Genomic DNA, 144179 nt, shown 5'->3' on the forward strand with positions numbered 1-144179 from the left:
TCTCTAACGAATCATAGGAGTCTGACTGATTGCCTCTACTTAAAGAATCCTCCCCCTTCTCTTTCTCACTTCCCCTTCTTGAGCATGGCCAGCCCCCATGTTGCCTTTAGATCTCAGGTTTCCTGAGGCTGGTCCAGATACCCTGACAGCATGAGGTCGCAAATAGTCAGACACGACTGAGCGACTGAACTGAACTGAACTTTACTTCCATAGCACACTTAATCTTGCCAGGACAGCACATACTACACCTTACTGAAAGATCATCTTTTATAGTCCCCTTATCAACAACCACTGTTCTTTGGGGAGATATTTATTAAACAAAGAGTGAATGAGTAAGTGGATGGATTCTAGAGTAGAACATTCCTCTATATCCATTGTTGTAGGTTTTGATATTATTTTCACTTCTGGAACTCATTTTTTAAATAAACTGAAAGAAGACACATACTTACCTCACTGCAATTGAAAGAACTGACAAAGAGAGATCAGAAGAGATGCATTTCAATGAATGGTCACAGTGAGCACCATATCATTATCTGAAAAATTTGACACTTGCACACTTTCTTTACCTACAGTTAACCATCACTTAATCATTTATTAATAAAACAGCATGATAAGCAAGACACTGTTTTAAATAATGTGAGATACAGAGAAAGCTAAGGTATAATTTTTGCTTTCAATGCCCATTCATCTACTGAAGAAAGTAATATACACATGGTGAAGAAAAGCAGCAATACAAAGATAGATTTTAAGTAGCAACTAGCTGCTATAGCCAGCAAGGACCATGACAATGGTAACGGTTGATTAGTGTGGTGAGAAAAACTCTTGAAGTAGGAAAACCTTGCTGCAAACAATACCATAGTCAAGATTATAATTTATTTGCTAACACAAGAGAAAGGTGATGCTATAGAAGTTGGAAGAACTAACTTTATTGATTTGAGGGCCTAGGTAGAAAAGGCAATTCATGTACTCAAAAAAAAAAAAAATTAAAGAAAAGTTAATTTATATGTACCTGCTTTTTATATCTACCAATGAATAAGTAGAAATTTAATGCCAGAATGAATAAAGTCTCAGGGGTCCCCTCTTCCTGTCCTTAGGAATATTAAAATGGGTTTTATACAACTACATACTACTTCTAACATAGAGTGATTATAAAGTCTTAAAGGACTTAGAAACCTACTTGTTCTATGTAATTATATGAAATAAGTATTTTTGAAGAATAATCATATAACTCAAATACTATTTTTCTCCTCAGAAACACACAGCACGACCTTTCACTTGTGTAAGCAAATAAATTATAATCTTGACTATGGTATTGTTTGCAGCAGTTTAATTTTTTCTGAATATAGCTCTTATTCTATTATAATGCTTGAATGATTCACATGCAATGTTTCCAATCTGGTTTTCTTGGCTTGTGAAACTTTTTAACGAAATGTTAGCATTTGCAGGCACCAGATGTTTTGACATAAGGAGAAGCAATATGTAAATTTTAATCCATGCTAGGAACAATAGCCTGCAGGCACCTTTTTCTTATTACATGAATTATATACTTAACCACATTGTGGTTGATCCTATCAAAATCATCACCATCTAAAATGTTGTACTCTTGTCTTAATGGTCTTGCCAATTAATGAAACTGATATATATTTAACATGATGTATATCCAGTGCTTAACCAATAAACCTTATTGTATTTTACCACTTAACCACCCCACAGCTAGAACTCCACAGGTGATAATAATAATAACTTTTTAGGTGGGTTTCAATATTCCTTTTGGTGGTCAACAAAATCAATGCTTGTATTATATCTAAGTTGTTTGCAGCTGCATATCTCACTTAACAAAAATGTTAAAAAATGTTACAACTTTCCTTCATCTTTTCCATCTTTTTGACATAACTCTGAATAAGGGGTGTATGTGTGTGTGTGTGTGTGTGTGTGTGTGTGTGTGTGTGTGTGTGTGTGTGTGTGTGTATGCATCCCTTTCAAGAAGAAGAAATTTAGGGGGCTTCCCAGATGGTGCAGTGGTAAAGAATTTGCCTACCAATGCAGGAGATACAGGAGACACGGGTTCCTCCCTGGGTCAGAATGATCCCCTGGAGGAGGAAATAGCAACCCACTCCAGAATTCTTGCCTGGAAAATTCCATGGACCGAGGAGCCTGGTGGGCTGCAGTCCATGTGGTTCCAAAAGAGTCGGACACGACTGAGTTGCACTCCTTCTCTTCTCTCTCTCAGCTGTTGCCTAGCTGTAGGCTCCAATAAAAAGTAACAAGGGGCTAGTGATGAAGAACCCATCTGCCAAGGCAGGAGACTTAAGAAGGTTCAATCCCTGGATTGGGAAGATCCCCTGGAGAAGGAAATGGCAACTCACTCCAGTATTCTTGCCTAGAGAATCCTGTGAACAGAGGAGCCTGGAGGGCTGCTGTCCATAGGGTTGCACAGAGTTGGACATGACTGAAGCGACTTAGCACGCATGCATCCATTGGAGAAGGAAATGGCAACCCACTCCAGTGTTCTTGCCTGGAGAATCCCAGGGACAGAAGAGCCTGGTGGGCTGCCGTCTATGGGGTCGCACAGAGTCGGACATGACTGAAGCGACTTAGCAGCAGCAGCAGCCTGGAATAATGACAACCCATTCTAGTATTCTTACCTGGAAAATTCCATGGACAGAGCAGTCTTGTAGGGCCACAGAGAGTCAGTCACAACTGAGCACACACAAACACACACACACACAGAAGAATAAAATGTTCTTATATGTGGAGTCATTCCTAATATCAAGAGATTAGAAAACTTTTTTATAAGCCCCTACATAGGCAGAGATGCACTTACACTCAAATACACTGCGTATGTACATATACATACAATAAACAGTCAGGTATAGAACCCATTCAGTTATCCTTCTTTCAGTCTGTACAGTGTCAAAAGATCATCCTAAATTACCTTTACCTCATTAGATTGGTTATTACTTTCTACACAGAAATTATTATATTTTTGATCAGTATTTTTAGCATTAATATGCATTATAAAACATTTATCATTTTAAAAAAATCAGTGAATCTATATTTGAACATGAAATAGCATTTTTATATTCAACTCAGAGCCATACTGTTTCATTATTTTTTTAGGCATAAACATGGTATTAAATATTAGAAGTCTTAACATTTAACTGAAATTCTTATTAATTTCATTATCAAGGGATAGGTCTAGTCAATACCAATTAGCAGTTTTAAAATGTTTTACATATTAGAGTACAATATTCTATTTATCCTAGATTGTCTGGGGACTATCTAGGATATTAAAAGATTTTGCAGAGTTTCTTAGTAATTTCATTGCTGCAATTATGCCTGCTAGCAATTTTGCAACATTTTGATAAATATTTTCTGTAAATCAAAACCATAACAGCATGAAGAAGCAGATGGTAGGAAACTATATTGAAAAATGTAACAACTGATTTCATTAATAAGGAAATGTTGGCTTACTGTTTTCAGCATGGACTATCAAGTAAGCAGTTGCCAGTTGTGAAGTCTCATGGCTGCTAAGTATCCTTTTAGATGATTACCCCACATTCTGTATTTTCCAGTGCAGTTTATGTACAAAGTCAAAACAAAAAGTATATTAAAGCATTTAACAATTCTATGCTTTCATTATATATATATATATATGCAAAGAAAATATTGGTTCATTTTTTACAGTATGTATACAAAGATTCATGTACTTATCAGAGAACATCAGTGCTATTTTCTTAGAAAATAAGACATATTACTTTGCTATTAAAAATGAAAAATAGCAATAGTTATAAATTCTACAGTCTTATTATACTAACAATGTTTTCTTGATATAACCAGTTAGATCAAACTTATAGGAATATTGTTTCAGTTATTCAAATATACAAAATCCTATTAAAATCAAAGATTTTTAACTACATTGTTATTATTAAGATTAAATAGCTGAATTAATTTTAGCATTTTATGCCATAAGCAACTTCAGTGCTCTTATAGTTAGCTTTTAAACTTCAGTATTCATGTAATAAAGAATAATATAACTGGTTGCATATAATTCTTTCAGCACATTTTGCATATTTTCTATTTTATCTGTTATATATAATCACCAGCTTTAAATGTCATACAAATAAAATTCATTTCTGTGGAAAAAGCAGCATGAGAATACAGAATTTTTTGAAATAAAATGGTAGTGCAGGAATAGGAGAGGTAGAATTGGAAACACAAAAGTCTTTAACTTTATTCTTGAAGCAAGTTAGATAAATGTAGGGAAAAAAGACATGTAACTGAAGATTTCATCAGTAGAAAACACAATAGAAATTTGAATATGTATAAATACCTACACAAATCCCTTTACAACAAAAAGATAAAAAATTCCCTTTTATGTATAAAGCAGCAGATAAAGTATTTCATCATTAAACTGGTTGAATCCAGTGGGAAGTTTTTTAATGAAAATAATTATTTTTGGATAATCTCTTATATACTAAAATATGACTCTCACAGAAAACAAATGTAGCACAGAAAAATTTTAAGAAAATTATTTTTATCAGATTTTAAATACTTCATATACAAATTAGAAATCATACAAATGATAAAATATTGATGTATACAATGAATAACGATTACAGAAAGGTTGTAAGATGCATTAGATATGCAACACTCTAAATTTTGTGTTAAGTATTTATTAAGTAAATGTAATGAAATCACTGTATATGTAATTTACACTAAATCAAATTGACATCTTGTACTTATCAACAAGCAGGGCATCAGAAGGGCAAATGATGTAATTCCATGTAACAGATATAGGATGTACCATAATCAATACTGTAGCAAAATTCAGTTCTTCAGGTATTTTCAAGAGACCCAGGTGGCTGATCTAGTGTTGATAACACAGCAAAATGATTAATTGATTCCAGTTTTCATCTACATCTTAGACCTTATAAGGTAGGTAAATATCAGCCTAGAGACATTATAAAATATCAAAATTTCATAATATCATAAGAGTAAAAAATATTTTCATGATAGTTTGAAGTATAAGAAAATTCCAGTATGCCTCAATCTATCAAAACAAAGAAAAAATAAATTATATTTTACCTTGTGTAATCTAACTTCTCCCTTGACATGAAGGTAAATGAGCATATCAAATCAAAAAACTCATTGTGTTTATTTTTTAAAGAAAGAGCTACTAAATATTTTATTTACAGTGATGCGAGTGGCAAAGAATGAGTTTAAAAAGTAGAGGAAGGCTGTTTCTCAATGTTCCCAGTCCATCTGGCTAATTATTACTTAGAACTTTTGTACTCACACATAGAAAGCCATATTCACTGACTTCAAATCTGTCAACTGAGGAAATATTATCTGTATATATATTCTCCAGTTATGGGGAAAATTCAAGAAGAAAGAACACTAAAAAGAAAAAAACATACAAAAAGCTACATCTACTTGTAAGCAGTCCTTATTATTTTAAGATAATTAAGAGTTGTAAGGGTTGTTTAATGTGAATCCAGGGAAAGGAAGCCAATACTTCAGAGAAAAAAGATTTCATGGAACCTTATCTTGAAAAATAAATAAAAATAATTTTTAAATTGTTTTATTTCATTTTAGCCAAGTTTTTTTTATTATGATAGCAATTATATAATTATTTGCATGAACAATACTTGGTTAAATTCTGTATTAATAGTCCAGTGATAGCTGATGTTTATTGTGATAAAATTATTTTAGACAATATATCTGTTTTACTGTTGTACGTGGGCTTCCCTGGTGGCTCAGAGTGTAAAGGGTCTGCCTGCAGTGCGGGAGACCTGGTAGGGAAGATGCCCTGGAGATGGAAATGGCAAACCACTCCAATAGTCTTGCCTGGGAAATTCCACGGATGGAGAAGCCTGGTAGACTACAGTCCATGGGATTGCAAAGAGGTGGCACACAACGAAGCAACTTCACTTCTCCTAAATCAGATGTACTATTGTACATCTCACTTCTGCAAAAATATTATAGGCATCAATTTTCCCAAGGATAATTTTTGATTCTTAGATAGTCAAATAATTTGCCTGTGAATTTATGTTACCTCTACTTTGATAAATATATACATATATATAACTTTAAAATATCATTGTCAGATACTTGCAATATCTAATTATCACAGAGAAACTGAGCCACAAATGCGTAAATATATGACAGAAGCATATATATGACAGGGGTTGTTAGAAAGGGTCTATTCACAACTTTTTCAGTGAAAGCAGCTAGTGTTTGGTACACTTTCACTTACCAATGCAACTTTATCATTTCTGGAGCATGGATAATGATATTCAGATAACTAAGGCTCTGTCTTCCCTCATTATATATGACATTAACTGTACACTTTGCTCTTGATGTGAGAAATTTTCATCTGGGATCCAAGGAGATATACAGGAGGTCCCACAAAACTCTTAGTGCATATAAATTTAGGGCTGCATATTTAAACTCTACATTTTTCTAGGGAGAAGGTCTATAACTTTCCATAAATTCTCAATGCCTTTGAAAGTCAAGAACTAAAATTAATTTTTTAATCTACTTCAGTTGACTGTTACAAACCACTATCTTTTACTCTGTCTTTAAAATTCCATTGCCTATTTCACAGTCCCCTAATAGCTATTATAATCTGCAAGTAGCAGCAAATATTACCTTTTGCAGCAAATATTTCCTCTACCAGATCTCTCTCATCCAGACTCTACCATCTTGTGTCAAACCATTCACTAGCTGAGATTATGAGAAATGGCTTTCAGGGCTGAGTAGTAGTATTTTAGCAGAATGGAAAATGATGACAAATTAATGACATCAATAGTGTGATTTTTCTAGAATATGAAGAAATTAGAATAACATATAAAATTATACAGAAATTAGCCTCTGTGTAGAATGATGTGCTTTTCATTGACTCTAAGATATATTCCTTCTCTATGATTTGCAATGTTAAATTATCAACTCAGATAATAAAGTAGAATTTTGCAATAAAGTATATAATGGCATCACCAATTTAATGGACATAAGTTTGAGCAAACTCCGGGAGATAGTGAAGGACAGGGGAGCCTGGCTTGCTGCAGTCCATGAGGTGAAAAAGAGTCAGACATGGCTTAGCAATTGAGCAATATAATGTTCTCAAATTCTTGAGGAAATGTATCTTATTCTTTCTTTCACGTGACATATTTCAGATGAATTTATCTACCTGGCTTTGATGACTATTCCTATAATTTAGAGTTTTTTCATGTCAAAAAGTGAAAATTATTTCAAATCTCCAAACTCTGAATTGATGCTATAAACCAACCCTGAGATAATTAATACACCATAAAGATTTAGTATTTGTCCATTTTAATTAGCAATAAGTCTCAAATTCTGTGATGACATATTTTTCATGTGAGTAAAACCTGAAGCACCCTTTCAAAAATTTATCCCAAAGTTAATATTCATGAACAACTACATCTCTATCATAGTAATACACAGCAGAATTTTAATTTTCAGACTTATTCTTCCTGGTTAAAATATATATATATATATTTCTACTACATTATTTCATCTTCGTTTTCAAAGAGACTTTCATAAGTTGTTGTCAATAGTTTTCAGGATTCCCAACAGACGTCTTCTAGATCTCTCTAATGGATGTCTCATGAAAATACTTTTCCAATTTATTCTCATTTTATCATTTAGTTGATATTATTCTCCTGTATAGCCTCCCCTCCACCAAACGTATGCTTTTTAAAAGAAGTTTTAAATTCTGCTCTTCCCACACACTTTTGGGATTCTCCAGCCTTCAATTTTATTTTTTCTGAACTTCAGTATTTGCAGTTTATACCGCACCATGTAGACTTTAATTTTAAAAGTCTTCTATCTTTTGTTGTGGTTTCTTATGCAGTCTCGTTAACTCCCTGAGGAGTAAGACCATATCTTGCTCTTCTGTTCTATATTTTCATAAAACTTACTGCAGTTTTCAATATCTCTCCCTAAAAGCTCATTGATCAGATGATTGTTCATGCGGGTCTAACACAGAGCAATATTCCTGGTAAGTAAATTCCCAAAGCTTTGAAGAAGCTCAAGAGAGAAAAAATTGAGTAAATCACCATAGGTATAAATGTTCTTAATAAATGCTAACAAAGATCATAAGGTACTTTAAGTACTTATAGGAATAGCACTGTATCTTCTACTCAGAGCTGAATGTAATAAGAAAGCTTTTCTGTTTTACTAATTATTTTGTCAGTTGGCAATCTGATTTTCAATATTTCATGTATTCAAAGGAAAACTGCATCAACTAATTAATTTAAATCCAGTTTTTGAAACAGTGATAAGTGTTATTTAACAAATTAACAACCTGTCCTTTTAGGTAGACTTTCAATATTTTATTTGCTGAGACTGATTATCCAATATCTCTTCTTGATGAAGCAAAAATGATTTAGTATGTAATTTCAGATGCTGATTAGAAAATCAGAAGAATGAAGGGGAATAAAGAACATATATTTCCTCCATTTTGTACCTGTTTGGGGGAGTATATTTGTGTGAAGTGATATGATACAATCCCAGCCAATATTCTTGAGGAAAAGATTCAATATGTTCCTTTTCTGGACTGTGTGTGTCTTCTCTATAAATGTGCAAAGAAGATTTTAGAATTTGTGTAATTGAACTGACAAAGGGAATTTGAGTCTTTAGAATCCAAAGTTTTTATAAATTTTCTGTGTTTTACTGTGGAAAATTCTAGAGTTTATTATAGATTTACTCTTCAATTATAAGTGGTAGATAATCTATCTTTTATTTAGTTGCTCTACAAGGCTTGAATGCTAGACAACATATCCACCAGACAATGGAGAAAAGCAATGAACCACCAGATTGTTGATCTTGATTCTTGAAAACTAACGTAGTCAGAGCTTGAATAGGAAAAAGACGGAAGTAAGTGAGAAAATGTCTGCATGTTTCAAAAGGTAGAAAACATTTGTATGTTTCAGAAAGTTTATTCTTGCAGTCTGTTAGTTCCAATAGCACATCATCAAGTGACTCCTTTTAAAACATCAGTAGAGAGCTATTTCTCATGTTGTGCCTCTTTCCAGAAAAACAAAATTTAAGTAGATTTGGACTTAGTGGTCAAAGAGGGAAAAAAAAAACTTTTTTTCTGACAATAATTCTTCAACACCATGTTTGTCCTTCCTGTAAATTCTGCTGTTTCTAACCAGTGTTTCATGACCAATATATTCCTTTCAGAAAAATTAAGCAAGAGAAATATATGAAACAAGAATGTAATTGCATAGCACCAGCACACAATTTCTTCCTAGTTGATCAATTGAGCCTGTTAATTTTTTTATAACTCATCACCATCTTCTGAGCTAAAGCTACTTCTTCTACTGCTCTCTTTCGAAACTGCAGGAGAAGTGGCAGATAGCAGAGGATCTGTTCCAAACGGAGATACTGTGTCATCCAGCAGCATGTTATCCAATCTTTGTTCCTCTTTCAAAGCTGCACTAAATGATAAATCTGTGAAGTGTGACAAAGGATCGGAGAAGGCCATAGCTTGATCACAGAGTTCAGGGCTTGTCCCCTGAGACAGAACCAATTGTTGGCAATAGTCTCCTGAATTCTGCTCTAGATGGGTCTGTTGTTTGGTGATGTGAGCACCTAAATCAACTGTGACAAGTGAAGCCAGGGTTGGCAGACCATGAGCACGAGCCTGTATTTCTAGTTCCTGCAATATCAAATAAGAATAGTTAAATAATGACTTTGATAGTAAACTCAACTCTAGAGAGTAAGTCAGAAATAGATCCAACAAGCACTCAACATGAAGAGTAGTATAAATTAGAAATATTCTTTGCAAATAACAGAGTGTTGTATGTTTCTAATGCCTGAAAAATAATCCTGAGGAAAACACTCTGATTTCTTAAAAATTCCTCCCCCATTTTTTCGTTAAAAGAATACATGACATATAATGGTCTCACAGCGGCTCAGACTACAAGACAACTATTTGGAGATAGTGGAAATCTTTCAGTCATTCTTCCTGATTAATTTCTCAATATAAGACCATTTTATGGAAACAAGTATTTTACCTGGCAATAAGCTTGTGCACATATTAAAGAAAAAATCTTGAGAGTTATGAAAACCTATATTTTGAGATTTTGTGTCACATAAGAAGATGAGGAGTGACTTAATATAAACTAGCACAATATGCCTTAAGGCTACAAAATCCATAGCAGTGTTACTAAACAAATAAAAGAGGGAGAGGAAAATTTAATGTCCAATATTATCCAAAGAAACAAAGATCCTATTTACTATTATTTTTTGACTGGGATAATATTTGTATGTTTATAAAATTGGTTCTATTGTATGCATTTTGCAATTAGTTATTTTCATTCCTTATATATTTTTAAAGCCAGCTTGATCCTAGATTTCTAATCAAAACCTAATTGAATCAGTCTAATTCATGAACTTCTAAAAGGCAATAAAAATTATCCTTGAGAAGGAAAAAAACAATTGTTAGTAAGAAAAAAAAAAAAAACAAGACCAGTGAATAGAAGAGATGATGGGTAAGTCATATGTAAGGTACATGGTTCATGGCAACGTTCTTATGAAAACCTGAATGCGGAGTAGAAGGCGCCTGTTAGCCTGCTCTAATTTCTTCTGTCTGTGTTCTAATTCTTGAGCTCTCTGTTGTTCTTTTTGTAGCCACTTGATGTACTCCACTGATGCTTTTAGAATGGTTCCTTTGTTCCAGCGCATATCACTGTAGAACGGAGAGATAACCTTTTCACAATTGTGCATGTCAGCAGAATTCATAAGAACTTACAAAATCTTTTACATTAATATGAAATAATGATTTACATGACTATTATTCACTCTTAGATATTATTGCTTCTGAATAGAAATTTTAATAGAATAGTTAAGAAGCCCTTATATAGTAAAATTAATCCCAGAATGAAAATAAGTGTCAAAAGAAAGTAATAAAGTGACTTTTTGTGGGAGAGCTAAATGCAATATCATGATTCTACCATTACAGTTTTTATATTTTTAGTGAAAATTGCTTTTATTATTAACTCTGAGATTAAAATCTATGTGCAGTATTTCTGCATTAATGAACTAGGAAATGTACATTACTGAAGACTTAAGCCTAAATTTTTTAAGATCATTTCATATGTACCAATCTTTTAACCTACTTTCTATAAGGTTGCTTTTATGCCTCTAGGGAAAAAAAATAAGGTCCCATGTCTGTCCTGAATGGTGATCCTGAGTAATTGTGAAACAAATCATTTTGGCAACTTTATGCAATAGAGCAAAACTTTCTAGATTCATAAGGCAAATTTTCCCACACAAAAGCATCAACACATTTTTTTAATAAAAAGCTATATATCTATTTTAAATAAGTTTATGATAAGTAAATACAATTAAATATTGCTGATAATCTTCAGGCTGTAGCATAGAAAAATATTTTATTAAAACTTATTTTTAAACAAGAAAAATGATAAATCCAGAATTATAGAACTGGCTACTTATTTTAATGTCTAGAAACATATATCAATCAATTTAATACTACCTGACAATTGGTAATATGTATGGAGAATAAGGCCAAGCTAATTGCTAAAAGTTAATCAGAACAGCTGAAAAATCTAGGTGAATTTTCAACTTAGAATAATGAGATTTGTTTTGATACAACAGAAAGTAAGCTTGTAGGGAAATTTTTAAAAGGCATTACACTGCATGTGATTTTAGTTTATGTGATCTACTTGAAATATATGCAACTTAATATGTATATTACTAAGTACTCAGAAGTAGAAAAATATAGTTTGAAAAATCTGACTGGTATATGCCTCATAATTTTATTTCATTTCTTCTCATGGAAAGAAAAAATTAGAAGGACAGAAGGAATATGAGGAAAACAATATCCTAGTCAGCTTTGAAATTTAAGGTACTGTTTACTTAGGTCTAAAATAAATACTCAAAGTTTTGGTGGAAAACACACAATGGGGACTTCCTTGGTGGTCCAGAGGATAAGCAGTCACCTTCCAATGATATGGGTTCAATCTTTGGTCAAGAAACTAAGATCCCACATTCTGTGGGGCAACTAAGTTCCACACACCACAACTGAGACCTGATGCAGCCAAATCAATAAATGTGAACAGTTGCTTCTGTCATGTTTGAATCTTTGCAACCTGATGAACTGTGGCCCGCCAGGCTCCTCTGTCCATGGGATTCCCCAGGCAAGAATATTGGAGTGGGTTGCCACGCACTCCTCCAGGGGATTTTCCCAACCCAGATATCAAACCCACATTTCTTGTGTCTCCTTCTTTGCAGGTGTATTCTTTACCACTGGGCCACTGAGGAAACCCAAATCAATCAATCAATATTTTTTAAAAAGGAAAACACACAAAGGGTTTTCCTACAATATTTATTTATTGTTTTAATTCACTAAAGTTTTAAAAGTTCACTCTATTTTAAAGCCATTTTAATGTATGAGATTTCATCCTAAAATATTTTGTTTTCCAAATATATTAAGGAGACATATTAATTATATATCCCAAGATAATTTCAAGCAGTTAGGCATTAAAAACATTATATATGACGGTATACTATAAACACTAACACATACAAAGACTTGCCTAAGGAGTGAATATTCATAGTGGCTTATCATTTTCTACAAAATAATTTAGTTTGAAGAACTTAAATCTTTAGGGAAGTTAAAACCTTGAATGTCTGTAGGGCTAAAGCAGGTATTAGACATATGTAAGTTAGAATAGGAATGCTGCCAGGCAAAACTATGGAAATGTATGATCTATTGTCACCTTAGGAGTACACATCCACTTAAAAGTATTACAAAAAAGAAAAGAAAGCAAACATCATGAGAGGTCTGATTCTTCTTCCTTTGATCAACATTTTGTAACTTCTGATTTAGAAAGTCTTGTTAGGTCTCATTTACTACTTCAACTACCATTCTTACACAAAAGCAGAAGAAAGTTTTGAGTGTAGAAGATTAAAAAAATCAGTTTAGTAGAAAAAAAAAAAACCCTTAGGTTTATATCTTAAAAAGTAGAAAAAGTAGTAAAACAAAAAGTAGAAAACGTAGTTTAGAAAAAGTAGAAAAAATAATAATTTGATGGCACAATGCATGTTCTGCTAGCATTTTTATATTTAAAAATATGATTTTTGTAAATATGATTAATAAAAAGCACATATGAAGTAGATCACTACCACACATATGTAGAAATGTTTCACCTTTTTATTTGTTAGTTCTGTTTGGTTTCATTTTTCGCTAATGGTTAAGATATTATCATTCTCTGGTAGTGTGTTTTTCATTTCATTTTCTCAACATATTTATCTCAACTATAACTTTACTATTTGTTTTCCCTCTGACCATACTATTTCGATCCAGCAAAGAAGAAAGAAGTACAAATTTCTGAAAGTTTTTGATACACAAAAATGGCAACTTCATAGAATTCAAAACTCCTTCAGGTGTTAGCTTTCATTTCCTAAACCAAGTGAAAGTGAAAGTGAAAGTCACTCTGCTGCTGCTGCTGCTAAGTCGCTTCAGTCGTGTCCGACTCTGTGCGACCCTATAGACGGCAGCCCACCAGGCTCCCCCATCCCTGGGATTCTCCAGGCAAGAACACTGGAGTGGGTTGCCATTTCCTTCTCCAATGCATGAAAGTGAAAAGTGAAAGGGAAGTCGCTTCAGTCATGTCCGACTCTGTGAGACCTCGTAGACGGAAGCCCACCAGGCTCCTCTGTCCATGGGATTTTCCAGGCAAGAGTACTGGAGTGGGATGCCATTGCCTTCTCCAGAAAGTCACTCAGTCATGTCCAACTCTTTGCGACTCCATGGACTACAGAGTCCATGGAATTCTCCAGGCCAGAATACTGGAGTGGGTAGCCTTTCCCTTCTCCAGGAGATCTTCCCAACCCAGGGATCAAACCGAGGTCTCCCCCATTGCAGGCAGATTCTTTACCAGCTGAGCCACAAAGGAAGCCCTTCCTAGACCAAATCCTAAGTTTATTGCAGTCATGAGCTGGAAAGGCATTCAGAGCCTTTTTAGAACTGCTGGCAAGTTAGAAGAGGGAAACGGGGCCCAAAATGGCACTCCAAAATAGTGGTCAAAAACAGTTATGCGAGAACATACTGACACTCCTTTCCCTGATTCGACCCCGAGGTCATGCTTCATTTGTATAATGCCCTCTTCTTACCCCCTTCCCTGACTGGTATCTGGTTCATGCCTCACTGGCATGAAGCACAACCAATCAAGCCCCCAGAACTACCAAAGAGAAAGTAACAACAGATACAAAGGGAAACTGAGCCAGGTCTAGACCACTCCTACAGGGGTTGGTCCACTCTCACGTCTGGAGAGTGTACAAGACGACAAGAAGCGAAGAACTGACCCAGTAGAATCAGAGCTTCAGAGTTCTTTCTGCTTGCCCAAACACATGTGTTTAGAAGTTGGTCCCTAGGTCTCCTCTCTCTATTTAACACTGTTTTTGCAAATGTGTGGCTTTCCCACTCTTTCAAATGCATCTGCCATAAGAAATGTGTTTTCTATTGTGACCTAGTGCATTCTTTGTACATAAAACTGCAACAAAGTTTTCATGAGGTATTACTATCCTCCTAATATGTATAATTGGAGAAGGACATGGCAACCCACTCCAGTACTCTTGCCTAGAAAATGTGTATAATATATAATACTTTTATATTTCCAGTGCCTACATATGATATGATATAATGGAATTAAAACAATTACTAATTCTCCTTTCTGAAATCTACAAAGAAGAGAAAACCACTTAAGAAGGCTTACAATGAAGCTTCCTCAACTATGGTCCCTTTCAGATGTGATTATGGATAAACTGATTTTCCTTCCTCTATCAGCCCACAGCCTGCTTTTGTCAATAAAGTTTCATCAGGTGCAGTCATCCTCTTTCATGTACATATTGTCTATGTCTGCTTTCATGCTACAATGCAGAGTTGAATAATTGTCTGATTTTATGCTCACAAAGCTTGAAATAATTACTATCTGACTCTTTAAAGGAAAAGTTTGCCATCCTTTGGTCTTGACAATGAAAATTTTGCCATTCCTGTTCTTGACAATGAATTAGAACCAGAGAGGAGCCATTTTATAGCGATAGCTATACAATAAAAGTATAGAGTAATAATTATCCCTCACATAAGCTTTATCATTTTTGAGGTTATCCATATTATTTTATTTTATTTTTATAAAACTCCATCCATAACTGGTGCTTTATAGGCATGGTGATATGGAAAGATGTTCAGTCAGGCTTCATAGTTTAATCTGACAGTCTTATTGTTTGTTTTCTGCATATTACCTGGCCCTGGCACTGTGGATTAGCTCTATCAGTTACAAGAGAAGCTCTCTTAACTTACTTTTATCTGATCACTTTCAGGGTTAATTAATGATCTCCATTCCCTTTGTGATGGTCACTGACTGTTGTCAGAACAAAGTAGATAATAGAGGCCACTAGGCTACCTTCTGAGACACCCATGTACTTCTGTTTTCCTTCTGGTGACAGTGCTTACTGACAGACTGTTAAATGAATGCCCATTGTACTTATTATTGTGACAGTATAATTAAAATATATATGGTAACTAATAAAATATGAGTACAAAATTTAAAAAAGCATTTATAAAAACAGCTCTTGTTTTTTAGGAAAAGTATATCAAAAGCCTCAGAAAAAAACAAAGTAAAATGTCAGTAAGATAGTTTGCTAAAAATATGCTGTTACAAATTAGGTGTAATTTGCTGTTACAAATTAGGGTGTAGTCATTTAAAAAAACCATCTATACTTAGGTTTTTGTTTTATCTATAAGAAATTAAAATAGACTATACATATTTGTGCAGTTTATGTAAGACAGAAAATTGAAACACATATTCAAACAATAAAGTCTTGACCTTATATCAAATGTTTGGCCAATAAATGTTCATTTATGTTTTAAGTGTTTCAAGTTTTATCTGGAAAATGGGTGTCCTGTTCTGCTAATAGAAAGAATTGCATGCTGAGAGACTTAAAAGATTTGAAAAGTTAGTGGTGGATCCTAGCCAAGATTAAGCTCTTCAGACTCCCCATGCAGTGTTCTTTCTGCCGTTCTACTCAAGAAGACTTCATTATCTATTATGCCCATAAGAATAAATATATGGCATTTCCTCCATTACAAATGATTGAATCGTCCAAGTGAATTAACACTTTCATTTAGGGAAAGAGTACTTTCACTTTTCACAAAAACCACTTTATCAAACCTCATCATTTCTGAATAATGGATAATGCCAGTGTTTGGAGAGTCCAGTTGTGTCTGAACAAAACATTTTTTTCGAGTCCTTATTAATGCTACAATGTTTTCATGGTTTTAGAGAAACATGGTAAATTGACATTTTGATTAATCAACTATTTCTTGAAATTTTCAACCCCAAACAACTAGTTCAACTGACTTTGTGACTATATGGCATCAAAGCCTAGCTGAAAATTTAATTACAATAACAAATTATTGACTAATATCAATAAGCATGTTTATACAATTCTTATTTTTTGCTTGTGTATTTTTTGCTTGAATTTTGGAACCTCTGAGAATTCAACATTCCAATTTTCATGTACATATAAATCTTAAATTGGAAGAACTGCTATAACTATAAATTGAGGATTCCAGTTGATATCATGAAAGTATCACTAAATTTGCAAATATTGGTGCCATACAGAAATATATGTTATGTACTAAGAAGAAATAATTTACTTATTTTCTAAAGCTCAATAGGATAAGTGTTAGTAACAATTTTGATGTCTGATGTTCAGTAATTATTAGCCTTGAATAGATATTTTAAAATGACACCAGTAGCAGCCTTGTCTTCACCATAAGCTGCTTACTTTCTCAGCACTGGTTCACCCCTCCACCCCTTCCCTCCCACCTGTTTTGTGTAGTATTGAAACCATAACATTATTAAGAAAGGATTATTGCACTCACGGATCATTAGACTTTGGAATAAGAGTGCCAAGCTCCTTGATTCGGTAGTTAATATTATATCTTCTTCTTCTTTCAACTATTAAAAAAAGAAATATTATTGATTATTCTCATTAAAATACAATTCACTTTTGGTCAACTGTAAACCTCCTTAATAATCTTTGAAAAACAGTGAGCAAAAAATTTCCATTTAGTCACAAGTGTACTTCTCAACAATAAAATAAAAATTCAAATATATTTTATTCTAAAAGTAAAAAAAACAATATTAGAATTGTGATTCTATTGTTCACAATGATTTTAAATCATTTTGAAACATTTTCTCTCAAAAATAACATTTTTATCATTCTTTGAAATGCTATATTTACTCATACTGATATACATATATATATCAGGTGGGTATATATATGTGTATGTATATATATATATATACACTTTTTCCTCTCATATAGTCCACTGAAAAGCTAACACAAAGCTTGGCTCATGGTAGGTATGTGTGCCCAAATAGATTGATCTTTTTGAGGGCAGGGACTATTTCTTACTTCATTCTATATACCCAGAGGGCTTGGCATATAAAAAGTGTTAAATAAATGTATGTTGATTAGACCATAAATATACTTTGCTAACTTAACAACTTTCAATAATACATAGAACAGTGATTCTTAAGCTTTGGCATGCATCAGATACATCTGGAAGGACTTTCAAATAAATAAAAATAAAGTTTTACTCTGCACCTAGAAATTCTGATTTTAGTAGGATTAAGTTGGGACCCAAAAATCTGCATTTCTAACAAATTCCCAGGTGTTGCTGATGCTTCTTGTTGAGGGCCCACACTTTGAGAATGACTGATATAGGTTTTTATTCAGAAATTATTATTCAGAAATTATTATTTCTCTGTTTATTTTCCCATGCATCCATTGCCTATGACAATGGATATGCATCTAATAAATGTTCAATAAATGTCAAGTGTACAAATAAGCAGAGCTTTCTATATTGACCCTTACCTAAAACCAGTCTTATAGAGCACAGAATAGTCGTATAATCTACTCTGTACTTGCAGGATCAGGAACCAAGACTTACATATAATTCTTTTTCAGTAGGTAACATTTTTAAAGCTTTTCAGGGAAATGAAAAAAGTAAAAAGTCACGAAGAAGAAAAAAACTGTCGAAACATTAAACAATACATGTTTGAAAAATACAAACTGCTGCTGGGAACAAAGAAAGTCCTTAAAAAATCAATTGTCTAGGTAAATCTACTCTATGAAGCAATTAATCATGAATGAACTTGACCTTCTGGAATAATACACTGGGATTCCTCTGAAATTAGGATACAATTTAGGATATATAATTGATTCTTGGGAGAGATTATTTTCCTTCTTTGCCAGTTTTGTTTTCTCTGTGCAAGTAATTGAAAAAACTGACACCATATAAAAAACTGAAAAGAAAATAAGGCAAAGCTGATAGAAATACATTTATATTTTATAGTGAGAATTTATTAATAATTCTATGTTCACACATACTCTCATATTATAAAACAGACTCAAATATAAGATGAAGATCAGCTATGAAGGATGTTCACATTTTTATCTGAAAATAGGAGACTGGTGTAGTCCTATAATGTTTTATCAAAATGTATTATTTAAATGTACCTTATGTAAAATATCAGAAATTCCTACTCTAACCTTATAAGATTGTGCTCATAAAATTTTAATGGTTAATTATAATGAGAAGTTTGTTTTCCCACTGTTTTCATATCCAGTACTAGTTGTTTGTAAAGGAGTCAAGCTTTAAGAAATTACTAAATCACTTCATGTTATATGTGATTTCACTCTTTACAAAGTTTTTGATATATTCATTCATTCATTCCTGTCCTGAGAAACAGGCAACAGATGCTTCTTTCCCAGACTGCATAGTTGAGGGCCCCCTTTGCCTTCTCTTACCACATCCATCCTTACTGAGCAAGGCAGCCACAGGGCAAAGGGATCTCCCTTCTAAACTACACTGCAGGTAATTTACACCAGGAATATTGTCCCAAATGCCCTGAGCCTGTGCCGGCTATGTCTGAGGTTCATCCTCCTGAAGGAAGATCATGACACCAAGGTGCTCACCCCAGGCCCAAGATGCAGACAAGGGTCAATTTTTTGCAGATAGGTATGGAACTTGAATATACAAGATGAGGGGTTCACACTCATGTTTGAGGTCATATGCACCATAGAATGTAATAGGGCATAGAAAGAGAAGTGAAAGGGGCCACTGAGTAAGGACTGACATTGCCCCACCATGACTTCCCACTCGAAATTCCATCAAGTGGAGTTCCATTAGTGGCCCAATCTGTTAGTGGTGCAGTACTTATACAAAATTCTGAGGATCTGAGAACTCATATTTCAAACCTGGCCTTCCTATCTTTAGGAAGGATAGAACATAATTTAGTATTTCTAGCTTGAGTTATAGCTTTTAAGTATTTAGACATCTGTTAAGTGGGATCTTATTTGTCCTCTAGCCATGATCCTCTCAAATGTTAGGGGATATTTAGATTCATACTTTACATGTGATATTAATTTTGGGTAACATTGATAGCTGCAAAAAGTAAGATCACCAAGTAATCCAGATTATTAGTAGAAAATACTTCTATACTTCAATGATGTGCATGTGTGCACTCAGTCACTCTGTGTGTATGACTCTTTGCAACCCTATGGACTGCAGTCTGCCAGGCTCCTCTGCCCATGATATTTTCCAGGCAAGAATACTAGAGTAGGGTGCCATCTCCTCCTCCAGGGGAAATTCCCAACCCAGGGATTGAACCCATGTCTTCTGTGCCTCCTGTAGTGAGGGTGGATTCTTTACCACTGAGACATCTATAATGATCATACCAGGAACCTATCATACTTAACATTAAATGGCCTGTTATTTAAAGTGCAAACATAGAGGATAGAAGTAAGGAGAAAGGAAGGTAATAGCAGCCTTAAAACTAAGAGAGAAGGCTTTAGTTCCTTGATGTGTTACTTCTTTCTGTAAACAACTAGTTCTGTCTTTCAGGTTCTTGTCTTACAAAATTCACCAATGCTTGTCTGCTCTTCCACTATGTGATGAAAAGCAAATCATTTCCCTTTCCACAACTACTCTAAGGACTGTTATAACCATGGGTTAGCCTTCTTCTCCTTCATATAGTCAGCCTACCCTCTCATGAAGACGGGTGCTTTATGAACAGATAGATGCAGGTTTCGCAGGTACAGTTCAGTTCTGTTCAGTCGCTCAGCCATGTCCACTCTTTGCGACACCATGGACTGCAGCACACCAGGCCTCCCTGTCCATTGCCAAATCCCTGAGTTTACTCAAACTCATGTCCACTGAGTTTGTGATGCCATCCAACCATCTCATTCTGTCCTCTCCTTCTCCTCCTGCCTTCAATCTTTCCCAGCATCAAGGTCTTTTCTAATGAGTTAGTACTTCACATCAGGTAGCCAAAGTATTGGAGTTTCAACTTAGCATCAGTCCTTCCCATGATTTTTCAGGATTAATTTCCATTAGGATGGACTGGTTGGATCTCCTTGCAATCCAAAAGACTTTCAAGAGTACAAAAGCATCAATTCTTTGGCACTCAGCTTTCTTTATAGTCCAACTCTCACATCCATACATGACTACTGGAAAAACCATAGCTTTGACTAGACAAACCTTTGTTGGTAAAGTAATGTCTCTGCTTTTTAATATGCTGTCTCAGTTCAGTTCAGTTCAGTTCAGTTGCTCAATTGTGTCTGAATCTGTGACCCCATGAATCGCAGCACGCCAGGCCTCCCTGTCCATCACCAACTCCTGGAGTTCACTCAGACTCGCATCCATTGAGTCAGTGATGCCATCCAGCCATCTCATCCTCTGTCATCCCCTTCTCCTCCTGCCCACAATCCCTCCCAGCATCAGTCTTTTCCAATGAGTCAACTCTTTGCATGAGGTGGCCAAAGTACTGGAGTTTCAGCTTTAGCATCATTCCTTCCAAAGGAATCCCAGGGCTGATCTCCTTTAGAATGGACTGGTTGGATCTCCTTTCAGTCCAAGGGACTCTCAAGAGTCTTCTCCAACACCACAGTTCAAAAGCATCAATTCTTCGGCGCTCAGACTTCTTCACAGTCCGACTCTCACATCCATATGTGACTACTGGAAAAACCATAGCCTTGACTAGACAGACCTTAGTCGGCAAAGTAATGTCTCTGCTTTTGAATATGCTGTCTAGGTTGGTCATAACTTTCCTTCCAAGGAGTAAGCTTCTTTTAATTTCATGGCTGCAATCACCATCTGCAGTGATTTTGGAGCCCAAAAAAATGAAGTCTGACACTGTTTCCCACTGTTTCCCCATCTATTTCCCATGAAGTGATGGGACAGGATGCCATGATCTTCATTTTCTGAATGTTGAGCTTTAAGCCAACTTTTTCACTCTCCTCTTTTACTTTCATCAAGAGGCTTTTTAGCTCCTCTTCACTTTCTGCCATAAGGGTGGTGTCATCTGCATATCTGAGGTTATTGAGATTTCTCCCCGCAATCTTGATTCCAGCTTGTGTTTCTTCCAGTCCAGCATTTCTCATGATGTACTCTGCATATAAGTTAAATAAGCAGGGTGACAATATACAGCCTTGACATACTCCTTTTCCTATTTGGAACCAGTCTGTTGTTCCATGTCCAGTTCTAACTGTTTCTTCCTGGCCTGCATACAGATTTCTCAAGAGGCAGGTCAGGTGGTCTGGTATTCCCATCTCTTTCAGAATTTTCCACAGTTTATTGTGATCCACACAGTCACAGGCTTTGGCATAGTCAATGAAGCAGAAATAGATGTTTTTCTGGAACTCTCTTGCTTTTTCCATGATCCAGCTGTCTAGGTTGGTCAAAATTTTACTCCAAGAAGTAAGCATCTTTTAATGTCATGACTTCAGTCACCATCTGCAGTGATTTTGGAGCCCCCCAAACTAAAGCCACTATTTCCATCATTTCCCCCATTTATTTGCCATGAAGTGATGGGACAGGATGCCATGATCTTAGTTTTCTGAATGTTGAGCTCTAAGCCAACTTTTTCACTCTCCGCTTTCACTTTCATCAAGAGGTTTTTTACTTCTTTGCTTTCTGCTATAAGGGTGGTGTCATCTGCATATCTGAGGTTATGATATTTCTCCCAGCAATCTTGATTCAAGTTTATGCTTCATCCAGCCCAGCATTTCTCATGTTGTACTCTGCATATAAGTTAAATAAGCAGGGTGACAATATACAGCCTTGGCGTACTCCTTTTCCTATTTGGAACCAATCTGTTGTTCCATGTCCAGTTCTAATTGTTGCTTCCTGACCTGCATACAGATTTCTCAGGAGGCAGGTCAGGTGGTCTGGTATTCCCATCTCTTTAAGAATTTTCCAATTTGTTGTGGTCCACACAGTCAAAGGCTTTGGCATAGTCAATAAAGCAGAAGTAGATGTTTTTCTGAAACTCTCTTGTTTTTTCGATGATCCAACGGATGTTGGCAATTTGATCCTTTCTAAATCCAGCTTGAACATCTGCAAGTTCATGGTTCACGTACTGTTGAAGCATAGCTTGGAGAATTTTGAGCATTACTTTGCTAGCATGTGAGATGAGTGCTATTGTGTGATAGTTTGAGCATTCTTCGACATTGCCTTTCTTTGGGATTGGAATGAAAACTGATCTTTTCCAGTGCTGTGAGTTTCCAAATTTGCTGGTACATGTAGCATCAATTTCAGCTAACGACATGTAAGGAAATTCCTGGTTTTAAAGCTTTAAAGATTTTATTTATTTTCATTGCAATCTTTTCTCATTTTTTATTTGATTCTCAGAACAAAAATGCTTCACACTCAACTAGTCAAGCTGACTTAAGATAGTTAAGCACTATCTTAAGAGACATGAAACAGCACTTAAAGCTCACCCTGCCCATAAACAACTTCCCTTGAATGCATTTACTCATCTCATGTGATCATTACTGAAGGCACATGGACCCCCAGGAAGGCATCAGAGCCCTGGCCTCAACATTGTTTGCGACAGTAGTAGAATTCAGCAGTACAACATAAGCAGTATTTTAAAATAACTTATCATTAGGAAAGGAGGAATAGATTGACACAGAAAGATAAGAACCTGGTGTTACATTTCTAGCTATTTAAATGATGTACATTTTCTTTTTTTTAATTAATTAATTTTAATTGGAGGCTAATTACTTTACAATATTGTAGTGGTTTTTGCCATACATTGACATGAATCAGCCATGGGTGTACATGCGTTCCCCATCCTGAACCCCTCTCCCACCTCCCTTCCCATCCCATCCCTCAGGGTCATCCCAGTGCACCAGCCCTGAGCACCTTGTCTCATGCATAAAACCTGGACTGGCAATCTATTTCATGTATAGTAATATACATGTTTCAATGCTATTCTCTCAAATCATCCCACCCTTGCCTTCTCCCACAGAGTACAAAAGTCTGTTATTTACATCTGTGTCTCTTTTGCTGTCTCACATATACGGTCATCGTTACCATCTTTCTAAATTCCATATATATGCATTAATAAACTGTACTGGTGTTTTTCTTTCTGACTTACTTCGCTCTGTATAATAGGCTCCAGTTTCATCCACCTCATTAGTACTGATTCAAATGCAATCTTTTTAAAAGCTGAGTAATATTTCATTGTGTATATGTACCACTGCTTTCTTATCCATTAGTCTGCCAATGGGCATCTAGGTTGCTTCCATGTCCTAGCTATTGTAAATGAACATCAGGGTACAAGTGTCTCTTTCAATTCTGGTTTCCTCAGTGTATATGTCCTGCAGTTGGATTGCTGAGTTGTATGGCAGTTCTATTTCCAGTTTTTTAAGGAATCTCCACATTGTTCTCCATAGTGGCTGTACTAGTTTGCATTCCCACCAACAGTGTAAAAAGGTTCCCTTTATCTACACCCTCTTCAGCATTTATTGTTTGTAGATTTTTTGATAGCAGCCATTCTGACTGGCATGAGATGGTACCTCACTGTGATTTTTATTTGCATTTCTCTGATAATGAGTGATGTTGAGCATCTTTTCATGTGTTTGTTAGCTATCTGTATGTCTTCTTTGGAGAAATGTCTGTTTAGTTCTTTGGCCCATTTTTTGATTGTGTCATTTATTTTTCTGGAATTGAACTGCATGAGCTGCTTGTATATTTTTGAGATTAATTCTTTGTCAGTTGCTTAGCTTGCTACTTTCTCCCATTCTGAAGGGTGTCTTTTCACCTTGTGAAAAAGCTTTTAAGTTTAATTAGGTCCCATTTGTTTATTTTTGCTTTTATTTCCATTACTCTGGGAGGTGGGTCATAGAGGATCCTGCTGTGATTTATGTCAGAGAGTATTTTAGCTATTTTCCTCTAGGATTTTTAGTTTCTGGTCTTACATTTAGATCTTTAACCCATTTTGAGTTTATTTTTGTGTATGGTGTTAGAAAGTGTTCTAGTTTCATTCTTTTACAAGTGGTTGACCAGTTTTCCCAGCACTGCTTGTTAAAGAGACTATCTTTTCTCCATTGTATATTCTTGACTACTTTGTCAAAAATAAGGTGTCCAAAGGTGTGTGGATTTATCTCTGGGCTTTCTATTTTGTTCCATTGATCTATATTTCTGTCTTTGTGCCAGTATCATACTGTCTTGATGACTGTAGCTTTGTAATATAGTCTGAAGTCAAGAAGATTGATTCCTCCAGTTCCATTCTTCTTTCTCAAGATTGCTTTGGCTATACGAGGTTTTTTATATTTCCATACAAATTGTGAAATTATTTGTTCTAGCTCTGTGAAAAATACCGCTGGTAGCTGGATAGGGATTGCATTGAATCTATAGATTGCTTTGGGTAATATACTCATTTTCACTATACTGATTCTTCTGATCCATTAACATGGTATATTTATCCATCTATTTGTATCATCTTTGATTTCTTTCATCAGTGTTTTATAGTTTTCTATATATAGGTCTTTTGTTTCTTTAGGTAGATTTATTCCTAAGTATTTTATTCTTTTCACTGCAATGGTGAATGGAATTGTTTCCTTAATTTCTTTTTTTGTTTTCTGATTGTTGGTATATAGGAATGCAAGGTATTTCTGTGTGTTAATTTTATATCCTGTGACTTTACTGTATTCATTGACTAGCTCTAGCAATTTTCTGGTGGTGTCTTTAGGGTTTCCTATGTAGAGGATCATGTCATCTGCAAACAGTGAGAGTTTTACTTCTTTTTTTCCAGTCTGGATTCATTTTGTTTCTTTTTCTTCTCTGATTGCTGTGGCTAAAACGTCCAAAACTATGCTGAATAGTAGTGGTGAGAGTGGGCACCCTTGTCTTGTTCCTGACCATTGGGGAAATGCTTTCAATTTTTCACCACTGAGAATAACGTTTGCCATGGTTTATCATATATGGCTTTCATTATGTTGAGGTATGTTCCTTCTATGCCTGCTTTCTGGAGGTTTTTTTTTTTTATCATAAATGGATGTTGAATTTTGTCAAAGCCTTTCTCTGCGTCTATTGAGATAATCATATGGTTTTTATTTTTCAGTTTGTCAATTTGGTGTATCACATTGATTGAGTTGTGAATATTGCAGAATCCTTGCATCCCTGGGATAAAACCCACTTGGTCATGATGTATGATCTTTTTAATATGTTGTTGGATTCTGTTTGCTAGGATTTTGTTATGGATTTTTGGGTCTATGTTCATCAGTGATATTAGCCTGTAGTTTTCTTTTTTTGTGGCATCTTTGGTTTTGATATTAGGGTGATGGTAGTGTCACAGGATGAGTTTGGAAGTTTATCTTCCTCTGCAATTTTCTGGAAGAGTTTGAGTAGGATAGATATTAGCTCTTCTCTTAATTTTTGGTATAATTCACCTGTGAAGCCATCTGGTCCTGGGCTTCTGTTTGTTGGAAGAACTTTCACTACAGTTTCAATTTCCATGCTTGTGATGGGTCTTTTAACATTTTCTATTTCTTCCTGGTGCAGTTTTGGAAGGTTATACTTTTCTAAGAATTTGTCCATTTCTTCCAGGTTGTCTATTTTATTGGCATATAGTTACTGGTAGTAGTCTCTTATGATCCTTTGTATTTCTGTTATCTGTTGTGATTTCTCCATTTTCATTTCTAATTTCATTGATTTGATTCTTCTTTTTTTTTTTTTTCTTGATGAGTCTGTCTAATGGTTTGTCTATTTTATTTATCTTCTCAAAGAACCAGCTTTTAGTTTTGTTGATTTTTTTCTATAGTCTCCTTTGTTTCTTTTTCACTTATTTCTGCCCTAATTTTTATGATTTCTTTCCTTCTATTAACCCTGGGGTTTTTCATTTCTTCTTTTTCTAGTTGCCTTAGGTGTAAAGTTAGGTTATTTATTTCATTTTTCTCTTGTTTCTTGAGGTAAGCTTATATTGCTATGAACCTTCCCCTTAGCACTGCTTTTACTGAATCTCTTAGGCTTTGGGTTGTCGTGTTTTCATTTTCTTTCATTTCTATGAATATTTTGATTTCTTTTTTTATTTCTTCTGTGATTTGTTGGTTCAGAAGCATGTTGTTTAGCCTCCATATGTTTGTGTTTTTAATAGTTTTTTTTTGTTCCCATAGTTGACATCTAATCTTATGGCATTGAAATGATTTCAATTTTTTGAATTTACCAAGCCTAGATTTATGGCCCAGGATGTGATCTATCCTGGAGAAAGTTCTGTGTGCACTCGAGAAAAAGGTGAAATTCATTGTTTGGGGGTGAAATGTCCTATAGATATCAATTAGGTCTAACTGGTCCATTGTATCATTCAGAGCTTGTGCTTCCTTGCTAATTTTCTGTTTAGTTGATCTATCCATAGGTGTGAGTGGAGTATTAAAGTCTCCCACTATTATTGTGTTACTGTTAATTTCCCCTTTCATACTCGCTAGCTTTTGCCTTACATATTGTGGTGCTCCTATGTTGGGTGCATATATATTTATAATCGTTTTATCTTCTTCTTGGATTGATCCTTTGATCATTAGGTAGTCTCCTTCTTTGTCTCTGTCCATGGCCTTTATTTCAAAGTCTATTTTATCTGATATGAGTATTGCCACTCCTTCTTTCTTTTGGTCTCCATTCACATGAAATATCTTATTCCAGCCCTTCATTTTCAGTCTGTATGTGTACCTTGTTTTGAGGTGGGTCTCTTGTAGACAACATATATAGGGGTATTGTTTCTGTATCTATTCAGCCAGTCTTTGTCTTGGTTGGGGCATTCAACCCATTTACGTTTAAGGTAATTATTGATAAGTATGATTCCATTGTCATTTACTTTGTTGCTTTGGGTTCGAGTTTATAAAACTTTTATGTGTTTCCTGTCTAGAGAAGATCCTTTAGCATTTGTTGAAGAGCTGGTTTGGTGGTGCTGAATTCTCTCAGCTTTTGCTTGTCTGTAAAGCTTTTGATTTCTCCTTCATATTTGAATGTGATCCTTGTTGGGTATAGTAATCTGGGCTGTAGGTTTTTCTCTCATCACTTTAAGTATGACTTGCCATTCCCTTCTGGCCTGAATAGTTTCTGTCGAAAGATCAGCTGTTATCCTTATGGGAATCCGCTTGTGTGTTATTTGTTGCTTTTCCCTTGCTGCTTTTAATATTTGCTCTTTGTGTTTGATCTTTGTTAACTTGATTAATATGTGTCTTGGGGTGTTTTGCCTTGGATTTATCCTGTTTGGGACTCTCTGGGTTTCTTGGACTTGGGTGGCTATTTCCTCCCCCATTTTCGGGAAGTTTTCAACTATTATCTCCTCAAGTATTTTCTCATGGCCTTTCTTTTTGTCTTATTCTTCTGGGACTCCTATGATTCAAATGTTGGGGCATTTAATATTGTCCCAGAGGTCTCTGAGGTTGTCCTCATTTCTTTTAATTCTTTTTTTCTTTTTTCCTCTCTGCTTCAGTTACTTCCACCATTCTATCTTTCACCTCACTTATCAGCTACCTCAGTTATTCTACTGTTGGTTCCCTCCAGAGTGCTTTTGATCTCAATTATTGCATTATTCATTATTGACTTACTCTTCTTTATTTATTCTAGGTCCTTATTAAACCTTTCTTGCATCTTCTCAATCCTTATCTCCAGTCTATTTATCTGTAACTCCATTTTGTTTTCAACATTTTGAATCATCTTTACTATCACTATTCTCAATTATTTTTCAGGTAGACTCCCTATCTCCTCCTCTTTTGTTTGGTTTGGTGGGCATTTATCATGCTTCTTTAGCTGCTGAATATTTCTCTGCCTTTTCATTTTGTTTAGATTGCTGTGTTTGGGGTGGCCTTTCTTTATGCTGGAAGTTTGTGGTTCCCTTTATTGTGAAGGTTGCTCCCTGTGGGTGGGGTTGGACTAGTGGCTTGTCAAGGTTTCCCAGTTAGAGAAGCTTGTGTCACTGTTCTTGGGGGGTGGAGCTGGATCTCTTCTCTCTAGAGTGCAATGAAGTGTCCAGTAGTGAGTTTTGAGGTGTCTATGGGTTTGGTGTGACTTTTGGCTGAATGGCGTCCTTTTTCTAAAGTCACTTTTATCTCTTTAAACTTTGGGGTCAATTGAGTTCAAATGTAACTCAGTGCACTCATCTCCCTCATGAGTATTCTTCTTCAGAGAGAGAAAATGATCAAGGAGAGAACTTGAGATGTTTCACTTCATAAAAATTTCTTACTTTTCTGAGAGTTTGCATTGTCTAAATTGCCCCAAAATAGCTCTACTAATGAGCGTGTACACTTAATTTTGGTCATCTGACTTCAAAATATATATGGATGACAATAAAACACCACATATTTTAACCTCCTTGCATTTCCTCTTGCATTGATTCATTTTGCTTAGAAAAAAGAAGATATACTCACTGAGGTTGTGGTTGTCCTTTTTTTGTCTCTCCTTGGCCAAAGCTCGAGTATCTGTTTCTGATCAAAAGGAAAATAATTGAAACAATACTTATTTCTACCTTGCAATCGTTCCAGTCAAAAAAAAAAATCAGAAATACATGTGAAAATATAATATTACTTATTCCAAGTGATATAACAAAAATTTTTGCAAATATTTAGAAATTTGAAACAACATATTAGTAAGAAGGCAGGGGCAAAACCTATGGGATTTAAATAGTAAAACCTGAATTTGTATTCTGGCCCTCCATTTAGTAGCCTTGGGGTCTCTACCTAAGTTCTCATCTGTGAAGTTGGTATGATATTTACTAAATATCATTGTTATGATTAAAAGAAGTAGAGCATATGGTAAATATTAGCTTTCTTAATCATTTTTATTATAATTATTCTCAGAACTTTGATTATTCAAAATTATTTCAATCTAAATTTTCACAACCTTCATTTTTTATAAATAATTATGATTTCTAAATTGAAAGAATTGGAACTAACTACATTTCTCAAATACCTATCAAACAAATCCATACTTTAAGTGACAGACACTTTATGTGCTATGTGGTTGTAAGCACTTGTGATAGTCAGACTCCAAAATGGCCCACCATATTCTCATTCATGACAGTCATACTTTTGATGGTTCCCTTTCATACTGAATAGGATTTATCTGTGAAACTGATATAATATTGTGAAAATGATTAGTGTGGCTTTCAAGACTAGGTCATAAAGGACATTTTCAGCTTCCCCCTTGGGTGTTCTTTGAATCACTACTTGTCAGATCATGAAGACACTTGAGCAGCCCCGTGGAGAGTTCTACATGGTAAAGAACCAAGCAGCACTGACTAGGAAGATGTGTGAGTGAACCATCTTGGGAGTGCATTCTCCAGCCTGTCGAGTGGCAAATATCTGTATCTCTGGCCAATATCTTGACTGCAACCTTACGCAAGGCTCTGAGCTAGAAGCAATTTTATAAATCACCCCTGGATTTCTGAAATATAGGGATTGTATAAGTTAATTAACATTTATTATTTCAACCTGTTAAGTTTGGGGTACTTTGTTATATAGCAATAGATAATTAATACAATGTTCTTTGAATTATTCTAGTTTTAAAATAGAAGTATAAAAATATATTTATTAAATTTTTATTATTTAATATTAAATTAATTAATTTTACTCTAAATAATTTGAATGCATAGATATTTTTGAGTCATTTGTTAGATTCCAAGAATAGAAATATTATATTTATTAAAAATGCTGATATTAACTAAAGAAAAATATTTAAAGATAAATATTTGAATGCCGAACTAAAAACATGTTACAGAAATTTCTATTAAATTTTATTTTATTTTATGGAGAAACTAACGCTAGACTTGTAAGTCAGGAGATCCTTATTTTGATCGACTTCTGCTTGTAATCAGAAGTGTACCATTGGGAAATAACTCCTCTGACTATTTCCTCACATACCTATTGAATTAACTTGAAAGCACCCCTGTAATTCCTTTAAGTTGTAACAATTTTGAAATTTATTACTGAAAATAGAGGGAGTTTTACACACTTGAGAAAGTTAAATGTGAATCATTGAAATCTGTGAAACAAGTTGAAAAGAGGAAAATCTATTTTTTCCTAATCTATTAATCTGTTATTTTGCAAACATGCTAATAAATTAAATATTTGCAATATCAAAATTAATCTATATTAAGTGAAAGTTAGCTAAGTTAAGTCGTTCAGTCATATCCAACTCTTTGCGACCCCATGGCTTCTCCATCCGTGGGATTTTCCAGGCAAGAATACTGAAGTGGGTTGCCATTTCATTCTCCAGGGGATCTTCCTGACCCAGCGATCGAACCTGAGTCTCCCACACTGCAGGTAGACTCTTTACCGTCTGATCCACCATGAAGCCCAAAGTGAAAGTGGAACTTAGTCAAACTGTTGTATACATATGACTAGAGGTTACATGTGTCTATTTGTATTTGTCCAATTCCTAAAATCACTGAGTTGAACTGTAAGTAATACTAACTTGTTGCTGGGTTGTTATAAAGAATAAAAAGGTGGATTTACTCTTGAAATGTTTCCCATTTTAACTACAGTAAGTCTCCGACCTATGAATGAGTTCCTTTCCAAGTGTGCATTCAAAAGTCCAATTTGTTTTTTTAGCCTAGGTAACCAACTAACACAGTCAGCCATACAGTACTGTACTGTAATAGTTTAATAATACTTTTCACACAAATAATACACACAAAAAATAAAACATTTTTAGTCTTATAGTTCAGCACCATGGAAAATACAGTAGTACAGTACAGTAACTGGCAATTCTTAGCAGGACCAGCTAAATCACATTGCTTTTACACTTGCTTTCAGACATCCTGGACTTGAAATAAAGATACTGTACTACTGTCCTCTATATAGTACTGTACAGTAAAGTACACAAAAGCATGCTTGTGACAATGTATGCATGCTTGTGACAATGTATGCCAGACAAGTGAACTAACTTATATGACTGAACATGCAAACGCACGTTCACATCTTTGATAGTTTGCAGTTTGAAGGTTCATATGCAGAAGACTTACTATAACTATTTTGATAACATTTCAAAAGTTGTCTTTAGATTGGAATTATATGTCACTCATGTCTTACAGAGCTGGTTTTTTTTTTTTTTTTAAGAAAACTATAAAAGCAACATTACCTGTAATTTCTCTTTTCATTGGTAGACTACTTGGACAAGAAGCACTTGTAAGGCCCATATTAACTGGTGAAATTTCCTGCTCACCACTATACACATCCAAAATACTTCCAGATACCTTTAAAGGAAAAAGGTAGAAAAGACCAATCAAATCTTCGGTGAATATTGATATATTTAGTTGTATTATCTTAAACTGACCAATCATTAATAGAAACTTGCAATATATAGCATTTTTAATTTTAAGCAAAAATGAATATGCATTAACTTTGTAAAATCTTTGGGTAATGCTTGTGGATAAGATATGCGAAAAAAGCTATTTGTGCTTAAGAAAAAGGAGAAATTAGTTTACCACTGAAGAAAAATTTTTATTAATATTTACAAAGTTATAGGAGTTTGATCCAGCACATTACCTGGTTATAAATGAATAAGATTAAAAATATCACTTTAGACAAAAATCAGTATACATATTAGTAAAACTTGAAAATTCATTACATATCATGAATTAGGCATAATAGTTGAATATTTTGGAAACATTAATACTATCAGTACTACCAGCAATTCACAGTCAAGAAGTGTTTTATACTGTTAATTGAGAAACTTTCCTTCCTGGAAGGCATACTTTTTCTCATTGTGCACTTAATGTTCTAGATTATTATAAATATCCAGCTGGTAACCAAAAGTAGTCTAAAACTGCTTTGCCTCAAGTGGATATAGGGTATATCTAATGATAGCAACACTGCAATTCTTAAAGTGCTCCTTGAGAGCAATTTTTCAGAAAGCTAAGATGCTTTATATACAATTCAAAATTGTTATTGAAAATGTGCTTATTGATTGATCTCCTAAGAAAATTAAATTTAAATAATATTCATAACTCAAGTTAATATTTATTATTCCAGAACAACCTACATTTAAAATGCAAGATTTGAACATTTAAAATATTTCCATTCTAATTATCTTTATTTCATTTCTGGGAAGTCAATCAAGAGCCGAATAAGCAGTACCTGTTTTCTTTCCTTTAAGAAATTATCAAACAAAGCTATATTCAGATTATTATGGAGACTCTAACTCTTTATTCCCATTTTTTGTAGAACTCCAAGCAGAAGGAAATTTTTTTAATACTTATAAAATCAGACTGAAAATAATCATGAAGAAAGGACACATGAAGACAAAAATTAGTTTCTGGAATAATAATCTACTAAACTATGTGATTAATATTGTTTATTTCTGAGGGAAAAATACTTGGAAAATACAGTGGAAATCAGGCTAATACACAAGTGTATATGCATAGCAACAAGAACATTACAGATTGCATATGGTGTTAGGATGCATGCTTTCATATATTGTTTCTTTTCATTATTTACTCTGTCAGGACGCCTCATCTTTATTTTATATAAATTCATTGATTATATAACAATGAAGGACAGGGAAGTCTGGCGTGCTGCATTCCATAGGGTTGCAAACAGTTGGATATGACTGAGTGACTGAACAACAACATCGTTTTAAAATGTATTTTTGCATCTTGGATATTAGAACTGAGCTACTGAGATATTTATTCCCTCTCAATTTCCTTATCTGAAAAATAGGGACAAGAAAACCTATCAAATTGGATAAATGATGAGTGTAAGTATCAGAATAATGCAATTAGAAACAAATTCTAAAAGCACACATTTCCCTAACATGTGAGTCATTTAGCTATATATGTAGAATTTTAAAGCTTCCAGGTCTTTTTTGAAAACCCTGTTGGTTATAAGTGGAGGCATCACCAACCTGAATTGTACATTTGCACTGTGTCTTTGAGAAACATAATGACATGCTGAACAAAAAGACAGGGAGTGAGAGAGAAAGGAGGGGGAAAGAACTAGGAAAAGGGCGTTTTTCTCTAAACAGCTTGAAATCAGATAGATTCAATGCAGCAGTAGCAAACAGTAGAAATGTTTAAGAGGAGCCATGTTACATTTGCATGGCAGCAATAAAGTGATAGGTTCCTAGCTAAAACATTACCCTGGGTCAATATTACTTGGTCCGACCATACCCAATGCATCTTTCTGTAGAAATGGGGCTAGAGTTCTGATAATGAATTCAACCCTGCTTAACTGTGGGTCTATTACATATCTATTAATATCTTCTCCTGACCTTCGGTTGTTCTTCAGTTGCTCCAGTAGTGTCTGACTCGGCAACCCTGTGGACTGCAGCATGCCAGGCTTTTCTGTCCTCCACCATGTCCTGATGTTGACCAGACTCACGTCCATTGAGTCGGTGATGCCATCCAAACATCTCGTCCTCTGTCATCCCCTCTCCTCATGCCTTCTGTCTTTCCCAGCATCAGGATATTTTCCAGTGAGTCACTTCTTTGAATCAGGTGGCCAAAGCATTGGAGCTTCAGGTTCATCATCAGTCCTTCCAATAAACATTCAGGAATGATTTCCTTTAGGATTGATTGGTTTGGTTTCTTGCAGTCCGAGGAACTCTCAAGAGTCTTCTCCAACACCACAGTTCAAAAGCATAATTCTTTGGTGCTCAGCCTTCTTCACGGTCCAAGTCTCACATCAACACATGACTACTGGAAAAACCATAGCTTTGGCTAGATGGACCTTAGTCAGCAAAGTAATGTCTCTGCTTTTTAATACACTGTCCAGGTTGGTCATAACTTTCCTTCCAAGAAGCAAGTGTATTCTAATTTCATGGCGGCAGTCACCATCTGTAGTGATTTTACAGCCCAAGAAAATAAAGTCTCTCACTGTTTCCATTGTTTCTCCATTTGCCATGAAAAGATGAGACTGGATGCCATAATTTCAGTTTTTTGAATGTTGAGTTTTAAGCCAACTTTTTTACTCTCCTCTTTCACTTTCATCAAGAGGCACTTAGTTCCTCTTCACTTCCTGCCATAAAGGTAGTGTCTTCTGCATATATGAGGTTATTGATATTTCTCCCTGCAATCTTGATTCCAGCTTCTGTTTCATCCAGCCTGGCATTTTACATGATGTACTCTGCATATAAGTTAAATAAGCCAAGTGACAATATACAGCCTTGATGTATTCCTTTCCCAATTTTGAACAATTTTGTTGTTCCATGTCCAGTTCTAACTGCTACTTCTTAAACTGCATACAGGTTTCTCAGGAGGCAGATAAGGTGGTCTGGTATTCCCATCTCCTTAAGAATTTTCCATAATTTGTTGTGATCCACACAGTCAAAGGCTTTAGCATAGTCAATGAAGCAGAAGTTGATGTTTTTCTGGAATTCTCTTGCTTTTTCTCCAGTGATCCAATGGATGTTGGCAATTTGATCTCTCATTCCTCTGCTTTTTCGAAATTCAGCTTGAACATGTGGAGGTTCTCAGTTCACTTACTTTTGAAAGATTAGCTTGGAGAATTTTGAGCATTACTTTGCTAGTGTATGAAATAAGTGCAATTCTGCAGTAGTTGGAACATTCTTTGACATTGTCCTTCTTTGAGATTGAAATGAAAACTGACCTTTTCCAGTCCTATGGCCACTGCTGAGTTTTCCCAATTTGTTGGCATATTTAGTGCAGTACTTTCAAAGCATCATCTTTTAGGATTTGAAATAGCTCAGCTGGAATTCCATCACCTCACTAGCTTTGTTCATAGTGATGCTTCCTAAGGCCCACTTGACTTCCCACTCCAGGATGTCTGGCTCTAGGTGAGTGATTACACCATCGTGGTTATCTAGATCATTAATATCTCTTTTGTATAGTTCTGTGTATTCTTGCTACCTCTTCTTAATAGCTTCTGCTTCTATTAGGTCCATATCATTTCTTTATTCTTTATTTCTTTATTACCATATCTTTATTATACCTTTATTGTGCCCATCTTGGCATGAAATATTCCCTTGATATCTCTAATTTTCTTGAAGAGATCTCTAGTCTTTCCCATTCAATTGCTTTCCTCTATTTCTTTCACTGATCACTGAGGAAGGCTTTCTTGTCTCTCCTTGCTATTCTTTGAAAGTGTGCATTCAGATGTGTATATCTTTCTTTTTCTCCTTTGCCTTTCACTTGTCTTCTTTTCCCAGCTATTTGTAAGCCTTATCAGACAACCATTTTGCCATTTTGCATTTCTTTTTCTTGGGGATGGTTTTGATCACTGTCTCCTATACAATGTTACAAACCTCTGTCCATAGACCTTCAGGCACTCTGTTCTATCAGATGTAATCCCTTGAATTTATTGGTAATTTCCACTGTGTAATTGTAACAGATTTTATTTAGGTCATACCTGAATGGCTTAGTGGTTTTCCCTATTTTCTTCAATTTCAGTCTGAATTTTGCAATAAGGAGTTCATGATTTGAGCCACAGTCAGCTCCCAGTTTGTTTTTACTGACTGTATAGAACTTCTCTATCTTCCACTGCAAAGACTGTAATCAATCTAATTTCAGTACTGACCATTTGGTGATGTCCATGTTAGAGTCATTTCATATGTTGTTGAAAGAGGGTGTTATGGTCTAATTTATGCCTTGAAGCATAATGATTAATATCCTATTTAATTTTATGTTGTAGGTACTACTCTATTTCATGTGAATGGCTAGTCACTTTTTAAATATCATTAGACAATTGGTTTCAATTTCAAAATATGTAATATATTTCCCATAATCTAAACAGCCTTTCCTCCATTCAAAGATATGAGTAAAATGTTAGTGAAAATTTAAAGATTACATACATATCAGGAAAGGGCTACAAACCAAAGTTATAATCTCAGTTCAGTTCAGTTCAGTTCAGTTGCTCAGTCGTGTTTGACTCTTTGCGATCCCATTAATCGCAGCACGCCAGGCCTCCCTGTCCATCACCATCTCCTGGAATTCACTCAGACTCATGTCCATCGAGTCCATGATGCCATCCAGCCATCTCATCCTCGGTTGTCCCCTTCTCCTCCTGCCCCCAATCCCTCCCAGCATCAGAGTCTTTTCCAATGAGTCAACTCTTCGCATGAGGTGGACAAAGTACTGGAGCTTCAGCTTTAGCATCATTCCTTCTAAAGGAATCCCAGGGCTGATCTCCTTCAGAACAGACTGGTTGGATCTCCTTGCAGTTTAAGGGACTCTCAAGAGTCTTCTCCAACACCACAGTTCAAAAGCATCAATTCTTCGGCGCTCAGCCTTCTTCACAGTCCAACTCTCACATCCATACATAACCACAGGAAAAACCATAGCCTTGACTAGACGGACCTTAGTCGGCAAAGCAATGTCTCTGCTTTTGAATATGCTATCTAGGTTGGTCATAACTTTTCTTCCAAGGAGTAAGCGTCTTTTAATTTCATGGCTGCAATCACCATCTGCAGTGATTTTGGAGCCCCAAAAAATAAAGTCTGACACTGTTTCCACTGTTTCCCCATCTATTTCCCATGGAGTGATGGGACCGGATGCCATGATCTTCGTTTTCTGAACGTTGAGCTTTAAGCCAACTTTTTCACTCTCCTCTTTCACTTTCATCAAGAGGCTTATTAGTTCCTCTTCACTTTCTGCCATAAGGGTAGTGTCATCTGCATATCTGAGGTTATTGAGATTTCTCCTGGCAATCTTGATTCCAGCTTGTGTTTCTTCCAGTCCAGTGTTTCTCATGATATACTCCGCATATAAGTTAAATAAGCAGGGTGACAATATACAGCCTTGACGTACTCCTTTTCCTGGTTGGAACCAGTCTGTTGTTCCATGTCCAGTTCTAACTGTTGCTTCCTACTTAGGTATTAAAGTCTAAGTCTTGGCTTTATCTTACAGACTAGTAGGCAACTGGATAGATATTTCATAAAGAAATATTTATTATTCTGGTTAAAAATCATTACTTTTTTCAGAAAAGCAAAATCATTGACATAGCAATAGGGAAATATAATTATTAGAAACAACTCACAAATTTTAAAAACACCTAGTAAAGAATTTATTATAAAATATTTTCATCAAGGTAGAACATATCTTGTCTTTTCTTAGACAATCCTTTCTTGTAGAAAAAAGTGAGTGCTTAATCAAAGAAACTGTTTTGAAGTGAGAAGTGACGAAAAGTGATTCCTGGTGTCGAAAATTCTCTACCCTGGATTTTTCACATCTCCCTACTAAGGTCATAGAGACTGAAATGGACTGGGATCTGGTCTGCCCATACAAACACTACCTTTCACAGTAGCCAATATTCCCTAAAGAAAATGAGCTTACAGATCAAAATATCAAAGCATTCAAGAAAAATGATTATTTTAAAAGTTAAGCAACATGTAATGTTAGAAATAACATCAAAAGCAAAAGTTTTAGTAATAAAAAAAGATTACATGAAACCAAGTTTTAAAAATTGATCTAATACATACTCTAAAGAAATAAAGGATGATGTTTGCAATAATTTATAGTCTAAAATGGAGCTCCCCTGGTGGCTTTGTGGTAAAGCATCTGCACCCTAGTTCAGGAAATGTGGGTTTGATCCCCAAATTGGGAAGACTCCCTGGAGAAGGAAATGGCAACCCACTCCAGTACTGTTGCCTAAGAAATCCCATGAACAGAGAAACCTGGTGGGTCACAGTCCATGGGGTCACAAAAGTGTCAAACACTGCTGAGTGACTAAACAACAACAATAATAATCTAAAATAAGAACAAGTAAACATAAAAATGGCCAACGTGATCATGAAGAAATAGGAGACATGAAAATATAATACCTGAAAAAAGAAGAAAACCATAAAATGGAAAAATAGCATAATACATAAACTGAGAAAGAAATAAAGGAATTAGTAAATTATAAAAATCAAATTAATCTCTCAGAAGGATGAAGGACCAAGAAACCAAACATATAAAATAAAATCTAATTAGTATGAAGGACAGAATTATTAGAACTAAAATATAGATAGGTATTAAGAGAGTCAGGGAGAAAAAAATAAAAATTGTAAGGAATAAAATAAGAAAGAATAGATATGCATTCCAGAGTTAACACTAAATCAAAGATGAAACTATTGTCTTTAATCTCATCTTATTTTGTTGTTTCACTTTGACTTAAAAATCAAAGGGCCTATAGAATATCAAAGAAGGAAAGCCTACATCCTGATGCATTACAGTTAAACTTAGGAATGTACAATGACAAAGAGAAAACATAGAAGCATGATAGTAAGAAGAGATTATGTTCAAAGGAATAAGAATTTTATTAACATAAACATTTTAAATAGCAAAACGAATGAAAAAAGAAAGTGAATAAAAAGATCTTAAAACACAGAGTTTTATATCCAGCCCAATATCATCTACATGTGAGGTCATGATATAAAATATTCTAAGAAATATAAAATGCTTAAGAATGCTTACCCACAAATACAAACACTGAAGACAGTTTGGGATGAAGTAAATATGATATAAATAAAAAAAACATGTTATAAGTAAAATATTAAACATCATGGTAAAGTGGCTATAGTCTAAAAGAGAATAGGAGAATCAAGATAAAAAATAAAATAAACTATATAACCACCTGAACTGCCTCTTGAGAAATCTATATGTAGGTCAGGAAGCAATAGTTAGAACTGGACATAGAACAACAGACTGGTTCCAAATAGGGAAAGGAGTATGTCAAGGCTGTATATTGTCACGCTGCTTATTTAACTTATATGCAGAGTACATCATGAGAAATGCTGGGCTAGGTGAAGCACAAACTGGAATCAAGATTGCTGGGAGACATATCAATAACCTCAGATATGCAGTTGACACCACCCTGGACTTCTCTGGTAGCTCAGATGGTAAAGCATCTGCTTATACTGTGAAAGACCTGGGTTCAATCCCTGGGTTGGGAAGATCTCCTAGAGAAGGAAATGGCAACCCGCTCCAGTATTCTTGCCTGGAAAATCCCATGGATGGAGGAGCCTGGTAGGCTACAGTCCATGGGGTCGCAAAGAGTCGGATACGGCTGAGCAACTTCACTTTCACTTTCACTTTATAGCAGAAAGAGAAGAAGAACTAAAGAGCTTCTTGATGAAAGTGAAAGAGGAGAGTGAAAAAGTTGGCTTAAAGTTCAACATTCAGAAAAGTAAGATCGTGGCATCTGGTCCCATTACTTCATGACAAATAGATGGGGAAACAATGGAAAAAGTGACAGATGTTACTTTTGGGGGCTCCAAAATGACTGCAGATGGTGACTGCAGCCATCAAATTAATAGATCTTTGCTCTTTGGAAGAAAAGTTATGACCAATCTAGACAGCATATTAAAAAGCAGAGACATTACCAACAAAGGTCTGTCTAGTTAAAGCTATAGTTTTTCCAGTAGTTATGTATGGATGTGAGAGTTGGACTATAAAGAGAGCTGAGCACCAAAGAATTGATGCTTTTGAATTATGTTGTAGAACTCTTGAGAGTCCCTTAGACTGCAAAGAGATCCAACCAGGCCATCCTAAAGGAAATTAGTCCTGAATATTCATTGGAAGGACTGACGCTGAAGCTGAAACTCCAATACTCTGGCCACCTGATGTGAAGAACCGACTCATTGGAAAAGACCCTGATGCTGGGAAAGATTGAAGGCGGGAGGAGAAGGGGATGCCAGAGAATGAGATGGTTGGATGGCATCATGCACTCAATGGATATGAGTTTGACTAAACTCAGGGATCTGGCGATGGACGGTGAGGCCTGGCGTCCTGCAGTCCATGGTGTCACAAAGAGTCAGACATGACTGAGCGACTGAACTGAACTGATATGACCGTATAAATCCATATTAAATCTAGATAATATCAGTATGATAGGGTTGGAGTGGTAAGGAAGTGAATGACTGTAAAAGTGGTAAAAAGGGGAAAAGTACTAAAGAAAAACATATTAAAATATGTGACATAAATAATTTTTAAAAAATGAGAAAAACAGGTGAAAAATATCAGTAGTGATAATAAATGTAAGTAGGTCAAATTTCTCAGCTAAAAGTTTGACAGTTCAGTTAAAAGATAGTGTTTAGATCTATGTAGCTTACAAGAGACACAGCTGCATTACAAAAGAACACACAAGACTGAAATTTAAAAGATGGGAAAAGATATGCCCAGCAAATTATAACCATAGGAAGCTGATGCAGCTCTATTAATATCAGAGAAAATAGACTAAAATTAGAAAAATTATTAGGAATAGAGACAGTCACTATCTAAAAATAAAGAATTCAATTCTCTAGAAAGGCACAGCAATTACAAGCAGATGTGTACCTAATAAAATAGGGGAGACTGTAACATTTTCAGGAAACATACCATCTGAATTTTGTACAAATATTTCCAGACAGTAGAGACAATAGGGAAACATAGTATGGGAAGCAAATATGAGGCAGAATGTTTATACTACAAGGAAAAATGAATAAATCCATCAAAGTAATGAAAGATTTTAAGACATTTCTTCCTATTTTTGAAAGGTCAAGTAGACAAAAATAATCAGTACTGTTCTAGTTTTGAATAATAAAAGTGAAATCCTGTCCTAGTAGACATGTTTATAGTTCTGTATCTAAAAATTACAGAAAACACAATATTTTCCAAGTACATACAGAACATATATAAGTATTGATCACCAAAAACTTATCACCAAAAACAAAAACAAAAAAAATGAAAAACTTCAAAAATTTCATTGAGTCCTTGATTACCTAAATATTTAGAAAATTTTTAATGATTTAAGAGTAAAGACAAAATCACACTGGAATTCAAAAATAAATGAAAGATACAGAAAACACACGTAAGGAAACTTTTGGAATATGGCAAAGTAATGTTTTGAAGGACATTTATACCCTTAAATATGAGAAAAAATAGATAAAATTTTGAAATTTGATAGACTGAGTATATTTTTCAAGAAGTCAGAAAAATTGCCAAAAAAAAAAACCCAAAGCAAGTAAAACAGATAGTAGTATAAGATCATAAATCAGTGAAAAACAAAACAATGCAAAAGACAAAATTTTGTTTTGTTTTTTTCAGTTAGCAAACGACAGGCCTCTTGTAAGACTAACTAAAGGAATAAAGACTAAACAAATGATATTTTAAATCAAAGAGGGATATAATCATAGTAAAACTTAGATTTATGTTTTTTCCTCAAGGATCAGGAACAAACAAGACTGGGATACCTGCTTTCACCATTTCTTTTTAACATAGTATTGGAAGTCCTAGCCACAACAATTAATCAAGGAAAAGAAAGTCATCCAAACTGAAAAGGTATAAGTAAAAATGTCTTTGTTCACAGATGACATGATCTTACGTTTAGAAAATCATGAGATTCATACATACACATACACACACAACAGTATGAAAGCTAATACATGAATTCAGCAAAGTGGCAGAATAAAAAATCAACATGCAAAAATATGTTGCATCTTTATACACTAACAGTGAGCAATCTGGAAAGGATATTAAGAAATCAATTTCATGAACAATAACATCAAAAAGAATAAAATATTTGGGAATAAATTTAACCAAGGAGGAAAAGACTTAGATACCAAAAACTAAAAAACACATTGCTTAAAGAAATTAAAGAAGACATAAAGAAATGGAAAGCTATCTCATGTTTTTTGATGAGAAGACTTAGTATCAGTAAGAGGGCAGTACTATCCAGAGCAATCAACAAATGCCTCCAATCCATATTAAAATCCTAACAGTGGTTTTTGCAAAAATATAAAAACCCACCCTAAAATTCATATGAAGTCTCATGGAACCCTGAATAGTAAAAATTACCTTGAAAAGAACAAAGTTGGAGGGCTTAAATTTCCATATTTCAAAACAAAATGTTTATTACAAAACAATTGTAATCAAAACAGGGTGGCACTGACATAAAGACAGACATATAGAGAGTGGGATAGAGAGTCCATAAATTATTACTCAAATATATGGTCAAATGATTTTTGGTAAGGGTACCAAGGCTATTCAATGGGGAAAGGACAAATTCTTCAACAAATAATCTTGAAAAAACTAGAGAGCCATATGCAGAAGGAAGTTGGACTCTTAGACCATGAACAAAATACTCTAAATGGATCAACAACTTAAACATATGAGTTAAGGCTATAACTTTCTTAGAAGGAAAGATAAGGGAAAAATCTTCATAAAAAATTTGGTTTGGTGATGATTTTTTTGGTATAATATCAAAATCACAGGCAACAGCAACAACCAAAAACAGATAAACTGGATTTCATAAAATTTAAAACTTTTGTACATTAAAGGACACTATCAAGAGAGTGAAGGGAAAACCCACAAAATGGGAGAGATTATTTACAAATCATTTATCTTTTAAGAGAGTAATATCTAGCTACATAAACTCCAATGACTCACAGAAACAGCAACAAAAACATTCCAATTTTAAAAAATGAGCAAAGAACTTAAATAGACATTTCTCCAAAAAAGACTTCTAAACAGTCAATAAGGACACTGAAATATACTCAACATCATTAGTCATTAGGGAAATATAAATCAAACCCACAGTGTTTTACCACTTTATCCTCATTAACGTGACTGTTATGAAAAGGAAGGAAAACAAGTTTTGGTGAGGATGCAGAGAAACTTTTACCCTTGTGCCTTGCTGCTGAGAATGTGAGATGGTGCAGCCACTGTGGAAAATAGTATGACAGTTCTTCAAAAATTAAACATAAATTAGCTTATTATCAATTTCTCACCTCTAGATATTACCAGTACCAGTCAAAAGTAGAGTCTCAAACAGATACTTGCACACAAATGTTCGTAGAAGCATGAAACAGCCAAAAGGTAGTAACAATCCTAATGCCCATCAATAGATGAATGAATAATGGATAAATGAAATGTGGATAGTGGATGAATGAAATATACCGTACATATTATGTTATATTACTCAGCCATAAAAGGAAATGAAGTACTAATACATGTTATGATATTAATGAATCTTAAAAACATTATGCTAAATGAAATAAGCTGACAGAAAAGGACAAATATATGATTCCACTTACATGAGATACCTAGAATAGGCAAATTTATACAGATAAAAAGGAGAATAAAGGTTATTAAAGTCTGGACATAAGGAAAATAGGGAGTTATTATTTAATTGGTGACTTTTTTAATGTTTTCTGTTTGGAAGAATGAAAAATCTCTGTGAGTGCATAGTGATAATGGTTGCACAACATTGTGAATCTATGTTATGCCACTGAATTGTACACTTTAAAATGTTTAGGATGGCAAATTTTATGTTAAACATATTTTACCATAATAAAAAAAAGATAAGAGAGATTACCTACAATAATTTCCTAATAACTGTGAATGCTTAGGTGAAATACATAAATTTCTAGAAAAACATTATTTAGTAGAACTGACTACATAATAATTAATAGCATCTCAAGCTTGAATAGTCTTATGATTACTGAAGAAATAAAAAAATACTTTAAACATATTATGCAAGAAAATATCTGGATTAGACAGTTTTATGGGCAAGACTGTCACATTTTCAGGAAACATGCCATCTCAATTTCGTACAAACATTTCCAGACAATAGAGACAAGACAGAATATGTTCCAATTCATTGAGACTGAAACCATATGAAAACAGTATAAGAAAAAATATTACAGAAACATTTTATTCATGACTATAAATCTTAAGCAAAATATTATTACTTATTTAAATTCAAGAGAATATAAACAAGGTAAGTTGCCATAATCAAATTGGGTTTCCCATAAATATATTTTATGATGTTAAGAGAGAAAAAGAAACCATATGATCATCTCAACAGATTTAAAGAACTATCTGATAAAATTCAATCCCATTTTTTAAAAATTATTAGTTTGTGAGCAGGCAACAACTTCCAATTATAGAAAAATATTTCTTTGCCTGTTTAAAATCAGTCCTTCCCTATAAGAATTAATTGTTCATATATCCATTTACACTCATCAGGCCAAATACAATAAAGGAAAACATATATGATCTGACCTAAATTCCACATATGTTTTTTTCAGTTTGGCTTCTTCCCTCTCCTGGAAGGGATTGGGGGCAGGAGGAGAAGGGGACGACAGAGGATGAGATGGCTGGATGGCATCACTGACTCAATGGACATGAGTCTGAGTGAACTCCGGAAGCTGGTGATGGACAGGGAGGCCTGGGTGCTGCGATTCATGGGGTTGCAAAGAGTCAGACATGACTGAGCAACTGAACTGAACTGAACTGATTACCTAGTTATGATATTTTTTTTCTTTTATTTTGTTCATTGTTGTTCAGTCACTAAGTTGTGTCTGACTCTTTGCAACCCCATGGACTGCAGCACACCAGGCTTCTCTGTCCTACACTAACTCCTGAAAAGTGAAAGTCGCTCAGTTGTGTCCCAATCTGTGACCCCATGGACTACAGTCTATGGAATTCTCCAGGCCAGAATACTGGAGTGGGTAGCCTTTCCCTTCTCCAAGGGATCTTCCCAACCCAGGGATCAAACCCAGGTCTCCTGCATTGCAGGTGGATTATTTACCAGATGAGCCACAAGGGAAGCCCAAGAACATGGGAGTGGGTAGCTCCCTTCTTCAGTGGATCTTCCAGATCCAGGAATTGAACCGGGGTCTCCCACATTCTAGGTGAATTCTTTACCAATCGAGCTATGAAAGACACTAACTCCTGGAGTTTGCTCAAATTCATGTTTATTGAGTGGGTGATGCTACCTAATCATCTCACCCTCTGCCACCCCTTGCTCCTTTTGTTTTCAATCTTTCCCAGCATCAGGGTCTTTTCCAATGAACTGGTTCTTCACATCAGGTGGTCAAAGTATTGGAGCTTCAGCATCAGTCCTTCCAATGAATATTCAAAGTTGATTTTCTTTAGTACTGACTGATTAAATCATTGGTCAGTTTAAATTTTCTTCCATGCTCTCACATCTCAAGATCCTCAAGGCCTTCAGCCTAAATTATGTCCTTCCTTTCAGCATTCCTCTCAATTAGTTCCCAAATGCTCCTCTCAGACAAACATGTTTTGAAATACAACTTTCTTCTGATCTCTCCTAGCTCAAAAAGCATGAAATCTAAGTCTCTCCCCTTTAGCTCATATATTAAGCTCAAACTTATGTCTAGTTTTCAAAAACCTCATTCAATGGTCCCACATTATCTAGTCAATATTATTTACTACTACTAACAAGTTCTGAAAGATTTCTCATCACCACATACAAATATGTAGACTATGTCCAAAAATAGATTTTCCACTCCAGTGGGAGTGAGGAAGAAAGAGGATAGAATGTTGTCAAATGGAATCTATGAATCCACATATGAAGAATTTTTTAAAGATAATAAAATACAAGCATTATCATAGCATATATATGCAAAGTCATAGACAGTTGAGTTTTTATTATATGCCTGATATTCAGCTAAGCATGTCTCATAGTAATAACAAATAGCAGAATTTCAAGTAATCTTTATAACAAATTTATGAGTGAAGTCTCATAGTTCCCATGTTAAGTATAAATAATTAAAAGTCTGAAATAATAAGTAATTATCTTAAGACCATACAGTTGTAATAAATAGAAGACTTAGGGTTAAAATTTAGGTCTAACACAGAAGATAGATTCTTTCCTACCTATCCAGCTGTGGAAGGGACCCTGCCTTAACATTTTTAATTGTAAAAAGTATTTTGAAAACAAAATGTTGGAAGCCATTCGAGAATATTTATCTCAGTATTATTCTTTACCACTGCTATTTTCTGCACTTCAAATGTCCTCATACCTTCTTTAAATATCAAAATACAATCTACAGGCTCAACTTAAGATTCAAACCATCTCCAACACTCTCCCTTATGGCATCCTGGTTTATTATTTTTCTTCACCAAAACACTATAGTCCTGGAAAACTTTACCACAAATTTAATAACTTTATTTGTTTTTATTGTTTCACCCCTCTTCATTTATAATCACTCAGCAAGGGAGAGGGTACCATAGTATATACTCATCATGTTTCTGAAAATTGATTATTTATCTAAAACTGATAATTTTCTGGAGATACATACATGTGCATTTGTGTGTGTATAGATACATATGTATACACACATATACAATATGCATATATGTTTTATATATTATATATGTGTGTGCACATGTTGTGTGTATCACGTATCTCTCTCCCAGATAATCTCATTATAAATACAGAAAAGAAAAAAAATCATCTCTATACTTACCTATTTTATTTCCAGATAATTTTTCAGAATAAATACAAAAAGAAAAAAACTTATAAACCCATACATAGATGTGCATGCGTGATATCTATATTTCTATATCTATATCAAATATTTAGTGGGGTCTCATGTGAAAGTGAGGGGAAATTTTAAGTTGTTTGTGTTCCCTATTTTGCTTTTCTCTGAAGACATTTATTGTGAATGCAAAATGGCAAAACTGATCATTAGACTATTAGATAGAATAACTGTAGGCATAGAAAGAAGATAAACTTCAGGAATAAAGAGTGAGCACTGTAGGACCATGTATATCACACAATGTAAGCACACATAAAAACTGGCACTAAAAAGATTATTTTATTTCCTTTTGTGTGTTTATTCATTTAAACATGGTAAACTAGATTTTTCCAGTTTTAGGACACTCACAATTGATCTTTCTCTGACTTTATTTTCTTTGTTGAAGCAGGGCTATGAGGTTTGAATGATAAACATTGAAAAGAGAAGTCCCACTGAGTTATTATTTTTTTGTTCTATTATAAGTGAATAAAAATAATCTGTTGGGCGGGAGTGGGAGATTCCTGTCCTTGACCAGCTGGCTCAAAACACAAATAGAAAAGATAAAATACAAAACAGAGAATGGTGTAACGCAGAAACTGCTTTTGCATCATATATTTCTTATGTATAGGAAATCTATTTTTTATATATATACATAATCTACTTAGTACTAAATTAATGAGAATAGTAATTTAATGTAAACACTACAACACATAATTAATGGAACCCTCACTTTTTGAAAAAAAGTTCAAATAAAAGAGCATTTTAACTAGACTACAAAATATTTTTACTGTAGCCAGAGCATTAAAAAACTATCTTGTAAGAAAACAAGCTTGTCAATACAGCAGATTATAAATTACACTTTCAAAGCTCAACTTCTACATACCTTATTTTATTGACTACTAGTTTATAAAGTTTAAATTCAGTATTTAAGGTGGTTTCATCTCCAAACAGTGAAAGAATTCCAAAATGCACTTGCTCACCAGTTTTAACTTTGAAGTGTCTATAACCTTCACAATAGCAATGGTTTTCTCTTTCTCCTTCATCATTTTCTTTTCCTTACACTTGCAAACAATAACTGGGAGAGCTATGCAGAAACTTCTAAGGTGAACTTTGGTTCTTCCTTGGACTTTAAGTCTAATCTGGTCTAGACTGTGATTGACAAAAGCTTGCTTGCTGGTGTTACGCAGTCCTTTCAAGTTCCAACCAAGCACAGGGGGTTGTTAATATTTACTCAATCTCTGTCTCTGAAATAGTCTTGAACTATAATAGTTTACTGAGATTGCCAAGTGCCACCAGCATTTACAAAGCTATGATTGAAAAATACCCATCTATGATAAAATAAATAAGTTACTATGCACAACCATCTTTGAAAGGAAGAGGTGAAATGAAGACCAAAGGGTAGAAGTTATAGAGAGACAGGTTTAAACTCAGAAGCTAACAATTCTTTGGCTGGAATGTGGCAGAGGGTCAGATCAGGCTAAGGTCCCTTCAGATCCTAAGATTCTTACAGTTCTATGAAATGGCTTCTTCTGAAGCTACTAGTGCAGCAGAGTGGGTAAGATTATTGCATCTGGTATCATACAGGATTGGATTCAAACCCCTACCCTGACATTCACTAACTGTATGAGCTTGAGTCAGTTACTGAACTTCTCTAAGCCTCTTTTCTTATTTACAAAATGCTAATAGGCAATAGTTTCTATCTCACATGTTTGTTGTAGTAATTAAATTTTCGTGAAAAGTATTTTATACAATTCTTGTCCCACAGCAAGTACCCAAGGCATAGTAGCTATCATTACTACTGTTATCCTTATTGCTGCTTATGCCCATTAAAAAAATTTCTAAATGGTAATGCATAATGGAAACAACTTTAAAAAATATTGTGTGTGAATTTTAAAATATTTATTTCATATGTATTTGCTGAGCACCTATCATTTGCTAGGCATTATACTGGGTGCTGCGAATACACTAATGAACAGATTACTTTCTCAGCTTTTGGGACACAGCAATGAATAAGGCAGACAAAATCACCAACTTCAAGGAGTTCACATTCTAGGGGTGGGAATAGACAATAAATGGGTAAATAATATAATAAACCAAATAATTTTTGTAACACTAATCCTAACCATCAGAGGGAATTAAATAAGATACTGATGTAGGATGTATGGGATGGGATCTTTCTGCTCGGGTTATTGTGGAAGGCCTCTCTGACAAGTTGATATTGACTAAAGATCTGAGGCATAAAAAGACAGTCATCCAAAGATCTGGGACAAAACCATTCCAAGCCTAAAAAAGGAAGTTCAAGAGTCCTAAAATGATAACATGCATGTCACATTCAGTGAGCAGGAAAAAGGCTATCAAGACCAGGGCCTAAAGTTAAAAGGAAGTGCTGACTATGAAGTGTCTTGGTTATACTCTGAGGATTTCAGGAAGTTAGCAAAAAGTTAAGCAAGGAGAAACAGGATCTGATTTTTGCTGTGTGAAGATCATTCTGGCTGCTGTGTGATCCACAGCTGTACAGGGGTCAGAAGCAGCAGAGAAATTAGATTGGAGTCAGTTTCTGACATTCAAGTAAGAGATGATGTTAGCCTGGAAAAGTGTTTCAGTAGAACAGCTGCTAAGTTGTGAGATTCAGGAAATCTTGGATCCTGATTAGAACAGCATACTGATAAATGTGGGGATGAGGGAGTAAGAGAATGAAGAAGGATGACTTTTTTTTTTTTTTTTTTACTTTATTTTACTTTACAATACTGTATTGGTTTTGCCATACATAGAAGGATGACTTTTTGAGGGAGGGTAGTTCTAGATAGGTAGGGAGGGGAAAAAATACTTCTTTTCAGTCATATTAAGTTTGAGACCTCTTTTGGAAGAACAAAAGATGTTAGGGTAGTAGTAAGACATGTGAATCTAGCATTAGGGGAGAGAGCTAGGCCAGAGAAGGGTTGAGATTACTGATGGAACATACAGGTACATGAGAAAAGAAGATTAAATTCTGAGCCTAGGAGCACTTTAGCATCTAAAAGTCTATTAGAAGAGAAAGAACCAGCAAGGTGGATGAAAAGGCAAAAAATATGGTGCCACAGAATCCCAGTTAATACTTCAAGAAGGAGAGAGTGGTCAAACATGGCAAAGGCCACAAAGAAATCAAGTTTGGTGAGACTGGAGAATTTACTATTGGCTTCAGTATTGGTTGGTTTTAAGAGCTCTTTTGGAATTATAAGGGACATAGCTGTACTGGACAGTAGAGAAGGGGAGGTGAGGAAATGCAATCAGGGTGAAAATGGAGGCAGAGACATTTGGGAGGGAGGTAGTGGAATCATGAAATAGTGTGGTAGCCAGAGAGGAACTGTATTCAAAGACAATCCTTTGATTTGGTTTATTTTTGAGGAATCTTAATAAAGGCAAGTGTAATGCTGATATTTGTAATCCAATACATCATAATAGATGATATAGGAGGAGCGGTATTTAAAGAGGGAAGTATTTGCAAAGGTAAGAATTAGTGGGATGTAGGACACAAGTAGTTGGACCAGCTTTAGGTTATGAGCTGGGCCAATTCGATTCAAATAGAAGGGATGGCAGAGAAATCAAAACAGATACTGGTGGTTTTGTAGAATTTATGATACAAAGTTAACAAGTAAGTCCTAATCTGATTTTATATATTTTCTCTCTGAAATATGTTGTGATAGAGAAATCAGCTAGCACATGGAGAATGGTGGAGATTTGAGAAGATAAAGTAGATTAATGTCTTATTAATGAGAATTTTAACCAAGGTATAGCTGTAGTATTGTCTGGTAGTAATGAAAGCCCCTATGAAATTTTGGTGATGTATTGGAGGTGAGTACTATGAGCAATGTAGTGAAATTTTACCCATTCTGCTGCTCAGGTAAAGATGTGGAATAAGATGAAAAATAAGTTTAGTCAGGGTTGGGCTTTTGTCAGGAAAGGAAAATGAAGAAAAATGGGGATATGTTAAGAGTGTTTGCGAAAGAAATGGTTATAGTGCTTAACCAAGAATAGGTTAAGGAAGAAATTTCAAAATGTCATGAGTGGGAAATAATAGCTACTGAAAAGAGTAATAGAGTCAATTAACTTGGAGTCTCCACAAGCCTGAGCAATTTTTGAAGTAAGAAATTAGACTAGGTGCACTGAAAAAAAAAATGGAACATAATGGTCAAAAAATATGAAAGAAAAATGCTATAGAATAGAAAAATACACAATGAGATCTGGGATATCATCATGTTTAGGATGGCTGGATAGTGAGGGGAGAAATACCATTGACCCCAAGAAGACTGAGAAACTGAGAGGTTTGGTGTTGATGAAAGCACGGCTGACTTGGCCGAATGTTTCTTGCACTTTGGGTCTTTTCAGTCCAATTTACACAATTGTTGCAGTAAGAACTAATTGGCAAGTAGCTAGCTCTCTTGTTTAAATAAAAATTAAGAGGTAACTTCTCCTTAACTATTCTGAGTCTAGTCACTAATCGTACAATATTCATTTCTGTGTCAGAAAAACTTGGACTAAGTTGAACTGTGAAAACCCTGAACTGTTCCATTCAATCTGGGGAAATCTGAAGGACCACCATAAGTGGTCCAAGCTACCCCAGAGCAGCTTCCAAGCTTTCCACCAACAGAAATTAAAATATCAGTTAACTCATCTTAACTCATTTTAGTTAATCTTACTCTATGCAGTGGTCCTGGGATAAATCTTGGCTAAGTGACACTCAAGATTTTCTCTTTAAGTCACAGCAAAAGAACTCCAAAGTGACTAATAGCACAGTCAATAGAGTGCCCCAGTTGTTGTTTAGTCCCTAAGTTGTGTCTGATTCTTTTGAGACCCCGTGGACTGCAGCCCGCCAGGTCCCTCTGTCCTTGGAATTTCTCATGCAAGAATACTGGAGGGAGTTGCCATTTCCTTTTCTAGGGGATCTGACTGAACCCCAGTCTCCTGCCTTGCGAGTGGATTCTTTACCATCTGAGCTACCAGGGAATCCTTATTGCCCCTTGGACATTGCAGTCTCTATGACAACTAGAGATTATATGTAAAATAATTGGCAATGTGCCTGTGGTATAGTAGGTGAGACATTAAGAATAATTATTTTTTAATAATAATTTTTATTGAATTATGGTAATAATTCCTATACTCCTAGTTTCAGTCTTAATCTAGATAATTTATTTTGGCTGCTGCTGCTGCTAAGTCACTCTAGGGTAGGCCCAAGATCCAGAAAACTTGTCTGAGAGATAGAAAAGTGACAAAAATTGCTCCCAAAAGAATTATCTCAGAGATTTAACTAGAACTAAAGAAAAAAGGAGCTCTCCTTTTTTAAGTTTTTAAGTCTGACTGAATGTATCTATCAGTGTACATTTGGTTATGACAATCATAAAATCCTGACACAATTAGCTTACAAAATAAAGGAAAAAAATCTTACATGATATGTGCAATCCATAGGTAAAGAATTCTCCAGGGGCATATAAGCAGTATTTATTTGCATTCCTCTTGGATTTTCCTCTCTGTACCTTTTGGTTTTCCTCAGTTTATTTATCTTCTGGGCAATCAAATGGCCACATAAGTCACATTGTCTTACAACATCATAGAGAGACAAAACCTTCTCTTTGGTGGGTCTCCTTTAAAGACTGAAGTAAATTCCTAGAAGACCCCAGTAACCTGCTAAAGCTCCAGAACTGCAACACAAGCTCATTCTTAAAACAATCTCTGGCTAAGGAAATGGGGCCACCAGGGTTGGCTTAAATAAATCAGAAACTTCCTCTTCCTTGTCAAAGAGTGGATGTCTAAAAAAAACAGCTGGGTTAGCAAGGACAAACTGTGTGCATGGCTAGGAATAAGCTGTGAGATTGTCTGTTCAATAGCTGAGAATAAAGCCAGTATAGAACAAAGGCAAACTTATGGAGGGATGTTCACATGCAATATTACTTAGGAATTTATGGATGAGATGAGCCAACAAATTCCTTTCATACTTACACCCCATATAAGCCAGGTTCTATCATCTAAAACCAAAAGTTCACTGGCTAAAATGCTTACTCAAAGCATTCCTCTGAATCTAACAGGTCTTTATTTTTACCCACATGAACTATAAAAATCTTTCAGAATTTCCGATCTCTGTTCTACCAGCTATTCTTACACATTCTCTTTTTTCTCACTTCTTGCCTTTTCTTATGCTGTCCTCTTTTCTTGCTACTTTGCTGCCTTCATGTCTACCTCTTAAAATCTTAACTTTCCTTCATAACTGTATTTCAAATGTCATCTTTTCCTAAAGTATTTCAGAAATGTCTCAATTTAGCAAGGTTTCTGCTTTACTCAAACTCCAGGGCGACACTCTGATTAGCATTAAATATATATATATACGTGTGTGTGTGTGTGTGTGTGTGTGTGTGTGTGTAATCTACTAAGATTTAATATAAAAACAGTATTGGCAATAAATATTTTTAATTATTCTCATAACACAGAAAAAAAGTAAAGAAAAGTTAAGTGACTTATACAATACCTAGATGACAAGTTGGGTTAATATTGAGATCCATATTCTTTCCCTCACTGCCTCTTGGGTGTGCCTCACCTCACTGACACACCATCAAGTGGTCTCTTAAATAGTGTCTCACTCAACTTTTAGTTTCCTATAGCACGTGTATGACGCTTTGCATACAACAAATATTGAATAATTTTTTGATTAATTGAACTGCTTGGTGTTATATCTTGCTTCTTGATTTACCAAAAATTGTTGGTTGGCCACCAGCAGATACTTCTTTATATGAATACACATAGGCCAGTAGTATCTATCTTTTTAGAAGTACATTCTGTACGCTGCGCTGTGCTATGCTAAGTCACTCAGTCATGTCCAACTCTTTGCGACCTTATGGACTGTAGCCCACCAGGCTCCTTCTGCCCATGGAATTCTCCAGGCAAGAGTACTGGAGTGGGTTGTGGTGCCCTCCTCCAGGGGATCTTTCCAACCCAGGGATCAAATCTGTGTCTCCTGCATTAGTAAGTGGATTCTTTAACACTGTGCCACCTGGGAAATCCACATTCTGTTTACAAAAAACAAATTCCCAATCATCATTGTCACCAGTTTGCACTGAATAAGCAATCTATGCAACCACTACAAAACAAGTAAGATAATTTGATAAAGAGAATGTTTCAGCATACGATTTCAATGAAATAAGTACCACATACAAGGAAGAGAAGATTGAAAAAAATTAGTATCATTTCCTCAAACCCAAAAGTTGAATAATGATTAAGAAAATAGTGACCTTATGCTGTGGGATTAGATGGAGAAAATTAGTATAAATAACATATTTATGTAGAGAATTAGTCAAATTTGTTGTCAATATACTTCTTGAAATCTGAAAACAGAAGAGGTAAAAAGAATTGTCACATCATTCAAACAACAAACAAAAAATTCACAAAAAAATAAACTTTCAATTAAAAAGCTAGATTTTAAACCTCATTTGATCTTTGTCTGATAACACTGGTGTTAGTGACTTGTTATAAAGTGGAAGTCTTTTGTACCAGAGAAAAGGAGGAAAGATATAATTCTCTTTTTTTGTAGTCTATTTGGGAATTAATAAATAGAAGAGGGATGCTTTTTCAAATGTTCATTATTAACATTTACACAACTCAGCCCACTGATTTACTGATGAACAGTATCTACACTACACAATACAGTCAGAATTCACTTTCTTTAAATGAAATGTTTAAAGTAACAAATCAAAATCTTTCATAATTTTTCTCATTTTCTAAAAGCTCTAAAACCATAAATGAACCAACAACAACCCCTTCAAAATGTGTAGAAAGAGTTTGTACACCCTTTACAGATTCTAGAGAGTAATAAATGAACAATTAGAAGGCAACAGCAATCAAAGAGATATTATCTTATCTCTTCCCTGCTTATTATTCCAGGAATTTGTGATTTCAACACAGAAGTCTGTCTAAATGCCTTAAACTAGTGTGAGGCCTCTTCTACCTTTCTTCACTTCATCTTTAACCTTTGATTTTTGGCTCAAAAGTAAAGTTATATTGTGTTATAATTTTTTCCTTTCTCTATAAGGTATAGACCCTCTGAATCTGGTAGCTGTTAGTAATGGTAAAACAGTTAAAATTGAGCCATGAACTCATGATAGTATTATTATATGTTGTGCTTCAAATGGGAAATCTGATGATTTCACAGAAAATGCTATAGCAGATAAGATATGTAATTAGATGGATGTTTATAGAGATTAGGTAGATAGATAGAATAGTATAAGCCCTATAAAATTATGCATTTTTCCTGCACCAATAAATTTTTTTTAAATGTTTATCTATTCTGTACCAGCTTCAAAAGGGCAGAAGAAAACACCATTTGCTAATCAAATGAAATTTCTTTTTTTGTCATCAGGTGCTATTACTGATTTTAATCTCACTGACCTCCTGGAAACACTTACTGTTCTTTGCATTAGCAGAGGAGAATCTGTTCCTTCCTCTTTAAAACTTGGGTCCATACCGATTATATCCTCAATAATGTCCTCCATCTAGCAAAATATAATGCATTTAGAATATTGCGCATAATGATAAAAGTTGCTCTTCAGTCTGAATTCAGATAGAAAGATTTTAGCAAGCTTTAAAAGTAAATTTTAGAATATTTAAATTAAGGTTATATATGTATCAAAATGCAGAATGTTTTAGAATTTGAAGTAATCCTAACACTGTGATCTGTGTTGCTTTTCCTTCATTCACTTCCGCCTACTGGCTGGTGATGACTAAACAAATCAGCCTTGGCTACTCCAGTATCTGCATAAACAGAGTAGTTATCATGAAATCCTTGAGCCAGAGCTTATATACTTCATTTGCAGAGAGATGACCACCTACAAATTTTATTTTTCTTTTAAAATATTTTGATAGCATCTTATAGGTGGATATTCAAACTTCATCCAATTAGTCCACATGAATAGAAACTACATGGAAATGTATTATCCAGCTTTCTCTAATGATCACTAATAATAATAACTACAATACTATCAACAACAATAATAATTGTGGACACCATAAATAGTAACTAACACATATGATGTAGCAGGAGCTGCTCTAAATGCTTTGCACACATCAGCTCATTCATCTTCACAATGACAATATGAAGTATATACTATCACTATCTTCACGGTATACATGAGGAAAGAAATTCAGTAACCTGTTTCAGATTATATAGCTGAAGAGTGACAAAGACAGAATTGAAATCTAGAAATCTGATTCTACAGTCCTAACTTAAATCAGTTTTTCATTTCCTTTCTCAATTCCTTTCTAAAACAACCTTCCTTTTCTTCTGTACTTCAGCTGGAGGGAATATTAAAGCTCATATTTTTAAAAATACCATCACTTTCTCTCACTGTCTCTATCCCCCTACAGCTCTAGCTCTCCTCTTGGCCATTATATTTATTATCTTTAGTGAAATTTTAAAATATAATGTAGGTGCAGAGATAATAAGAACATGGGTTTATGTAACTGTAATACTACAAATTTCCCATGACACGTGCAGAAACAACTTGGAATAAACTCTGGGAGATATAAAAAAAATTTTTTTTTAATGTTATCCTCTAAGCAAGATTTCTGAGGACCTTAGAGAATCAAAGGTTCACAAACATCTACTAAGATACTCCCAAAGGTGATATGCCCAAAAATTGGAATATTATTTATATATTTATTTAATAAATATTTGTTAAACAACATTTACTTCAAGACCTTGGTTTAGTACATGCTATAAAAGCTAAGAGCACAAAGTATCTGCCTTCATAGAACTCAAACTCCTGAAGAAACAGGCAAGAAACAGTTTAATAACAAACAGTGGTATGAAGATATTAAAGCAGGATAGAAATAGAGTTGATAATAGTGAATGTTATTATATGAATGAGGCAAGGATTTACTGATATTTGAACAAAGACAAGAATAGCATGAGGAAATGGTAGTACTTTGAAAGAAAGCATAAAAGAAGACCTAAAGGTAGAAACAAGCTCATGTCTTTGAGGAAGAGTGAGGGCCAAGGGGAACAGGAAAGAGTGAGCAAGAGGAAGAAAGAGTTGAGATAAAGATGAAACGTAGGTAAGAAATTTACATTGTAGAATCCTATGGACCAGCAGAGTCCAGCATAAATTTCTGCAACAGTGGGAATGTCCTATATCTGCACTGTCCAACACAGTAGCAAATACATATGGCTATGAGCACTCAAAATATGGCCAATGTTACTAAGGAACTGAAGTTTAAATTTTATTCAATTTTTAAAGATTACATTGAATTGAATTAACTTTAAAAACAAACAAACAAACAAAAACACGTGTCCACTGGGTACCATACCAGAGTGCAGCTCTCGGCCCTATTTTGAACTTTAGATGTGTTCCATGTGCACTGAGTGATCTTTAAAGTATCTAGGAAAATAAATATGCATGCTTTTTTTCCTTTGGTTAGTCTGCTCTCTGAAAGTTTTCAAGTATATTATTGATTGTTACCAACCTCAAATTTCAGTTTTATGATAATTTTCTTATTAATATTCCACCATTAAATGGACAACAAATTTGTATTGAATAGATGTGGAAAAGACCCGAGAAAAGAAGGATGCTAAACACAATTCATGGTATATGGTTTAACTTTGGAGTACTTATAGTTTCACTAAAAATTACTCAAATAAATTATCCTTTTCTTTCTGTAAGATTACAATATAAATGATCCATCTCTTACATTAGTGGGGCTTCCCAGGTGGCTCTCGTGGTTAAAAAAAAAAAAAAAAGAACCCTGTTATCAATGCAGGAGACATAAGAGATGTGGGTTCAATCCCTGTGTTAGGAAGATCCCCTGGAGGAGGGCAGGGCAACCTTGCCTCCATGGCAATTCCTGCCTGGAGAATCCCATGGACAGAGGAGCCTGGTGGGCTACAGCGCATAGGGTCACAAAGAGTTGGACACAACTGAAGTGACCTAGCACACATGCATGCTTACGTCTATAATTTTTCCCTCTTGCCTATAAACATGATCATTTATTCTATTCTAGATAGAAACCCTTCTTTTGTACATGTCAAAGTTCATCTTTCTTGAAGACTCTGCTTTTGCCCTTAATAACACCTCTATTCCTCATTTCTGTCATCCACCAACATGACTATTATTTCACCTAATGATGCTGGCTTATTGGAGATGCTGGCTTATTGGACATGCTGGCTCTTCTATTATCCTAAACTGACTTTAAAGTCTAATCCAAAGCATTGTTTCACAGCTTCCAGGAATCTTCATAACTAATCACCTTGGAATCCAATTGTTATTTTAAGAAAGGCAACTTTTTTTTATCAGATGAAACAGAGTTAACAGATTTCTGCTGCTGCTGCTGGTGCTGCTGCTGCTAAGTTGCTTCAGTCGTGTCCAACTCTGTGTGACCCCATAGACGGAAGCCCACCAGGTTCCCCCATCCCTGGGATTCTCCAGGTAAGAACACTGGAGTGGGTTAGATATAAGAAATCAGCAAAATAAGCATCATAAAAGTAATACATAAAGATGATAAAATACAAAGGAACCACAAAATATTTTGACTAAAGTAAAAATGGTGATAATAGGCATGGAAAAAGGAGACTCAAGGACAAAGGAAGAGATTTATAAGATTTGAAAGATTAAAAGTAAAGGTCTACAAAAGACCAAGAATTAAGCTTTTCAACAATTCTGGGAGCAAGAAGACAGCAGGATAACATTTGAAGTGTTAAAGATAAAGACTTTTGAACCTAGACATTTATAACCAATAAAATATTCTTTAAATATGTGCATAAGATAAAATTTTTCTTAGACATGAAAACCTAGAACTTTTAGAGCAAAAAAACCTTTGGAAAACACTCTTTTAGAAAATACACTAGTCATATAATAAACTCTGAAATCACTACAAAATATAAGAATGAGTGCTCATCGTGTCCAACTCTTTGTTACCCCATGGACTGTAGTCCACCTGGCTCCTGTCCACGGGATTATCCAGACAAGAATACTGGAGTGGGTGGCCATTTCCTCCTCCAGGGATTTTCCCAAGCCAGGATTCAAACCCGCATCTCTTGTGTCTCCTGCATTGGCAGACAGATCCTTTATGACTGAGCCACCTGGGAAGCCCAAGTAACACTAAAATGTTTTTGATCTAAATAAGAAAAATGTGTGTACATGTATATATATTAATATTTGAATATATAAATTTATTCTAAAAATATCAATTCAGGACGATAGGTGAGAAGAAGAAGGAGATGAGATCAAACTCAGGGAACTGTTTACTTATAGATATAGTACAGATATTGCTAAACAGTGATACAGATAAAGAAAAAATATAACTATGTGTCTTAAGTTAGGTGTAACAAAAAAAGAAAACCTTAGCCAATGGAGGATAGAAAAAAAGATTGCAAATAAGGAAACAGAAAGCATAGTAAATAAAAATGTGAAAAAAGATAACCATTAAACACTAATGGTAAAGTAACTATAAGAATGTAAATGACAGCATGAAAAGGCGAAAAGATATGAGAAGATGAGTCCCCCAGGTGGGAATGTGTCCAATAAAGTACTGGGGAAGAGCAGAGGACAATAACACCTCTATTAAGCAGAAACAATGCTCAGTTGTGGATGTGTCTGTTGATGAAAGTAAAGTCTGATGCTGTAAAGAACAATATTGCATAAGAACTTGGCATGCTAGGCCCATGAATCAAGGTAAATTTGATATAGTCAAGCAGGAGATGGCAAGAGTGAACATCAACATCCAGGAATTGGTGAACTAAAGTGGATGAAGGGAAGTCGCTCAGTCGTGACTGACTCTTTGCGATCCCATAGACTGTAGCCTACCAGGCTCCTCTGTCCATGGGATTTTCCAGGCAATAGTACTGGAGTGGATCACCATTTCCTTCTCCAGGGGATCTTCCCAACCCAGGGCTTGAACCCGGGTCTCCCGCATTGTAGACAGACGCTTTACCGTCTGAGCCAATGGGAATGGGCAAATTTGATTCAGATGATCATTACATCTACTATCATGGGCCAGAATCCCTTAGAAGAAATGGAGTAGTCCTCATAGACAACAAAAACGCCCAAAATGTAGTACTTTGGGCAACCTCAAAAACAACAGAGTGATCTTGGTTTCTTTCCAAGGCAAACCATTCAGTATCACAGTAATCCAAGTCTATGCCTCAATCATTGATGCCAAAGAAGCTGAAGTTGACTCTGTGAAGCCCTACAACACCTTCCAGAACTAAGACCAAAAAAAGATGCCATTTTCATCATAGGGGATTGGAATGCAACAGTAGGAAGTTGAGAGATACCAGGAATAACAGGCAAATTTGGACTTGGAGTACAAAATGCAGCAGGGCAAAAGCTAACAGAGTTTTGTCAAGAGAACATGCTTGTCATAGCAAATACCCTTTTCCAACATCACAGATAGTCAATACCAAAATTAGATTGATTATGAAATTTGCAGCCAAACATGCAGAAGCTCTATAAGAAAGTCAGCAAAAGCAAAACATAGAGCTGACTATGGTTCAGATAATGAACTTTTTAATGCAAAATTCAGGCTTAAATTGAAGAAAGTAGGGAAAACCACTAGGCCATTCAGGTATGACCTAAATCATTTCCTTTATGATTATACAATGGAAGTGACAGATTCAAGGGATTTGATCTGGTAGAAAGAGTGCCTGAAGAACTATGGAGAAGTTTGTAACATTGTACAAAAGCAGTGACCAAAAGTAACAAAAAGAAAAAGAATGCAAGAAGGAAAAATGGTTGTCTTAGGAGGATTACAAATAACTGAGGAAAGAAAAGAAGCAAAAATGCAAGGGAGAAAGGGAAATATATGCTCAAGTGAATTAATTCCAGAAAATAGCAAGGAGAGAGAAGAAGGCTTTCTTAATGAACAATGCAAAGAAATAGATGAAAACAATAGAAGGGGAAAGACTAGAAATTCTTTAAGAAACTTGGACATATCAAGGAAACATTTCATTCAAGGATATTTCAAGGACAAACATTTCATTCAATAAATAACAGAAATGGTAAGGACCTAACAGAAGCTGAAGATATTAAGAAGAGGTGGCAAGAATACACAGAAGAACTATACAAAAAAAGACCTTAGTTACCCAGATAACCATGATGCTGTGGTCACTCACCTAGAGCCAGACATCCTGGAGTGTAAGTAAAGTGGGCCTTAGGAAGCATTATTATGGACAAAGCTAAAAGATGATGCTGGCACTCAATGTGTCAGCAAATTTGGAAAACTCAGCAATGGTCATGAGACTAGAAAATGTCAGTTTTCATTCCAGTTCCAAAGAAGGCCAATGTCAAAAAAAAAATGCTCAAACTACCAGACAATTGCACTCATTTCACATGCTAGCAAAGTTATGCTCAAAATTCTTCAAGTTAGGCTTCAACAGTATATGAACCAAGAACTTCCAGATGTACAAGTTGGGTTTTGAAGAGGCAGAGGAGCCAGAGATCAAATGGCCACCATTCACTGGATCATGGAGAGAGCAAGGGAGTTTCTGAGAAACATCTACTTTTCCTTTATTGACTACACTAAAGCTTTTGACTGTGTGGATCATAACAAATTGTGGGAAATTCTTAAAGAGATGGAAGTACCAGACCACCTTACCTGTCTCCTGAGAAAGTGAGACATCTATAAACAGGTCAAGAAGCAGCAGTTAGAACAAGACATGGAAGAACTGACGGGTTCAAAATTGAAAAAGGAGTACAACAAGGCTGCATACCATCACCCTGCTTATTTAACTTGTATGCAAAATGCCAGGCTGGATGAATCATAAGCTGGAATCAAGATTGCTGGGAGAATTATCAACAATCTCAGATATGCAGATGATACCACTTAATGGCAAGAAGTGAAGAGGAACTAAAGAGTCTCTTGATGAGGGTGAAAGAGGAAACTGAAAAAGCTAGCTTACAACTCAACATTCAGAAAAGCTAAGATCATTGCATCAGGACTCATCACTTCATGGCAAATTGATGGGGGAAAAGTGGAAACAGTGACAGATTCTATTTTGGGGAGGGTTCCAAAACCACTGTTGATAGTGATTGCAGCTATGAAATTAAAAGACACTTGTTCCTTGGAAGGAAAGCTATGACAAACCTAGACAGCATATTAAAAAGCAAAGACATCACATTGCTGACAAAGTGATAGTCAAAGCTATGGTTTTTCTAGTAGTCATGTACAAATGTAAGAGTTGGACGATGAAGAAGGTGAAACACTGAAGAATTGATGCTTTCAAATTTTAAGTGCTGGAAAAGACTCAAGAGTCCCCTGGACTGCAAAGAGATCAAACCAGTCAAAATTAAAGATAATCAACACTGAATATTCATTGAAAGGACTGATGCTGAAGCTGAAGATCCAATACTTTGGCCACCTGATGCAAAGAGCTAGTCATTGGAAAAGACCCTGATGATGAGAAAGACTGAAGGCAAAAGGAAAAGAGGATGAGACAGTTAGATAGCATCACTGATCAATGGACATGGATTTGAGTGAACTCCTGGAGATAGTGGAGGACAGAGGAGCCTGGCATGCTGCAGTTCATGGAGTTGAAAAGAGTTGGAGACCACTTAAGGACTGAACAACTAAAACAACAAAAAGTTAACATACTGCTGGAGAAATTATTATTCAAACTGGATTTTTTCAAAGGTATTTTCATGTTTATAAGGGATGAATTTAAAATAAAACAGTAGGGAAAGCTGAAATTAAAGTGCAAAGGTGTACTACAAAGATGACCAAAGGGAAGCAACAGTAGGAATGTTAATATTAGACTATATAAAACTCAAGATAAAACATTGAAGGAAAAATAATACCAAGTGACCATGAATACATATGTACCTAAAAGAAAAAAATCTATTGCAACATCTGTCAGAAATCTATGAAAAAAAATCAATAACTGTAGTTGAATACTTTAGTTCACCCCTCTTCAAATCATAAACCTGAATTAAACTTTCTCTTCACCTATTCTATAGGCCATATCTGGTTCCTGTCATCCTCTATATAAAAACACTTCTCAAATCTTAAATTCCATTATCTTACTCATCAAATGCAGTATTCCATTTAGTCCAATCTAGACTCTATGTGGAGGAGGCAATGGCAACCCACTCCAGTACTCTTGCCTGGAAAATCCCATGGACGGAGGAGCCTGGTAGGCTGCAGTCCATGGGGTCGCTAGGAGTCGGACACGACTGAGCGACTTCACTTTCACTTTTCACTTTCATTCATTGGAGAAGGAAATGGCAACCCACTCCAGTGTTCTTGCCTGGAGAATCCCAGGGATGGGGGAGCCTGGTGAGCTGCCGTCTCTGGGGTCGCACAGAGTCGGACACGACTGAAGCGACTTAGCAGCAGCAGCAGCAGACTCTCTATGACTGATCAGCTGAAAAATTTTTAGTTTTTGACTCTCTATGCCTTTACTCTATTATCTTTCTGCCCAACCATCATGAATATCCCAGAAGTTCAATCTTTCCACTTCTGTTAACTCTGAATTCAAAGTAGAATGGCTCTTGCCCACCATCTTACTGAAATGTCTTTTGTTGCCATTTTCTTTGACTACCTGACTGATCAATTCAGTAGACATTCATCAGTCCTATTTTTTTCACCACATTTGAGTGTGGGGTCATTTCCTCCTTCTTTAAATCAACTCCTTCAGTGGCACCACACTAGCTATCCTTTTAGTTTATCTTCACAGCCCTTTTCCTCTCACCACTCCTTAAATGTTGGCGATCCCCTCATTCCCAACCTTGGTTTACTACTCTTAATATATTCCTGTTCTCCAGGAACTTTCTTTCTCATTCAAATTTTCAAGTACTACTTACAGGCTGAAGACTCTTAAATCTCTTTCCCCCTCTAGATTATTCCTCCTCAAAGCAAACTTGTATGTCTAGCTCTCACTATCATTTCTGCTTGATGGTCTCACAGATACACAGTTCTAAAATGTTCTAATGTAAGACCTCCTGAGAAATCTGTACACGGGTCAAAAAGCAACAGTTGGAACTGTATGTGGAACAACAGACCGGTTCCAAATCAGGAAAGGAGTATGTCAAGGCTGTATATTGTTACCTTGCTTATTTAACTTATATGCAGAGTACATCATGAGAAATGCTGGACTGGATGAAGCACAAGCTGGAATCAAGATTGCCAGGAGAAATATCAATAACCTCAGATATGGAGATATACCACACTTATGGCAGATCACAGAAGAACTAAAGAGCCTCTTGATGAAAGAGAGAGAAGAGTGAAAAAGTTAGCTTAAAACTCCACATTCAGAAAACTAAGATCATGGCATCTGGTCCCATCACTTCATGGCAAATAGATGGGGAAACAGTGGAAACAGTGGCTGACTTGACTTTGCCAGACACAAATTGGCAGACTCCAAAATCACAGCAGATGGTGACTGCAGCAATCAAATTAAAAGACGCTTACTTGTTGGAAGAAAAGTTATGACCAACCTAGACAACATATTAAAAAGCAGAGACATCACTTTGCCAACAAAGGTCCATCTAGTCAAAGCTATGGTTTTTCCAATAATCATGTATGGATGTGAGAGTTGGACTATAAAGAAAGCTGAGCACCAAAGAATTTATGCTTTTGAACTGTATTGCTGTAGAAGACTCTTGAGAGTCTGCTGGACAGCAAGGAGATCCAACCAGTCAAGGCTGGGAATGAGGGGATCGCCAACATTTAAGGAGTGGTGAGAGGAAAAGGGCTGTGAAGATAAACTAAAAGGATAGCTAGTGTGGTGCCACTGAAGGAGTTGATTTAAAGAAGGAGGAAATGACCCCACACTCAAATGTGGTGAAAAAAATAGGACTGATGAATGTCTACTGAATTGATCAGTCAGGTAGTCAAAGAAAATGGCAACAAAAGACATTTCAGTAAGATGGTGGGCAAGAGCCATTCTACTTTGAATTCAGAGTTAACAGAAGTGGAAAGATTGAACTTCTGGGATATTCATGATGATTGGGCAGAAAGATAATAGAGTAAAGGCATAGAGAGTCAAAAACTAAAAATTTTTCAGCTGATCAGTCATAGAGAGTCTGCTGCTGCTGCTGCTAAGTCGCTTCAGTCGTGTCCGACTCTGTGCGACCCCAGAGACGGCAGCCCACCAGGCTCCCCCGTCCCTGGGATTCTCCAGGCAAGAACACTGGAGTGGGTTGCCATTTCCTTCTCCAATGAATGAAAGTGAAAAGTGAAAGTGAAGTCGCTCAGTCGTGTCCGACTCCTAGCGACCCCATGGACTGCAGCCTACCAGGCTCCTCCGTCCATGGGATTTTCCAGGCTGGAAGGACTGATGCTGAAGCTGAAACTCCAATACTTTGGCCACCTGATGTGAAGAACTGACTCATTTGAAAAGACCTTGATGCTGGGAAAGATTGAGGGCAGAAGGAGAAGGGGACGATGGAGGATGAAATAATTGGAAGGACAAGAGTTTGAGTAAACTGCCGGAGTTGGTGATGGACAGGGAAGCTTGGTATGCTGAAGTCTATGGGGTCGCGGAGTCAGACAAGACTGAGCGACCGAACTGAACTGAATATAAGGCCTCATTTCTCACTGTGCTATGGAAATAACCTCCTCACTGGTCCCTCTCTCACCCCAGGCTTCTTCTCCTACTAGCTGACAGAGTGATATTAAAGTCAAATCCGATTATGTCGCCATAGTCCCCACATTTGAGCGTTTCAAGTATTTGGAATTACTTAACGTGGAGTACCAGCCTTTCTGTGATTTGTCTATTGCCCAGTTCTCTGGTGTCACCTTCTGTCAATTTTGCCTCTCATTTTCTCCCCACTTCATGCTGTTTCTTTGCTCCTACAATCTTACTTAGGTAAACTGCCCCACTAGTCATTTTCCTCTAAGTCTGCTTGACAGACCTCCAAATCAGAACAGTACTTCTACACTCCTATATATACCATTGTCCTTTCTACATAATAGTATATTTGTTTAATTTTTTTTCTCTTCCCTTCAACTTAGAGCTTTTAGAAAGTATAGAGGATAAGAAAAACAAGACAAGGAATAATAAATGGCAACCCACTCCAGTACTCTTGCCTAGAAAATTCCATCGATGGAGGAGCCTGGTGGCCTACAGTCCATGGGGTCACAAAGAGTCAGACACGACTGAGTGACTTCACTTTCACTTTTCACTTTCAGCATGTACTATAAAGATGCTATGATAAGAGCAATTTTTATCCATATGACATAGCTGGTACTATGAAAACTCAGAGAATTAGGCACATAATCCACATAGAGTATCCCCAGGGAAAGAAGAAACCTGAAATGAATTCTGAAGAGTCAGGTGGAATTATAAGTGGAGACTGAATGAGTAATTGGTAAAGAAAGGTTGTAAGGAGGGAGAACCTGGCCACTGTGAAAGTCACACATGGACCATATAGTTGAATAACAGAGCTCCATGCAAATGTGAAATGATAAGTTTGGGTCAGGTGGCAAGGATTAAATATGAAAGAGTCCTGTGTCCCCATGAGTTCGAATTTGAATTTTATCCTGTAAAGACCCAGGCTATAAAATGCTTATTTGACTTTATATTTGATTGTCTTACCTTTAATCATCAAATTACTCTTAATTCCAACTCCTAAATCCTGAATCTATGGATGCTCTCACAGATTTATTCTGTGGTAGCTTTGATTTCTGGGGTCTTATTTGAATTAATAATGTGTTCCCTGATGTCACAGGAGGATAAGCATAGAAGAAAGAAATACCAAAAATTGGTAACCACCATCTCCTGAGCATTCACACTGCCCTTGTGTTAGAAAATTTTAAAATGTAAGTGACATCACTAAGTGATGGAAACACAGATAGTTCCTGAATTCAATCCACCTCCTGAGAAGAACAATTAATGTCTATTCAGAAAGAAAACACCACTAAGAGAATCTTAGAGCGTGGAGGTGAGGCTGAAATACCCCCTGCACCTCAGAGATCAAGGCAGACTGCATTAGAAGGTGAGAGAAGCAGCTGTATGTTGATCTATTGACCCTCCCCTAATGATAGAGACAGAATGAAGGGACAAAATAGGTGATTAAATAGTTAATCCCACTAGGGTAATATAGGTAGAAAAAGATGGAAAACTCCTGTAAATTAAGCATTACTAGAGAAAGCAGGTTTGCTTAACCATAAAACCAAGCAGGCTTGCTTAGCAACAAAACCATGCAGCAGAAATACAAGTCATGTCCCCAAACAATAAAACAATGGTGGCATGAGACCCACATCCTTCCCAATAAGCTCAATAAGTTAATGACCCCCCAGACAGGCTCTGTGAACACAATAGTCATTTATGGGAAGGTGACTTTTCAAAATGAAAGACCCTCATTGTACTGAGACTTGAAAATATTTTTCCAAAGTGCTGTGACAGTCCCGCCCTAACCGTATAGGAAGGGACAAGTAAAGTCCACCTCCCTGTGTGAGGGAAGAACTAATGATGGAAACAAGATGTCTACTCAAGAAAGGCAAAGAAGGTCTTCCATGCCCCACTTTTCCTTTGGTTATAAAACTATAGCCCACTAGGTTCTCAAGGTGCAGCATTTCTCACTCACCCACTTGTAAGTCTCAAAAGCATCCTATTCTAGTAAGTCTCTTCTCACCTACCACTTCACTTTTGCTGGACTCTTTGAATTGAGACATAAAATACTGTGGTGCCAGAACTCTTTGGAGTCCTGGAAACGACACCTATTGGTTTCACTAAGACAGTACAACGTTATACACAGAAGTCCCTGACCCCTGGTTGCTCCAGTGGGAAAAGAGAACCCAGCGAGGACAATCAGTCACCTTCAACATTGTGAAGCTGCTTTGTGGGAGCCCCTACTTTGATTTCTTACCATGGGAATTGAGAGGAATCTATGGGATCCAGTCGCTGAGAATCTGACTATAATAGAGAAGCAGGGAGGGCTTGTAACACCAAAACACAGATCTTGGCAGATAGTCCTTTAATGCCTGAGGAGCAACCCCAACCAGCAGCTTCACTTGTCAGCAGAACCAAATCAGGGGTACACTCTGACCAGATAATTGGTTGGAGGGGGTGCAGATTTGCCTGATTCAGATCCTCAAGGAGTTTTATCAGTTGTAGAGCCCATTTGCCCATACCCAGGCAAGATGATGAGTCAGAGGCCCCTGGCAGCCTCATCTGACCAGAAGAGCTAGGGACAACTCCTGGAAGCTGTGTGGTACAGTGGTGCTCAAGCCAAGAGGCAGGTGGACAAGCAGAGCAGATCAACCCCAGAGCAAAGCCAATACCAGTCATGGGATCTTCCCCTGCAGGCACAGGCAGGAAGATTAATTCATAGCCAAGGCTGAGGGTAGCTCCTGGTCTCTTTCTAACCTGACAACCTCTTTGGAAAATTGAAAATAGCCTGGAGGGGCCCAACCCCCTCCCTCCCAGACAGAGGGGCTGAAACATAGTTTCACCCACTGTGAATAGTGTCCTCTGACTCCAACTGAATCAGAAGGGCTAGCAAAATTACCTGAAAGCTGTACAGCACAGGCACACTCAAGCTGAGCAAAAAGCAAACAGAACTGGAGAGCAAAGCCAGTGGCACTGTTTAGCCAAGGAACTTGGGTGTGGGTCAGATTGAGTTAAGATCACGAAGAGCTTTACTGGTTTTAGAGCAGCTTCTCTTACTGTCTGGGCAGGGAATCTAATTAATAGTCTTGCTCATCATTGAATACAGCCTTCAACCTATCCTTCCAGGGACCTTAACAAGAGCACAGGGTGTCTGACGCAGGATACAGCATGCTTGGGGCTGGTGCATGGGGATGACCCACAGAGATGTAATGGGGAGGGAGGAGGGAGGGGGGTTCATGTTTGGGAACGCCTGTAAGAATTAAAGATTTTAAAATTAAAAAAAAATTTAAAAAAAAAAAAGAGCACAGGGGAAGATACATGGCCCATTCAATAGCCCCACATACAGTGGCACTTGAACAGAGAACACAACCCGTGACTTCCGCTGTAGAGCAAAATCAGTGGCCTCACCCAACCAGGGAATTCAGTGCATACTCAGGCCTTATTCAGGCACCCAATGAACTGCATAGGTCCAGGGCCCTGGCCTGTTTCTCTGCCAGGAGAGGGAAGCTAATTCATAGCCCCATCTTCTATATCTGCTACATTAAGTCCCAACTATCTAGTTCAGTTCAGTTCAGTTCAGTTGCTCAGTCGTTTCCAACTCTGTGACCCCATAAACTGCAGAACACCAGGCCTCTCTGTCCATCACCAACTCCTGGAGTCCACCCAAACCCATGTCCATTGAGTCGGTGATGCCATCCAACCATCTCATCCTCTGTCATCCCCTTCTCCTGCCCTTAATCTTTCCCAGCATCAGGGTCTTTTCAAATGAGTCAGTTCTTCACATCAGGTCGCCAAAGTATTGGAGTTTCAGCTTCAACATCAGTCCTTCCAATGAACACCCAGGACTGATCTCCTTTAGGATGGACTGGATCTCCTTGCAGTCCAAGGGATTCTCAAGAGTCTTCTCCAACACCACAGTTCAAAAGCATCAATTCTTCCGTGCTCAGCTTTCTTTATAGTCCAACTCTCACATCCATACATGACCACTGGAAAAACCATAGCCTTGACTAGATGGACCTTTGTTGTAAGCCTGATCAAAGAATTCAAGCAACTGTGGAGCCCATTCAACATTCTCACTTGTGTAAGGAACAAAGCTAGCAGTCCTATCCAGCTGCTCTCAGCTGGTGGCACAACCCCCAATCCATGTCCTCAGTTGCTTGGCACAAATAGATCATAATAACAGGAATTACCTGCACAAAGACTTTAGTGGCAGACTCACCCAGAAACCAAAACTGAGAGCCTGGTGAAGAACTGTCACTGACAAAGCAAGCCTGTAAAGTCTGCAAGGGCAGCCCTATTAATCAGATGCACAGAAATCAACACAAGGAACTAAGGATCACAAAAAGTCAGGTAAACATGATACCACCAAAGGAAACTAATAAAACTCAGATAACTAAGTCTAAATAAATGGAGATCTGTGAACTGTCTGATAAATCAATAAAGATTTCAGAATAATCCTTTTAAGGAAGTTTAGTAACCTACATAAAAAAAATGATGTCTTTTTTTATTATAGAGCACTGGAATGCAACACTAGGAAGTCGAGATGCCTGGAGTGACAGGCAACTTGGGCCTTGGAGTGCAAAACAGGCAGGGCAAAGGCTAACAGAGTTTTGCCAAGAAAATGCACTGGTCACAGCAAACACCCTCTTCCAACAACACCAGAGAAAACTCTACACATGGACATCACCAGATGGTCAATACTGAAACAAAATTAAGAAATAAAGTAATCTATTATTAATAATCTGATATAAAACATATAAATTGTAACAGCAATAACTGAGGAGAAGTACAAAGAATACAAATTCTATGAAGTTACTTGCTATTAATTTAATATAGGGTGTTACAAGCTGGATTTAGAAAAGACCAGAGATTAAAATGTCAACCTCTCTTGGATCACAGAGAAAACAAGAGAATTGCAGAAGAACATCTACTTCTGATTCACTGACTATGCTAAAGCCTTTGACTGTGTGGATCAAACAAACTGGAAAATTCTTAAACAGATGGAAATACCAGACCACCTTACCTGCCTCCTGCGAAACCTGTATGCAGGTCAAGAAGCAACCATTAAAACTGGACATGGAACAATGGACTGGTTCAAAATTGGGAAAGGAATATGTCAAGGCTGTATGTTATCACCCTGCTTATTTAACTTCTATGCAGAGGACATCACACAAAGTGCCCACACAAAGCACAAACAGGAATCAAGATTCCAGGGAGAAATATCAATCACCTCAGATATGCAGATGACACCACCCTTATGCCAGAAAGTGAAGAGGAACTAAAGAGCCTCTTGATGAAAGTGAAAGAGGAGAGTGGAAAAGTTGGCTTAAAACTCAACATTCAGAAAACGAAGATCATGGCATCTGGTCCCCTCACTTCATGGCAAATAGATGGGGAAACAATGGAAACAGTGACAGACTTTATTTTCTTGGGGTCCAAAATCACCGCAGATGGTGATTGCAGCCACGAAATTAAAAGATGCTTGCTCCTTGGAAGAAAAGTTATGACAAAGCTAGATAACATATTAAGAAGCAGAGACATTACTTTGCCAACAAAGGTCCATCTAGTCAAAGCTATGTTTTTTCCAGTAGTCATGTATGGATGTGAGAGTTGGACCATAAAGAAGGCTGAGAGCCAAAGGATTCTTGTTTTTGAACTGTGGTATTGGAGAAGACTCTTGAGAGTCCCTTGGACTTCAAGGAGATCAAAACAGTCAATCCTATGGGAAATCAGTCCTGAATATTCATTGGAAAGACTGGTGCTGAAACTGAAGCTCCAATACTTTGGCCACCTGATGGGAAGAGCTGACTCATTTGAAAAGACCCTGATGCTGGGAAAGATTGAAGGCAGGAGAAGAAGTGGATGACAGAGGACAAGTTGGTTGGATGACTCAATGGAAATGAGTTTGACCAAGCTATGGGAGATGGTAAAGGACTCGGAAGCCTGGTGTGCTGCAGTCCATGGGGTTGCAAAGAGTCAGACACACCTGAGAGACTGGACAATGAACAAATTTTATGTAATTCTCATGGAAAACACTGCAGGTGGTGCTAGAGGTAAAGAACCCATCTGCCAATGCAGAAGACATAAGAGACAGGGGTTCAATGTCTGAATTGGGAAGATCCCCTGGAGAAGGGCATGGCAACACTCTCCAGCATCTTGCCTGAAGAATCCCATACCTGGTGCACTACAGTTGATTGTTGCAAGAGACTGAAACAACTGAGCATGTGGAAAACACAGGGAAAATCTTATACTAATTACACAAAAGAACTTGATAAAGAAGTCAAAGTATGTTGATTCCAAAGACAAAACAAAACAGAACAAAAAGATAGCGGGATAAGAAACAGAGATTGTTGAAGCTACCAAACAGCCAGAAAGCAACTAAGAATATTTTGTTGTAGTAAGCCCTTACAGCTTCCTAGGTGGTTCAGTGGTAAAACATCTGCCTGCCAAGGCAGTAGATGCAAGAGACACAAGTTTGATCCCTGGGTCAGAAAGATCCCTCAGAGTAGAAAATGGCAATTCACTCCAGTATTCTTGCCTGGAAAATTCCATGGACAGAGGAACCTTGGTGGGCTACAGTCCATGCAGTTGCAAAGAGTCAGACATGACTGAGCACAAGCACACACAAGCCCTTACCTATCAGTAATTGTTTTAAATATAAACAGATTAAATTATCCAATTCAAAGACATAGGTCAATGAGTTGATAAAAAAAAGAAAAAGATTCAACAACCACTGTCTCTAGGAGACTCACTTTGACTGTAAGGACAAACAGAGATTGAGAGTGAAGGGATGGAAAAAGACATTTCAAACAATGGTAACTAAAAGAAAGTAGGAATAGTTTACATTGATTACATCAGACAAAACAGACAAAACTAAAAATGGCAAAAAAAAAAAAAGAGAGAGAGAGAGAAAGAAACAAGGAAAGCCATTATATAAAGGTAAAGCGGTCAATACAACAAACTGATATAACAATTTATGAGCCCAACATCAGAGCATATAAATATATAAAGCAACAGCTAACAGAGCTAATGAGAAAAATAAACAGTATAGTAATTATAAACAATAATATTTGAAGACTTTTTACCACTCTCAACAATGGATAGATTATCCACACAGAGAATCAATAAGGAAACGGTAGATTTGAACAAATTCAAAGGATCATAAAGGGCAACACAGAACAACTATATTTTTCAAAAAACTGTGAAACCTAGAAGAAATGGAAAAATTCTTAGAAGCATAAAACTTATTAAGACTGAATCAAGAAGAAGTAGAAAATCTGAATATACCAATTACTAGTGGAGATTGAATTAAATTAGTAATAAAAAATCCCCCAATGAGATAGGTTCACTGGTGAATTTTACCAAACATTTCAAGAAGAATTAACACCAATCCTTCTCAAAGTCTTCCCAAAAAATCAAAGAGGAGGGAACACTCCCTAACTGATTTTATGAGGCCAGCATTATCTTGATACTAAAATCAGAAAATGAGATTACTAAAAAAGAAAGCTACAGGCCAATATCCCTGATGAGTATAGATGCAAAAGTTCTCAATAAGATACTAGCAAATTAAACGCAGCACATATGAAAAACATAATTCACTAGTGATCAATCTATGAAAAGGGAAAAAAAAGGTTTGCAAACCATACATCTGATAAGGAGTTAATAACCAAGACCTATAGAAAAGATCCTAGAACAACAATAAAAATGCAATTGAAAAAATGAGAGAAGGACCTGAATACATATTTCTCCAAATAAAATAAACAAAAGGGGAACAGGTACATGACAAGATCCTTAACGTCATTAGTTATTAGGGGAATGCAAATTCAAACCACAATGAGATATCACCTTATACCTGTGAGAATAGCAATCACAAAAAGATAAGATAATAATGCTGGCAAGGATGTGGAAAAAAGATTACCCTTTTATGATATTGGTGAGATTGTAAATTGATACAGCTACTCTAGAAAACAGTATTCAGGATCCTCAAAAAAAATTAAAAATAGAACTACCTTATGACACCAAAATTCCACTCTTGGGAATATACCCAAAGCTAATAAAAACAATACCTTGAAAAGATATCTGCAGCCCCATGTTCACAGTATTTATAAAACCAAGATAGGAAAGCAACCTGTGTCCATTCATCAGTGAATGGCTAAAGAAACTGTGAAATATATAAATAAGAATGCTATTTAAGCATGAAAAAACAAGGAAATCCTATCATTGGCAACAACATGAATAGACCTTGAGGGCATTATGCCAAGTGAAATTAGTCAGACAGAGAAAGACAAATAGTGTGTGATCTCACTTATATATGGATTATAAAACAAAAACAAAAAAACTCATAGAAAAAGTTATCAGACTTGTAGCTACCAGAAGTGGGGTGGGGGAATGTGGTATGTAATTGGAGAAAGGTGATCACAAGATACAAACTAAAGTTATAAGATAAATTACTAGGGGTATAAGGTACTACAATGTAACAACTATATTTAACAATGTTATATGATATACAGGGAAGTTTTCAAGAGGAAATTTTTTTTCTTCTTTTCTCCTCTTTTTCTTTTATTGTGTCTACATGACAAGATGGATATTTACTGAATTTATTGTGGTAATCATTTCATAATATATGTAAATTAAATCACCATGCTATATGCCTCAAATATATACAGTTATTATGTCAATTATTCCTCAGTAAAAAACAATTTAAAGTAATCATAAAAGTAAAAGATCACAGACGTTCCCTACAACCCACCCAGAATAAGTATCAAAAGAACTCTTCAAGCTGTAGAAATGTTAGTAAGAGAGGTTAAGGATTGAGACCCCACAACTGGTAAGTGGTAGTTTTAACCTCATGCTGTTGACTCTAAACAATGCACACTTTCTGCTTTGTAACAAGGACTCCTAGAACTAATCAAAGAATATCAGGAAATGGCAAAAACGTAGGATGTATCTTAGCTACTAAAGACAGCAAAACTGGAATTGATAGCAGTATGTGAAAATGTGTCTATGATAAATTAAATTCAAAACCACACATGTTAAAACAGATGAAATAAAACTATGATTAACTGGACATTAATGACAGAAGAGACTTTTAATACACAGTTTAAAGAAAAATGGTTAAAAATTTAGAAAATGTTCGTCTGCAGCCAGCGTGCATGTTGTCCCTAGACCATTGCACATACTGAAGCTTTCAATCCTTCCCAGCCATGCAACTCCTTTTGACTGACACCACCTAAAGGACCTCTAAGATCAGGTAAATTTCTCTTATAATGTACAACTTTATTATAAAATAAAAGGAAAGCTGTGTTCCTAAGAAATAAAACTGCTTACTAAGAAAATTAACATACGTTACTCATCCTTTCTCATTTCTTAGAAAACATATTTCACAACACAGAGTACTTACGATCACAGCATCATATTTCATAAGATGCATACTCTGATCATTTTCTGAGTTTTGCCTAGAATTGATAGGCATATGCATATCTATTGGAATTTGTTTTTTCCTTTGTAAATCAAACTTCCACACAAGGGAAAACTTTGAAAGAAGGTGGTTATGAGACAAATTGTATTGGGTGAGTTCTAATATTTACTGTACAGATGAACAGATGATTCTCATCTAACATATTTTTATGACCATCATAGAGTGAACAGAGAATCTAGGTGTACATTTTTTTTTGAAAATTCTTTATATATTTGTTACTGAAAAGTTTAAGTAAATATACATGTAGAGATTTAAATTCAGTTTTGGATTTTAACTAGTCATGTTTTGTGATTGCTTTATATTTTATTAAACAATCTACTAGATCCTTCCTCTTTTCTCTTTTCTAGATCAACATAAAATTTGCAAAAGAAAATTTTCCTCTATCATTTGGAATTTAAATAATTAGATATTGAGTATTATTCTTTTGCACCTGGAGACTATAGACGTCCCTTAAAGGCAGTAACCTGAATTCAGTAAAAATCACCAGGAATGTAGATTGGGAGATTAAATCTAGAAGCAAATAGGACCACAGCTTCATCTAACTAATCAAATGGAAAAAAGAAAAAAAGAATAGAAAACTCAGTTATGGATGTAGGTTTTCTACATTGCAATATTAAAGGAAGTCTTTTTCCCAGTTCAAGTTCTTTCCCACTTCTATTGATTTTTCAGGATTTTTTTAAGTTCCATTTACAAGCAAGTCACAATAATTACGAACTCCACAAAGCTGAACACTCATTCATTTTATATCTTCAGACCTCAAATTTTCTCTTAGTAAATGGAAAGCAAGTATTTGTTGAAAATAGAAAGGAATGAATAATCAGTAATTAAAAACTCAGATACAATACTATAAAATATTAAGTGCAAGAAGACTATTAGTCTCATTCTGATAAACATTTCTAGAGTAAATTTTTACTATTATTTAAATTCCACTTGTTTCATCTTATTGGGTACTTCAGAAAATGTAACTGTTGATAAATGTTTTAACTAAAGCTATCAGAAAACCAGTACAATACAAGCTAAATTTTCTTAACATAAATTACTAATAGAACTGATTTTGACTCACATTGATACAAACTGAAATAAAAATTTAAAAATGAATTGTTATATTTTATGCATAACAATTCTTATGGAAATAACTGTTTATTAAAAATTAATAAAGATATCCTTTTTGTTTAATGAATCTGCATATAGAATTTTTACTATAAAAATATTGACTTCAATTTCTTGAAGTTTTTTTTTTTTTTTTCAAAAAACTATATATTTTCATAAATCAGTCATTAGACATACATGCCATTCCGTATTGTCATCTTCTTTGCCAAGAGTTAGCAACTTGGTGAGTGGATTTCCAGTGAGACCAGTGACACTCTCGGGAGACGGGTGTCCATGCTGCACCAGAAGCTCACTGCTTGGCGTGGGAGGATGTGACCTTTTAAAACTTTGGTTGAGAATCTGGTGGTCAAGGGTCATGAAGGATTTTACTTGCTGTCGCTGAACCTTCTGTAGCTGAGTCCTTGCAGGACTTTCCAAGTGTGCTGGGACCTACCAAATAGAAACCAAACAAATGCAATGTGTAGCATCATCTGGTAAAGAAGTTCCACTTTTGACAACTGAATTATGACAGTAAACACTATACTGTCCAGTTTCTTTCTTATTTATGATCTATACATCTGTCATAATTTACGTAAGATATTAATGGATTATAGTTCTAAGGAATAATTTAAACTTTACTAGAATATTTTAGTAAATATTCAAGGGATTAGATCTGATAGACAGGGATTAGATTCAAGGGATTAGATCTGATAGACAGAGTACCTGATGAACTATGGATGGAGGTTTGTGATACTGTACAGGAGGCAGGGATCAAGACCATCCCCAAGGAAAAGAAATGCAGAAAGGCAAAATGGTTGTCTGAGGAGGCCTTACAAATAGCTGTGAAGTGAACAGAAGTGAAAAGATAGAAGAGAAGAGAAATAGAAGTGACAGGCAAAGGAGAAAAGGAAAGATATACCCATTTGAATGCAGAGTTCCAAAGAATAGCAAGGAGAGATAAGAAAGCCTTCCTCAGTGATCAGTACAAAGAAATAGAGGAAAACAATAGAATGGAAGAGTCTAAAGATCTCTTCAAGAAAATTAGAGATACCAAGGGAACATTTCATGCAAAGATGGGCTCAATAAAGGACAGAAATGGTGCGGACCTAACAGAAACAGAAGATATTAAGAAGAGGTGGCAACAATACACAGAAGAACTATACAAATATGATCTCTACCACCCAGATAATCATGATGGTGTGATCAGACATCCTTGAATGTGAAGTCAAGTGGGCCTTAGGAAACATCACAACAAATAAAGCTAGGGAGGTGATGGAATTCCAGTTGAGTTATTTCAAATCCTAAAAGCTGATGCTGTGAAAGTGCTGTACTCAATATGCCAGAAAATCTGGAAAGCTCAGCAGTGGCCACAGGACTGGAAAAGGTCAGTTTTCATTCCAATCTCAAAGAAAAGCAATGCCAAAGAATGTTCAAACTACCACACGGTTGCACTCATCTCACACACTAGCAGAGTAATGCTCAACATTCTCCAAGCCAGGCTTCAGCAGTACATGAACTGTGAACTTCCATATGTTCAAGCTGGATTTAGAAAAGCCAGAGGAACCAGAGATCAAATTGGTAACATCTGTTGGATCATCTAAAAAGTGAGAGAGTTCCAGAAAAACATCTACTTCTGCTTCATTGACTATGCAGAAGCCTTTGACTGTGTGGATCACCACAAAATGTGGAAAATTCTTCAAGAAATGGGAATACCAGACGACCTGACCCGCCTCCTAAGAAATCGGCATGCAGGTCAAGAAGCAACAGTTAGAACTGGACATGGAACAACAGACTGGTTTCAAATTGGGAAAGGAGTATGTCAAGGCTACATATTGTCACCCTGCTTATTTAACTTATATGCAGAGTACATCATGAGAAATGCTGGACTGGATGAAGCACAAGCTGGAATTGAGATTGCCAGGAGAAATATCAACAACCTCAGATATGCAGATGATACCATCTTATGGCAGAAAGCAAAGGAGAACTAAAGAGCCTCTTGATGAAGGTGAAAGAGGAGAGTGAAAAAGTTGGCTTCATATTCAACATTCAAAAACAAAGGTCATGGTATCTGGTCCCATCACTTCATGGCAAACAGATGGGGAAACAATGGCAACAGTGAGAGACTATTTTGGAGACTATCACTGCAGATGGTGACTGAAGCCATGAATTTCAAAGACACTTGCTCCTTGGAAGAAAAACTGTGACCACCCTAGACAGCATATTAAAAAGCAGAGACATTACTTTACCAACAAATGTTCATCTAGTCAAAACTTTGTTTTTTCCAGTAGTTATGTATGGATGTGAGAGTTGGACTTTAAAGAAAGCTGAACACCGAAGAATTGATACTTTGAACTGTGGTGTTGGAGAAGACTCTTGAGAGTCCCTTGGACTGCAAGATCAAGCCAGTCAATCCTAAAATAAATCAGTCCTAACTATTCATAGGAAGGACTGATGCTGACGCTGAAACTCCAATACTTTGGCCACCCGATGTGAAGAACTGACTCATTGGAAAAGACCCCAAAGCTGGGAAAGATTGAAGGCGGGAGAAGGGGACGACAGAGGATGAGATTGCTGGATGGCATCACCAACTTGATGGACATGAGTTTGAGTAAACTCTGGGAGTTGATAGACAGGGAGACCTGGCATGCTTCAGTCCATGGGGTCGCAAAGAGTCGGACCTGACTGAGCGACTGAGCTGAACTGAAAATATTTTAAATGTTAACCAACTGTTTAAGATTAGCCATTAAAATAACATGCAACTGGTACCAAACCTGGAATAAATATATAGGCAGCAAAACTTTTTGAGGATCTGATAAGAATGACTAAAATAATAAAAGGAATATACAGCTAATTCACTATTATTAGGGATTTTTATATAATATATATCTCCTAGATTCCTTTGTATTACATATAAACATTATATTGAATATAATATAATTATTTTTAATTAAAAGTTTAAAAAATTATCCATGAAGGAACAGAGACTAGAAATAAATATACTAAATATTGTCTGATACTTTATGGGTGATGTAAACCTAGGTGATTTTTTTTCAATTTTCTATATTTTCAAGGTTTTGATACTGAGTTCATTTTCAGCTTTAAAAAATCTTAATTTTAAATGCTTCTGTATTCTCACTTTATAATAACAATACTTTATTAAAGTCATTATGAATTGACAGAAAGAAAAGCATTCAGAGAAAAAACTAGTGTCATGTGCCAACTAAGCAACTATCCATTATTTTGAAATTCCTCTTTCAAAACATAGACTTAAAATTCTGGACATCTTCAGTCTAATTATCATAGTTAATGATATACAATTATTTGTATAAGGACAACTTTAAGTACTCTAAGCTTTCCCTTTCAAAGCCTCTGAAAATAGGATTGCCCACCAGTCCCCGTTATATTTACTGTGCTGCAATATGGCTTCTAATACATTTTCCTCAAGTGGCCTATATATAATCCTATTTAATATTTCCCTCATGTTAAACAATAGTAAAGATTGCTGTACAGTGCTTATTTTTCCTTTTATTTCAGTTTCACAATCTACTCCTTAAATCCCTTAACATGCATTAGCTCAGATAAATAGCCTTTACAAAGGATTTTGCATTTAAATTAGCTGGTTTGGGTTACAATATTGTAGTAGTTACTTCAGTTTAATTCTGTTATGCTGACATTTTTAGCATTATTTTAATTGTACTACCATAAAATAATTTTTCAGTCATATAAAAAAGATTAAGATTGGTAATAAAGATTACACATATTACTAATTATATTGCTATGAGCTTTAAGTTGTAAAATAACATTCCATTAAAATGCCAGTGGTAATTTTTTAGGGTAGCTATTTAGATTATTCTACAGTTTTAAATTAATCCTTCTTAATCCACATTCATCTACAAAACATACATTATATATAGCATTTTCAGATTCACAAATCTGATTTATTTTCACACAATGTAAATGAATGCTAAAGAACACTGTATATTTTTCTAAGAAAAGTATGTTGAATCAGAATATACAACTTTCATTAACTAATTTATTTTTCACTATTCATTCATTGATGCTAAAAACATCATTAGAGTACTTATTGCAGTACGTATTACATCAAGTGTCCATGGGAAGTCATAGTTGTGACCCTAGGGCTCTAGAAATTTACAATATACTTGGGCAATATTAACACCAACTACAGCAAAAATGACAATAATGATAAATATAGAAATATGCAACAAGTATCAAGCACTCTGCTAAGCATTTTACACATATTATTTCATTTACTTCTTGTTACAATCTTAGGATATAGATATGAATAATATCTACATTACGCTATATAATTGAAGACACTAGAACTTAGGTTAAATGGCATGGCTGTCATCATTCCACTGGCAAGGGAAGGAGTGGGAATACAGGGCCTGGCTTTCTAAGCACTACAGGATATTGGTTCCTGATTGAAATTACTGGAACACAAAGCAAAAAGCTCAGAAATGTATTATCGTTGTTGTTGTTTACTTGCTAAGTCTGACTCTTTTGCGATCCCATGGACTGTAGCCTTCCAGGTTCCTCAGTCCATGGGATTTCCCAGGCAAAAATACTGAAGTAGGTTGCCATTTTCTTCTTCAGGGGATCTTCCAGGCCCAAGGCTGAACCCATGTCTCCCACTTGGCAGGCAGATTCTTTACCACTGAGCCACCTGGGAGGTAAACCATAATCAGAGTTTCAAAGTCTTCACCTATAAGGCCAGAGCAGTTGCAGACTGTGAATTGGTTCTTTAGATTATCAAAGAGATTAAGACCACTCAGATGTGAGGAAGTTTTCCTATTAAAAATAATAAGTAAAACACATTTCTTGAACTCTGAATTACTCAAATAACAATAATTATTATTATTGTTCTCATAATCTCTGAATTATGTCTCAGCATTATCTCTCTGGAATGCTGTTACTACAACTAAAAATAATAATCAGCTTAAATTCAAGACTTTTATTTCATGTAAAAGGATTTATTTACTTTTATTCTCCCTATTTTCCAAAACATTATAAATAACTATGAGCTGTAAATGTGGTGTGAAGTAGGGAAAGACACCCCACTCCAGTATTCTTGTCTGGAAAATTCTATGGCCAGAGGAGCCTGGTGGACTATAGTCTATGGGGTCACAAAAGGTTGGACATGACTGAGCAACTGAGCACACACACATGTAAATGTGGTGAAAGGTATTTACACCATTAGATGCAGGCTGAAGATTAATATTGCAACCGAGTGCCAAATTTACCCATGAGCATCCTGACAACAAAGGGAAAAGGAAAATTATTAAAACATATTAGGTGGAATCTTCTAGAATCACAGATACTTGACCATTTTGATCTACAAAATGTCTGTTCCATATTGTTGTTCAGTCACTCAGTTGTTTCCAGCTCTTTGCAACCCCATGGACTGCAGCACACCAGGCTTCCCTGTCCTTCACCATCTCCCAGAGTTTGATCAAACTCATGTCCATTGAGTTGGTGATGCCATCCAACCATCTTGTCCTCTGTCATCCCCTTCTCCTCCTGCCTTCAATCTTTCAGGCACCAGGGCCTTTTCCAATGAGTCAGTTCTTCACCTCAGGTGGCCAAAGTATTGGAGTTTCAGTTTTAGCACTAGTCCCTTCAATGATATTCAGGATTGATTTGCTTTAGGATTGACTGGTTTGATCTCCTTGCAGTTCAAGGGACTCTTAAGAATCTTCTCCAACACCACAGTTCAAAAGCATCAATTCTTCAGCACTCAGCCTTTTTTATTGTCCAGCTCTCATATCCATACAAGACTACTGGAAAAACCATAGCTTTGAGTACACAGATTTTTGTAGGCAAAGTAATGTCTCTGCTGTTTAATATGTTGTCTAGCTTTGTCATAGCTTTTCTACCAAGGAGCAAGCATCTTTTAATTTCATGGCTGCAGTCACCACCTGCAGTGATTTTGGAGCCCAAGAAAATAAATTTTGTCACTGTTTCCATCGTTTCCCCATCTATTCACCATGAAGTGATGGGACCAGATCCCATGGTCTCCATTTTCTGAGTTTTGAGTTTTAAGCCAACTTTTCACTCTCCTCTTTCACTTTCATCAAGAGGCTTCTTAGTTCCTCTTGCTTTCTGCCATAAGGGTGGTGTAATCTGCATATCTGAGGTTATTGATATTTCTCCCATCATTCTTGATTCCAGCTTGTGCTTCATCCAGCTGGGAATTTCACATGCTTTGATGCTGGGAGGGATTAGGGGCAGGAGGAGAAGGGGATGACAGAGGATGAGATGGCTGGATGGCATCACTGACTCGATGGACATGAGTCTGAGTGAACTCCGGGAGTTGGTGATGGACAAGGAGGCCTGGCGTGCTGCGATTCATGGGGTCACAAAGAGTCGGACATGACTGAGTGACTGAACCGAACTGACTCTTCATATAAGTTAAATAAGTAGGGTGACAATATACAGCCTTGACATACTCCTTTCCCAATTTTGAACCAGTCCATTGTTCCATATCTGGTTCTAACTGTGGCTTCTTGACCTGCATACAGGTTTCTCAGGAGGCAGGTAAGATGGTCTGGTATTTCTATCTCTTAGAGAAATTTCCACAGTTATAATTCAACCTAATGTATATTTCTTAAAAGTAATTAAATCATACCAGCTCTGAGGAAAGACATATATTTTTCAGAAAAATATCCAAGAATTTATAAACTAGATTTTTTCATAAAAGACATAATTGATACAATTCTAGTAGCAGATTTGTAATATGTGCAGTGAAACTCTTTACATTCTCAGGTTTAAATATATACATATATATGTACACATACATATATATATTTATTATCTTAAACTGAGTCATCCAGGAACAATCTGAAACTTGACTATGGGAGGTTTACTGGGGGCTGCTCTCAAAACCAGTTCGACACTAGAATGAGGGAAGCAGGATCAGATGGAAGCAAGTGTAATTCAGTCATGAAGGGGCTAATGTTTGCCAAGCACCATAACATCCACCACATTTATTCTTGATCAAAAGCCCAAAGCATAATATGAATCAGCTCAAGTGAAAGCCCAAACATAAAACTTTATACTAATTTGACTTGACCCTTAGATACCAGAGACCACACTTAGAGCAGGTGGAACAATGTTTTCCAAACCACTTTATACAGCAGAACAGACTGGTTCCAAATAGGAAAAGGAGTATGTCAAGGCTGTATATTGTCACCCTGCTTATTTAACTTCTATGCAGAGTACATCATGAGAAACGCTGGGCTGGAAGAAGCACAAGCTGGGATCAAGATTGCTGGAAGAAATATCAATAACCTCAGATAAGCAGATGACACCACCCTTATGGCAGAAAGTGAAGAGGAACTAAAAAGCTTCTTGATGAAAGTCAAAGAGGAGAGTGAAAAAGTTGGCTTAAAGCTCAACATTCAGAAAACGAAGATCATGGATCTGGTCCCAACACTTCATGGCAAATAGATGGGGAAACAGTGGAAACAGTGTCAGACTTTTTATTTTTTTTAAAGACGCTTACTCCTTGGAAGGAAAATTATGACCAACCTAGACAGCATATTAAAAAGCAGAGACATTACTTTGCCAACAAAGGTCCATCTAGTCAAGGCTATGGTTTTTCCAGTAGTCATGTATGGATGTGAGAGTTGGACTGTGAAGAAAGCTGAGCACTGAAGAACTGATGATTTTGAAGTGTGGTGTTGGAGAAGACTCTTGAGAGTCCCTTGGACTGCAAGGAGATCCAATCAGTCCATTCTGAAGGAGATCAGCCCTGGGATCCCTTTGGAAGAAATGATGCTAAAGCTGAAACTCCAGTACTTTGGCCACCTCATGCAAGGAGTTGACTCATTGGAAAAGACTCTGATGCTGGGAGGGATTGGGGGCAGGAGGAGAAGGGGATGACAGAGGATGAGATGGCTGGATGGCACCACTGACTCAATGGACATGAGTTTGAGCAGACCCTGGGTGTTGGTGATGGACAGGGAGGCCTGGCATGCTGCGATTCATGGGGTCACGAAGAGTCGGACACGACTGAGTGACTAAACTGAACTGAACTGAACTGAACTACTGAACCTAGAGGATCAGCTCGTTAGAGCCTAGACCCAATATCAGTTATCTCAAGCTTTGATAGAAATTATGTTTTTTTCAGAAGTTCCATTATTTGGAGTTACAAAAATGAAACAGCTTAAAACATCCAATTATTTTTCTAATGTGTTTCAAATGTAGTTAAGCTCTCATAATCTAATAGAGAGATGTGGATCTTTTTAAAAAGTAGAAATGTGTGTGTTGATATGCTATAAAAATGCTTACATTCATTAATAAGATAACAGAGGGAATGTACTTAATGGGTCAATTGAAGAATTTTTTTTAATTAGAAATACACAAATTCCTACAAGTACAAGAGGCTAAAGAAGTTGGTCAAGAAGAGGGAAAAAAAGCATTATTCTGGTTGTAGAAAATATAATCACTGGAGAATCACAAATGCAAACTATATGTGTTTATGGTTTTTTAAAATTTCTATTCCTATTTTTAGACTAGAATAGGTGCAGGAAAATTCTGTTTTTTGAGAGAATGATGGAAATCCATGAGCAAGCCCGGCCAATACTACAGACAAAAAGTCAGATATTCTCTGACACAGCAGAAGATGATTAAGAATATCTGATACCTGAGGTTTATTTTAAATTCCAAGGTTTAGATCAGTCTTGGATGGTTTCACCTATATAAATCAATAAATATTAAGTTAGAAATTAAAACTAACAAAGTGTTATGTGGCCCTATTTGTGTTTGTATTTAAAATCTCCTGGTAGGTAGTAGAGCTGTGGAGTAATACAGCCCAGGCAAGCAGTTCTGGCTAGAAGGGCTCTCTATGTTCCCATGAGGAGGCATTCTTATTCTCACGTGAAGTGAAGTGAAATGAAGTGAAACCGCTCAGTCGTGTCCAACTCTTTGCGACCCCGTGGATTGTAGCCTACCAGGCTCCTCTGTCCATGGAATTTTCCAGGCAAGAGTACTGGAGTGGGTTGCCACATGAATTATCCCAATTTACATTTCATTGTGCCACACTATAGCCTTTTCACTTAGTCCTCAGATGAGTTTCAGATCCTATCTAGTGGATAGCAACAGGAAGGGTATTTTGTGGGAGAAAATTTTAGAAACAATTGGTTGGGTGGCTGTACAAAAAAACAAAAACTGTGAAGGACTTCATCAACCCTGTGATTCTCTGTCTATGATATTGTCTACTTTTATCATATATTCTTAAATGTTGGTACAAATCATATAAAAACTTTTAAACATAATTCATATTTATGCAAACATATATGATAGCCTCTTTAAAAAGTTACCTTTTTACAGAGAAATCATAAGATAATTATAAAAGCCATCAGCTAATTCTTTCAACATTCACTCAGCAATGAGAGTGTGCTCTTTGTTAAAGCTAGTCCCAAGGGAAAATCATTCCTTTCCAGAAAGCAGGTCTGTGACCTATGTGTCACCATCCACCTGGAGACCACTTATCTTAACTGAGGGCACAGAACCTGGGAGGAGATGAAGCACCTTCTGGGTACTGGCCTTTTGAAATTCAAAACTAAAAAGTGGTGGCAAACATCGCACAAGCAATTGTCTCAATAACAAGGCATTTTATCATCATTAATTTGACTCGCCAGAAAAAAACCAATCAGGCATGACTATCTGCAAAAACAGAAACAGAAACATACTCAGCAAGAAAAATATTCATTTTATACATATTTACTATTTGGTCATAGTAAATAAAAACACTTGTACTACCACCACACACACACGCAAGCATGTATATACACACAGAAAAAAGCAAGACAGACAATCTCATTCACTACAACATGACAGTCCTTATTTAATTTTGCTAATTTTGTACTAAGGTTGAGTTTAATAAATGAAGTAAAAGCTTGGATTTTATGAGTAATAGGTAACTATTAATTATGTTCCCAGTAGCAGAGGTATACAAGAAGAAATCTATTTTGGGGAACTTATGAATCTACTACCTCCTAGATACCTACTCATAAAAGCCACATGACATTTGTTAATATTCTGTAGCAAAGATTAATAACTCATTTCTTCAAATCTAACTTTCTTCACAGCAGTCTTTGGATATGATATACCCATAAATCTCATCTTGACTAAACCTAAAATTATACAGTCGAGCTTGTCTGATTGAGATATAACTACTGAACAAAGTAGGCCAGGATCATCAAAAGTTTTACTTAGATTTCTAAATAGCTGTCAGCATATTTCAGCTGAGCATTATATAATCCAAAGCTATTTAATGGATAATAATATAAAATGTGATTGTAACATATTCTTTCACTCCCAATCATTTGAATTTGGATAAGTCCAATGGTGTGTCTTTAGAAGAGGCTCACACTTAAGAGACTTTAAAGAAGCATGAATATTATTAAGCAGAGTTTTCCTAATTCAATAGTATTCTAGCAAGAAAAATGCTTGCACTCCACAAGCCCTCATATTTTTACTGTAAAGTGTTAGTTTCCCTAACAACTCCATCTAGCTCCACCTATACTTGCATTGATTTACTTTTTGTTACCATCTCAGGAAAATTACATTTTGTATCCCAGCTAGCACTAGTGGTAAAGAATCCTCCTGCCAATGCAAGAGACATAAGAGACTCAGGTTCAGTCTTTGAGTACAGAAGATCCCCTGGAGGAGGGAATGGCAACCCACTTCAGTGCTCCTGCCTGGAGAACACAAATGGACAGAGAAGCCTGGCGAGCTATGTCCATAGGGTTGCAATGAGTTGGAAATGACTGAAGCGACTCAGCAGGCACACATGCATACATCTTTAAAAGAATTAGAACAAATGCCAGAAAGGACTGTGGTTTGTCTGTTTTTTAAGAATATGTGTTTTTAGAAATTGAGAGCAATAAGTATCAACTAAGAATCACATCAGACACTGACCACTTCCCACTGACTTCAAAATGCCGCAACAGCCACACACACACATTAAAGTCACCTTGCAATATCATCACTAACTGAAACACGTTAATATGAAAAATGCAGATAACTTAAGTGATAATGCTTTAAAATATATATAACATTGCATTTACAGGCTTAGCGTTCATTAATTCTACAAATATTTGCATGCCTACTACACATCAGGTTTTACACTACTGTGATAAGCTCTGGGGATGTAATTATGAACAAAATAGGTACAACCTAGTATTCAGAGTTCACAGTCTACTAGAAGAGATAGATAATTAAAATACAATCATAACACAATGTGATAAACCCTATGAAAGTAAAAGGTGTCACAAAATCAAGCAGAAAGGCCTAGATAAAATGGGAATAAATCATTCAAATGATAGTTCCTGCTATTAATTTCACTGATTCATTCACTTAATAAATATGTATATGCCTATATAGAGAGCCGGTTGTGTGGGAACAATGGTGAAGTTTATGAACAGGTGGAAGATACAGATTTTACTCTGTACTTTCAAGTATTACAAGTGAGGGACAGGAGAGATACACACGACTATGATCCTGTAGAAAAAGATCATCTAAACAGAAGTTAGGGACAATTTCCCTAAAGAAGGGATGGTAGGGTTGGATCTGGAGGATGAGTAAGAAGGAAGGAGAGAAAGAGTATAGGAAAAAAAAATTCCATGGAGATAAAGAAGCATGTGGAGAGACCCTGGTGGGAAGAAATAAGATGAGAAAAATGCACTGGAAGGAGATAACACGACTAGACCAGAGTGTGCTATAATGCTGGGAAGGTCAGGAGGGCCAGTTCATCAATTCATGTGGCATTTTCAGTATACAGAGATATCTTATTTTCTTTACCACAAGAATGACGGCAGTAACAGTTACCTGGGATGAATTTTAGAGGGGCAAAATATGAGAATCTAGAAGAGGAAAAAGGGCTGCTTGAATTAGGGTCATGTGATAAGGGTTGTCAGTCACATGGAAACAAATATATGGAGTCAAGAGATGTTTAGAAACGGATTAAGAAATAACATCTGAGGTTCTGGCTTAAGTGACTGAATAGATAGTGATGCTCTTCACGGAGAAGACTGGGTATGTTGAGGGCAACAAAGAATCATAAGTTTAGTCTGGAACACACTGAGTTTGTGATGTTTTGAAGGTACCCGAGAAGGTATATGAAGTGTACAGCTGCATATATGGGTCTGGAATTCAGAGGTAAGGTATGGGTTGTGAATAAAGTTTGCAAAACATTTATGCTTAAGTGATAGCCAAGATGATCTTTGCAGGATGTACAGAAGAGAAGATAAAAGACAGCCTAGTGTCAAAGATGGTAAACTCACAAGTTCTAATTACGCATAGGGAAATCTATTCTGATTCTAAACTTTTATTTTTCCCCTGGGTTCCATTAATTTCTTCTTCACATTTTGCAAAATGCTTACTTGAAGTTTTTGTGTGTTACATTGTCAGGTAAATCCTCTTTAACAAAATAGTTGTTAGTTTGCCCTATTTCCAAAAGTACGCGTTCGACCTCTTGATGTAGGTACAGAGTTCCTTTCCTAGCCCGATAGCACTGCAACTCTAACATTCTCAGTCTCCGCATCTCTTAACTACAATTCCGAAACCCAAAACGTGCTAAAAGTGGGAGTGTTTTTAAGTTTGGCACAAACTCATTTGGTGGCAAAATCAAACCTGAAATGAAACAAGGCTATAACCCTCTTTAGCCCTCTAACACTAGATATCCATATGCACAGTTGAAGGTACAGTAGTGTTTGATTATGGGATGCTGTTTTGGATTCTGGAGGCTGTGGTGAAATATAGTATCATAAATAAATACTCAGTTGGGCCTCTGCAATTATTTTCTAAAATTTCAGTACAATATTTAACTTTTATTTTCAGAAATTACAGTGTATCATAAATTCAAATTAAGCATATTCTCTCTTGGAGAAATAATAGGTGAGGAAATGTTCTTTCCAATTCAATAAACCAACTGAATAAATGAAAGATGTATTCTTCCCTTAATAGGAAAGAATTGTTCAGTTATAAAATTTTATTTTGATACTATTAGATATTTAGGTTTAGTGTTTATGGCTATATTTAAGTAAGTCAATACTCCAGTTTATATTCTTTTTAGAAGTTTCTCATGCAATTAAATTTTTTTCATGTAAATGTGAAAATATGCAAATTAATTATTTAAGCTAGATTCACTAAAATAAGTTTTAAATTCTGAAAAAAAAAACACATTTATCCAAATTCATTAAGGCCTAAACATTGATATACATTAATAAAACTATTATAAAACAAAAGACACTTTTCTTCAGAAATCAACCATTGTGTTTAGATGAAGCTTTATACTTCGCAGTTACTTTCAACTTAAAGCTCTCATGTAATGCTTAAATGTATTATTTTTCATCCTCTGTATAGTGATATTTTGATATTATTTTCATTATGAAATTGTGAATATTCTTTCAAGGACGCCGAAAATAAACCAGAAACAAGACTGATTTCTTTAAAAGGTTGTATTTCAAATATCTTGGAATGTCATCAATTCATTTTTTAAAAAACATTTTACATGTTCTAAAATAGATCCAAAGTTATAAATAGAAATATCTGGAACAAAAATCCAAACTTCTCTATAATACTTGTTATCTCTTGTATCATTCTGCCACAATGCATTATATTTTTTTTATTTTTAGTATATGTTAATGGTACAATTTGGGATAACATCAATATATTGCCAACTTATGCAGACCTTACAAAAGAAATTCACAAGTCACTTAGTTTTATAGATTAATTTACAATAAATAAATGTATTTTTGTAAGAATAAAAGGACCATAAATGCTTATTTCTAAAAAAAAAAACTTAAATAATGCAGACTGGTTTATATTGTCTTAGGCTTGAAAACTTTTTATATCCCTTATCTACTTTATGAGTTGATATATGGTCATCAATTAATGAAGTCATTTTATCATAATAAAATGTCATCATTAGAACTGCAGTATTCCAGCTTAACCATTTTCTAAAGAATATGATTGGGGCATTTTAGGTTGTTAAATATTAAAATAATCTAATTGAAAATGAGACTTTAAAATTATTCATTATGATTGACAAATGGCAGAAAATGGCTCTGTTTCATAAGTACATTTCATCATTCAACTTTTGCAGATACTACTAGTATTTCTGGAGGGGGAAAAAAAGTAAAATTTATCTTGTATTTGTTTTACCTAACTAGTACATAGAATTATTTTTGACTCTCTGGTTTAAAGGCACCTGTTACTTCATTATTTACATAAAACAAATTCCCCAAGTAAATGTGTTCTCAGGTATGAAAGACCTTCAAACAAAGTTGTAGTTTTATTTTATCTTTGTCACTGAAGAACAGTTCTCCTTTAGAATCAAAAAAAATATATAATTTCAACTTAAATTTTTTTGTTATAGTAAGTATATAGCCACGAAATACTAATTTGTTGAGAAGACTGATCATAGGACCTCATGGACTAGTTGAAAGCTGCAGAATGCAAAATAATAGTAGCCACAGTCACAAGTTGAATCAGACAAGTTGAATCAAACCAATAATTTGATTAAAGACCTTTATCTTGATGAAAGTGTAAGAGGAGAGTGAGCTTAAAACTCAACATTCAGAAAAATAAGATCATGGCATCTGGTCCCATCACTTCGTGGCACATAGATGGGGAAACAATGGAAACAGTGAGAAACTTTATTTTCTTGGGCTCCAAAACCACTGCAGAAGGTGACTGTAGCCATCAAATTAAAAGACGCTTGCTCCTTGAAAGAAAAGCTATGACAAACCTAGACAGCATATTAAAAATCAGAGACATTACTGTGCCTACAAAGGTCCCTCTAGCTATGGTTTTTCCAGTAGTAATGTACAGATGTGAGAGTTGTACTTTAAAGAAAGCTAAGCACAGAAGAATTGATGCTTTTGAACTGTGGTGCTGGAGAAGACTCTTGAGAGTCCCTTGGACTGCAAGAAAATCCAACCAGTCCACCCTAAAGGAGATCAGTCCTGAATATTCATTGGAAGGACTGATGCTGAAGCTGAAACTCCAATACTTTGGCCACTTGATGCAAAGAACTGACTCACTGGAAAAGACCCTGATGCTGGGAAAGATTGAAGGTGGGAGGAGAAGGGGACAACAGAGGATGAAATTGTTGGATGGCATCACGGACTCAATGGACAAGAGTTTGAGTAATCTCTGGGAGTTGGTGATGTACAGGGAAGCCTGGCATGCTGCAGTCCTTGGAGCTGCAAAAAGTCGGACATAACTGACCAACTGAACTGATCCTCATTTTATGGATAAAGAAACTGAAGCTCAAACAGGTTATCAGACTCGCTCACAATCACAAGGCAGAAAATGAATTTGACTTCACATCTTTTGATTATAAGGAGGGTATTTTTTCAATTACATGTTTTTTTTAATTATCAGCATACAAAGATAGTAAACCTCCAACACCAGCATTAGAAAAAAATGTTTCCCATATTTGTATATGAATCAGTAGACTCTACTCTCTAAAGGAAAATCTGCTGGACTTGCTTCCTCACGATTAGTTGAGTTGGCTTGATTCACTCTTCTGTTCAGTTCAGTTGCTCAGTCGTGTCCGACTCTTTGTGACCCCATGAATTGCAGCACACCAGGCCTCCTTGTCCATCACCAACTCCCGGAGTTCACTCAAACTCACGTCCATCGAGTCGGTAATACCATCCAGCCATCTCATCCTCTGTCGTCCCCTTCTCCTCCTCTGTCGTCCCCTTCTCCTCCTGCCCCCAATCCCTCCCAGCATCAGAGTCTTTTCCAATGAGTCAACTCTTTGCATGAGGTGGACAAAGTATTGGAGTTTCAGCTTTAACATCATTCTTTCCAAAGAACACCCAGGGCTGATCTCCTTCAGAATGGACTGGATGGATCTCCTTGCAGTCCAAGGGTCTCTCAAGAGTCTTCTCCAAAACCACAGTTCAAACGCCTCAATTCTTCAGCGCTCAGCTTTCTTCATAGTCCAACTCTCACATCCATACCTACCACTGGAAAAACCACAGCCTTGACTAGACGGATCTTTGTTGGCAAAGTAATGTCTCTGCTTTTGAATATGCTATCTAGGTTGATCACAATTTTCCTTCCAAGGAGTAAGTGTCTTTTAATTTCATGGCTGCAATCACCATCTGCAGTGATTTTCAAGCCTCCAAAAATAAAGTCAGCCACTGTTTCCACTGTTTCCCCATCTATTTCCCATGAAGTGATGGGACCAGATGCCATGATCTTCGTTTTCTGAATGCTGAGTTTTAAGCCAACTTTTTCACTCTCCTCTTTCACTTTCATCAAGAGGCTTTTTAGTTCTTCTTCACTTTCTGCCATAAGGGTGGTGTCATCTGCATATCTGAAGTTATTGATATTTCTCCCGGCAATCTGATTCCAGTTTGTGCTTCTTCCAGCCCAGCGTTTCTCATGATGTATTCTGCATAGATGTTAAATAAGCAGGGTGACGATATACAGCCTTGATGTACTCCTTTTCCTATTTGGAACCAGTCTGTTGTTCCAAGTCCACTTTTAACTGTTGCTTCCTGACCTGCATATAAGTTTCTCAAGAGGCAGGTCAGATGGTCTGGTATTCCCATCTCTTTCAGAATTTTCCACAGTTTCTTGTGATCCACACAGTCAAAGGCTTTGGCATAGTCAATAAAGCAGAAATAGATGTTTTATGGAACTCTCTTGATTTTTTGATGATCCAGCAAATGTTGGCAATTTGATCTTTGGTTCCTCTGCCTTTTTAAAAACCAGATTGAACACCTGGACGTTCATCGTTCATGTATTGCTGAAGCCTGGCTTGGAGAATTTTGAGCATTACTTTACTAGCGTGTGAGATGAGTGCAATTGTGTGGTAGTGAGCATTTTTTTGGCATTGCCTTTCTTTGGGATTGGAATGAAAACTGACCTTTTCCTGTCCTGTGGCCACTGCTGAGTTTTCCAAATTTGCTGACATATTGAGTGTAGCACTTTCACAGCATCATCTTTCTTGATTTGAAATAGCTCAACTGAAATTCCATTACCTCCACTAGCTTTGTTCATAGTGATGCTTCCTAAGGCCCACTTGACCCTGTACTGTAAGATGTGTCTGGCTCTAGGTGAGTGATCATTATGGTTATCTAGGTCATTAAGATCTCTTCTGTATAGTTCTGAGTATTCTTGCCACCTCTTCATAATACCTTCTGCTTCTGTTAGGTCCATACCATTTCTTCCTTTATTGTGCCCATCTTTGCATGAAATGTTCCCTTGGTATCTCTAATTTTCTTGAAGAGATCTCTAGTCTTTCCGATTCTATTGTTTTCTTCTATTTCTTTGCATTGATCTCTGAAGAAGGCTTTCTTATCTCTCCTTGCTATTTTTTGGAACTCTGCATTCAAATGGGTATATCTCTCCTTTTCTCCTTTGCTTTTCACTTCTCTTCTTTTCACAGCTATTTGTAAGGCCTCCTCAGACAGCCATTTTGCTTTTTGCATTTCTTTTTCTTTTGGACGGTCTTGATCCCTGTCTCCTGTACAATGTCATGAACCTCCGTCCATAGTTCCTCTGGCACTCTTTCTATCAGATCTAGTCCCTTAAATCTATCTACCCTTATGGTGGAAAGTGAAGAACTAAAGAACCTCTTGATGACAGTGAAATAGGAGAGTGAAAAAGTTGACTTAAAGCTCAACATTCAGAAAACTAAGATTATGGCATCTGGTCCCATCACTTCATGGCAAATAGATGGGGAAACAGTGGAAACAGTGGCTGACTATTTTTTTGAGCTCCAAAATCACTGCATACGGTGATTGTAGCCATGAAATTAAAAGACTCTTACTCCTTGGAAGGAAAGTTATGACCAACCTAGACAGAATATTAAAAATCAGAGACATTACTTTGCCAACAAATGTCCATCTAGTCAAGGCTATGGTTTTTCCAGTAGTCATGTATGGTTGTGAGAGTTGGACTATAAAGAAAGCTGAGCGCTGAAGAATTGATGCTTTTGAACTGTGGTGTTGGAGAAGACTCTTGAGGGTCTCTTGGACTGCAAAGCGATTCAACCAATCCATCCGAAAGGAAATCAGTCCTGGCTGTTCACTGGAAGGGCTGATGTTGAAGTTGAAGCTGCAATATTTTGGCCACCTAATGCGAAGAGCTGACTCATTTGAAAAGACCCTGATGTTGGGAAAGATTGAAGGCAGGAGGAGAAGGGGATGACAGAGGATGAGATGGTTAGATGGCATCACCGACTCAATGAATATGAGTTTGAGTGAACTCTGGGAGTTGGTGACGAATAGGGAGGCCTGGCCTGCTGCTGTTCGTGGAATCTCAAATAGTCGGTACTGAGCCACTGAACTGAACTGAACTGATCAGAGGGCAGACAGACTGAAAACCACAATCACAGGAAACTAACCAATCTAATCACATGGACCACAACCTTGTCTAACTCAATGAAACTATGAGCCATGCCGTGCAGGGCCACCCAAGACACACAGGTCATGGTGGAGAGTTCTGACAAAATATGGCCCACTGGAGAAAGGAATGGCAAAACACTTCAGTATTCTTTCTTTGAGAACCCCACGAACAGTATGAAAAGGCAAAACAATAGGACGCGGAAAGATGATCTTCCCAGGTCGGTAGGTGCCCAATACGCTGCTGGAGATCAGTGGAGAAATAACTCCAGAAAGAATGAAGAGATGGAGCCAAAGCAAAAACAACACCCAGTTGTGGATGTGACTGGTGATAGAAGAAAGGTCCAATGCTGTAAAGAGCAATATTGCATAGGAACTTGGAATGTTAGGTCCATGAATCAAGGCAAATTGGAAGTGGTCAAATAGGAGATGGCAAGAGTGAACGTTGACATTTTAGGAATCAGGCAACTAAAATGGACTGGAATGGGTGAATTTAACTCAGATGACTATTGTATCTACTACTGTGGGCAGGAATCCCTTAGAAGAAATGGAGTAGCCCTTATAGTCAACAAAAGAGTCCAAAATGCAGTACTTGGATGCAATCTCAAAAACGACAGAATGATCTCTCTTCATTTCCAAGGCAAATCATTCAATACCAAGGTAATCCAAGTCTATGTCCCAACCAGTAATGCTGAAAAAGCTGAAGTTGAATGATTCTATGAAGACCTACAAGACCTTTTAGGACTAACACCCAAAAAAGATGTCCTTTTCATTATAGGGGACTAGAATGCAAAAGTAGGAAGTCAAGAAACACCTGGAGTAATAGGCAAATTTGGCCTTGGAATACAGAATGAAGCAGAGCAAAAGCTAATAGAGTTTTGCCAAGAGAATGCACTGGTCATAGCAAACACCCTCTTCCAACAACACATGAGAAGACTCCACACATGAATATCACCAGATGGTCAACACCAAAATCAGATTGATTATATTCTTTGTAGCCAAAGATGGAGAAACTCTATACAATCAGCAAAAACAAGACCAAGAGCTGACTGTGGCTCAGATCATGAACTCCCCAAATCTAATATGTTTAATTAACCTCTCAATGTCATTAAAATGCTCCAATAGCAGAAGTTATAAAAGCAAAATGTTGCATTCCTATCCCCTTCCTCCCCTCCTTTCTTTATTCCTCAATGTGATCTGAATATAGTATGTGTGCATGATAAGTTGCTTTAATATATGTGAGAACAGGTGAAAATAGAAAACTAGGCAGAAGTCACCTCATAAAGAGGAACAAACACCAGCCTGAGCTTTGTACTGACAGCCCTGATGTGCCATACTGGACTTTTAGCAGGCTAGTAAGATGATCAATTAGTATTTCATAAAAATCCCTTAGGCAATAATATGGAGACTGGATTATTGAAAGACCAGGACACAGGAGAACAATCGGGAGTTTTTAGTAATATTCCAGGAGAGGAGACTAGAGGGCCCAAGTTATGGCAATAGAATTTGATATTTTAATGATAGGTCAAATACTATCCATAATACAGAGGATAAAATTTTAAAAATATGTACAGGATTTCTTATTGATTTACACATGTGGCAAAGGAGAAGGAAGATTCACCTTGATGCTTCACCTATAATGCTTCCATTTGAAAGGAGAAATTGTGGAGAAGATGGCACATATCAAAATAAAGAATAAACATGGAGGCAAACAATTAGAAGGAAAGATGATAACTTCAGTGTTAGACATAATGAAATCAGAGTGACAGTAAAGTGTCCAAGAGGAAGGCCTAGTTAACAGCTAGACGTGTTCATTTACAGAAACAGACTCAGTGGCCATCTCAGAATAAATCACTGAATCGGGGTTTTACTTAAAATCACACCAAACAAAGAATTAGAATTAAAAAGACAGAAGCCAGATAAAGGACCCTGAGGAACATGTAATGGGCAGGAAAGACTAGAGAAATCTCAAGTATAATGAAAATTAGGGTAGAATCATATAACAAAGCCAAAGTAGGATAGAATTTCAAGGAAAATAAGTGGTTAACAGAGTCAAATGCTACAGGGATGATTGAACAGAAAGAGCAGGAGACATTGCTATTTACCACTGATCTTATTTAATAAAGGCATGTGAGATAGCACCTTCGTCCAGAACATTCACAAAACATTTCCATGAGAAAAAGTAGATCTTTTTTAGGAGTGCTGAAGAGAAGCACGTGAATGTCTTTCAAACAATAACAGGATATTTCAAATTCTCAAAATATATATATATATTAAGGTGTTCAACCAATATAAACCAGACTTCAAAAAATTTTGCTTACAGTAGACAATAACCTCATTATGTTCTCCCATAAAATCCCACATGATAATGTGAAAATAAATCATTATTTCCTTCCATATAGTGTTGTTTTTGTCTTGCCCCAAACCTGGGAGCTCATTTCAAAGTAAATTTCCTAAAGGAACATAAGATAGATAAAAGGGGGCTTGCTTTTCAAAAGCAGCTCAAATAACATTAACTAGATTATCTCGCCTCTCTTCAAGGATTTGTTTGGTGTTTTGTATTTTTCTGTCTCTCATAAATTCTTAGAAGGGCTGCTATTAGTGGCAAGGTCAACTTTCCCTTACGACAAGTCCCTAATGACTGAATTGGAAACTTGATACCTGAGAAGTCTTTTGCTGTCGTACACCTATCACCAGCTCTTCAGAGGAGGAAGAGAATATAATGCCTTACTAGGACCTGGCCAAGTTAGGGGAGAGTTTCAAGCTTATTGAATTCTATGTTGCATAGGGGAAATGTGATTGTTTTGTAGCCTATAAATATATGGCCAGGCTGTGCAAGCGGCAAGACATCTCACTCTAGAAACTCAAATGCTGCAATGTGTCACTTTCAAACTTCTCTCACTGGTCCCAGGAAAATATGTACAGATTTCAAATAAAGGTATTTAAAGTAGATTCTGGTGTACAGACACCCACGTGCTCCAAAGTTAAGTTTTCCAGTTAAACTGTCTCCAGTCAATCTGACCACTTCAAAATGACAGGCAAGCCAGTCAAATAAGCAGTCCTAGTGGGCCAAAAATCTGTCAAAATGGTTTGCTTAACTGGTGATTACTTTTTGACTGACTTGAGCAGTCAAGTTAATCAAAACAGTCAAACCAGCTTTCCCCTGTGAACACAGTCTTGGCTCTTCCTGTGTTAGCAAGTGTGCCCTGTTTATGTATTTGAAGAGTTCTATCAAGCTACGTTGTTTAAGAGAAACAAGTCAAAACAGTTGTGAGTAACCAGTTTGACAATTAGGGTTCTCCTCAGAGTTGGACCCCAACATCAGCACTGGGGAAACAGGCTCATGGGCCTGCTGAGGGCTCCAGAGGGTGGCAAGGGCAGGGGCAGACAAGGGAAAAGCACCATGGCAGCAGGAAGAAGCCATATGCCCAGCTCCTGACATTTCTTGGTTAGAGGACTGAGATGTATTCTGACAGGGGAATGGGCTGGTCGCACCTTTTGAAATTAAATAAAAACACTTAGAAAGAATCCAAGGCAGGGTTTGGTGACATAGGTATCACTATTGACAACAGTTTTTGATTCTTGGAGTAAGTAGTCATTTCTGTCAGATGAAAGAGAGGCTTTAAGAATCTCCTAAAGAATCTGCCTACAATGCAAGAGACTCAGGTTCATTCCCTGGGCTGGGAAGATCTCCTGGAGAAGGGAATGGCAACCCACTAGAGTATTCTTGCCTGGAGAATTCCATGGGCAGAAGAGCCTAGAGAGCTATAGTCCATGGGGTTGCAAAGGGTCGGACATGACTGAACGACTAACATACACACACAAGAAGCTCCTTAATTTAAAAATAAGGGTGAGGGTTATTTTTTTTCATCTTGCACAAATGACAACCATGAACTGCAGTCTGATGTCTCCAAAGCAGTGTTAGAGGAGCTTTTAGGATTATAAGTTTTGGAATCAGCCTACCTAATTTCAAAACTGCTAATAAGTTGTATGCCTTAGAGGATCTATTCTTATCTATACACTGGTCACAGTGTGCTGTGCTTAGTCACTCAGTGGTGTCCGACTCTTTGCAACCCCATGGACTATAGCCCACCAGGCTTCTCTGTCCATGGGGTTCTCCAGGCAAGAATAATGGAGTGAGTTGCCATGTCCTCCTCCAGGGGATCTTCCCAACCCAGGGATCGAACCCAGGTCTCCTGCATTGCAGGCAGATTCTTTACCTTCTGAGCCACCAGGGAAGCTCAATCAATTTCCAGAATCATTCTGATTACTAAATGACTTAATGTGACTGAAGCACTTTCAATGGGGGAAGGTAAGGAGAATTTGTTGTAGAGAAGCATCTGAACAAAAGATGGTCCAGCTCAAGTTCACCATAACTGTGAAGGCATCTTATTCAAATAAAGGATTTTTATAAAGTACTAGACTTCTTTTAGTACTTTAATGGACTTCCCAGTTAGTTCAGCTGGTAAAGAATCTATCTGCAATTCAGGAGACCCTGGTTAGATTCCTGGGTCAGGAAGATACCCTGGAGAAGGGATAGGCTACCCACTTCAGTATTCTTGGACTTCCCTGGTGGCTCAGCTGGTAAAGAATCCATCTGCAATGTGAGAGACCTGGGTTCAATCCCTGGGTTGGGAAGATCCCCTGGAGGAGGATATAGCAACCTGCTCCAGTATTCTTATCTGGAGAATCCCCACGGATAGAGGAGCCTGGAGAGCTATAGTCCATGGGGTCGCAAAGAATCAGACATGACTGAATGACTAAGCACACAGCGGACTTCTTCTATACTAGGGCTTTACTTTTTTTAAAGTCATTCCCCAATTAATAGTTTTATCATTTAAAATCATTATAATTCCTAATAATAATGTTAATAAGTATATGGCTAAAGTCTCTAGGTCCCCATTCTATGTGGGCATTGAACTGGGTGATTTACCTCTACTTTCTCACTTAATAATCCTGAAACACATGGGGTGTATCAGGTTTACACATGAAGAAATTGAATTTCAGTCAAATTACATGACCTGTCTGAGATCACACAGCTAGTTACGACAAAGCTGGCTTTCAAACCTAGTCATTTTGCTTTAAAACCTATGCTCATTCTAATAAAACATGTTTCTAAGAACCTATAGTATGATAAATATCTCATTAGTAATTACATATTTCTGGTTCTTCTGGAAAAGAAGAGTAGCTGATATTGTGGGTTTGGGACTTCCTAGAGAGAAACATTTGTCTCTTGGACCTCTGAAGTAAACCAGAAATCAAACCAGTCAATCCTGAATAAAGTCAACTCTGAATGTTCATTGGAAGTACTGATGCTGAAGCTGAAGCTCCAGTACTTTGGCCACCTGTTGTGAAGAGCTGATTCATTGGAAAAGGCACTGATCTTGGGTAAGGTTGAAGGCAAAAGGAGAAGAGGGTAGCAGAAGATGAGATGGTTAGAGAGCATCACTGATTCAGTGGACATGAATTTGAGTAAACTCTGGGAAATGGTGGCAGACAGGGAAGCCTGGCATGCTACAGTCCATGAGGTTGCAAAGAGTTGGACATGACTTAGCAACTAAACAACAACAACAGAGGAATCAGATGATTGCGCACTGACCTGGCATGTCCAGATCTCATGTTTCCCCCACTTTCTACACTGTCACTTTGAGTTCCAAAAATTTTTTTAAAAAAAATTTAACTGTCTGGAAGACAAAACATAGATTCCAAGAGTTAGAGCTAGAAAGGATTTTAAAGATTCATTAAGTAAGCAAATAGGAGGTAGAAGATCTCATTAATTGAAGATGGCTCAAGAATCAATTAATTGCCTGAAAACTAAGCAAGTCTATGCAATCAAAACTATTTCATGGCATATTCTTGGGTAATTTTTCTGTCATTGATAGAAATAGTAACCTCAGAGAATAATGTACAAAAAGTCTAAACTCTGAAGGAGCATGAATGAATGATATGTCTGGGGAAAGCCCAGCCTTTCAGCTAAAACTCAACATACAGATTGTAATCCAACATACAGGATTAACATCTCAGGAGACTTGCCCTAGGTCATTTCATCTCTCTGTGATGCCTTATTCTCTAGATGGAAATAAAAACAGTGAACTCTCTTAAATGTGCCCTATGGTCTGATTAAAGATTGAAAAGGTCTCTAAAAATCCACAGCACTCCCAGGGAAAAATGCTAAATATCATTATAGTTATTACACCAAATGCCATAATTCGGTCTCCTCAGATTCCCTTTTTATGTAGATTCCATCAAACTCTGACTTTTGACTTTTTGCCTCTCTGACCAAATCTCCAATGACAAAGCAAAGGGAAATGTTGAGGCAATTAGTGGGAAATGGAAGCAATTAATTCCCTCTTTTAGTGGAAACCTGGCCTCTGCGAACCAGTTTAACCAAAAATAATCAATGACCTTTCTCTGACCAAACTGAAACATATCTACTTGATATTTGTCACTGGTTATCCATCTACTGCTTCAACATTAATGAGTCTCTTCACTTTGCCCCTTTCTTTTATGAAATAGAGCCATCTATTCTGGTCCCTTGTTACCTCTACAACTGGTATTTTTGCAAATTTAATGCAGTCAAAGACCTCATTATCCATGTTTAAGCCTAGAAACCACTTGTAAAATAGCTGTGATTTCTGATTTCCCCCAATCCTTGTCCTTTGAACTGTTTCCCCTTCTCTGCTATAAAGATCAGAACTTGTTCCAAATGAGTAAAGTAGAACAACAAAGATAAAGTTTAAAATTTAAAGTTCCCCAGAAAACACTACAGAATTTACTTAGGGAAGATCCCCTGGAGAAGGGAATGGCTACCCACTCCAGTATTCTTGCTTAGTGAATCCCATGGACATTGGAGCCTGGTGGACTACAGTCCATGGGGTTGCAAAGAATCAGACATAACTGAGCAACTAACACACACAAAACCCATACAGAATTAGATTCAGGTCGCTGCCCCATCACTTACCCACTGGTCCCTTTGGGAAAGTTACCTATCCTTCAGAAGCCTCACTATTCTCAGCAATGGAGAGAGGGGGACTTGCCTTAAAACCATGTCAGGCTCAAATAAGGTGATAAAGCCTTTAGTATATGATGAAAGCTCAGTGGATGATAACTCTAGGGAAGAGAAGAGATGATTTCATTTACAATATCTGATGTTGATACTCACTAAAACTCCTACAATGACTGAACACAAGCAGAAGTATCATAGTTAATATTCTACTTTCTTTTATCCCTCAGAAGAGGTCTTAATATTTGAGCTTATGCATTTATTTTATAAATTCTTTCCTTCTTCTAGCATCAGTTCAGTTCAGTTCAGTTCAGTCACTCAGTCGTGTCCGACTCTTTGTAACCCCATGAATCGCAGCACACCAGGCCTCCCTGTCCATCACCAACTCCCAGAGTTCACTCAGACTCACGTCCATCGAGTCAGTGATGCCATCCAGCCATCTCATCCTCTGTCGTCCCCTTCTCCTCCTGCCCCCAATCCCTCCCAACATCAGAGTCTTTTCCAATGAGTCAACTCTTCTCATGAGGTGGCCAAAGTACTGGAGTTTCAGCTTTAGCATCATTCCTTCCAAAGAAATCCCAAGGATGATCTCATTCAGAATGGATTGGTTGGATCTCCTTGCAGTTCAAGGGACTCCCAAGAGTTCTCCAACACCACAGTTCAAAAGCATCAGTTCTTCGGCACTCAGCCTTCTTCACAGACCAACTCTCACATCCATACATGATCACTGGAAAAAGCATAGCCTTGACTAGACGGACCTTAGTCGGCAAAGTAATGTCTCTGCTTTTGAATATGCTATCTAGGTTGGTCATAACTTTTCTTCCAAGGAGTAAGCGTCTCTTAATCTCATGGCTGCAGTCACCAACCGCAGTGATTTTGGAGCCCAAAAAAATGAAGTCTGACACTGTTTCCACTGTTTCCACATCTATTTCCCATGAAGTGATGGGACCAGATGCCGTGATCTTAGTTTTCTGAATGTTGAGCTTTAGGCCAACTTTTTCACTCTCCACTTTCACTTTCATCAAGAGGCTTTTTAGTTTCTCTTCACTTTCTGCCATAAGGGTGGTGTCATCTGCATGTCTGAGGTTATTGATATTTCTCCTGGCAATCTTGATTCCAGCTTGTGTTTCTTCCAGTCCAGCGTTTCTCATGATGTACTCCGCATATAAGTTAAATAAGCAGGGTGACAATATTATGGGATATTTTACTTGTTATGTTGTCCTTGTTGCTGTTTGTTTTGTCTTTGGAAAATACATCTTGGGGGCGGTCCTAAGATGGCAGAGGAATAGGATGGGGAGACCACTTTCTCCCCCACAAATTCATCAAAAGAACATTTCAACGCTGAGTAAATTCCACAAAACAACTTCTGAATGCTGGCAGAGGACATCAGGCACCCAGAAAAGCAGCTCATTGTCTAAAAAACAGGTAGGAAAAAATATAAAAGACAAAAAAAAAAGAGACAAAAGAGGTAGGGAGGGAGCTCCGTCCTGGGAAGGGAGTCTTAAAAAGAGAGAAGTTTCCAAACACCAGGAAACACTCACTGCCAAGTCTGTGGCGAGCCTTGGAAGCACAGAGGGCAACATAACAGGGAGGAAAAATAAATAATTAAACCCCACAGATTATGAGCCCAACGGTAACCCCCCCAGCAGAGAAGCAGCGCAGATGCCTGCATCCACCACTAGCAAGTTGGGGCTGGGCAGGGAGGCTCAGGCTGCATTGCTTTTTAAGGGTTGGGCCCGAATGCCCCAAGTGGAACCAGAGTGATCTAACTTGGGCTGGAAAACCAGACTGGGGGATAGCTACCACGTGAAAAGCTCTAACATAAGACACTGCTGGGACCACGCACAGAACAAAGGATGGGACAGAATTAGCCGGCTCAGACCATCCCCCTCTGGTGACAGGCAGCCAGAGCCGGAAGGGCCAGAAGGGGGCAATAGCAGCCCCAGAGAGACATTAACTACCAAACTGCAAGCAGGCTTCTTTGCTGACTAAGACTTCTTGGGGTTTGGACGGTCACCATCCGCCTGAGAAGGGGCGCCAGCGGTCCACCCAGAAAACCGAGCAGCAGGGACAGGAGAGGCGATAAGTCTCAGCGACCGCGCTCGCCAAACACCCGAGCTGCTCGGACCTGGGAAGGGCACAAAACGCAGGCCCAACCGAGGCTGCGCCTCTGGGGACTGACTACCTGAGTGCCTGAGCCTGAGCGGCTTAGACCTGGGAGGTGCATGCAGCCCAGGACTGGCCTCAGACGGTTCTGGCAGAGCAACCTGGAGCCTGAGCTGTGTGTGCTGTGAGCAGGGACAGGCCCAGGGTGGATGAGACACTGCGAGCACACACCAGTGTTATTTATTTGCAGCGTCCCTCCCTTCCCACAGCGCGACTGAACAAGTGAGCCTAAAAAAAGTGTCCACCACCGCCCCCCGTGTGTCAGGGTGGAAATCAGACACTGAAGAGACCAGCCAACAGAAGAAGCTAAAACAAACAGAGGGAACCACCTTGGAAGTGACAGGTGCGATGGATTAAAAGCTTGTCATTAGTATCAACTACATAGGAAGGGGCCAATAGATCTTGAGAAATATAAGCCGGACCAAGGAACTATCCAAAAATGAACTGACCCCACACTGCCCACACAACAACCAGAGAAAGTCCTAGATATATTTTTACTATTTTTACAGTCATTCTTTTTTGTTTGTTTGTTTTTCCTTCTTTTTTTTAACATTTTTAAATTTTTAAGTCCTCTATTTCTCCTTTAATTTTCATTTTTATAACCTACAATTTTTTTTAAAAAAGACCCTATTTTTAAAGCAAACTTCATATTTTTTTAAATAATTCTTGTGACTTTGTTTTTTATTTCTTCTTCTTTTCTTTAATATTGTATTTTTGAAAATCCAACCTCTACTCTAGATTTTTAATCTTTGCTTTTTGGTATTGGTTATCAATTTTGTACCTTCAAAAACCCAATCTTCAGTACCCATTTTTACTTGAGAACAAGATTACTGGCTTGACTGCTCTCTCCTCCTTTAGACTCTCCTTTTTCTCCACCAGGTCGCCTCTGTCTCCTCCCTCCCCCTTCTCTTCTCTACCCAACTCTATGAATCTCTGTGTGTTCCAGATGGTGGAGAACATTTAGGGAACTGATTACTGGCTGGATCTGTCTTTCTCCTTTTCATTCCCCTCTTTTATCCTCCTGGCCACCTCTGTCTCCTTCCTCCCTCTCCTCTTCTCTGTATAACTCCATGAACATCTCTGAGCGGTCCAGACTGTGGAGCACACATAAGGAAGTGATTACTGGCTAGCTTGCTCTCTCCTCTTTTGACTCCACCTCATCTCATTCCAGTCACCTCTAACTCCCCCCTCCCTCTTCTCTTCTCCATGTAACTTTGTAAACCTCTCTGGGTGTCCCTCAATGTGGAGAAACTTTTCATCTTTAACCGAGATGTTTTGTCAATGGTGCAGTATAGAAGGAGAAGTCTTGAGACTACTGTAAAAATAAAACTGAAAACCAGAAGCAGGAGGCTTAAGTCCAAATCCTGAGAACATCAGAGAACTCCTGACTCCAGGGAACATTAATCTATAGGAGCTCATCAAACACCTCCATACCTACACTAAAACCAAGCACCACACATGGGCCAACAAGTTCCAGAGTAAGACATAACACACAAATTCTCCAGCAACACAGGAACACACCCCTGAGCTTCAAAATACAGGCAGCTCAAAGTTACTCCCAAACCACTGACATCTCATAACTCATTACTGGACACTTCATTGCACTCCAGAGAGAAGAAATCCAGCTCACCCACCAGAACACTGACACAAGCTTCCCTAACCAAGAAACCTTGACAAGCCACTGATACAACCCTACCCACAGTGAGGAAACTCCATAATAAAGAGAACTCCACAATCTGCCAGAATACAGAAAGGCCACCCCAAACTCAGCACTATAACCATGATGAAGAGACAGAGGAATGCCCAGCAGCTAAAGGAACAGGATCAATGCCCACCAAACCAAACAAAAGAGGAAGAGATAGGGAATCTACCTGATAAAGAAATCCAAATAATGATAGTGAAAATGATCCAAAATCTTGAAATCAAAATGGAATCACAGATAATTAGCCTGGAGACAAGGATTGAGAAGATGCAAGAAAGGTTTAACAAGGACCTAGAAGAAATAAAAAAGAGTCAATATATAATGAATAATGCAATAAATGAGATCAGAAACACTCTGGAGGCAACAAATAGTAGAATAATGGAGGCAGAAGATAGGATTAGTGAAATAGAAGATAGAATGGTAGAAATAAACGAATCAGAGAGGAAAAAGAGCAAAACTAATTAAAAGAAATGAGGACAATCTCAGAGACCTCCAAGGCAATATGAAACACTCCAACATTCGAATTATAGGAGTCCCAGAAGAAGAAGACAAAAAGAAAGACCATGAGAAAATACTTGAGGAGATAATAGTTGAAAACTTCCCTAAAATGGGGAAGAAAATAATCACCCAAGTTCAAGAAACCCAGAGAGTCCCAAACAGGATAAACCCAAGGCAAAACACCCCAAGACACATATTAATCAAATTAACAAAGATCGAACACAAAGAACAAATATTAAAAGCAGCAAGGGAAAAACAACAAATAACACACAAGGGGATTCCCATAAGGATAACAGCTGATCTTTCAATAGAAACTCTTCAGGCCAGGAGGGAATGGCAGGACATACTTACAGTGATGAAAGAAAACCTACAGCCCAGATTACTGTACCCAGCAAGGATCTGATTCAAATATGAAGGAGAAATCAAAAGCTTTACAGACAGGCAAAAGCTGAGAGAATTCAGCACCACCAAACCAACTCTCCAACAATTGCTAAAGAATATTCTCTAGACAGGAAACACAAAAAGGGTGTATAAATCCGAACCCAAAACAATAAAGTAAATGGCAATGGGATCATACTTATCAATAATTACCTTAAACATAAATGGGTTGAATGCCCCAACCAAAAGACAAAGAGTGGCTGAATAGATACAAAAACAAGACTCCTATATATGTTGTCTACAAAAGACCCACCTCAAAACAAGGGACACATACAGACTGAAAGTGAAAGGCTGGAAAAAGATATTCCATGCAAATAGAGACCAAAAGAAAGCAGGAGTAGCAATACTCATATCAGATAAAATAGACTTTAAAACAAAGGCTGTGAAAAGAGACAAAGAAGGACACTACATAATGATCAAAGGATCAATCCAAGAAGAAGATATAAAAATTATAAATATATATGCACCCAACATAGGAGCACTGCAATATGTAAGACAAATGCTAACAAGTATGAAAGGGGAAATTAACAATAACACAATAATAGTGGGAGACTTTAATACCCCACTCACACCTATGGATAGATCAACTAAACAGAAAATTAACAAAGAAACATAAACTTTAAATGATACATTAGACCAGCTAGACCGAATTGATATCTATAGGACATTTCACCCCAAAACAATGAATTTCACCTTTATCTCAAGTGCACACAGAACCTTCTCCAGGATAGATCACATCTTGGGCCATAAATCTAGCCTTGATAAATTCGAAAAACAACTGAAATCATGCCAAGCATCTTTTCTGACCATAATGCAGTAAGATTAGATCTCAATTACAGGAGAAAAACTATTAAAAATTCCAACATATGGAGGCTGAACAACACGCTTCTGAATATCCAACAAATCTCAGAAGAAATCAAAAAAGAAATCAAAATATGCATAGAAACCAATGAAAATGAAAACACAACAACCCAAAATCTGTGCTGCTACTGCTACTGCTGCTGCTAAGTCACTTCAGTCGTGTCCGACTCTGTGCGACCCCATGCATGGCAGCCGACCAGGCTCCCCTGTCCCTGGGATTCTCCAGGCAAGAACATGGGAGTGGGTTGCCATTTCCTTCTCCAATCCATGGAAGTGAAAAGTGAAAGTGAAGTCACTCAGTCCTGTCCGACTCTTAGTGACCCCATGGACTGAAGCCCACCATGCTCCTCCATCCATGGGATTTTCCAGGCAAAAGTACTGGAGTCAGGTGCCATTGCCTTCTCCACCCAAAACCTGTGGGACACTATAAAAGCAGTGCTAAGGGGAAAGTTCATAGCAATACAGGCATACCTCAAGAAACAAGGAAAAAGTCAAATAAAACTAGCTCTACACCTAAAGCAACTAGAAAAGGAAGAAATGAAGAACCCCAGGATTAGTAGAAGGAAAGAAATCTTAAAAATTAAGGCAGAAATAAATGAAAAAGAAACAAAAGAGACCATAGCAAAAATCAACAAAGCCAAAAGCTGGTTCTTTGAAAGGATAAATAAAATTGACAAACCATTAGCCAGACTCATCAAGAAACAAAGGGGGAAAAATCAAATCAATAAAATTAGAAATGAAAATGGAGAGATCACAACAGACAACACAGAAATACAAAGGATCATAAGAGACTACTATCAGCAGTTATATGCCAATAAAATGGACAACGTGGAAAAAATTGACAAATTCTTAGAAAAGTACAACTTCCCAAAACTGAACCAGGAAGAAATAGAAAATCTTAACAGACCCATCACAAGCACAGAAATTGAAACTGAAATCAGAAATCTTCCAGCAAACAAAAGCCCAGGTCCAGAAGGCTTCACAGCTGAATTCTGCCAAAAATTTAGAGAAGAGGTAACACATATCCTACTCAAACTCTTCCAGAAAATTGCAGAGGAAGGTAAACTTTCAAACTCATTCTATGAGGCCATCACCCTAATACCAAAACCTGACAAAGATGCCACAAAAAAAGAAAACTACAGGGCAATATCACTGATGAACATAGATCCAAAAATCCTTAACAAAATTCTAGCAATCAGAATCTAACAACACATTAAAAAGATCATACACTATGACCAAGTGGGCTTTATCCAAGGGATGCAAGGATTCTTCAATATCCATAAAATAATCAATGTAATTCACCACATTAACAAATTGAAAAATAAAAGCCATATGATTATCTCAATAGATGCAGAGAAAGCCTTTGACAAAATTCAACATCCATTTATGATAAAAACTCTCCAGAAAGCAGGAATGGAAGGAACATACCTCAACATAATAAAAGCTATATATGACAAACCCACAGCAAACATTATCCTCAATGGTGAAAATTTGAAAGCATATCCCCTAAAGTCAGGAACAAGACAAAGGTGCCCACTTTCACCACCACTATTCAACATAGTTCTGGAAGTTTTGGCCACAGCAATAAGAGCAGAAAAAGAAATAAAAGGAATCCAAATTGGAAAAGAAGAAGTAAAACTCTCACTGTTTGCAGATGACATGATCCTCTACAAAGAAAACCCTAAAGACTCCATCAGAAAATTACTGGAGCTAATCAATGAATATAGTAAAGTCACAGGATGTAAAATCAACACACAGAAATCCCTTGCATTCCTATACACTAATAATGAGAAAGTAGTAAAAGAAACTCAGGAAACAATTCCATTCACCATTGCAACGAAAAGAATAAAATACTTAGGAATATATCTACCTAAAGAAACTAAAGACCTATATATAGCAAGCTATAAAACACTGGTGAAAGAAATCAAAGAAGACATTAATAGATGGAGAAATATACCATGTTCATGGAGCAGAAGAATCAATATAGTGAAAATGAGTATACTACCCAAAGCAATCTACAGATTCAATGCAATCCCTATCAAGCTACCAATGGTATTTTTCACAGAGCTAGAAGAAATAATTTCACAATTTGTATGGAAATACAGAAAACCTCAAATAGCCAAAGCAATCTTGAGAAAGAAGAATGGAACTGGAGGAATCAATCTGCCTGACTTCAGGCTCTACTACAAAGCCACAGTCATCAAGACAGTATGGTACTGGCACAAAGACAGAAACATAGATCAATGGAACAAAATAGAAAGCCCAGAGATAAATCTATGCACCTATGGATACCTTATCTTAAACAAAGGAAGCAAGAATATACAATGGATTAAAGACAATCTCTTTAACAAGTGGTGCTGGGAAAACTGGTCAACCACTTGAAAAAGAATGAAACTAGAACACTTTCTAACACCATACACAAAAATAAACTCAAAATGGATTGAGGATCTAAATGTAAGACCAGAAACTATAAAATTCCTAGAGGAGAACATAGGCAAAACATTCTCTGACATAAATCACAGCAGGATCCTCTATGACCCACCTCCCAGTATACTGGAAATAAAAGCAAAAATAAACAAATGGGATCTAATTAAAATTAAAAGCTTCTGCACAACAAAGGAAACTATAAGTAAGGTGAAAAGACAGCCTCTGGAATGGGAGAAAATAATAGCAAATGAAGCAACTGACAAACAACTAATCTCAAAAATATACAAGCAACTCCTGCAGCTCAATTCCAGAAAAATAAATGACACAATCAAAAAATGGGCCAAAGAAATAAACAGACATTTCTCCAAAGAAGACATACAGATGGCTAACAAACACATGAAAAGATGCTCAACATCACTCATTATTAGAGAAATGCAAATCAAGACTACAATGAGGTACCATTTCACACCATTCAGAATAGCTGCTATTCAAAAGTTTATAAGCAATAAATGCTGGACAGGGTGTGGAGAAAAGGGAACCCTCTTACACTGTTGGTGGGAATGCAAACTAGTACAGCCACTATGGAGAATAGTGTGGAGATTCCTTAAAAAACTGGAAATAGATCTGCCTTATGACCCAGCAATCCCATTGCTGGGCATACACACTGAGGAAATCAGAATTGAAAGAGACACGTGTACCCCAATGTTCGTCACAGCACTGTTTATAATAGCCAGGACATGGAAGCAACCTAGATGTCCATCAGCAGATGAATGGATAAGAAAGCTGTGGTACATATACACAATGGAGTACTACTCAGCCGTTAAAAGGAATACATTTGAATCAGTTCTAATGAGGTGGATGAAACTGAAGCCTATTCTACAGAGTGAAGTAAGCCAGAAAGAAAAACACCAATACAGTATACTAACACATATATATGGAATTTAGAAAGATGGTAACGATAACCCTGTATGCGAGACAGCAAGAGACACAGATGTATAGAACAGACTTTTGGACTCTGCGGGAGAGGGAGAGGGTGGGATGATTTGGGAGAATGGCATTGAAACATGTATAATATCATGTAAGAAATGAATCGCCAGTCTAGGTTCGATGCAGGATGCCAGATGCTTGGGGCTGGTGCACTGGGATGACCCAGAGAGATGGTATGGGAAGGGAGGTGGGAGGGGGGTTCAGGATTGGGAACTCATGTACACCCGTGGCGGGTTCATGTTGATGTATGGCAAAACCAATACAGTATTGTAAAATTAAACAAAAAGAAAGAAAAACAACAAAAAAAAAGAAAATACATCTTAAGTAATCGGTTAAAGGTTGTGTTATATATTTCACTAGGTATGTTCAGGGGGTTGAATCTAAATGAATTTAGATACTACTTAGTGAAGGGTCTCCTTCTGAAACAAATAGAAATGAGAATGAACTGACAATATATTCTTGGAAAATATGGAAAAGAAGATATGACCTATGACGGAAAGCCAAATTATGCAGAGTTGCTTTGTTCTCTATTTTGTTTTGCTCTGAGAGCTCTGTCCTAAAGCAGAGTCCTCCAAGGCTGTTTTCATAGGAGAGGATATATGAGATAGTAATCCCTGGTTATGTTTTGTGCTCTATAAATCTGTCATAAATGTGAGATTAATCCCATAGGGAGAAGCAGGCAAGTCCTTCCTTTGGGTTGTGACCTAGATTTCCAATCTTAGAGCTCTCATGACCAATCTAAGTTTGATATCCCTGGAATAAATTCAGAACTATCTCTCAAGCATGGGAGATTTAAACTTTAACACCACCAGACCCCTCTTCCTTCACACTCAAGCTCAGCCTCAGCCCTTCATTCACTCTCCATGCTACATATTAATTCAATTTAAGACATTCAGCAAACACTCTCCCCTCCCAGACACACAGACTTATTCAAAGTCACATGGCAAGTTAGTAGCAAGCTAAAAATGCTGAACGTCTGACTTCCTATTTTACAGTGTGCTCTATCAGCTCTAAACCAAGCAACCACAAAGAAATCACTGAATCATTTGCAAATATTTGCTTGGCCCACTGTTTGGGAGCTAATTCATGTTCAGTTTAAGTGGTTACTTCCACAGTGGAAAATGACCTTTGATTTTCTTATGAAGTAAGTTCTATTATATTTTTAGCGAAGATTTTGTCTTCTGTTCTTGCCAGAGGTACAATCAACCACTTTACAAAGTATTACCTACATACTTGTCCTTGCTGGCTTAAAATACAAGAGGACACTATAAACAAAATCTAAAACTTATGACTTTGGTCTTTCGTCCCACCAATCCATGTTCCAAATGGCCAGAAATAACCTTGCTTAAAACACAATCAGATCAAGTTACTCTTGTTAAAATCATATAACCCTTAAAAGCATAGCTCTTATGATCTGCCCCTACGTTAATTCTCCAGCTCTTCTTTATGTTATTCCCCACAATGATTCCAAGCTCTAATCAAAGACCCCTGAATAGCCCATGCTTTTCACATCTCTGCTCTGATGGAAAGAGCAAATCATCCATCATGTGAAAAGTACCTTACATACATGCAGGAAAATCAGAAGCTTTAGAAGAGGACAAGTGAATGACGAAATGGAGAGAAACATTTGAGAGAATGACTAGAGGATCAGATGTTTCTTAGCCTAAGACTAACTAAGGAGAAGGCTAAAAGTTTATCAGACCTTAAAATCTAATGGTAAAAATTCTACTGACAAAACTTCTGTTGCAGACCTCAGTAGTTCAGTTCAAATCTATTTGAATTTGCACAAGATCAAAGGTAGCAGAGAATGTCAAAATCTTAGCTGTTGAGGGATTCCCTGCAAGCACTAGCTGAGAGCATTACCTTTCTATAGACAGATTTTCAAGACAAATAGGTAGTGGTCTAGATTTTTGGAGCATATGGAAAGATGTTTGATAGAACCAGTTTTCACCAGCGGAGGTAAAAAGAGAAACAGTCAAATGCCCGATTGAACAGATAACCCTGGCTCAAATTCTTGCTTGGAAATACATCTAAGGAAGCTAAATATCTTTCAGAAATTAGTTGTTCATGTATGTATAAACTTCTGTATTAGAAACATGTTTACAAAAGAAAGAATAAAGAAAGGGAGGAACAGAAGGATTCTGTGGCCCAGTGGAAGAAGCTAGAAAGTGAATCACAATCTGTTCCAGTACACTGGCTAAGGAGGAGTGTTTCAGGAAGGACAAGAAATGATTTAGAAATACTCTTTCATGGTAACTCTTGGGAATGAAGTAAGGAGACATGGGAATTTGAATTAAAACTCAATCTCTTTCCCAGACTCATTCCCTTCAATTGCCTTTTTTAGTTCTATTTTTGAAACCCACATGTTCTTTCAAACTTAAAGTGATAAAGAGAAAAACAGCATCCTAATAGGCTTTAAGGTCATTAAGCTCAAACTCTTGTTGTATCCTAGGAACAATAACAAAATTAGAACCTAGGACTTACTTTGTTTAACCAATCTGTTCTTAAAACTGGTCATCTAAAGAAATTCTACAACCTTTCTTACTATCTCACTTTTCAATAACACAGATCCCTCAATTTTCCTAATGTTTAGCAGATGTGCTAAGTTGCTTCAGTCTTGTATGACTCTTTGTGACACTATGGACTGTAGCCTACCAGAGTCCTCTGTCCATGGGATTTTCCAGGCAAGAACACTGGAGCAGATTGCCATATCCTCCTTCAGGGGATCTTCCCGACCCAGGGATCGAACCCACATCTCTCATGTTTCCTGCATTGGCTGGCATGTTCTTTACCACTAGCTCCACCTACAATACATTCGCATACCATTCTTATTTGCTGATAGGCAATGGGACAAGATTTCCATGCTCCTATAGATACAACTTAATAGAATTGCAAAATTATCTATCATCAGCTAAGTTCTCACAAGCAAAATAATGTCTGCCAATTTTCATATATCTCCAAACACCTACACACTGACTTACAGTTTCCTTAACAAGCTGGAAATTCATATCTACACAAAATTAAGAATATTTTTGTACATTATTAATATTTCATTTTTCTACAAAACTGCTGTTAAAGTCTCCCCTCACAGGTTATGTTTTCAAAAGCACTTGTGATTCTTACACTTCCTCATACATCCTCGGCTATCTATGCTTCACTGACTCTTCTTCCTGATCTTGGTAAATGTAATCAATAAAACCTGAGCAACTACTTTGCATTATTCATTTGCACTATTCATTTGTTTTGTTTTAGCCAACAGTGTAAATTTTGCAATCTGCTATTTGTAAACAACACTTCTGTGGATCTGTTATCACTCCATTGCTTAATCTAACATTTTTTACTATAAAGAATTAATTAGATTTGCTTCTGTGAAGAATCTGGCATGATGAGTGAATTTCATTTTGTACATTTATTTTTAGAAAAATAAAATTGAATTTTATTTATACATTGATTAATAAAGAATCCATTATATTTCCACATGTATGTTTAATGATTTATTAGTATCCATAGTTATTCTTTAGAATCATATTTCATTAGATTATTTGAAACTATTGTATAAGAATATTTTATTTCTTTCAGTTTCCCCTTTTCTTATTTCTCCTAACTATTCAAACCACTGTTTTCAAAATGATTTCCACTTTCAAAATTACTACAATTTCTGAAAATGTCACTAATGCTAGGATATTCTTGTCTGGATTATTCCATGGACTGAAGAGAAATTTACATCAGATTTAAATATCTCATAATATTTTGGTTATCTAAAACATAATAAATCCTTGTGTCACAGCCTTTAAAATTAAGCTGATTTTGAATGAACTTTTTTCAGTTTGTTTCATTTTTGACATGAGCTGCAACTTCCAGTTCAACAAAATTACACATACATTGAAATATTCTACTCTTTCATAATGAAATAGAAATCTTTTAAGAAAAGTAATGGTAATCAAACCAAAGACATACAACATGAAAATTATCTCTATTCCATTTGGTTTATAGATAAAAAAAAGTTTTTATTCTCAAACTGGAGATTACAAAGTTTGGCCTATTTAACGTAGCTTCTACCAAAAAAGTAGAAGATTTAGTATTAATTCAAAATTTACTTGAAAGTATAAAGCTAGACTCAGATTCACCTAAAATAGAAGTGAAGCGGAATTGCCTGAATAATCTTGATAATGAACTCCATATTCTGCTTCACTTTGTTTTGTTGACACAGCCTGAATAGGGAAGAACTGTGAAGGTTATTTTAAAGTCTCTTAACTTTAAATGAATTTCTGGTAAATAAGTTACTAAAAAGTTATCTAAAATGAATTAAAGATTATCTCAAGTTTATTTTCTTCTCAAAATGTCTATTCCCAATTAAACATTTTAAGATGTTACTAAAAGCATGGGTTATAATTCATATAAACAAATATATACAAAATATATGTGTATTTATGTGCATATAATACAAATATATATATAATCTTCCAGTCCCTACTACAACTCTGCTAGTTATTACAGTTAGGAACTATGATTAATAAAGTAATTGAAAACTATTATAATAAAAAGTTATTGATTTGGGATATTTGACATGTCTTATACAAATTTTTCAGATTCAAGTTTTCATAAAAAACAGAATAACTTTTGATGCTTGAAAAATAGCATATGCTAAAGTACTATCTAATATTATTTCTGCTCTGAAGAGTACTCATATTTTCTTACCTTTAAAAGCCAATAAAATATATATTACTAAAATGTAAACAGAAATTAACATTTACTCATAAAACAACATATAAGATGCAATAAAATGTCAAATCATGTTCCAATTTAGTTAATACTCTAGAATATTAAACTAAAAGAAGAAATTGCTTTGGTTACAAAATAAAACAGTGATTTCTACATCTTGATTAAAATAAGGCATTAATAGAGTTTTAGATATATTTTACCCAAATTACAGAAAATCACAGCTCAACTACTATAACATCCTGATACCCAGTGATCATACAAGATAAAACTATAATTATCAGTAAGTCACACATATCAAAGTAAAGCAGGTATTGATTAGACTCCTCTTTCACAGTTTAAAGTACAGAAAATTAACTTGTCAGTTTGGTTACCTACCAGCAATGATTGGATTCTATTAGTGTTATTACCTTTACAAACAGCAACAAATTATAATCACTCTTCCCATAACATAAGCACCATGCTAAAAGAGACAACCAAAGTAAACGAGCTAATCATGAATAATGAATAGTCTGGGCTGGTTGGAATCCACTTAGTTGAGGAAAGAGAAAAGAGAAGTGGCTCATTAGGGCATTTCCTGAACCTTGGTTGGAATTTCAGTTAAGGAAGAAGAAATGACACAGCAGTTTCACGTTGGGGACTTCCTTTCTTTATCTGAAATATGCAACCAACTTGAGAAACAGCACTCCAACAAAAGGACTCCACAGTAATGTGGTTAGAATAAAAGCTCTCATTGATCCCATTGCCCTATAATCAACATTTCTTCCCAGAATATGCACAAGCAGTAAATGGTTGTTATCAAAGTAGACTAAGATCCCATATTTATTGCAACATATTAAGTCTCACATTTAATATTTCTTCAACAAACCGACCTGCACTAATTTCCAGTTTTTAAGAATTGCAGTTTTGTTGAGAGTATTAATAGATTTTGAGTTTCTGCTCTAGGCAATCAATTTTCCCATATTTCATATAATCACATTTTCCTTACATATGATTTTGCCCTCAAATTCTAGGATAATTTTAATCTTGTACAGGAATATTTTATCTCTCTGTGTGGATGGAAGATATTTAATTCAGCTTACAAGATTATTATTATTATTAATATCCCAATGTGATCTATATTTTTAAGGGGCATGAGTACCAGTTACTCACCCACTGCCTTTTATAAATGAAACATCTAAAGAAGTCTCATTTCCTTTATCAGTTACCTACATGAAAGTAAAAATCTAAAGAAACATCTTTGTTCCTATGCTACAATTTGTGCTATGAAATTTTGCATTTATGTTATAATAGTTACATCATTACGTACAGTATAATTACTGAAGTTTCATGCAAAGATTACATTCAAATTTCTCCTACCCTTGTGTTTTATAAAAATCATGCAATTAAATTGACATTTATGTTTGTCAAACAGTGAAGGCTATATAACAATGTCTCAACACTGTGTCTTCCACGAACAACTGCAAATCTATTGAGTAAAAATTTTAAAAGTTCTCTCATCATCAATAATTTTTTAGCCATTTTACAGTTTCTGATGATGTTCTGATACATTTAAATCTGTTAAAGTGATGGGAAGGAGTAAATACTTATTTCAGAGTAAAATTAATTTTGGAAATGAAGAAACACTTTTAAGAAAGAGAAACACTGAGATTTTGTCATATTAGAAACTACTTTAGATTGAAATATAATTTAAAACACATTTGTGGGATTCATAAGTGCTGAAGCTCTATTACTATAAAGGCATACATTTTGGTTTTTGAAAAGTTAGAAATGTATGGATACACACACCTGAAGCAAAAGTCACCAATGTGTTAATGGTGCTTATATGTTAATGGTGTTCCAGTAGAACACTTAAGACATTTTAAAAATTTTGTTTACCTATGGCTTCCATACTTTACATAATAAATATATTTATTACTTATATTAAAATATAGTTTTAATTTTAAAAATAATTTGTGCACCAAAACATTTAGGGGTAGTATGCTACTATGTATGATACTGTAATAGAATAAGAAATAAATATTTGGACTTCATTCATGGTTCCTGGTTCACGATTCCTAACAGGGATGAGAGAAGCACCTTTCGTTAGTCATAAAAGCCCCTTTTAACCATACATGAATTTATGTTGAAGAGGTGATTTCATAGTCCCCAAAATAGCTTCTGGATGAGGACTGGTTTTCAGTGGAACCAACCACATGATTGTGCTTAGTTGCTGTGTCATGTCCAACTCTTTGTGATCCCATGGAGTGTAGCCAGACGCCTCTGTCAGTGGGGATTCTCCAGAATAGTGGAATGGGTTGCCATGCCCTCCTCCAGGGGATCTTTCCAACGCAGGGATTGAATCCAGGTCTCCTGCATTGCGGTTGGATTCTTTACCCTCTGAGCCACCAGGGGAGCCCAACCATATAATTCAGTTCAGTTCAGTTCAGTCGCTCAGTCGTGTCCAACTCTTTGCGACCCCATGAATCACAGCATGCCAGGCCTCCCTATCCATCACCAACTCCCAGAGTTCACTCAGATTCACGTCCATCAAGTCAGTGATGCCATCCAGCCATCTCATCCCCAGTAGTCCCCTTCTCCTCCGGCCCCCAATCCCTCCCAGCACCAGAGTCTTTTCCAATGAGTCAACTCTTCGCATGAGGTGGCCAAAGTACTGGAGTGTCAGCTTTAGCATCATTCCTTCCAAAGAAATCCCAGGGCTGATCTGCTTCAGAATGGATTGGTTGGATCTCCTTGCAGTCCAAGGGACTCTCAAGAGTCTTCTCCAACACCACAGTTCAAAAGCATCAATTCCTCGGCGCTCAGCTTTCTTCACAGTCCAACTCTCACATTCATACATGACCACAGGAAAAACCATAGCCTTGACTAGACGGACCTTAGCCGACAAAGTAATGTCTCAGCTTTTGAATATACTATCTAGGTTGCTCATAACTTTTCTTCCAAGGAGTAAGCATCTTTTAATTTCATGATTGCAATCACCATCTGTAGTGATTTTGATTAGTCTTTCTAAATCAGATTTGATCAGTTTATTCTCCTTGGTGGTAAACATCAGAAACTTCTTACTGCCTAAACGATTCCCATTCCTCTAGAATAGCATATAAAAGTCCTCACAACCAAATCTAAATCTGGATTTCAAGCTTCATCATAAACTTCCTTCCTTCCTTCTTTCTACTCAAAAGTAAAAGTGAAAGTCACCCTGTTGGACTCTGCAATTCCATGGACTGTATAGTCCTTGGAATTCTCCAGGCCAGAATACTGGAGTGGGTAACCTTTTCCTTCTCCAAGGGATCTTCCCAACCCAGGGATCAAACCCAGGTCTCCTGCATTGCAGGCAGATTCTTTACCAGCTGAGGTACCAGGGAAGCCCTACTACTAAGAATTCTATGAATTCCTTCTACTTAGAATGTCCTAATGCAAGACTCTCCTTTTTTTCCAAGTCTAGATTGTATCTGACCTCCTGTCTATAGGCTTCCTTGGAAACATAAGAGTTAAACGCTCTTGAGTGGGTGAAAAGATGGAACTTTACACATCTAAGTATAATAAGTATTAAAGTCAGTATATTGTAATTAGAAATAAATTTATAAATTCAATATAATATCCTTCAAAATTCTAGTTATATTCTATTGGTATTTCTATTATTATTTACTAAAAAAATGAAAAACATAGCCAAAATATTTTGAATATAAAAAATACTGTGAAGAAGGACTTGACCAATGAGATACTGAACATACTGTAAAACTACACTAATTTAAACAGCTTGCTGCTAACATATAGTAGAAAACTCAAATCTAAATTTTTAGAATTTTAGTACATATTGAAGATTGCATTTCACATCAGTAGGAAACATATTTCTCAATAAATATTTTAAGGGTAAACAACTAACAAAGTGTTGAAAGAGACAGAAGTAGACAGAGACCCATACTTCTACTACACCAAAAATTTAATTTCAAAATCTTAAAGATACAAATATAAAACTTTAAAAATCACCCTTCAAAACGTGACTATTTTTAACCCATAAAGTAGAGAAAAATATCAAGAAAGTCTAACATATTTGAGCACATACAGATTAAAACCTCTCTTAAAAAAGAAATATTTTTTAATGACTAACTGCCAGGGGCCAGCGTGAGGAACTCCGCCCATGGCAAAGGTCATGAGGAAGGAGGCTTGGCATACGCAAAGGCGTGATCAAGCCTCAGGAAACCCCCTGTTCCCGAGCATCTACCCCAAAACCAGAGTCTGTTTTATGCTCTCCCCCATAACCGTTTCTCTCGGAGAAGGAGTTAACGTGCAGCTCCAAGGCAATAAAAATTCCTGGGTGTGACAAGAGTGTTTCAGCTTATGGACTCCTCTGAAGGTTATCTAGCCCACCTGTATAGGTTCGTCTGGCCACATGTGATTGTTTACAGCCTCCCAACCTGAGAGGCACGAGATGTTTTAGACTTACTAAAGGTAAATTCTTTTGGGGAGTTGGAAATTATTAGTATAGTGGGTTGGTTAGGAATTATATTGGTGAAGGGTTTTTCATTTGTTGTGCCAATAATTGCTGCTTATTCTCTCCCCTGGGTGGGACAAGGATGTTTCAGGTCAAACCTCTCTGCTGACAGACTAGCTTGTGTGACAGGATTATCCATACTCCTGCCATATAATGAATATAACTAGCATATAGGAGAAATAAGTATTAACCTTTAAGATTAATCATGTTAACCTTGGGTTAAATAAATTCCTTTCTTGATTGTAACTCACTACACCCTCACCCTATAGGAATGCAACTTTATTTGGATGGTGGTGCCTGGTTTAAGAAAAAACACCCTTGGAAAAAATAAGCTTTTGGTTATCAGAAAGAAAGGATCATAAAATCCCTAAGACCTTTTTATGTAAAGCACCTGATGTTGATAAAGGTCAGGACTGCTGACCCCCATGTGACTCTGTATCCATCCCTATATGTAACAAAAGGTATATAAGCAAACCCCAAAATAAAGAAATCGGATCAGTTTCCAGAAAGACTGATTCCCCCATGTCGCTTCCTTCTTGCTCCCGTTTCTCTGGCTGAATTCCCATCTAGATTCAGCCTCCTTTTCTCCACTACACTATCTCCTACTACACTATCCGTTTCTAATCTCTCTATATATCTGTAATTAAACATGTATTTTTCCAAAGACGCCGACGCCGTCCCCCCACCTTTGAATCACCCTGGATCCACCGGGGCTGGACCCTGGCAAGTGGCGCCCGAACAGGCTATTCAAAGGTAAGTTCTACGGAGCAAAAGCTCCCCCTGGAGCACTCTCTGTGGCTCCCCCCGGAGTGATTCAATCACTCCCCCCCAGAGTAATTTTGGTTACTCCCCCAGTGTTGAGTTTTCGGGATGGATAGGACCCCACTTAGGGTGCCGTGGACCCCCCTGTAGGATAGACAGGGTGAGTAGGAGTGGGAAGTGTTGAAGAGTTTGAGAGAAGTTGAAAGAAGTGTTGAAGAGTTTAAGAGAAGTTGAAAGAAACCTGCTTTCTTAGGGTTGAAAAGAAAACCCCCCTTGCAAAGGTAAAACCTTTGTTGAGACAGACTTTTCTATAAATCTTAATTTTCTGACATGGGTAACAGTGAGTCAAAAGAAAGACAGCTTTTTATAAGAGTAATTTTGCAGTCATTAAGTAAGAGAGGAATTAAAATTAAGAAATCCAATATTCAGTCATTTTTTCATTTGCGTAAGAAAAAGACCTGGGATATTTAGACCCCTAAACCCATTAGTCATTGATTTTAGACTGCCTCATGGGAACATTAAATCCCAAGCATATCCTGCCCAAGTTACACCTTAGCAAAGCCGAATCTATCATACTGAGGGCAGCCTTCTGAAAAACTTCCCTTGAAGATGGTTGGAAGACTGAGATGATAAGTAGTATATGAAAGTGTAGACAGAACATGGACAGCATATGCTCTAAGTACTTAGAATTAGTCCTGTCACACAGTCCTGTAGACAGTATATGCTAGGTACTAAGAATATTGTGTTCTTCACAATAGCTTTTCCATCAAAATCAGTACTTTATATATTTGTTTATTAGTCACTAATAAGCTGCTACTGACTGTCTACCTGGAGAAGGAAATGGCAACCCATTCCAGTATTCTTGCCTGGAGAATCCCAGGGACAGAGGAGCCTGGTGGGCTGCCATCTATGGGGTCACACAGAGTCAGACACGACTGAAGCAACTTAGCAGCAGCAGCAGCAGACTGTCTACCATGTATCAGGCAGTATGCTACACAGACAAGCTGCCGTGATCCTTATCCTTAAGGAGATTAAAAATCAAATAGAATTTGGAAGATAAATTTTCCACTATTTAAATTAAAGGCAGAAAAATAGCAATATATGAAATAGCAAACAAACATGATGTAAAGAATAAATGGATTGTTTTCTTATACCTGATTTTGTGAGGGAACAAGATATTGAAATGAGAAATGCTGCAAAAGTAGAGAATGCTTGGTTTCTAAAATCAAACATATTTGGAGGCACTAGGGTACCAACAAGTAATAGGTAATATCTAAAATAAAATAATATTTAAGTTAAAAACATATAAATAGATCATAGAGGGAAAAAAATGCTGTTTGCCAAATGGCAGCTAATGAACTTTTTGGAAATGGACTCAGAAAATAGTTCTACAAGTAAGCAGAAAGCAGACAAGAAGTTAGCATACTAGCTCTTCCAAAAGGAAAAGGAAAAACAATGCATTCATTGTAACTTCAGCTTGCTTTCATAGACATCTCAAAGATAAAAATTATTGGTAAAAACTATTTTCAATGGCAACTGATTTTATTCGTATACACCATTATGCCCACAAGTGTCTTTTTTCTTACCAACAAGTACCCTAGTTTAAGACAATTATTAATTTTTGAAAAACTTCCAGCCTGATCAACCCTGAAGATATCTAACTTCTCCTTTAGAAAGCTAAATTCAAAGAAAAGATATAACTCTCCTAAGAAGTTTGGAGAAAAATTTCAGAATCAATATTACCATAGAAAATAAACAAACAAAATCAGATATGAGTATATAAAACTGGAATTTGTATGTCAAATGGCAACCCACTCCAGTGTCCTTACCTGGAGAATCCCAGGGACGGGGGAACCCGGTGGGCTGCCATCTATGGGGTTGCACAGAGTCAAACACAACGGAAGCGACTTAGCAGCAGCATGAATAGAAAATTTCCTTTTACAGAGACTAATATTATCATTAAGTCACTTGCCAAACAATTCATATTGATTATTTGAAAGTCAGGTTTTATTACCAGTTTGGAGAAGTGCATAAATTAGAAATAAATGGTCCCTGGTTTTATGTGATTACTCCAAACTTTGCCTTTATAGCACTTTAAGATAAACACTAAATATCAAATCTGATCTTAAATTCCAATATCATATAAGAATTACAGACTACCTAACATGTAGGCGTTCATCCCACTAAAATATAACACTGAAACGTATCTAGATTTCTATTGCTTCACTAGCACACTAGCAAGTGTAGTATATGTAAATTTTTAATATATCTTTTAAAACTGCATTTAAGTTTTATTCGATGAAAGTTATGATGTCCTTAACAAGAAACACACCAGGCACAAGGGTTGTGAAACATTGTAAAATCAGTATAAATACACAACTGTAATAGTAGTGCTTTTTCAGTTCTGAAATGCTCTTCTTCTACTTCAATGAACTTCAGAAACATTAACTCATCATTCCACAGTGTCAGCAGAAGTGCATGAGTGCTCCATGAGAAATGGAGAATCAAATGCCTTTCACAAGTTTTTCTGTCCCCAACAAATCAGTTTTGACGAACAAGGAGTCTCTAGAAACTTTTAAGGCAGTAATATAATTTAATTCTTCTATGATTCTTCTAAGGGCTTTAAGATTTCTCTAGAGCTTATATTTAATCTTGGCATACACTAGAGCATTAAACAAGAGCCAGTTCTTCTAAAAATTATCAAGTAGGCAAAATTTGTCTTGAACATGCAATCTCTTTTCTCCCTTTTGCCAGGTAGGTGCCATGATCCTTTCTCATCTCCCTACTTTGCCACCATCTAAAACTATTTTTAGGAAACTCTCTTCTTATTTCATTATGTATTTTACCCACCAAGGTGTAAATGACTAATAAGACTTAAAATATTCTCTTTCTCCAAAGATTTGAATTTGGAAGGTAATAAATCCTTAAGGTAAAGAGGAAAGATAAATTCAAAATTGGGAAGGGAAGAGTATATATAAAATTCCAGAAATAAAAAATATTTCATGGAGGCTACCATCTAATCTATACTCAGACAAGACAATTATTTATTATTCATGAAATAGGTAAAAGTATAAAGCTTCTTCCTTTGTAATGTTAGGGATTTCCAAATGAGATGGTATTTCCCATGATTGACACTACAGCTCCCTAGAGACAAGAGAAACGACAATTCTTTTACAGTCTGCAAAAACTGTACAGTTGCTCTCTGCTAGACAAGGGAGGAAAGATATGCTGTGGCAACAAATAACTCCAGAGTGTTAAAAACAAAACATTATTTTATACTATGTGGATTGAGGCTGGAGTGGGTATGGCAACCCACTCCGGTAATCTTGCCTGAAGAATCCCGTGGACAGAGGAGCCTGATAGGCTACAGTCCACGGGGTCGCAAAGATTAGGACACAACTGAAGCAACTTAGCACGCACGTGGATTTAGGGAAGAGGAGGGGTGAAGAAGGAGGACCCTGTTCCATACAGTTACTTAGGAACCCAGGATAATGGAAGGGGCTTCCTGGCAGCTCAGTTGGTTAAGAGTCCGCCCACTACGCAGGAGACCACGGTTCGATTCCTGGGTCGGCAAGATCCACTGGAGAAGAGATAGGCTACCCATTCCAGTATGCTTGGGCTTCTTGCAGCTCAGCTGGTAAAGAATCTGCCTGTAAGGTGGGAAACCTGGGTTCAATCCCTGGGTAATACGGGTAAAAGACTAATGGAGGTTCCATCTCCATATATGCTTTCAAAACCACTGAGGCAGGCAAACTGTATGCAGTGAACCATATGCACGTTCTTAAAGCTTCTGCAGGAAGTGACACCCATCACTTCCGTCAATGATCATGTCTACTTCAAAGGAAATTAACTTGCAATCCTTCCATATATTGAGAGAACTGGAATATTTGTCATTAGGACCAGTGACTATAAAACTCTTCTAATAGACTAACTTATCAACATTTTTTTCCCAGGGAATAACTCTTTAGTAAAATTTAGTCCTTCTATAATACCACTAAGAACTAAATCCAGTCCTTCAAACAAAAGCTATGAGCTATATTCTGAAACTCATTATAAATACAAATAAGAAAAGAGAGTAGTTACAGGAATAAGGAATAAGGAAGAAGTGGATTGACAGAAAGATGGAGATGATAATTTTAATTATCATGATTTGGGGAGATAAAAACTAAAATAAAACTTTCTGTATGAGTATGTGTGTGTTTATCAGTATTATTATTATATTTTTTTAGATCTATGTCAAAAACGCCTTCCAGAATCTACCCTCAAGGAGAGAACTGTCATCTTTCAAAGGAGTGTAAAAATATGAGACACTGCAACTTCATATTTTGCTATAAAAAACCATAAAGTTTTCCTGAGAAAACTATAATACTTATAACAACACTATAAATTTTAAAAGAATAGAATCTGGAAACAAACATAATAAGCTCAGAAATAAAGTATACATATATAAATGTTTTTCTTATTTTCATTTGGAGGGTTTTTTAAATTCCTTTACAGGTTTGAAAAAATACCCATGCATACCAAAAAAAAAAATCATCAAAACATACTTCTTATTTTAATTTATAATTTTTGGTTGACATTTTTAACTATGATAAAACTACACCCTGACAAAGTAAAAGAAATAGAAGTGGGAAAGGGGAAGTAAGATTGTCTTGTTCCTCAAGACAGGAATTTTCAAATAATCTACAAAATCTAGATGTGACCTAGACAAAGAGAATAGATTGAAGCCAGGTATAAATGTTCTCTTGGGGATAATTCATAATCATGGGGACAAGAAGTGACAGTGGTATTTAAATTCACTTTGGTCAGTAGGTGCATCATGATGTGGGAATAAGACAAAAGAAAATGAGACTCATGGGATTTCCATAAAGGTGTCAACAAATGCCAAGAAAATGATGACACTGGCAGGAATAGGCTTTTTGAATGGATATTAACCGATAGTCTTGTTTAATGGATAACATTTTAGGAATTAGCCATATGATTTGTTTTTATTTAAAGCTTTTTTTTTTAATGTATATAGATGGTCCCAAACTTACAATGGTTAAACTTATGAGTTTTCAACTTTACCATGGTGCAAAAGTAACACAAATTCAGTAGAAACTGTGCTTCAAATTTTGAGATCAGGTCTTTGCCAGGGCTAGCTATGTGTGGTAAGCTGCTCTCTCCAAACGATTGTAGCATCAGTTAGTCAGAGAGTCAGTCAGCCATGTGATCACAAGAACAAACACTGATACACTTGAAACCATTCTGTTTTTCACTTTTAGTTCAGCATTCAATAGATAACATGAGATATTTGACAGTTTATTATAAATTAGGCTTTGAGTTAGGTGATCTTGCCCGAAAGTAGGCTAATGTGGCTAGGCGAGGCTATGATGTCCAGTAAGTTAGGTTATTAAACGAATTTTTGATTTACGATACTTTCAACATACAATGGGTTTATTGGGACATAATCCCGTCGTAAGTTGAGAAAGACGTGCACATTTGAAGAAAGAGAGAGAGGATTAATATTCTGTATTAACAAGATTTTTTCATCTCATTTGGGCTGAGAAGAGAAATAGCAAGTTAAATTCACAAGTCAGCAAAGGAAATATCCTTTCCCTTTAAATTTTACAGAGCACATAAAATAGAAATTATAAATAGAAAGACCTGATATTTTAATACTATTTTTGTTTTACAAGTGCATTTTAAGTACTTCAATTTTATTTATTTTCTCTTCACAGATTATGCTTAAATTGCACAGTATCATGATGGTCAGCTATTGAACCTGGCAAGCACAAATGTGCAGTCATACATTCACAACACAGAACCACTAACATCCTGACCAGTGAAAACCATCTTACACTTTCCATACCACATTCCCATCCCCACCTTTGCCATTAGGGACATATATAAATTAACCCAGATTTGCCAGAATCCATGCATGGCTTCTGCACTTGTAGGAGTTGTGACTTTTACACTTGCCAGGTGGCTCAGTGGTAAAGAATGTGCCTGCCAATGCAGGAACCACAGGAGACATGGGTTTGATCCCTGGGTTGGGAAGATCTCCTAGAGGAGGAAATGGCAATCCACTCCAGTATTCTTGTTGGGATAATCCCATGGACAGAGGAGTCTGCTGGGCTAAGTCCATGGGACTGTGAAGAGTTGGACACGACTGAGCATGTGATTTTTATGCCAGATGTTAAAGAATTAACATTGCACTGTTCACTTTTTATTTTGTCAGAGTTCAAATGTTGGGATAAATTAAATATACTTCCATGGCTTAGGAAATTTTAAATGGAATATATTTTTTTAAGTAGAGGTTTCCCTCAAGGGAATGTTAATACTTAGTTTCCCAGGATCCTTGACTATCTCTCTTCTGTTGTAACACTGAAATGAGAAGGATATGTTAAATATAATGAAATGTTTGCTGAAACATAAATAACTGGGTGTATCTAGACTAGCATGTAAACATACTAATTATACTGCATGTAAGCTATATCAGCTGCCTTCTCTTTCAATATAACATTTGTATTTATTACATTTCCCATATGGAAATGCTTCTGGTAATTTTGCTATAACTAATGAGGAAAAAGTAGAAAATTATATATGTATATATACATACATGCATATGGTTTTTCCAGTAGTCACGTATGGATGTGAAAGTGGGACCATAAAGAAAGCTGGGCACTGAGGAACTGATGCTTTCAAATTGTGGAGCTGGAGAAGACTCTCAAGAGTTTTGGACAGCAAGATCAAACCAGTCAATTCTAAAAGAAATCAACCGTGAATATTCATTGGAAGGACTGATGCTAAAGCTGAAGCTCCAATACTTTGGCCACCTGATGTGAAGAGCTGACTCACTGGAAAAATCCTGATGCTGGGAAAGATTTAGGGCAGGAAGAGAAAGGGGAAACAGAGGATGAGATGGTTGGATGGCATCATTGACTCAATGGACATGAGTTTGAGAAAACTCTGGGAGATAGTGAAGGACAGGGAAGCCTGGTGTGCTGCAGTCCACTGGTTTGCAAAGAGTCAGACACGACTGAGTGACTGAAAAACAAATCCAACTGAAATGCTACAGAAGGTTGGCCAAGTATTACAACATATAAATACAACTCTATTCAGATGTTCGTTCTAGACTCGAGTAATTTGGGTCACATGTGTTATGTGCTAGGTTCTTTCACTTGAATATGGAATACAGTGATTTAAAAGTTTTTTAAAAGGTCACATACTCCAGAAATTATAAAGTTAGAAGATTGGAAAATTCACCCCCTTGAAAACCTCCTACATTAAATAAGAGAAAAAGATAGTTAATAAGTGGCAGTGACCATGCTTGTATCAATATTTCTGAAAATCTATGACAACTAATAGTATGCTGAGAAGTGTTTTTTTTTCCTCCTGTGTATGCTGCTGCTGCTGCTGCAAAGTCGCTTCAGTTGTGTCCGACTCCGTGCCCCTCCAGACTCCTCTGCCCCTGGGATTCTCCAGGCAAGAATACTAGAGTGGGTTGCCATTTCCTTCTCCACCTCCTGTGTATGGATCTTGCTAATCATGTAGAAAACTGTACTTCATTTTCTGGTTTCAACTCAAAGCAGGAAGGGCTGAGTTTAGTAAAACCCAGGGATTTCACAGGTTCTAGGCTTCCCTGATGGCTCAGTCATAAAATATACCCCTGCAATGCCAGGGACCTGGGTTCGATCCCTAGTTCAGGCAGATCCCCTGTAGAAGGGAACGGCAACACAGTTCAATAAATCTTGCCTAGAAAATTCCATGGACAGAGGAGCCTGGCAAGCTACAGTTCAAGGGGTTGCAAAGAGTCAGATAGAACTGAGCAAGGAGCACTTTCACACATATACTCCCTGTGTTGGATGACAGTTCTGAAACAAAGAGCACACAATAACATGGCTGTTGGTGACCCTTACTCCTCAGACAAAGCTTCATAATCAGTCAGTTCCTTAAGCAAAGGGCAAGCGATGCACCTCTCAAACCATATGCAGACTCTACAACTTCACCTTTTGTTGACAAGTTCATATAAAGCAACAGATGGGGTATTAAAGAAATACAACAGGTGTGGCAAGGAAAAAACAATAGTTAAAGTGGTGCCTAGTAAATGTCACTTTAAAGAAAAGAAAATACGTAAACGTATCAGACGCAAAAGTCAGATTTTAGATGTTTATACTATCAAGTCACAGAATATAGGGGGCAAAATGAAAAAAATGGCATCTTAGCTCAATGAGATGAATAAAATTTCACAGGTACCACTGAGAGTTGGTAGAATGGTAATTTTTTATAGAAGAAAGTCACACAAGATGATACTTGGCTTTTAAAAATGTATATGATATACATATACATTATGGAATGATCACCATGATCAAAATAATTAACATATCCAATCGCCTCCGATAGTTAACTCTTTTTTTAAATGCAGAGAACACTTATCTACTCTAGGCAAATTTCAAGTATACAATACCTTGTTATTAACTATAGTCTAGTTGAAAGTAGAACTGTTGTTCAAATGGACAAACAAGTTGATTATTAGTTTGTTAATATTTCATCCATACAGGATTATTAAACCTAATTATGGATGTAATGAGTAATCTATTAAAAGTGGCATTTTATTAAATGTAATACCACAAAATTATTTGGAAGCTAGAACTAAACATTAAAAACAAATTCATCCATCTCTGAATCCAACAGAATGTAGGACTCATTCAGGAGTGAGGCAAGGGTGATGGGGAAAACAACTATGTCAGTATCTAGGTCACTATACCTCTTTCCCCTCTAATTCCATCAATAAATATCATTAATTAAATGGGGAAAGAGATGAATAAAGCTCAAAATTATAAACTTGAATAACATATTTGGGTTTCTCTTAAACCTAAAGGTTCATATTTTCTAGAAATAGAAAATAAACTTCTCTTATGTTGAGAAAGAGGGCTCTAAGTACAAATATATGTACTTTTGTTGCAAAAACTTGAATTTTTTACTCGTTAACTCAAACTGCCTTGACTTCTCATGTTTATGCAAAACAGATTTTTTGGAGAAAAAAAAGAAAGATACTGTAACATCAGAGGAAATCATCAAAGAGCTAGTGGCAACATCTTAAGGCTTTTATCAAAGTAGTGAGGGAATGCATTAAAGCAACAATATCTGAAGCTTACATGTGATGGGACTACTAAATTTAATAGTGTGTCTTATGAACATATGTGGATATAATGATTTTTTGTAAGAATACCTCATTCTGAAGGACTTTTTTCTGAGTAAGAGAACATCATCTCTCAAGACAATTCAGGGGAAAAAAATCTACCAATATTTCATTAATAATAGATGCCTCACACTCTACAAACAGAGGACCAAAGTTTTTGAAAAACTATATGCACTATAAGTGAAGGTTATACAAAGAAGAATAAGCTTATGAATGGTAAAAATCATTTTAAAATTCTTCATTAAATTCTTATGAGAAGATGGTAGCCTAAACATGAATTGTTAAAACTGAGTCATAGTACATAAGGGTTTAAATAAAAATAAAGGTCTCTCACCTAGAAAATCTTGCTAAACAATTTATGATTAAATTTGAGGTTTCTATTTACATTTATCAAAATGTGTTAAATATAAACCATTTCTTATTTTTCAAAGAAAAAGTATTAAAAACTGTACAGTTTTACCTATAAGTAATAGTTAAGAACAAAAAGGAAAAGAAACCCATATGAAAATGATTTAACAGAGTATGACTATTTGAGATGTTGTACTTTAAAAATGTCGTGAGAGGTCACCAGTGGGTTCACTCGTGCCCTGACAAATCAAAGGTCAACTTCTAATGCATATTCAGTCTACTGAGGTTCATAAAACGAACTAAACATAACTGAGTTCTTTGAAGTAGAATATATCAGTGGGAATCATGACACAATGAAAGAAAACTCTTTTGAGTGCTATTTGGGGCCTCCTTATGAAAATGAACTATAAAACCACTAGCATCCAATTTCAGGACCCTCAGGTGCCACATAATGCTTGATTATTTTCTCAAAAATAAAACTGTAATCTACAATTTCTAAAAGTATATAGTCTAAATTTATGGCAGAATTAGAATTTAAATCTTCCAATGTGAATGATGTTAAACTTTACTCAGAAGTTATAAAATTGGGCCTGTGAACATTAAACAAAGAAGCGACTTGTCCCAAAGAAGAGAGGAGTGAGATTCATTAAATATTCTAAAGTCCTTTTATGCATATTCTCCATCATGATTAGAACAAGGCTTATATGCTATCATACAGTATAATGATGTTACTGCCTTCTAACTGATTCTTTAAGGTAATGGACACAATTTAATGAGAATAGGCATTTACTCTTAATTGGTACTAACTGTATAGCTCCTTATATTCAAAATAGGAGATTTATTACATGCTCTGAACATAAAATTTAAATATTTGGAATATTCTTTTCCTTTTACAGTGTTATGATTATCAGCTGGAATAGATAAACTGACCTACACTTATTTTTTTATAAAATCTTATTAGAATGCAAGTTTATTTTCATCTGGCTATATATCAGTTGAATATCATCCAAACTTTTTAGTGTTAGGTTTTCAGTTTGGCTTTTTTTTTTTTTAATTTTGAGCAACAACCACTGGGAAGCATATTTAAGGGTCTAGAAGTTAGGTAATAAAATGAATCACTCAGTTCAGTTCAGTTCAGTTGTTCAGTTGTGTCTGACTCTTTGTGACCCCATGAATTGCAGCACACCAGGCCTCCCTATCCATCACCAACTCCTGGAGTTTACCCAAACTCATGTCCATCGAGTCGGTGATGCCATCCACACATCTCATCCTCTGTTGTCCCCTTCTCCTCCTGCCCCCAATCCCTCCCAGCATCAGAGTCTTTTCCAATGAGTCAACTCTTTGCATAAGGTGGCCAAAATATTGGAGTTTCAGCTTCAGCATCAGTCCTTCCAATGAACACCCAGGACTGATCTCTTCTAGAATGGACTGGTTGGATCTCCTTGTACTGCAAGGGACTTTCAAGAGTCTTCTCCACCACCAAAGTTCAAAAGCATCAATTCTTCAGTGCTCAGCTTTCTTCACAGTCCAACTCTCACATCCATACATGACCACTGGAAAAACCACAGCCTTGACTAGATGGAACTTTGTTGGCAAAGTAATCTCTCTGCTTTTCAATATGCTATCTAGGGTGGTTATAACTTTCCTTCCAAGGAGAAAGCGTCTTTTAATTTCATGGATGCAATCACCATCTGCAGTGAGTTTGGAGCCCAAAAAAATAAAGTCTGACACTGTTTCCCCTGTTTCCCTATCTATTTGCCATGAAGTGATCAGACTGGACGCCATGATCTTCGTTTTCTGAATGTTGAGCTTTAAGCCAACTTTTTACTCTCCTCTTTCACTTTCATTAAGAGGCTTTTTAGTTCCTCTTCATTTTCTGCCATAAGGGTGGTGTCATCTGCTAGTTGCTGGTAAATAGCCAGCTGCTGAGTGTTATTTTCTTCAATATTTTAACTTTCTACATCTGCTGACTTCAGGCAACTGACAGCTTCACAGTCTCAGCCTTGGAGGTATGATCTATAGTTCCACTTGGAACCTGCCTGTGTAAGATGCAATACTCAGCAGGGACAAGCAGCACCCATGGAGAGGTTTCTCTTTTCTAAATTTGTTTCCAATGAGCAGTACTGTCCACTTCAGTGGAAGGGAGACCAAATTCTATTTTGCCAATTATATAAGGAATTACATGGGCAAAATATGAGCAAACTAGCACCCTGGATCCAAAATACCCCAGTGCTGCCTAAAAATTGGCACAGTGTGATGATGCTACTTAAATCAACCAGATACTCAGTCCAACACAGCTATTAGAAAGAGAAGAAATTGTCTTATAGTTATTTATGTGAAAAATATTTTTCTTTGTTTCATAGCATAAGTTAAAAGAGGGCAAAAGCTTTTTCAGTTTAATTTTACCATTGTACCCCACTTACAAAACTTTGTCTAAAATATATATACTAGCACTTGATAGCTCTCTGTGGAATGAATGGAATTGACAAATATTTCATACCTCCATATTTTAAATGCAGCCTAATTCATCCATTTTTGTTTCAGAAACAAGTATGTCAAAAATGGCAGAGTATCTGGGGCAAAATCATACTGTAATTTTACATTGCTGAAGTTGTAAAAAAACAATGCTCATAGACATAGACCATAACATCTGTAATACATAGACCATAACATCTATAATACAATCCTTTGAATTTATGCCTTGGAATCTTATGAAGAAGATCCTTTATTATAGTAGAAACAAAAGTAGTGAACACTTACAAAGCACTTATGCTGTCTCAGTAAACATACTAAAACTGCACAAATATGAAAAGCTTGGAACAATCTTATTAGGAAGTCTATTATAATCCCCATACTACAGATGAGAAAAACTGAGGTGTAGAGTTCAAGAAAGTGACCAAAGTCATACTAGAGGCAAAATTCAAGATCAGGCAGTCTAGCTAAGTTGAATTTTTGTATTACATAACATCATTACCAAGTGATGAGATTTTTTGCAAATCTCAAACTATATTCATATAAGCAGTCTGAAAGGAAATACTTTTCTACAAAACTGGGACAAACAGCCTATTTCGTATTAATACACATCTAATGACATTTAAGCTCATGGCATGTGTTTGTATATTTATTTACATTAGCATAGACTGGAGAAGGAGAAACAAGCAAAAGAAGCAGTATTAATAACATCAAAAACAGAGGCAAACCTTTATTAAATATTTACTACACCCAACACAGTGGTCAGAAATTTTCAGACATTATTGGTTTAACTATCTTCCAAAATTTTGATAGATGTCACTTTTTGTTTCATCTACTTTTCCCAAATTATAAAACTAAAGATTGAATAAAATAAGTTTTTGGTACATCAGGTGCTCTTTGGAGCCTCATGCAAAGGATGTGAAGTGTGAGAGGAAGGGATGAGCCAACCACTTTGTCTTAAGGAACTGTAAGGCCGGGCTTGCCGTTTCCTGAGATGGGATAATCTTCTGAGAAATTAGAAGCATGTTTGTGGATGTGTTATCTTTGAGGTGTTTATTACATATCTAAATGCACACATCCAAGAGAGGAAGAGACGCAGTGCACAAATCGGGGGACTGGTCAAGGCAAGGGCACAGAGAATCCCTTTAGAGTGGAAGGAGGGAAGTCGGAGGGCAGACTCAAAGAGGCTGGGAACATGTAGTGAGAGTTTTCGGAAGTTCTTGACTGGTGGCTCACATTTCCTCAGTGAAGAGTGACGAGAGTGATTCAAGGTTGGTGAAAATGAGAGGTGTGAAACGGAGATGAAATGAATCTTGGACTCATTATGGAATGAATTGGATTTCTGGGCAGTAGTAAGGGACAATTTGAAGTTCACAATTATTAATTTAAAGTGCAATCAGACAGCCTGTTTTGGGATTTTTCCCTTGACTTTCTATGTTCATGCACAAAGTACAGTTAGATTTGAAAAAGATTGAGATTTCGCCAGACAAGAAAAGTGAAGGAACAGATAGATGGACAAAGGGTTTCAGAGTATAAATAAGGGCATTTTCATGTTGCCAAAATTGCCAAACCGTTGGGTCATAGAAAAAGCAAGAGAGTTCCAAAAAAAAAAACTACTTCTGCTTTATTGACTACGCCAAAGCCTTTGACAATGTGGATCACAATAAACTGTGGAAAATTCTTAAAGATACGAGTATACCAGACCACCGTCCTGCCTTCTGAGAAATCTGTATGCAAGTCAAGAAGCAACCGTTAAAATCAGACATGGACCAACAGACTGGTTCAAAATTGGGAAAGGAGTATGTCAAGGCTGTATATTGTCACTCAGATGGTGAGTGCAGCCATAAAATTAAAAGACACTTGCTCCTTGGAAGAAAAGCTATGGCCAACCTAGACAGCATATTAAAAGCAGATACATTACTTTGCCACAAAAGTCCATCTAGGCAAAGATATGTTTTTCCAGTAGTCATGTATGGATGTGAGAGTTGGACCATAAAGAGAGCTGAGAGCCAAAGAACTGATACTTTTGAAATGTGGTGTTGGAGAAGACTCTCAAGAGTCCTTTGGACTGCAAGGGGATCAAACCAGTCAATCCTAAAGGAAATCAGTCCTGAATATTCATTGGAAGGACTGAGGTTGACGCTGAAGCTCCAGTACTTTTGCTGCCTGATGCGAAGAACTGATTCATTTGAAATTACTCTGATGCTGGAAAAGCCTGAAGGCAAGAGGAGAAGGGGACAACAGAGGATGAGATGGTTGGATGGCATCACCGACTCGATGGACATGAGTTTGAGCAAGCTCAAGGAGTTGGGCAGGGAAGCCTGGCATGCTGCAGACCAAGGGGTCGCAGAGTCGGACACGACTGAGTGACTGAACTGAACTGATAGGTATAATGTTAATGATGATGATGATAACATAATGCACACTTTGTTCTAGGAGGGAACTGTTCTAAGCACACATTATATAAATTATTTATTCTTCACAACAGCCTTATGGGAGGAATTGGGGGCAGGAGGAGAAGGGGACGACAGAGGATGAGATGGCTGGATGGCATCACCGACTCGATTCACATGAGTCTGAGTGAACTCCTGGAGTTGGTGATGGACAGGGAGGCCTGGCGTGCTGTGATTCATGGGGTCTCAAAGAGTCGGACACAACTGAGTGACTGAACTGAACTGAATTGTGATTTTATAGATGAGTGAACTGAGGTGAAATGATTAAGCAAATTTTTGTAAGTTATAGATAGTAAATGGCAAAGGCAAGACTTAGTCCTTTAACTTCAGGTAGTCTGGCTCGATATACCAATACTTCCATACTGCCATGAACAACTGTGGAATCAATGAAATAAGGAGAGAGTTAAGAACATGAAAAATAATTATGGGATAAGTGGATTATAATTTCCAGTGGAGTGAAAAAACACAAATGCTAGAGCTGTGGGTCTTCAATAATGTTCAATTAAAAAAATTGGAAGTGTTAGTTCAAGAGCAGAATTCTTGGAATTAAATATTATGAAGGAAATGCATATAATTGAAATGATGAAGTCTAAAATGTAATTATGCAGTAGGGTGGTTAACATAATAGAATCACATCACTGGAGGATTAGAGATTAAGGACACAAGAGGCCAAAGTATTGGAGATACTATTTACAGAAAAATTGACATAATGAAGAGAGAACAATTTGAAGGGAGACTAACATAGATCCAGGAGCTCAAATGTTCAGGAATAAAGGGGGCTGACATTCTAATGGTGACTGATTGATAGGGTTGCCAGATTTAGCAAATGAAAATATAATATGCACAGATACAATCTAATTTCAGATAAGAGTAAATTTTCTTTCAGTTCAGTTCAGTTGCTCAGTCATGTCCAACTCTTTGCGACCCCATGAACTGCACCATGCCAGGCCTCCCTGTCCATCACCAACTCCTGGAGTTTACCCAAACTCAAGTCCATTGAGTCGGTGATGCCGTCTAACCATCTCATCCAATGAATACCCAAGACTGATTCCCTTTAGGATGGACTGGTTGGATCTCCTTGCAGTCCAAGGGACTCTCATGAGTCTTCTCCAACACCACAGTTCAAAAGCATCAATTCTTCTGTGCTCAGCTTACTTTATATTTTTAAATTTAAGTATGTCCAAATATTGTATGGACATACATATACCAAAAAATAATGTGTCATTTACCTGAAACTCATATGTGTAGCTGAGCATCCTATATTTTATCTGGCAATCCTACTAACAGAGTCAGCATCTGAATTCAGATTTTTCCAACTCACAGATTTAGTTCCTAAATCTAACAGCATATTTTATTGTTAGTATTAATTCAATCAAATAAAGTAATGAAAAAATCTAATCAAATCAAAATTACACTCCTAGTTTGCTAAATTAGAGCAAATGTATTTCATGATCTTAAGTATGATACTCATATATTAATATATAAATGAATGTGGCATTTTATGAAAGTAAATGCATTTTGAAAGCATGAACTGTGATCTAAAAGTTTTATCACTAGTTATGTGTGTAGTAAGATATCAGTGGGTAGGCCCCCTGACGATCCCTGTTGTTAATACGGTTTAGAGAATAAGTTCAATTATGATGACAGGAAAATAGCTATGCATTATCACAAATTATCTTTCATCTTTGACATAAATGGAAAAAGAGTTCTTTTGGTAATTCCATAGTTATATTTAAAACAATTTAGCATTGTGTTTGAAGTTATGCTTTTAAAAGCAGTAGGTACCACAGTTTGGAATCAATCAGTGCTATAGTAGTATCTGTCATTTAAATGTGGTTTTTGTGCCTTCTTTTCCTTTTTCCGTGCTATTTCATGCTATCTCATATTTAATTTAAGTTATTTTTGAATGATGTAGACAAAATCAGGAAAGTAAAATATGTGTACAAAAGAAGAATAGAAATCTAAATTCAAAACAAGTTCAATATACAAATATGTTACAATATTACTACATAATGATTTTATAATCTATTAGGAGTTTTAGAGTTTTTATATTATGGGTTTTTCCTGAAAAACATGTAAGTAATATAGTTTCCTATATTACTTTGGATTATATACTGCAAAAATATTTCTAACAAATTTTTATCAAATTAATATTGACAATATTTAAAAGAGGTTTGTGTAAATAAAATTTTATTTTTCAAAGAAATTTTACATGCAACATCCCAATGATTTCACAAGTCTTTGAAGAAGATACTATAGATGTAATAATCTCTTGCTGCAATTAAGACAATCAAGAATAAACATAAAGCTTTAAAATGTGACATACCAATCAATAGGAAGTTTCATTCAAGGATAGATACTCTAATTGCTTCTGTGATCTTTCTACTCCAATAACCTACATCCTTAGATGTTCCTATTTGATGCATACTTTGCCACATTGTTTCTGTTTTTATTGATATTATAAGTAGCAGCTGTTAAAGATCAATTTATAATTACTCAAGCACACTAGTGAAATCTCAGCAAAATCTTAATGAAAATATTAAGAAAGCATACTCTTGATATTACTACATCTAACCAAAACAGAGTAACTGGGACCAAATTTAAACTCCTAATGAAAACAACCAAAAACAGAATATTTGAAACATACCAACTTTAAAGAGACTGGGTACCAGTCAATAAAAGAAAATGATCCCTGAGAGATAGGAAACATTCCAGACAAAAAGTAAGCTCAATGACTTTCCTCATTTACTGCCATGAGAGAGTTTGAGGCTGTGCTACACAACTAAGTTAACCCATGCAGAAGCTGGCAGACTCTGTGAGTGAAAATACAAGATCAAGTGAATGGTGGTGTTGGAGAAGACTCTTGAGAGTCCTTTGGACTGCAAGGAAATCAAACCAGTCCATACTAAGGAAATCAGTCCTGAATATTCACTGGAAGGACTGATGCTGAAGCTGAAGCTCCAATACTTTGGCCACCTGATGGGAAGAACTGACTCACTGGAAAAGACCCTGATGCTGGGAAAGATTGATGGTGGGAGGAGAAAGGGACAACAGAGGATGAGATCATTGGATGGCATCACCAACTCAATGGACATGAGTTTGCGCAAGCTCCGGGAATTGGTGATGGACAGGGAGGCCTGGCATGCTGCAGTCCATGGGGTCACAAAGAGTCGGACATGACTGAGCAATTAAACTGAACTGAAGGTGGCCAGAGTTCCCAATATACTGGAGAAGAAATAGCTGCTCAGAGAGAGAACTTCAGATATCTGTAGGCAGCTCTCTCAAGGCAGTCAGCTAAGTACTGATTAGAGCATTCATGTAGGAAAATACCACACACCAGAAAAAGAACCACTTGAAATGATTAGAAGTAAATGATGAGAACCGTAGTGAAAGGCATATGACTCATAGGTATGGGGTAAGAGAACACAGAAGGATCTTGCTTCAATTATGAGGATAATTATAGCCTTAGATCTAGCACTGCTCTGCTCCCATTTATAAAACTGTCAAAAGTCAGACTCTTTCCAAGTAACTAAATTGTGTTCCAAAACAAAGTTGAAAATACTTATAATAATACAAAAATATCAAGCATCTAGTAAAATTCACAACGTCTGACATCCTATACAAACCTGTCAAATATACAAAGAAACAAGGAAACACAACCCATATTGTGGATAAAAATCAATCAACAATACAAACTGACACAGATGTTAAAATTGGAACAAAGTGGCATTAAAATGTTTTAACTGTATTGCATATGTTTGAAAATTATATAAAGACAGATAAGATATAAAAAGGACTCTAGGAATAAAACTTGAACTTCCAGGGATAAAAACTACAATGTGTGAGATACAAAGTGTACCAGATGGGAGTGACAGCAGATAAAATACTGCTGCAAAAAAAAAGGAGAAAAAAAATAGTACATTTAACACTCATAATAAAATAACAACCTAAAATGAAACTGAATAAAAATAAGAATAATAAGAACAAAATTGAGTAGAGTACCAGCTAGCTGTGGACAATGTTATGTAGCCTAAAATACATGAAATTGTAGTTCCTAGAGTTAGGAAAGAGAGATAAGAGGAAAAAAGATGAAATAATAGTTAAAAAATCTATAAATATGGCAAAAACTATAAACCCATATATCCAAGAAGTTCAGTTAACTCCAAGCCCTATTCATCATGGCATATGATTACTAAATTGCTCAAAGCCAGTGATAAAGACAAAATCTTAAAAATAGCCAGAAAAGAAAAACATGTTATATACAGAGGAACAAAGATAAGCATGACAGCAGATTCCTGTCACTGAAGAGAGTGAAACGGTATCATTAAGATGATGAAAGATAAAAATGGCAAACCTAGATTTCCGAATTCAATAAAAACATCTTTTTTTGAAACTATAAGGTGAAATACTTTTCTAGACACACAAAATCTAAAAGCATTCCACACTAATAGACCCATGCTAACAGAAATGTTAAATGACTAGAAGTCATAATTTATGGGTACAGATTTAATATTTTTCCTTATTATTTAAATCTCTTCAAAAGATAGTTGACTATTTAAGCAAAATTAATAATAATGCAGGGCTAGGTTTATAATATAAAAATAAAATTAACCAAAAATACCACAAAAGTTGGGAGGAAAGAGATGGAATTATACTATGGTGAAGTTTTTCACTATACATAAAGAGGCATTATATCAGTGAGGGAAACGTGTCAGATCAAAGACATAACTATAAACCCTAAAGTAGTCAGTGAAATAACAAAGGTTCATAGAGAATAAGCTAACTAAGGAGATAAGTACAATCATAAGCAATATTTGTTTAATTTGATGAATCTAAAAAAATTAGTCAAATGGAAATTGACTAATGGAAAAAATAGAAAACAAATAATAATAGTTTTAAATCACTCAAATTACTAACCACATTGAACTGACATGGTCTTAACATCCTAATTAAAAGTCAAAGATTGTAAGATTGCATTTTTTCTAAAGCAAGACACAACTATATGATTTCTGCAAGAAATGCCCACACAGGAAAAGAGGTTATTTCATAATAATGAAACTGTCAATTCATTTAAACCAATATAATGATTTTAAACAGTGACACACTTAACAACAAAGCTTCAAAATATGTGTGAAGTAAAAACTGATGGAACTACAATGAGAAATAAATATTTTACAATTTTAGTCAGAAATTTTAAGAACCTTGTTTTAATAATAGAAGACAAATAATCAGTAAAAATATAGATGTGAACATTATCAACCAACTTATCCTAATTGATATTTATAGAACACTCCATCCAGCAACAACAAATACATGTTATTTTTACATTCACAAGAAAAATTTATCTAGGTAGCATATTAGGGGCATTGAAGTGAAAGTGTTAGTCACTCAGTCATGTTCGACTCTGCAACCCCATGGACTATAGGTCACCAGCCATGTAATTCTCCAGGCAAGAATACTGGAGTGGGTAGCCATTCATTTCTCAGGTGATCTTCCCAACCCAGAGATGAAACCTAGTTCACTTGCATTGTAGGCAGATTCTTTACCATCTGAGCCACTAGGGAAGCCCTAGGGGCAATAAACAAATATTAATAAATATAACAGAAATCATGTTAAATTGGAAATCAAAACAGGAAGATTTCTGGAAAATCACCAAATATTTGGAACAAAATAATATGCTTCTAACTAACAAATGATCAAAAAGAAATCACAAGGGAAATTAGAAAGTATTTCGAACTTAATGAAAATAAAAACACAAATATGTAAGCTAACAAGAAGTAGTACTTAAGGATGCATTTTTAGCAGTAAATCACTATATTTAAAGAAGAAAGTTCTCATATCCAAACCTCAGCTTCCACCTTAAAAAACTAGATAAAGAAAACAAGTTACAAATTCCTTTTTAAAAAGGAAATTATAAAGATCAGGATGAAAGTTAATAAAATAAAAAATTAAGAAATCAATGAAACCAGAAGCTATTCTTTGAGAAAATCAATAAAATTGATAAAACTCTAGCCATATTGATGAAAAAAGAGAATAACAGAACATGAATCACTCAGTAAGGAATGAAAGAGATAATATCACTACAGATACTAAAGCTAGTAGAAAAGATCAATGTATATTGCAAATAATTCCATGCCAAAGAACCCTCACAACTTTTAAAAAATTAAATGGATAAATTTCTTAAAAAGCATAAACAAAGTCTCAAGAAGAAGTGGATAACCTCAATAACCTATGTCTATTCAAAAAAAAAATAGAATATGCAGTTAACATTCAGTGCACTTACTCAACAATTAGGATGGCTGAAGTGTAAAAGACTGGCCATATTGAGTGTCAGGTTGTGACGGAATGGGAACTCTTTGCTGGTATGTATGTAAAAAAGTATAACCTGTAGAGAAAGTTTGACTTACTAATAAAAAAGATAAACAGTCACTTACTCTATGACCTAGCTATTTCATTCTTGGGTATTTATTCAAGAGATATGAAAGCATATGTCCATGCAAAGACTTGTACAAAAATATTCATCATGGTCTTATTCATAAAATCCAAAAGCTGAGACAATGCAAATATCCATCGAGATGTATCTGTGCAAAAAACCACTACTCAGCAGTAAAACAGGAATATACTACAATATGCATGGATCTCAAAATTATTATACTGAGTGAAAGAAGCCAGAAAAAATTATAGTACATAATTGTTTGATTCTATTTATGTAGTATTCTAGAAAATACAAACTAATGCATAGTAAGAGAAGGCAAATCAGAGGTCGCTTGCAAATGGCAGTGGGAGAAGCAGCCTACTGAGATAATTCATGAAAATATGCCCACCCCAACTAAGAATAGTGGTACAAAAAAAGACCTTATAATCTTCCAGTGAGAAGGGCAGAAAGAACATATATAAAAGATTAAGTATCAGATTAAGTATTCTGCTCAATAACATCACTGAGAATTGGTTCATAAAAATTCTGAAGAAAATTATTTCCAAGCAAAAGATATTTGCAGCATACAAAAATTGATATGCTGGATTATATAATGAGAAAAGATTAAACCTACAAGGAAGGCATGGGGTAGGACATAGTAGATCCAACATGGTGAAAAAGATGGACATACATAGGGCCGGGAGAAATATCAATAACCTAGATATGCAGATGACACCACCCTTATGGCAGAAAGTGAAGAAGAACTAAAGAGCCTCTTGATGAAAGTGAAACAGGAGAGTGAAAAAGTTGGCTTAAAGCTCAGCATTCAAAAAACAAAGATCATGACATCTGGTCCCATCACTTCATGGCAAATAGATGGCGAAAGAATGGAAACAGTGACAGACTTTATTTTCTTGATCTCCAAAGTCACTGCAGATGGTGACTGCAGCCATGAAATTAAAAGACATTTGTTCCTTGGAAGAAAAGCTATGAACAACATAGACAACATATTAAAAAGCAGAGATGTTACTTTGCCAACAAAGGTCCTTCTAGTCAAAGCTATGGTTTTTCCAATAGTCATTTATGGATGTGAGAGTTGGACTGTGAAGAAAGCTGAGCGCTGAAGAATTGATGCTGTTGAACTGTGGTGTTGGATAAGACTCTTGAGAGTCCCTTGGACTGTAAGGAGATCCAACCAGTCCATCCTAAAGGAGATCAGTTCTGGGTGTTCATTAGAAGGACTGATGCTAAAGCTGAAACTCCAATACTTTGGCCACCTGATGTGAAGAACTGACTCAACGAAAATGACCCTGATGCTGGGAAAGATTGAAGGAGGGACAAGAAGGGGACGACAGAGGATGAGATGGTTGGATGACATCACTGACTCAATGGACATGAGTTTGAGTAAACTCTGGGAGTTGGTGATGGACAGGTGATGGACACACAGGCCTGGTGTGCTGCAGTCCATGGGACTGCAAAGAGTCAGACACAACTGAGCGACTGAACTGAACTGAACACAGGACAATGGTGAAGGAGAGATTCCACATGACTGTTATCCATCAGGTATAAAATACTACTAGACTGTACCAGAGAATATCAGGCTTCTCCAAAAAGAGATGAAATTGAAATGGCAACCCACTCCAGTAATCTTGCCTGGAAAACCCCATGGTTGGAGGAGTCTGGCAGGTACAGTCCATGGGGTCGCAAAGAGTCGGGCACAACTGAGCAACTTCACTTTCACTTTATGTAGGTGAACATCTTGAAGGAAGACACAACACTGAGGAGTTTTGGCACTAAATTAGTTACAAATGCATAAAATCATTTAAGGAGGAATGAAAGTGATAAGTCTAGGAAGAATAAAATATTGACCAGTAAAAAAAATTAATCATGATTTACCATACTGTTCAGTTCTGAATAGCATTTACCATGGTCATAAGAATGAAAACACATAATATTGATCTAACCTAAATAAGAACATAATCATTTAGGGAAATGAGCAATGGGAAGCTGGGAAGATTTTGTATGCATTATCCATTACAGACTTTACTATAACACATTCACTTACTACAGCATGAATTATAAATTGATTCTTAAACCAAAGGATATTTCACCATTTGAAATCGCCACAGTCTTCTTCACCTACTGTATGATAGTGGCTAATACAAAAGTGTCTATGCATATGTGCACACTTACACATTTTTGATGTGGTTGATGTTCCACTAGGAACATAAGATTATCATCTGTAGAAGTGAGACACAATGGACCACACCAAGAGAGAAATGTCTTCTTAGAGAGAAAATGTCTTCCCAGCTAGCTAGAGAAAATTAAATGCGACCTTATTGAGGTTATTATCTTACCTAAAGAAAGCGTACATTTCAAACTGAAGGAGCCCTCTCAGCAAAGGAAGCCAAGTAAAATTAGAATCTTCCTGGTGAATGCTGGCAACATCTATTCAAGGACTATCCAAGGAAGATGTCCCATTTACACAACACTGCCTGAGGGCCCTGGTGGCTCTTCTGTCCCTTTTGAGGAAATTAATTTACCCATCTTTCATTACCTGCTGCCATTAGACATTTGAATCATTTAGCCAATCACCCTTTATTCTGATAGGCCTATCAGAAAAGATATAAAAATCATAGGCAACTCATCAGAGGACACAAATATATTTTATACCCTTGGTAGTTGCGTTTCTTATTGAAAATTACTACAATGTTTCTTTAGATCTAAGTTAAAGTATATTCCTCCCTAAGGGATTAGTCAATATTTCAGTTCAGTTCAGTTCAGTCGCTCAGTCGTGTCCAACTCTTTGTGACCCCATGGACTGCAGCATGCCAGGCCTCCCTGTCCATCACCAACTCCCAGAGCTTACTCAAACTCATGTTCATTGAGTCGGTGATGTCATCTAGCCATCTCATAGCTGTCATCCCCTTCTCCTCCTGCCCCCAATCCCTTCCAGCATCAGAGTCTTTTCCAATGAGTCAATATTTAATATGCTAGAAAATAAGACTTTATTTTTAAGTTTGTAATTCTGGTTTAGAGGGAATGAAATAGATGATGTTTTTATAACTGTCAGAGAGTATGCATACGAGATAAATCTGAAAAGCTACACATATTCTACTTTTAAAATATTGAATTAC

General features: G+C 36.4%; 1 protein-coding gene across 3 annotated transcripts; it reads right to left on the bottom strand.

Annotated features, from left to right (window-relative positions):
* Positions 4064-115401, bottom strand: TFEC (transcription factor EC). 3 transcript variants are annotated; one of them, XM_005679165.2, is made up of 7 exons: positions 115327-115401; positions 75919-76170; positions 31490-31604; positions 28780-28836; positions 16943-17018; positions 10573-10720; positions 8948-9688 (listed from the first exon to the last, which is right to left on the bottom strand). In XM_005679165.2, the coding sequence occupies exons 2-7, from the start codon at positions 76096-76098 to the stop codon at positions 9308-9310; spliced, it is 957 nt and encodes a 318-aa protein (XP_005679222.1). In that variant the 5' UTR covers positions 76099-76170; positions 115327-115401; the 3' UTR covers positions 8948-9307. The 3 variants fall into 3 exon arrangements, with proteins under 3 accessions (XP_005679223.1, XP_005679222.1, XP_013818768.1); XM_013963314.2 differs by having other exon boundaries at positions 115295-115401; XM_005679166.3 differs by lacking the exons at positions 75919-76170; positions 115327-115401 and adding an exon at positions 47572-47669 and having other exon boundaries at positions 4064-9688.

Source organism: Capra hircus, chromosome 4 (assembly GCF_001704415.2).
Source record: "Capra hircus breed San Clemente chromosome 4, ASM170441v1, whole genome shotgun sequence".
Lineage (NCBI taxonomy): Eukaryota > Metazoa > Chordata > Mammalia > Artiodactyla > Bovidae > Capra > Capra hircus.

Excerpts from the sequence above, each read along its gene's own strand:
- TFEC (XM_005679165.2), bottom strand. The coding sequence starts at position 76,098 with ATGACCCTTGACCACCAGATTCTCAACCAAAGTTTTAAAAGGTCACAT. Across the intron at positions 28,837-31,489 it reads AATGAAAAGAGAAATTACAG|AAACAGATACTCGAGCTTTG; the intron begins GTAATGTTGCTT and ends CCTTTTGATCAG. Across the intron at positions 9,689-10,572 it reads GCCTTCTACTCCGCATTCAG|GAACTAGAAATACAGGCTCG; the intron begins GTTTTCATAAGA and ends TTGATATTGCAG.